This window comes from Carassius auratus, chromosome 28, assembly GCF_003368295.1.
Source record: "Carassius auratus strain Wakin chromosome 28, ASM336829v1, whole genome shotgun sequence".
In the NCBI taxonomy this organism is placed as follows: domain Eukaryota; kingdom Metazoa; phylum Chordata; class Actinopteri; order Cypriniformes; family Cyprinidae; genus Carassius; species Carassius auratus.
This window is the reverse complement of record NC_039270.1, coordinates 22195614-22337450: the sequence shown is the minus strand read 5'-3', so window position 1 is coordinate 22337450 and position 141837 is coordinate 22195614. Positions and strand designations below refer to the sequence as shown.

The 141837-nt window shown below is 38.6% G+C and overlaps 12 protein-coding genes, 1 long non-coding RNA gene and 2 pseudogenes across 22 annotated transcripts; 4 read left to right on the top strand and 11 right to left on the bottom strand.

Annotated features, from left to right (window-relative positions):
- The window catches only part of LOC113047396 (carnitine O-palmitoyltransferase 1, liver isoform-like), a 32068-nt pseudogene extending 28976 nt beyond the window's left edge, over nt 1–3092 (top strand).
- Nucleotides 3093–5150: 2058 nt separating this feature from the next.
- On the top strand, nt 5151–29645 carry LOC113047206 (uncharacterized). 5 transcript variants are annotated; one of them, XM_026208539.1, is made up of 15 exons: nt 5151–5371; nt 21080–21166; nt 21391–21462; nt 24645–24704; nt 25028–25135; nt 25236–25359; nt 25623–25643; nt 25999–26037; nt 26579–26629; nt 27184–27222; nt 27674–27694; nt 27802–27890; nt 28470–28509; nt 28669–28692; nt 28858–29644. In XM_026208539.1, exons 2-14 carry the CDS (start codon nt 21137–21139, stop codon nt 28674–28676), a joined length of 702 nt encoding a protein of 233 aa, XP_026064324.1. In that variant the 5' UTR covers nt 5151–5371; nt 21080–21136; the 3' UTR covers nt 28677–28692; nt 28858–29644. The 5 variants fall into 5 exon arrangements, with proteins under 5 accessions (XP_026064324.1, XP_026064327.1, XP_026064326.1 ...); XM_026208540.1 differs by lacking the exon at nt 5151–5371 and having other exon boundaries at nt 20684–21166; nt 28862–29645; XM_026208537.1 differs by lacking the exon at nt 5151–5371 and having other exon boundaries at nt 20685–21166.
- Nucleotides 29646–45834: 16189 nt separating this feature from the next.
- On the top strand, nt 45835–48907 carry LOC113047395 (PIH1 domain-containing protein 1-like). The gene is made up of 5 exons (XM_026208748.1): nt 45835–45844; nt 46690–46786; nt 48348–48426; nt 48513–48656; nt 48771–48907. Exons 1-5 carry the CDS (start codon nt 45835–45837, stop codon nt 48816–48818), a joined length of 378 nt encoding a protein of 125 aa, XP_026064533.1. The 3' UTR covers nt 48819–48907.
- Nucleotides 48908–49959: 1052 nt separating this feature from the next.
- On the top strand, nt 49960–56927 carry LOC113047205 (troponin T, slow skeletal muscle-like). Of its 6 annotated transcripts, none has more exons than XM_026208534.1 (15): nt 49960–50140; nt 51503–51535; nt 51669–51682; nt 52094–52126; nt 53046–53072; nt 53520–53534; nt 54120–54141; nt 54227–54287; nt 54976–55092; nt 55190–55267; nt 55392–55505; nt 55579–55688; nt 55845–55935; nt 56129–56169; nt 56804–56927. In XM_026208534.1, the coding sequence occupies exons 2-15, from the start codon at nt 51510–51512 to the stop codon at nt 56847–56849; spliced, it is 795 nt and encodes a 264-aa protein (XP_026064319.1). In that variant the 5' UTR covers nt 49960–50140; nt 51503–51509; the 3' UTR covers nt 56850–56927. The 6 variants fall into 6 exon arrangements, with proteins under 6 accessions (XP_026064319.1, XP_026064317.1, XP_026064318.1 ...); XM_026208532.1 differs by having other exon boundaries at nt 53517–53534; XM_026208533.1 differs by having other exon boundaries at nt 52091–52126.
- A 10151-nt stretch (nt 56928–67078) lies between these two features.
- LOC113047200 (zona pellucida sperm-binding protein 3-like) lies at nt 67079–68970 on the bottom strand. The gene is made up of 8 exons (XM_026208523.1): nt 68365–68970; nt 68173–68294; nt 68000–68103; nt 67754–67931; nt 67571–67688; nt 67420–67505; nt 67260–67348; nt 67079–67189 (listed from the first exon to the last, which is right to left on the bottom strand). Exons 1-8 carry the CDS (start codon nt 68932–68934, stop codon nt 67122–67124), a joined length of 1335 nt encoding a protein of 444 aa, XP_026064308.1. The 5' UTR covers nt 68935–68970; the 3' UTR covers nt 67079–67121.
- Nucleotides 68971–70032: 1062 nt separating this feature from the next.
- LOC113047394 (ATP-dependent RNA helicase DDX42-like) lies at nt 70033–79513 on the bottom strand. Its single transcript, XM_026208746.1, has 7 exons — nt 79463–79513; nt 78913–79023; nt 77988–78092; nt 76930–77023; nt 72559–72628; nt 71710–71864; nt 70033–70438 (listed from the first exon to the last, which is right to left on the bottom strand). The coding sequence occupies exons 1-7, from the start codon at nt 79511–79513 to the stop codon at nt 70245–70247; spliced, it is 780 nt and encodes a 259-aa protein (XP_026064531.1). The 3' UTR covers nt 70033–70244.
- Nucleotides 73613–75499, bottom strand: LOC113047191 (zona pellucida sperm-binding protein 3-like). Its single transcript, XM_026208513.1, has 8 exons — nt 74895–75499; nt 74704–74825; nt 74531–74634; nt 74285–74462; nt 74102–74219; nt 73951–74036; nt 73791–73879; nt 73613–73720 (listed from the first exon to the last, which is right to left on the bottom strand). Exons 1-8 carry the CDS (start codon nt 75462–75464, stop codon nt 73638–73640), a joined length of 1350 nt encoding a protein of 449 aa, XP_026064298.1. The 5' UTR covers nt 75465–75499; the 3' UTR covers nt 73613–73637.
- A 7450-nt stretch (nt 79514–86963) lies between the features above and the next one.
- LOC113047193 (zona pellucida sperm-binding protein 3-like) lies at nt 86964–88850 on the bottom strand. The gene is made up of 8 exons (XM_026208515.1): nt 88248–88850; nt 88057–88178; nt 87884–87987; nt 87638–87815; nt 87456–87573; nt 87305–87390; nt 87145–87233; nt 86964–87074 (listed from the first exon to the last, which is right to left on the bottom strand). The coding sequence occupies exons 1-8, from the start codon at nt 88815–88817 to the stop codon at nt 87007–87009; spliced, it is 1335 nt and encodes a 444-aa protein (XP_026064300.1). The 5' UTR covers nt 88818–88850; the 3' UTR covers nt 86964–87006.
- A 10829-nt stretch (nt 88851–99679) lies between these two features.
- LOC113047204 (synaptotagmin-2-like) lies at nt 99680–105891 on the bottom strand. Its single transcript, XM_026208530.1, has 10 exons — nt 105796–105891; nt 104019–104185; nt 102408–102422; nt 102055–102227; nt 101793–101882; nt 101468–101635; nt 101129–101296; nt 100905–101022; nt 100537–100670; nt 99680–100249 (listed from the first exon to the last, which is right to left on the bottom strand). The coding sequence occupies exons 2-10, from the start codon at nt 104173–104175 to the stop codon at nt 100040–100042; spliced, it is 1233 nt and encodes a 410-aa protein (XP_026064315.1). The 5' UTR covers nt 104176–104185; nt 105796–105891; the 3' UTR covers nt 99680–100039.
- Nucleotides 105892–106793: 902 nt separating this feature from the next.
- LOC113047215 (ferritin, middle subunit-like) lies at nt 106794–108360 on the bottom strand. The gene is made up of 4 exons (XM_026208552.1): nt 108113–108360; nt 107592–107738; nt 107337–107462; nt 106794–107210 (listed from the first exon to the last, which is right to left on the bottom strand). The coding sequence occupies exons 1-4, from the start codon at nt 108215–108217 to the stop codon at nt 107052–107054; spliced, it is 537 nt and encodes a 178-aa protein (XP_026064337.1). The 5' UTR covers nt 108218–108360; the 3' UTR covers nt 106794–107051.
- Nucleotides 108361–111009: 2649 nt separating this feature from the next.
- LOC113047225 (uncharacterized) lies at nt 111010–112286 on the bottom strand. The gene is made up of 2 exons (XR_003276224.1): nt 112232–112286; nt 111010–111493 (listed from the first exon to the last, which is right to left on the bottom strand). It is a non-coding gene; the product is annotated as an uncharacterized LOC113047225 (long non-coding RNA).
- Nucleotides 112287–119052: 6766 nt separating this feature from the next.
- On the bottom strand, nt 119053–120450 carry LOC113047219 (ferritin, middle subunit-like). The gene is made up of 4 exons (XM_026208557.1): nt 120334–120450; nt 119836–119982; nt 119590–119715; nt 119053–119463 (listed from the first exon to the last, which is right to left on the bottom strand). The coding sequence occupies exons 1-4, from the start codon at nt 120433–120435 to the stop codon at nt 119305–119307; spliced, it is 534 nt and encodes a 177-aa protein (XP_026064342.1). The 5' UTR covers nt 120436–120450; the 3' UTR covers nt 119053–119304.
- Nucleotides 120451–124416: 3966 nt separating this feature from the next.
- Nucleotides 124417–125808, bottom strand: LOC113047223 (ferritin, middle subunit-like; annotated as a pseudogene).
- Nucleotides 125809–133667: 7859 nt separating this feature from the next.
- Nucleotides 133668–134482, bottom strand: LOC113047393 (ferritin, middle subunit-like; the record flags this gene model as incomplete). Its single annotated transcript, XM_026208745.1, has 3 exons — nt 133668–134076; nt 134204–134329; nt 134459–134482. Coding segments are annotated over 3 exons (309 nt in total), but the record flags the coding sequence as incomplete, so codon positions are not given.
- Nucleotides 134483–136322: 1840 nt separating this feature from the next.
- On the bottom strand, nt 136323–137307 carry LOC113047221 (ferritin, middle subunit-like). Its single transcript, XM_026208560.1, has 4 exons — nt 137188–137307; nt 136903–137049; nt 136666–136791; nt 136323–136562 (listed from the first exon to the last, which is right to left on the bottom strand). Exons 1-4 carry the CDS (start codon nt 137290–137292, stop codon nt 136413–136415), a joined length of 528 nt encoding a protein of 175 aa, XP_026064345.1. The 5' UTR covers nt 137293–137307; the 3' UTR covers nt 136323–136412.
- Between the last annotated feature and the right edge of the window lie 4530 nt (nt 137308–141837).

The following is a 141837-nucleotide window of genomic DNA, read 5'->3' as shown; positions in this document are numbered from 1 at the left end:
TTGCTTGATTGTGTCCACATCTGAAAGAAAAAGACAAGGATTAACGTACTGGGACAGCTTGGCATTGACATATCTTCAGTAGATGTTCTCACCTGCATTCAGCCCCGCACAGAGTAATCTGCACCGAACCTGCACCAGAAGTCACTGAATGCTCCCCTTGATTTAGAAAAAAAACATGGTGTTTGGATTCACTTACCTCTGCCTCTTGTATATATCCTGACAGTAGAATGTGTTTTTATATAAATATGTAAATTCCTTACTTATTTGAATTTAAGCATTACAATGAAATCATAAGCTACTAGTTGTAAAAAGAATTAGGGTCCTTGACCAATTCGAATGAAACCCATCCAAACGGGATAAAGGGGCCTCAATATTTTGCCCTTTACAAGACAATGTCATAAAAGGGAGAAAAATATAATTTACAGCAATTAATATTTTAGCTCTTTATCTTTCCATTCTTCCTTTTGTGTGAAATTCCCGGAAGCTTGCTTCCTGGAATTAGGGGTAGGAACTTGAAAGCCTACTGTGACCGGAAAGAAATCCCCTAAACCCCCTCAGGAGACTCTCGCACACTACATGGGGGATTCTACATAATCCCACTCTTTTACTTTGACATGACGACAAAGAATTCTTCAATTTCAATTGGTTCTGTGACCCAGGGTCACACCAGGGTGGAGTCAGATAAATATTCTCCCAGAACCCCAAAGACCAGGAGATCAGAGCCCATTGTTTTGTGATATGGCCTTTTGCATTTCCTAAGGAAATTATTTCATTCCTTGCTTATGTGTAGTAAACAGATTAAATGATTATGCTCATGGCCCATTATAGATCAACTAACATGATCCATACAGGTGCCAAAGCATTTGCTTACACATATTTGAGAATCGAGATATTTCATGAAATATTTAACAGGGTTGGGAATATTTTAAATAATAATAAAAAAAGCCAATATCAGTTATGCAGCGCTATCGTGACCTCTGTGTTATCACAAGTATGATAAATATTTTTTACTTCATCACTGATACAACATACAGCAGTGTTTTCAGAGAACCTGAAAGAATGAAGTCCAATCAAAGACATAATGATCTCCTCTCCCTGCTGTCTTTCTGTAGGTTCAGATGCAGGTGTCAGAGTCTCTCTCTGCTGCGCAAGCACTGGCTGATGATGTGGATTATCATGTGTTTTCCTTCAGATAATTTGGGAAAGTCCGATCAAGAAACAAAAAAATAGCCCAGATCCCTTTGTGCATCTAGCCCTGAAGCTGCCCTACTACAGTGTACTTCATATCTTCATCATGACAAAGCGAAAGCATTGATGATGGTAAGCATGCGTGAGAAATACTGAGGGTCAACATTCCTAATAGATCAATTTGTCTCATTTGTTCTGTTCATACTCCTATTCAGCTTGCAGTACAGTTCCAAAAAATATAATTTAAATAACAGGAAGTTGTTTTCTAGATCACTGTCTCATTTGTTATTTGACCTTTAGGACCAAGGGACTTTCTGTCTGATGTACTGTACAAAGCCTCCATAATTCGTCTGTTTTACGAGGGTCACATTGAGACCGTACCATCCTGTTCCAATGAAAGCTGTGCCTTTTTCCTTGCACTGGAAGCAGGAGAGGTTAAGTCAATACTTTAAATGCTTCCACATTGTTCTTTCTACATTTTGGGAAATTTTTGAAATATCAACTTTGGAAACCCCATTGTTCATCAGTAGTAAATAAAATCGCTTTAAAAATGGTCAAATAAAATGTTTTTTATTAGTTGATTGGCTAATTGATATAGAAAATGATTTTGCAAAATAATCAAGAGAAGCAATTTGTAAATATATATATTTTTTTGCATGCAAAATTTAGTTTTTTTATATTTCATTATTTATTGTATAATTTCATTTAATTTATACATTTTATTATTTTATTAAAATTAATTAAAAATGTCTGTTTGATTCTGTTTTTTGTTTAAATCCACTGAGTTCTTAATTTTATTTTTTCATAATTACTTTGTGCTGTCGTGTAACCTCTCGCATGGCAGTTATTTCATATCTGAAAGGCTGCTGAGAAGAATCAGAACCTCTACCGCCTGGCCATGACTGGATCTGGTCTTAAAATACCTGAGGGGGAAGTATCTTTTCCTTAAAGAGGGTATTTTGTCTGTATTGTGAAGACTGATTCATTTCACGCAGTCTTCGATGAGAGATCATCTTTATAAGCCACCAAAAAAATGTCTTGCATGCTTTTCTTCAAAGATCTTTTCTTTGACCACTCCAAAATCAGCAGTGAGTCATCAAACACTCATAAGATGTAGTTTAATGGCATTAAATAATACATTGAATCAATCTCTTACTAAAGTGTTGCGTAATCATTATCTTGGCAGCTGATTTTTTTATTTATTTAAAATGTTAATGTTTGAGGGCGTTCATGGCTAAATGGATGTGTGTGCATGAAGTTGTTGGTTCATATGTGACTTGCAGGTGTTGTCCGAGGCCTGGTGCCTCTTCACTTCTCAGACCCCTATGCAACAGGTGGAGTTTTATTTGTTTACTTTATTTGGTCAAACTTCCTGAGTTCATCTCGCTGGGAGAAGGCTTTGGTCCGGTGAATAACCGTCAGCACACACATAAACAGACAGACACGCTCATGAGTTCACTGCGTCCATGTTTTGTTCCTCTGTAAGGTGGCTAGTTTCCTCACCATTATGGGGCGAGGAAATGATCAACTTCCTTGTGTCCTGCAAGCATTCCTGCACAGAGACTGTAAGAGCAAAACAATCCTATATCATTACATCCTCTTGAACTTAAACAATTTTTTTTTAACGGAGCTACATCAAGGTCATTTTCAATACTATTATCTTTTTTATTTTATCTTCCAACAGCATATTTATCGTTTTTGTTTTGCTATAGACCTAGATTTTGTTAACTACAAGACAAAATAATGATGTGCTAAAGCAATTGATGAGACTGTGAATGCATACAATTTATCCAGTTTGATGGACAGACTCCGCAAATATGAGATTGAAGGCAAGACAGATTGTTCCGTTGTATACCACAGGGGAGCTCGCTCAGGCGGCAGTGACCAATGAGCCAGATGTCTGAGATTGAAAGCATAATAATAAAATAAAACATTAGGCAGGCCTAAACCACCTTTCTCAACAGGTCTCTGCAACGTATTAGAATGCATCCGAGGAAGCTTGCCATTTCAAATAAAAATCATACATATTGTGTCAAACTGTTTAAAGTAGTAAAGCGGTACTTGTATTGGGAGAGACTGTAATAAATAATAAAATTTTGCTGTATCATTTTAATAACATTGACTTTTCCAGCCATTGACATATGGAGTGGAGCCCATCTATCGATATCACAGGAAATCTTCTTCATTAAAGGGTTGAAATTAATTCTTACCGAGTCTTTTAAATTTGGGGAAAATAGAGTTCCTAAACATTCCCTGACTTAGGTCATTGGAACAGGGTGAAAAGCTGAGGCAGGGCAAAATGCAGTCAGTGCAAGGGCTTCCGATTTACACGAATTCACCGCTTCCACTATTTATAATACTAATATTTAACAGGCATTTGGTGTCTTGTTTTGAAGGATAAGTGATTTATTCCAGAATGTTTATATAGCATATTAAACTAAAGTGTGGTTCATTTTTCTTGTTTATTTGACTCTCATAAGCTTGGCTCACATATCAGTCAAGTCACGATGGATCTTATGACTCTTCTCAACCCAGACTTCAAGGAAGCCTCAAAAGTGGACCCTGACAAACAGTCGTAAATCCTGCTGTGTTTATATGAAGATGGGTTTATACTGATGCCATTATTTGCAGTTTATATTAAATTATCTTCTGTTTGTTGGATTTGAGTTTGTTATATAGGGGACCTATCTCAGTGTCAATGTTGAAAATAGATTTTCAGGTTTTGTTAATTCCAGCTGGAGCAGTTTTGCTGTATACCTCTCATAAATCACTAAAACAGGTTTCCTGAGGTATTACAGCTTGGCTGTCTGTGTGTGACATCTGTTGTATCTGTTTGTAATATCTTTAGTTATTTCTTTGTTTTTATGATTATGAAAAGAGGCTGTTTGGTTAAAACCTGTGTCTGGGTGAAAGTTAACAAAACAACTTTATTGGCAGTTTTAATACTAATGTTTTTTTTTTTTTTTCCTGCTGCTCCAGATGAAATTGTTTTTCTACAGTTTCCCTCCCCCTAAAACCTATATTGTGCCCATTAAAAACAGGTATGATGTGAAGTGGTTTTGATTTGTAGTATTCACATCTTTCTTATCTACCCCTAAAAGGTGTATTTTAGTACCTTTGGTAATTATCTGAACCTAGGTACTACTACCAATCTTTTATAGGTAAATATTAGAAGGCTGTTCCTTTAAAATTACTGTTCCAGTAACAAGTTATTGTACCCCAATGGTAAAGTTTTTGCACATTTTAGTGTTATAGAGTGTTATAATGTACACTTATGGTGTAGTTGTTAATGATCCAGATGTTAAATGGGTAAACTTGCCATGAAGCCGTGGTATATGAATATTGATGAATGTGCTTGCTTAGGGGATGTATTATAGAGCACAGTTGTGTATTAGATGTGGCTTTTATTTCTAACACAGTTTAAATAAATTATTAGATTGAATACCTTTTCTGATCCTTAAAATAATTTTACAGAAGGAGTAACAGTATCTTATAATTTATATTTTTTATATTTGCTTTTCAAATGGGCTCCTGCGTAGGAACATCTGAAACGTGTTCAGAGCACAGTATGACCTTCTTTTACTTCTGTAGGGGACATACAAATGTGCTTTTTACTTGCAGGTAAATAAGATAAAAATATGTTATTGCTGTGAAATATTAGATATTCCTGTTACATCTGTCCAAGTACCATATATAATTAACCCTCTGACCTGTTAGGTAGTTAAAAACAAAAGAGAAAAGTATGGATTGACGCAATGGATTAGAAAAAGGCAAACCTGTGTACTTCTGTTTCTACTCATCGTAGTGCGCAAAACTTCACACTTGTCGATATTCACAGTATCACCTGTCTTATTGCTTAAATGAAACATCCTCAGTTTTATTAGTTAAAGAGTCTCCTACAACAAATGGTATAGATGTGGAAGAAGGTGGGGACTTTCTTCACTTGTTCATAAGCGACTGCACATAAACTTGTGGTTGGTCTAAAAACAGTGGTGTACATCGCACGCTGAGCCCACGCTTACATGAGAGCATCGTTAACTGCGTATAAACACTGTGAAATTCCAATTGGTCACTGTCTTCTGCTTCCTCGGGGGATTTTAAATTCCTTGTAACACAAGGGGGCTTGCTGCTTTAAGACGCAAAAACGAAAGTATGTTGCAGATCAAGACAAGGCTGCTGAAAGGTAAGGAGTGTATTTGAGAGTGTGCTGTGAGATGCATGGTTTTCAAACCAAAAGCTCCTCTGCGATTTTATTATTATAAAATAGCATAATAAATACATGAATTTTATTTAGTTCATTTTTAAATATGCATACAAAATATGCATTTATTAAATAGCCTGTTGCGAAATCATCGTTGGTGACGGTATTGCATTGGCAGCTGAGATTTCTCCGTCACATGACATTTGAAAATTATCCACAGCTTTAGGGACGTACCGTGTGCGAGTGCCATACGGACGACCAAACGCTAGATTTTTTGTGTGACGCAAGGTTTAAACCTGTCCTATCAAGGCTGTAGACATTTCTTCTCCGCTTAAGGAAAGTATTTCTGCAATCACGTATCACTATCACGTCGAGCTTCAGCCAGCTAAGTTTTTTTTTAGTACTAAATGGCTTTTTCAAGTATTGCATGCTTAAATGGCATCTAACTTAACGAAATGTATCCTTTACATGCCAGTTTTTCATACTAAGTTTTCTGTTTGACAAATTAACTACCCGAGTAAATTCTGACGTGAGTGTCTGCACGTTTGATTCTGTCAAACAGATTGTGAGCAGAAAATGAATGAGGACGATTTGTGTCGAGTGAACGGGGCTTGAGACCTTTCCATCGGAAAGTCGACAAGTTTAACTAAAAGATAACACTAGCACACAGTCTGTAGAACAGGATACAGTGAGAAATATGTCGATGACGGGTAGGCGTGTGTAAATATGTATTAACAACAAACAGGGTCTCTTTTCAGTGAGTAGCACATCTTTTGATGGGGGTGGTTGGGTGGGTGTTATGTATGTGTCTTATCATGCCTTGATTTAGAATTATTTAATTAGGACCGAAAGGTCAGACTTTGCTTAGAAAAAAAGTCTCGACACTTAAGACGAGACTTTTAGATCAAGAAATTATGTACAGTACAGAGCATAAAGTCATGGTGCAGCGGAAAATAATTATATTGTGTATGACTACCATGAGCTTGGAGGACTGCATCCATACGTATCGGCAATGACTCAAATAGTCAAATCAAAAAAGTCATCTGGAATGGCAAATAAAGCATTTTTGGGGGACTCCCAGAGTTCATCAAGTTTCTTTGGTTTCATCTTCAATGCCTCCTCCTCTATCCAACCCCAGACATGTTCAATAATGTTCATGTCTGGTGACTGGGCTGGCCAATCCTGGAGCACCTTGACCTTTGCTTTCAGGAACTTTGATGTGGAGGCTGAAGTATGAGGAGGAGTACCATCCTGTTGAAGAATTTGCCCTCTCGTGGTTTGGAATGTAAATGGTCAGCAAGAATGTCTTGATACCTCAGGCTGTTAATGTTGCCATCCACTCTGCAGATCTCTTACCCGTCCCCGTACTGAATGTAACCCCAAACCATGATTTTTTCCTCCACTGAACTTGACTCTTTTCTGTGTGAATCTTGGGTCCATGCAGGTTCCAATAGGTCTTCTGCAGTATTTACAACGATTGGGATGCAGTTTAATAGATGATTCATCTGAAAAATCAACCTTCTGCCATTTTTCCACAGTCCATCCTTCCTGCAAGCTGTGGGCCTTGGCAAATGCAACACGGTTTTTTAGTTGTCTTCTTTTTAATGCTGATTTCTGAGTTGCAGTTGAAAAAGGGCTGGCCTTGGTCTGTTGAACCAACAAACAGTCCTCTCAAACTGATGTCTTACAGGGTCTGTCTGACCTGGGCCTGTCATGACCTTCACCAGTTTCTTCAAATCTTTTTCTTATCCTCTCCACTTGACGTTTAGATATATTATAGATGTCTGCCACCTCAGCAGGAGACTTGGTCTCCAGGCTCTTGATGATCAGCACTTTGGTCTGTGGTTGAATCTTTGGCATACTGTCAGAGGTCAGGATGCATTTCAAATGAAGGTTGGGTGTGCTTGGGGTTCTTCTTCTACACACCTGGGAATGTGTTAATTACAGTATTTGTCACAGGTGATGCTCTATAGTAACTCAGGGTAAAGGGGTTATGATTTTGCTTGAGTTATGAATAAAATCGAAAAAATATTTATTTGTATTAACTTATTATTTTAGTACAGTGGTTTTCAACCTGTGGGCCGTTGGTATTGGTATTGCAGGTGGGCCGCCAATTACTATTATAATAAATAATAATATTGTTCATATATGTAAAAATTTCTAAGTCATTCCTTAATAACATCATTTCATATATAGAATTAAATAAAAAAAAAAAGTTATATTAAACTGTAACTATGCTTCCACTATTCGAGCTCGCTGATTGGTTTAAGAATAAACCGCCAATTTATCTTAGATTATATATGCTACAGAACAACAGCAGTTTTTCCAAGCGGTGCCAGCCCAAGTTATTTTCTGTTCATTTCCAGTTCATTCAATAAAGACAGTTAACAATCTAGTTTCTGATTACTAAGCTAACATATGTGTTTGGTTGTGTGGGCCGCGAGTTGAAAAAGGTTTGGAACCACTGTTTTAGTAGATAGAATAAGTCAGTTTTGGGCTAAATTAATAATTTTTTAAGCCCCATATCCTTTCAACTCGCAACACATACTGTAATCAAATTATTTTCGTTATTTTCCTGCTTTAGCAAATTAACAAATATTTGTTGATGTGATTGTTTTTTTATTATAAATATTTGTTTTTAATATTAATATAATAAAAATGTGGTGGACTGAGTCCTTTTTCTGGCTGAATTGGACTGGCAATTTGAAGCGATGGCCTTCAGTGTGGCGTGGGATGCAGTATTCCGTTTAAGCATGTACTCAAGCCTTTAAAGGGGTCTTATGATGTGATTTCAAGTTTTCCTTTCTCTTTGGAGTGTTACAAGCAGTTTGTTAATAGATAAGATCCCTAAAGTTGGCAAAGACTAAAGTATCAAACCCAAAGAGATATTCTATTAAATGTTAAGACTTGTCCATGCCACACTAAAACACCTAGTTAACACAAGCATGAATTCTGAGTATGGGTCACCATACTTGGCTGTATGTCACATCGCTGTCACTTTCACTTTCACTTAAATGTTTAGGCAAAGAAAGAAGCGTAACTTTAATTCTGGATGTAGTATTGTTGCCATCGCCATGTTGTGAAGATGCTGAGTGTTTCGTTGTGAAATCGAAACTACTTTGTTTGGCCTTCCAAAAGAGGACACAACTAGAATCAGTGGTTAAGTTTTATTTACAACACTGTTCCAGAACACCAGGACTCATCTAACAATGACAAACCATGGTTTACTTCAAAACTAAAACATCTCCGGCAGGCCAAAGAAGATGCTTACAGGAATGGGGACAAAGTGTTGTATAAACAGGCTAAATACACACTGGAAAAGGAGATCAGAGTGGCAACAAGGAATTACTCTGAAAAACTAAGGACTCAGTTCACTTCCAGTGATTCAGAATCAGTGTGGGGAGGTCAGAAAGTGATTATCAACTATGAAACACCATCCCCAGCATTATGGATAATTAACAACTGGCAGACAATCTGAATGAGTTTTACTGCAGGTTTGAACAAAACACCCCCCATCTTCACAAAGATTTTCAACAGATCACTGGAGCTGTGTGAAGTCCCTTCATGCTTCAAACACTCCACCATCATCCCCATCCCAAAGAAACCCAAAATGACAGGACTAAATGACTAGAGGGCTGTGGCTCTGATGTCTTTGGTCATGAAGCAATTTGAAAAATTCATGCTGGCCCATCTGAAGGACATTACTGGACCCTTGCTGGATCCTCTTCAATTTGCCTATGGAGCAAACAGGTCTGTGGATGACGCAGTCAACATGGGACTGCATTATGTGTTACAACATCTAGACAGACCTGGGACTTATTTGAGGATCCTGTTTGTGGACTTCAGGTTTGCCTTTAAGACTATGAGTCAAAACCTTCTCCTGCCCAGACTAACTCTGAAGTGAAGTGAATCAACAGCTTCCTTACAGATAGGCAGCAGCTAGTGAGGCTGGGAAAACTCACATCCAGCAATCAGCACTGGAGCTCCCCAGGGCTATGTCCTTTCCCCACTTCCTTCACACCAATGACTACAAAAAAGACCCCTCTGTCAAGCTGTCAAGCTCCTGAAGTTTGCAGACGACACCACACTCATCGGCTTCATTCAGGACAGTGATAAGTCTGCCTACAGACATGAGGTTAAGGAGCTGGTTGTCTGCTACAGTCTTAACAACCTTGGAGCTCAACACACTCAAAACACAACTGTGGAGATGATCGTGGACTTCAGGATAAATGCCCCTGCTCTACACCCACTCACCATCATGAACAGCACTGTGACTGCAATGGAGTCATTCAGGTTCATGGGCACCACAGTCTCTCAGGGCCTGAAGTGGAACATTCACATTTACTCCATTTGGAAAAAGACCCAGCAGAGGCTGTACTTTCTTCACCAGCTGAGGAAGTTCAACCTGGCACAGGAGCTGTTGAAACAGTTCTACTCCACCATCACTGAATCTGTCCTCTGCACTTCAATAACTGTCTGGTTCGGCTACCAAATCTGACCTCAGTAGACTACAGAGGGTAGTTCGGACTGCTGAATCATTGGTACAACCCTTACAAACTCTCCAAGAACTTTACTCATCCAGAGTGACATTCTTTCACATGATTTATTTAAATTTTTAGAACATAACAATTCTTTAAGGTAAATGAAAATTAGCAGTTTGCTTCAATAGTCTGCAGTAAATTACAGAATTAGAGTAATGAGAAAAAAAGGTAGAAACTAAAAGTACAGGTCCTTCTCAAAAAATTAGCATATTGTGATAAAAGTTCATTATTTTCCATAATGTAATGATAAAAATTAAACTTTCATATATTTTAGATTAATTGCACACCAACTGAAATATTTCAGGTCTTTTATTGATTTAATACTGATGATTTTGGCATACAGCTCATGAAAACCCAAAATTCCTATCTCAAAAAATTAGCATATCATGAAAAGGTTCTCTAAACGAGGTATTAACCTAATCATCTGAATCAACTAATTAACTCTAAACACCTGCAAAAGATTCCTGAGGCTTTTAAAAACTCCCAGCCTGGTTCATTACTCAAAACCGCAATCATGGGTAAGACTGCCGACCTGACTGCTGTCCAGAAGGTCATCATTGACACCCTCAAGCGAGAGGGTAAGACACAGAAAGAAATGTCTGAACGAATAGGCTGTTCCCAGAGTGCTGTATCAAGGCACCTCAGTGGGAAGTCTTTGGGAAGGAAAAAGTGTGGCAAAAACGCTGCACAACGAGAAGAGGTGACCGGACCCTGAGAAAGATTGTGGAGAAGGACCGATTCCAGACCTTGGGGGACCTGCGGAAGCAGTGGACTGTGTCTGGAGTAGAAACATCCAGAGCCACCGTGCACAGGCGTGTGCAGGAAATGGGCTACAAAGAAGCAGCACTGGACTGTTGCTCAGTGGTCCAAAGTACTTTTTTCGGATGAAAGCAAATTTTGCATGTCATTCGGAAATCAAGGTGCCAGAGTCTGGAGGAAGACTGGGGAGAAGTAAAATGCCAAAATGCTTGAAGTCCAGTGTCAAGTACCCACAGTCAGTGATGGTCTGGGGTGCCATGTCAGCTGCTGGTGTTGGTCCACTGTGTTTTATCAAGAGCAAGGTCAATGCAGCTAGTTATCAGGAGATTTTGGAGCAATTCATGCTTTCATCTGCTGAAAAGTTTTATGGAGATGAAGATTTGGTTTTTCAGCACGACCTGGCACCTGCTCACAGTGCCAAAACCACTGGTAAATGGTTTACTGACCATGGTATTACTGTGCTCAACTGGCCTGCCAACTCTCCCGACCTGAACCCTATAGAGAATCTGTGGGATATTGTGAAGAGAAAGTTGTGAGACGCAAGACCCAACACTCTGGATGAGCTTAAGACCGCTATCGAAGCATCCTGGGCCTCCATAACACCTTAACAGTGCCACAGATTGCCTCCATGCCATGCCGCATTGAAGCAGTCATTTCTGCAAAAGGATTCCCGACCAAGTATTGAGTGCATAACTGAACATAATTATTTGAAGGTTGACTTTTTTTGTATTAAAAAAAAACTTTTATTTTATTGGTCGGATTAAATATTGCAATTTTTTTGAGATAGGAATTTTGGGTTTTCATGAGCTGTATGCCAAAATCATCAGTATTAAAACAATAAAAGACCTGAAATATTTCAGTTGGTGTGCAATGAATCTAAAATATATGTAAGTTTAATTTTTATCATTACATTATGGAAAATAATGAACTTTTATCACAATATGCTAATTTTTTTAGAAGGACCTGTACATACTGTAATTCAAACAAATAATTTTCAGGGCTAATCCTGAAATTGCAATCAGCAGTGTTTGAAATCTATTCTGTTTTGAATGTGTGGTTCACAGTTTTGACAGAAGTGTGTTAGCATTTGAACAAAGTGCTGTAAATCCACAGCTCTACTGTCTACACCACTGAAGCGGTTGAATTCAATGCATCTTTTTTAATATTGAGTGTCAACCAGACATTGGTGGGCATTTACTTGTATTGCTATTTTTTACATGTTCTGTGTGCTTAAAGGGATATTTCATCCCAAAATTACAGCTCCTGTATAAGCAGCACCAAACTTGTGAACATGCATCGACTTACACAGGAGTAAAAAAAAACAAAAATGGTTGAATAAAGTAATTTTTGTTTCTTTGTGCACAAATACTGCAGTATTCTTGTAGCTTCACAAAATTAAGGTTGAACCACTGATGTTACATGGACTATTATATCGATGTCCTTACTTTTCTAAGCCTTGAACTTGGTAGTTGCGTTGCTATCTATTGGAGAGTCAGAGAGCTCTTGGAATGCATCAGTAATATCTTTAATTAATGTTCTGAAGATGAACAAAGTTCTAACGGGTTTGGAATGACTTGAGGGTGAGTAATTATTGACAGAAAATTTTGGATGAACTATCCCTTTGAAGAGTATCCGGAAGGCCATTATTTTTTGTGTGTGTGTGATTGTGTGTGTGTGTGTGCTACATGTTTATTTAAGTAGATCCATTTGCTAGGATGACATAGCCTGACTACGTCAGACCTCCTACTTCGCTCAATTTCATTTCGCTTCTGTACTCAGTCTGATACAGCATAGACATCATATAGGTAGACGCCCCATCGAACGCTACTGCCTATTGGCACGAACGAGCCGTGGAGCCGCCATCTTGGACCGGTCGCCAGCTCCACTCAGTGTAACGTGTTTGCCAGGTGCAATGAGCTGTCAGCGCATTAAATTAATCATATCTCACTGAATACCTAACTGATTTTGATGCGGGGTTTTTTGCTGCAAAGGTCATTAATGCAGCTATGATACAGGGCACATGGTTCAGAATATTTTAATATTCATAATAGGCTTTACAGTTACATATTATATTCTGATATAAGATATAAGTGACCTGACGCCCAAAATCTAAATATGTGAGGTAGGATATTTATAAATCACACACTATAAATATGATAAAGAAGCAGAAACAGATAGTTGCAGTAAAATAAGATATTTTAATAAGTTGAAGAAACAATTTATTATAATTTGTGACATATACACTCTCTCTGGTTCTCTCACATACACACACACACACACACTTCTCCCTCCCTCCCTCCCTCCCTCTCCCTCACACACACAAACACACACACTCTTCTCCCTCCCTCCCTCTCTCTCTCTCTCTCTCTCTCACACACACACACACACACACACACACTCTTTTCTCTCTCTCTCATACTCTCTCACACACACACTAAAACTCCTGAAAGAGGACTGTTTTGCAGAGCTTCTTTCTCGTGCTCCCTTTCTGTAGTTCAAGAGAGGAGAGTTTGGCAACATGGTGGGGCCTAATCTTTAGAAACACAGACACAACCAATGACAACATATCAGACTGATGCTTGTCAGTGTCAAATTGGGTCTCCTCAGTGTGCTCCCCAGGAAGGAAAACATCCTCTGTCCCAATCTCCTCCCGCACAATGTGTGTGACTGTTGACACCTTAGGAGCTTGTATTGCTGAAGCTTGGCGGATCACCCTCTCTGCAGCTCTCAGCACCTTATAATAATAATAAAAATAATACATATGTATATAGCGCTTTACACAGTACTCAAATATACTTTACAGAACAGAGAAAATATGAACAAAGCAACCTTAATATACATAACTTCCTGAAATCACGTGCGCAAACACAAAAAACAATAGTAGTAATAATAGTAATGTTAAATCTTACTTCTGAAAAGTAATCCCGAGCCGTACTTGCGATGGTCCGCCGATTAGAACAGGAAAATGCTGCACAGTGCTCTGGCATCTTAACTGCTGCTACGCAACGATACTAGGAGTACGACCGGTTCAAGATGGCGGCCGCAAATCTTCTTCTTCTTCTTCTTCTTCTTCTATTTTTACTGGCGGTTGACAACTTGTTGTATTACCGCCACCTCTGGACTGGAGTATACCCACCACTTATATTATCTCTAAACTTTTAAATTCTTTTTAAAAGCCCTGTACTCTTTAAAAAAGAAAACAAAATTTGACACATCTTATCAGAACTTCTATCTAAAATATTTCTATAATTAAATATTATTTCATTAGCTTCTACTTGCTCAATAAACCTTTCCCTCTCATTCTTATATTTCTGACAATAAAACAATACATGCTCTACAGTTTCTGAGTTATTTCCAAGACAATACTCACAGATACCATCACCATGCTTTTTCATTAAAAATAATGTACTGTCAAGTCTGGTGTGCCCAATCCTCAACCTGGACAACACCCCTTCTTCATGTCTAGTTCTACCTGACCCTGCATTCTTATTTAGGCCTACTTTAGACTGTAAGTTAAAAAAATGTCTCCCACTTGATTCATTTTCCCAACAGCGCTGCCATATTTAAATAGTTCTTGTTTTAATAATACTTTTAACTTCTGCTTTACTGTGTTTTATGTCAACATCAATGATATCTTTATCTGCTGCTCTTTTGGCCCATACATCAGCCAGCTCATTCCCCTCCACCCCTATGTGTGCTGGAACCCATAAAAAGGAAAACATTTTACCCGCCTTTTGCAACCCACTCGCTAACTGCAATACTTCAAGCAGAATGTCTTTCCTGGACCCTGAATGGGAATTCTTGATACTTACAATAGCAGAACTGGAATCAGAATCTATGACAGATTGTCTATTCCCCCCATTACTTTCTACCCATAACAGGGCAAGCCATATAGCTACAAGCTCTGCCGTATATACTGCCAAATCATCACTTGCCTATTTCCTACAGCCAAACCCAGCACAGGCACCATATGAGCCACTCCCACTCTTTTATCTGATCTTTTAGATGCATCTGTAAAAATAATCCTGTCATTTCTGTAGTCTTCTGTTATATATCTATTAACTATCCCCTTATCTACTCCACATACCTGCTTTTCTTCCAGCAGCCCTAAGTCCACTTTTAATTCCTCAAAAGTCCACGGGGGAACTGTAGAGTATGGTACTGTCATACAGATATTAAGAGCACTTAAACCCATACACTCAACTTTTTGTTCAATACCCCACCCAGAGCTTTTTACTTTTTTATTTAATCGCTCTTGACAATTTCTTAGGGTTATGTGAGCAATATGATCCTCTCTATGACCTTTAAGATTAGCCCAGTACACTAGGGCCAGTTGATCTCTTCTTAAATTCAAGGGCATCTCCCCCACCTCCACTTGGATGGCTGCCACCGGAGAGGACTTGACTGCTCCACTGCAAATTCTCAAGGCTTGGTTTTGCATTACATCCAGTTCATGTAACAATGACTTGGAGGCTGATCCATATGCTACACTCCCATAATCGAATACTGACCTCATTAAACCAGTGTAAATTGTTCTCAAAGCTGCACGAGACGCACCCCACTCAACCCCACACAAGCACCTCATCACATTTAGAATTTTCTTAGATTCATCAACAATCTTCTGGATATGGAAGGCCCATGTCAACTTCTTGTCAAACCATACACCCAAGTACTTAAAAACCTCTACTCTTTCCAGCTCTTTTCCTGACAAGCTAATCTTAAATTCCGGTCTTATACTCCCCTTAGAAAAGAACATAACTTTTGTTTTTTCTGCTGATATCCTAAATCCCCATTGAACTGCCCATTTCTGAACTTCATTTACTGCTCTCTGAATTTCCTTTACTATGAATTCCACATTCCTCCCTTTCTTCCACATGGCACCATCATCAGCGAACAAAGCTACTCCATCAGGCCCCTTCACATTTTTGAATATCTGATCTATTATTATATCAAACAATATAGGGCTTACAATACTCCCCTGCGGAGTGCCATTCTCAACTATATATTCATTACTTAATTCTCCATTTATTTTATCCCTTAGACTTCTTTCAGCCAAAAAAACTTTTATCCACTGGAGCATTCTATCACCAATCCCCATCTGCTGCAACCTGATCAACAATCCGTTCGTCCACAACATGTCGTACGCTTTTTCAATATCGAAGAATACTACCACCACTGCTTCTCTATTTACTTGAGCTCTTCTTATACCATCTTCCAAACATACTATTGGATCCATTGTACCTCTACCTCTCCTAAAACCACTCTGGTAGCTCTGCAATAAACCCTTTGACTCAACCCAGTAATTTAACCTATCGTTTACCATTTTCTCCATAGTCTTACCCACCTGCGAAGTTAAAGCTATAGGCCTGTAACTACTTGGATTATGAGGATCTTTACCAGGTTTCCTAATTGGCACAATTATAGACTCTTTCCACTCCTTAGGTATCCTTCCCTCCAACCATATCTTGTTAAATAACAGCAACAGCTTATCTTTCCCTATTCCACTCAAATTATCCAACATGTCATAACATATTGAGTCTCTCCCGGGCGCAGATTTTATTAATTTTCTCAGGGCAATATTTAGTTCTAGTCTAGTAAACAATTCATTAATACTACCTTCTTCCTCATTCACAATCCCATCCACTTTCGAATATCTTAACAATGTCTCATGCCTTCCTTCCTTTTCCTCCAAACTGAGGTTATCTGAACTATGAACCCTAGCTAATGTTTTAGCAATCACTTCCGCTTTATCTTTACTCGTCACCACTATATCCTCTCCATCTATAAGCATAGGGTACCCATTATTTCTATCTATTCCTTTCATTTTTTTAATCATACCCCAAATCCTCTCTATAGGAGTAGTGCGCCCCACAGCATTACAAAATCTCCACCAGTATTCCTTTTTTGCTTTCTTAACAGTTCTTCTCACCAAAGCTTGAGTTCTCTTATACTCAATAAATTATTGAAAATTATGTGACTTCTTCAATTTCCTAAAAGTTCTATTCCTTTCTTTTACTGCCTCCTGACACTCTTTTGACCACCATGGTACTATCCTATTTAAAGGCCTGGTCTCTGCCTTTGGAATAGTTGCCCCTGCTGCATCCACTATACTTGAACTAATTGCCCCACATAGCTCTTCAACACTCATACTTCCTTCAATAGTTGACATCCACTCATCACAATAACTGCTGACAATAACTGCGAACACACTACACTTTATATTTATATACACATACACTTTATTTATCTAACACACATACTTAGTATACACTTAAATTTTGCACATAATATACATGTACATACATAACTGCATTTTTTAATATACCTGCCTACAATTGTCAATTTGTATATTGTCATTCACTATCTACTTATTTGTATTTTTTATTCTTTTATTATGTGTTTTATGTTCTGTCGCTGTCATTCTGTTGTACTGTGGAGCTTCTGTCACGAAAACAAATTCCTCGTATGTGTAAACATACCTGGCAATAAAGCTCATTCTGATTCTGATTCTGATTCTGATCACTGACTTCTCTAAACTTCTCCCAATCAGCTTTTTCTAGTATCCATCTCCCGCCTCTCTTTTCCCTGTCTTTTTCCAATTCCACCCCTACCTTCACTCTGATGGGGTAATGGTCACTCCCAATTGTCGTCTCATTTAGTACTTCCCACCCACACTTATATTCCTAGAAACTATTGTCAAATCAATAGCTGACTCTGTTCCTCTAGACACGTCTAGCCTAGTTGTAGAACCATCATTAATACAAACTAAACCCTCCTCCTCAATAAACTCTTCTACGACAATCCCATTACTATCATCCCTATCACCCCACAGTGTACTATGTGCATTAAAATCCCCACACCATATTACCTTTCCAATCAAATCTTTCCATATTCCTTCAAGCTGTCTCCTTTCCAATTGTCTACATGGATTATATAAATTAATAATTAAAATTTTACCAGTATTTGACCATACTTCAACTATAATATACTCCAAATCCTCTCCTTTCCTTACTTCTCTAAACTGGAGACCCCTCTGAATGAATGTAACTACCCCACCTCCTTTACCAGTGACTCTGTCCCTTCTTACTGATATATACCCCTTTATCCCAAAGTCTAGCCTTGGGATCAGCCATGATTCTTGTATACATAATACGTTTGGTTTCACCTCAAGATCTTCTACATACTTTTTGAACTCTTGCCCATTAGAAATCAAACTCCTTGCATTCCATTGGATTATACTAAATACCATTAAGACTATCCTTAGCATGACTAACTTTGAGATGACTCCTCATCATCATTAGCTTCAGAATCCTTAAGACAATCTACAAAAAAAAACCCATTCCAACCTTTGCACATTCAAGAACTTTTTGGCTGATTTAACAATGATCCTGATCCTATCTGTTCTACTACTTGTTTGAGCAGCTCCATTAACAACATCTGCCATGAAAAGCATAAAGTCCAATTTCTTTACTATCAGTGTGTCTTCTTGAATTTTTTTACATGCTATACTCTCTCCTTCCATTTTGTTATTAACCTTCTTTACCTCTGGAAATAGTTTAGGGACTTGCTTTACTGCCTCCGCATAGGACATTCCTTGTTCTGCTTTCATCCTCTGAATTTCTCTCATGCGTTTATACACCTCACATCCTCCATACGCTGCACTATGGTCGCCACCACAATTGCAACATTTTTGAGTTGCCCCTTCCTCGCATTCACCATACTTATGTTCTCCTCCACACTTACTACATCTAATCTTCCCTTTGCATACAGCAGCCACATGCCCATACCTTTGGCAATTGAAACATCTCAATGGAGGTGGGATGTATACCCTAACATTATAGCTCATAAACCCAATATACACCTTATCTGTGAGTTGTTTTTCATCAAACGTTAGCAATATTGACAGACTATCACTCAACACACCATCCTTTTTCATTTTCAACCGTTTCGCTTCTTTTACTTTCACATTTTTTATGTTTCCCAACACCTCATCAATTGAATCTTTAACTGGGATCCCAGTAATAACTCCTCTAATCAGCTCCTTGTCACTGGCTATGACCCTTCTCACTCCTTGGCCATTCATCTTTCTTATTTTAACTGCTTTCTTCTGTTGGTCCTCATCAGTACAATCTACCAACAGTGATCCATTTCTCAATTTTTTCACATTCAATACTTCTCCTATCTCCTTATGTACACATTTCGTTAACTGTATAGGACTCCAATCAGAAAAAGAACCTCCCTCCTTTATAAAGGATATAAATACCTTATATACCACCTTCCTTTCAGAGATGTCCATATCCTCATCATCTTGTTTACTAAATTTCTTTTTCTTGCATTTTGGCCTACCTTCCTCTTCATACCCACACTCAGATTCCTCCATCCCCCACTGCTTACTCCGTCACTTCCTACAAACAACTCCAGTCCAGTCGGCCGCAAATCTCGTCGCCCAGCGGCCAATTGACCCCTTTTGCGCGGACGTCACAGGTACACCACGGCGCTAGCTGGAGGCAAAACAAACGGAAAACTGGAGGCGGCTAATACAAACCAACACAGGGTCGGCTACTCAAAGAGCTTAAAATGTCGTCTTGTTGTGTTGTTGGTTGCCAGAATCGACGGAGAACATTTTATATACATTGTTGTGATTAATTGTGACCGGAATTTAAGAACATGGTAAGAAAGAATAAATACAGAAAGTTTATAATTAATTTGCAGTCTTCGGAATTTTTATTTCTAGAAAATATTTACATCTTAATAATAATTTTACTGTAATGTCACGCTTTGTTTAATCTAAGGATTTATACGACCTCAGTTTATCTTTACTTTACACTCTCGGTTTCTCTATCAGGTAAGTGTAGATGTCAGGCCACTCAATCGGAGGTAACGTTAATCCTGTCAGATCGTCCATCCAATGAGTGATTGTGTACGGGTCGACCAATCTGGTTCCGTCCGTTAAAGTTAACTTTTTCAAATAATTATCGCGGTCCCGGACAGTGAGTGACCTCAAATATTCAGATAAAGCAGATATATTCAGATTTTCTCCAGCCACTGTTAAAAAAACAAGCTAAGAAAACTCGCTAGCTACCGTTTGTTCAAGTGTTGAGGGGAATCTTTCTGCCTCCAGCTAAGCCCCGCCCACACAAACTGTAAAAGGGTCTATTCGGTTGTTAAGTGATGACGTAAGAAGCGCTGCTTCCGGGTCCAAGCCTCAACTCGCTTCACTTGAGAATACTACCTCAGCAGCCGTTTATGAGCACTGTTTATTCATATTAATTATTTAAGCTAAACGCTTTCAAACATACGGTATACACTACAGTCTCCGTGCTCACAGCGTCCCAAACTCAAATAATTTTTTATATATTTTTTTAATATTTATATTTTCATTGTCTGGCTATATGGGACTTCAGTATGGAGTTAAAGGTTAAGATTATAACTTTTTCGCTAGTATTCTATCACATTGTGAGTTTATATTAGCACTTTTTGTTGTTTTCTCGTGGTAACTGATAGAGCGTTTGGACACGGAAGCGCTGCTATGTGATGTCAGACTTAACAACCGAATAGGGCGTCTACTTATATGATGTCATATGTGATACAGCGTCAGAGTTTTCTGTTTGCCACCGGTCTGGAAACAGCCGGGCCAATCAACGAACAGAGGGCGGGCTGAGAGCTGTGACGTAGATGCTTAGCGCCGAGTTTTACATTGTAGGTTAGAGAAATTGAAAACCGAAACGACCGCAGAAATGGGAAACGAGACACGGGATGCAATTCGCTCTGTTATGGAGAACATTCAACTCTTTTTCAAACTGCAAAAGTCGTTTACAGCCATGTTCACTCCTGTATTTCGCTCGCATCATCATGTGTTAACAACAGGTTTACAGTGGAAGTTCAATCATAGATTTGAGTTCGATGCATGATGTCTGTGCTTCGATGCGGCTGCACAGGCGCATAACATACGTCATAACTAAACGTATCTGATTGGCTACGGGTAACCAATGATTTTAAACTTCAGACAAGCGCCCCCTAGCGAGAGAGAAAACACTTCTCTATTATGCCATTCCAGACTCTGTCTACGAAACAAAGTCAAGTAGCAGAGTCTGGTATTACCAGGCTAAGGATGACATAATAGACACAGTTCATTTGCCTGGATAAAGCAATAAACTAAACTTTTTTTTTGAGTCCATTATATAATAAGTTTATTGTGGATTTTAGATTATCAAGGAACAGTGCAGACTAATGTATTTTTAAATATGTTGGTTTAATTTCCAATCATGTTGTTTCTGACAGCACTTGAGAAATATTGCTGTTATTATATAATAATATAATCCCTCACTGGTGTTGTCTTTTCTTAAATAATATCTCTTTCTCTTGTTTGTTCCCTATGTTATACATCCAGCAAGGCAAAGTGCCGTGTCTTATGGAGCTAAACTCTGATGTTTAACAAAGCACCGTAATGAGTGGGAAAGTCTGGATATTGATCACTGTGAGTTATAATCAGTCTTTGCTAATATATTAGTGAATGTTCTTGGAAGAGGTGTTGTGTGGCTGCAGTTTATTTTTTTATTGCACCTTGTTAAAGATAGCCCAAACTGATTTATGATAAGTAATCTACATACAGTGTTTACATAAGATGCTTAACATAAGATTAATTATTTCAGATAACAGTTGTCCAGATGTGGGACTTGATTTTTGGCATTTCTTTCATAGGCAGTTTCATTAATCACCCATGTTTACCATGTCCAGTCCAAGTGTATGGACCGAGACATCAAGGCACATCTGGTGAGTCTATCCTTTGCGATTTTCTGCACATGTTGTCCCAACTAAATCTGAGGCTCGTTGCTTTTATCCTACACATTTGTGAATTTTTAATTTGGGAAAGCATCCAGCAATAAAATGCTAATTTTAAGTGTTTTCTAAAAAAAGAGGTTACTGCCATAGTATGTAAAGTCATGTTATGTGTTCATAACAGCTAACATCTCACAATATGTAGCTGTGTTATCCTTCTTACAACTAAGTGTTTTATTTATTTATTTATTTATTTGATAGTGGGAAAAAATGTATTTTTTATAGTTATCGTGCTTGGTGTGAACGGCCTTTAGCTCAGCATCTTCTCCTGGAGTTCCTGAATCGAACAGAACTGCTCTGATCTGTGATCAGTGATCTATATAGGGTGACGATGTCACAACGTCAGGAATTGAGTGAGCCAATGAGGAATGGTACCTTTTGGAGGGAAGTTTTATAACTCTTTGTCTCTAGTATGGTGTCTTGCATATGAAATTAGATTGGGAGATTCAAGAGAAGAATATTTAAGATTCTTATAAAACTAATGTGTTGCATAGGTATCAACATATAATATACACAGCCTCATAAATACCAAACATCATACAGATGAGGTTATATTAACTAGTGATCTATCATAAGCATGCATAAAACGTGCAATACACAAAAGACAATATACAAGAATAGTAACAGCATACACAGTTCCCTAAAGTATATTTGTGTTCATTCAAGGAAGAGTCCTTTTTTATAGCAGTATATGTCTTTTTAGAGAGAATTTAGGAGGAAGAGTCTCTCCACGTACTCTTAGGTCGTAAACGTTATCTGGTCTGACTAAGGCTTTTATTAATCATGGTCAGAAACAGACAAGATCAATCACCAGTGTCAGGCATAACACAGATAATCCAGAGACATAGACATATTTCCAGATAGAGGTTGAGGCAGGCAGCAATCAGCAAAAACAGAGTCGAAAAAAAGAGCAATGGTCAACAGGGCAGACGGCAGAGAATTACAGGCGGTACAAACACAAGGAAACCGCTCTGAAATGTCAGACTGGGCTAAACAAGACTTCTCAATCACTGAGAGTCCAAACACAGTATATATAGGGGAGTGGTAATGGGGAACACCTGAGGCCCATTTCACTAAGGAGGTTCAACCAACTCTGAGTTTAAACTTGGACTGCCAATAGAGTAAGAAAAATACGGTAGTGGCTATTTAAACTAAGTGGAATTAACATACTTTCTTAGCGATAGATCTTATTTACAGTGATATTTACAGAAAAAATGTACAGTGAAAATCGTGATATATTCTATTTACCATGTAAAAGTGGCAGTTCTTTGCAACAGGCTAAGTGTAAATAATAATTAGATGCTAGTTATACTATATACTGGCAAATAAATTTGCACCTCAGTATTGTTATACATTAACAGGATGCAATAATAACAGATTGTAAATGATTATATTTAGTACAATTATAAATAGTTGTATCATTATTAAACACTCGTTAGGCACTTTACTTCCACTTTTAGAACATTTTGTTTATTTTTATTGAAAATAAATTCTAATGTGACATGTGATGGGAAAAGGGAGAAGAACGAGCTTGGCAAAAGCCGGACTCTAACCCAATCGATCGCGTTACAAGCTAGTTTTCTGTGCCCAAAACTTTACTGCCTACAACATTAAAGCCGTTATTCAAATGTGTCGTATTTAACCTTATGTGTCGATGGAGGGTGGAGCTACAGTAGATTTGCACTTAGTGATAGACACTCAGAATAATCTTGTTTTCCATTTGCATTAAGATTATTTTTATTATCAGACTGGCATATAAATTTACTTAAGTAAAATGCACTTAATTTAGATCCCCCAGGAAACAAGATTAAGTATCTTATATCATTTTCTTATATAAAGAATCAATCTTTATTTTATTTTATTTTTTATATTTGTACTTGGGGGGGGGGGGGGGGGTGGGGATAGGGGCTTAGTAAGAAGAACATTTTTCCAGCGTGCATAAATGAAGTGTTTAAAAAGGGGGAGGAAACTGAAAGAAACTCTGGGTTTATCGAATAAAACCTGCTCCTGACCAGGTTAGGTTCATAGAGTAAGTAGTAACTGACTCTGAGTATAAGTTAGCTCTCCTTCAGAAACGGCGTTGACTTACCCTGCTTTCTTGGGTTTGACAAACCTCCAATTCTGAAACAGAAAACCTAGAGTTTCCCTCATTTCATGGTTAACATACTCTGAGTTTTCACTTAACCTCCTCTGTGAAACGGGACCCAAGTCAAATGTTTTGTAGTTTCCTAAATTGTGCTCAGCATACAAAGTTATTACATTTATGTTTAATTCTAATCTGACTCCATTTTAGTAGGACCTCGAATTTAGGTTGAAAGGCAAATTGGTAGTTTGTTCTATCTCTAATTATTATTATTATTATTATTATTATTATTATTATGACATTTGATTATTCTAGTTAGCTCTCTACTTTATATTTACTCATTCATTAGGAATCTGTGTTGCTCAGGGTGTATCATGCTGGCTGATGTGCATGTTCCCCACGATGAAAACCTCTCGAGTCTGATCGTTATTCAGAGGTCATGACTAACTATTTAATAGGTCATCTATGCATACTGTGGGCTCATTCTGGCTACAGAAGCTCCCTGACCCTTTTGCTTCAATTCTTTAAATACAAAACTAAAATAAAACATCCCCCAAAGGAGGCATTTTCCAGGGTAATTTACATGGAAGACCCTGGAAAAGGGCACACCCATTACAGTAAACAAAATATCTCTTAACTCATAGGATCTGTAATATTTTTATCTACTTTTGTAATATTGAGACCATTGTATCAGTTGCACTGAGACATTTCAAATGATACCAGACAGGACTGTTAGTTCACTTGCATTGGCATTTTCATGTAATCATTTTGAGCAGGCTGAGTAGAAGGAAGCAGGGGTGAAGGGATTTAAAATGAAGCAAATGAACAAAAGGGAAGGAAGTCTCCTTCAGCTCCACTTTGTGGCTTGTCTCGAAGATGCCCCTGTATGTTTGTATTGTCTGTTTCTCAGGAAATCAATCTTTCATCCTTACAATGCTGAATAGGACTTTGAATTAATTGATTTTGCTACCATTTTGACTGTACATGATCCCCTAAATATGTACTTACTGTATCTTCTCTTAAATGCACATAGGATGAGTGGTTGTTGAAAGAGCACGTGTTTCTGATGAAGGTGTTCTCGCCTGAAATGAAGGTAAGAGCAAAGAACACAAGGGGACTTTTATTTACGTATTTACTTTATTTAACTTTATTTACTTTTAGTATTGTTATAAGCAGTAGTTGTATATTGTGTGTTATTATAAGAAGTATCAGCTTATTTAAATGTTTCTTGTTATCCCAAATGTATTGTACAGAAAAAGACACAACAAGAGTATATTAACTTTAGCCAGAAAACTGTAATTTCTCTTATCAGTTTATACTGGTATGGATTTTAGTTTGAATAACTGAGTTCAATAATTAATAATAATAGTTATGTCATGGTTATTTGTCACATTATTTTCCTGACTATTTTTCCAGGAACATGCGCTTCTATCAGTGATAAATACCCTGTGTTCATACTGGATAAATAATAAGGGAAATAATAATTTAATGGTTGTAAAAACTTTTGGCATGATGCTGTCAGATGTGAGTATGCTGCTTACTCTACCATATTCTGTCATTCTGTTTCAAATATCAAAATGATTCAGTCACATTCACTGCATAGTTTCCCTGTTTCTCTCTATAGCTAGATAAAAAATATGAAGACTTTTGTGCAAATCTCAACTGCACGGATGCTTACACAGTACGCATCATTGACACAACCACTTTTGGAGAAATGTATAGAAATTCTTGCAATGGATCTGTATCAGGTATAGTAAGACATTTAACCTCTCATCATTTATCCTTTTCCTTTAGTCTTGCTCTTCCTTAATTTATACATAATATGAACAATGGCCACCATAAATCTCTGGCTAGGCAACACTTATTTGTAGCTGAATGCATAGAATTAGCCAGAATATTTATAAAACAAACTAGCTAAATTGCATGAACTGGATATATAATGTAGAATGTTAATAATAATACATGTTTGAAATGCCCATTTAGCTCACTTTCTCTCTTTTTTTCTACTTAGACCTGAAGTGTCCATCAAAGAGTAAGTTATTTTACTTTGTCTCACTTGCAGTATATCCATGATGAACTTTTTCGTCTACTCTTTGTAAAAGCAAAAAAAAAAAAAAAAAAAATCAGTAAGCAGACAAAAAAAATAAAACATGAACTTGTTTAGGCAATAGCTGATTATTTGCACACACACATATTAAAACTGTGATTTTAAAATGTCTGGATCTTTCTAGTAGCTCTTACTATAATTTTAATTATTCCAAAGAAACTGATTTGTTTAGCTCATACAGCATCACATGTAAATTTCTGAGTGCTGTAGTACAGAAATTGTTGAATTATTATGCTGAAACCTTCTAGAATATATCATGTTTTGTATCAATATCACACAGGCGCCCCTTTAACAACGATCAGCCCAACTCCTGAATCCAGTAAGATAACTCAAGTTTCTTATTTCACATCTCAAACACAGATTTTCTAACTGCCATTCACAAGTATTTAAATTAAAAACAGATAATAAGTTAATGTACATTAAAATAACTATTTATAAAATGATTAACATCAAAGTTTCATGTCAGATCTAACTATCTAAAAGTACATGAAGGAAACATCATCCACTAAACTAATCTAATTATTAAAAAGTGACAACAAACAAAGTATCTCGCTTTGACAAGAATGTCTTTTTTTTACTTACCGAAGTAGATGTGAAACTGAAGATAATGGAAGGGAAGAGAAAACAATACATAGAGTATATCTCCTTTCTGAGCACGTTTTATAGCTAAGTGTAATATAATCTGTTTTCTAATTAATCAGGCACAACAGTCCATTTAATCACCACAGATCATGAAAGTTCAATATTGTATTGTTTCATATTCACATCAACACAGAGTACAGCACAGATAAGATCTGCCATGTTTTTTGACATGACATTTGAAATTTTTTGACATTAAACCAAATGTTCTAATCTCATAGGTATAACATCTTTAACAACATTGGTCAGCCCCAAAATCACTGCTCCTGAAAGTAAGGATGCCATTAATCTTCTTGGATTACATACATACGAGTATTTGCATGTAATACACTGAGCATTAAAGGCTTACTCCACCCCAAAATGAAAATGTTGCCATTAATCACTTACCCACATGTCGTTCCAAACACGTAAAAGCTTTGTTCGTCTTCGGAACACAATTTAAGATATTTTGGATGATAACAGGGAGCCTTGTGACTGTCCCATAGACTGCCAAGTAAGTAACACTGTCAAGGTTCAGATAAGTATGAATGATTTTACTTGGCAATCTAAGGGACAGTCTCAAGTTTTCATCCAAAAAAATTGTGTTCTGAAGACGAATGGAAATTTTATGTGTTTGGAACGACATGTGGGTAAGTGATTAATGACAAGATTTTCATTTGGCATGGAGGATCACATTCCTTTAAATTCAGTTAATGAAACCAACAGAAATTGAACAGGAGATTTATATGGGGACATCAGATTTATATGACCTGCTTTTACTGTGTGTGTGTGTGTTTGTGTGTGTTATTTTGTTCGCCTTTTAACATGAGTCTGCAATATTTTGTAGATGTGACAGCAGATCCACCGGGGCATACAAAACTCATCAGTAAGTTTGTCTCTTGTGAGAGCAGCTTCATCTGTGACGAACAGCATAACACCTTCAGCATACACTCATCTGACATATTGTGCATTCAGAAAGTTTCATATTTGCACAATTCTCATTTGTTGGTGAAATACTAATTCAGAAAATAATTGAATTAGTAAACCCAAAATGTATTTGTCTTTTTATACATACCAGGTTGCACCTAATGAAGTCACCACAGCTTGTGTATTGCCACAAATTACTTATTTTACTAAAATAGCCATTTACTAATTACTAATAATTTTATGCATAGCTATTAATGGTTTTGTTAAATAAAAAGTGAATATGATTTATTTCAGCATAATCTTTAACATCACAAGCCATTTTTTTAATGAATGCCATATAAGCCATTATCTTTAAGTTGACACTGGCTGCTAGATCTCAAGTTTTTGTATGGTTTTCCCTTTTTTTACAGATAAAGATGACGATCAGTGGGGTAAGTGTCAGTTCTGTGGGTCTTTCTGACCAGTTATTTTTGCTTTCCAGTCTTCTCTCTTCCAAATAAATCTCAATGAAAACTGACGTTTTCTTTCTTCCTTCAAGCTACCATTAAAACATGTTCTGGACTCCTTGTTGTGTCATTTCTGCTGAATATTGTTTTACTCTTGAAGGTGTTTCTCATGCACAGGAAGGTAAGACTGTCTAATCATTGATTTGATTTGTGAGTTTGTATAAAATTAAAACAAGTTTTTTGTATTTGGGTAAGGGGGCATGGTTAACTTCAAATCAATTCTTCTGGCTAAAATACGCGTTATCTATCCATAATATTGCTTTCTCCATGAAAAATACTTTTGTCGGAGTAAGAAGAGGATTATGCACAGATCAAGCACGGTTTAAATGTTGAAACAGCCCAAAACAGCCCCAAACTAATTTTAATGTAAGAGGATAACACGGGATGGACATTTTCACAGGAGGAAACATTATTATGGATTATAGATTTTTATTTATTACAGATTAATAATTTAAAATTTGAATTAACTGAAAGTCCTTAATTTGCTCGCATGGCAATCTTTAATGGTATTATTTTAAGTTTAACAAAAATGTTTATTTTGGATGCAATTGATCGCTTGACAGTACTATTTTACGTTATATTTTGAACCTTTGTTAATGAAACCAATCAAGTTCTCTCTTATGAGAGCAGCTTCATCAGTGATTGAGGTCTTCAGTATACATTCAGTGATGGCTTTCATTTTTCTTTCCTTTTTTTTCAGTTAAAAACATCCAGAGAGATGACAGACTTGCAGTTGAGAGGTAAACATCTGATTTAGGGAACACCATTTTTGTAGATTATGCAAAAGGCTTCAGATGAGATGGATATATACTTTTACAGTATACTGTATGTGTCCAGTCTTGGACATTCATGTTTACAAGAATGTTTACATTATTCTTCTTTCTCCTTTTTACTTGCAGAAAATTAATAATTTTAGCACTTTGGTAAGCTGTTTTTTTGTCACTCATCTATTTTTTAATCATAAAGTTTCTGTATTTATTCTTTAATAAAATATATATAATAATATATAATATTATAATATATAATATTATATTATAAATATATCTAATTTTATAATCTACATCTAATCTTTTTTTCTCTTTTTCAAGTCAGTCACGTGTTTACGTGTTTCTCCAGCTCCATACTGCAGTCATTCTCCAGTCATCTCTTACTGCTTCCACACTCTCTATGCTATACAAGGCACAGTTCTGTTTTTATAAACATGTGTGACTGACAATATGACTGACGTTCCCACAGCTTGTGTATTTTTCAGATTGTAATTGTAATTATCTTAAATGTGCCTCTGTAAATGTCATCCATTATCTATCAGGTACTCCTGTTCATGGTTTTCTGGCCCAGGATGATGTGGAATAAAATGGTCTGTCTGTCTATCCTACAGATGTTTTCAGAAATACTTTAAATATACCGTAATTCGCAAAAGAAGAAACCCTCTCTTTTTAACACTTTATTTTATTCAGCTTGGTATTTATTATCAGTTTTTATTTGATCTACTTACACATCCCCAGTTCTTTTTGTTCTATCGATAATATATATATATAACTAGTGCAAAAAGTATTGGGGGAAAATAATCTATCCTCTTTAGCATTCAGGTCTTGAATGTTTGTGCCAGATGGGAACAAAAAGTATTTACAGACAAATTACAGCTGCAAAAAAGAAAAAGTAATATATCCTGTTTTCTGGAGTTTATATTTTATTGTGTTGTTTATTTTATACAATATCTTTCTATGTTTATATTTTGCAATGTTTGCGTGTAAGAGAGGACATGCATAATATATTTCTGGGTATCTCAGAAGTCAGAATGTAAATTTTATGTTAATGATCTTTGTGCCTTTGTGTAAAATTGACATTTGTTTTCTGTCTCAACCAGTAAAATGGGAAATATGACCATGTGTATCTTAGACCTAATTAAATGTCACTAAAAACTTTCATCTCAGTCATTTTCATCATTTTCTGTCTTCCTTACCAAGAAGTAGTATGTGCTCCCTTCTCTCCCTCTCTCTCTCTCTCTCTCTCTCTCTCTCTCTCTCTCTCTCTCTCTCTATATATATATATATATATATATATATATATATATATATGTATATTTGTATTATCTTCTATTTAATTAAATCAGGCACCTGTCACATCTAGCACGGCACATACACATTGGCTTGCATCATTTCTTTCTCCTTTGAGGAGTAAAGCTGGTCTAAGCAAGGAACTTTTATTTTGATATCTACAACAAAGGCTGTTCTTGCAGCAGAGGGTTCCATTCTAAAGAATAATAATAAGAAAGACAGAAAACTGGTACAATGCTGGACAGAGGAATGTCAGCAGGCAGTGAGGAATAAAGCATTCAGAATAGACCGTTAGAGCATTCAGAACCCACATATATGCAGCATTTGATACAGTACAAGAAAGCTCATGCTATAGTGAGAAGAACAGTACATCAGGTTAAGGAATTCTTGCGATGGAATAGGAAGAACAACACTAGTGGGAGAGGTATGGGGTATAATAAAGAGGATGGGAGGAGACAAAAGGGAAAAAACATTTATAGTAACAGAGGAAGGAACAGCAGTGTCAAATAGGAAAAAGGCAGAGAGCATGGACAAAGAATTTGCTAAGAATTTGTCACAGTTTAACAAAGATAGAACATTCATTCTGCAACATTTTGAGAATTTTGTTGAGGTAACAGATTATAAAATGTTCTCAAAAACACATTGGCACAATGCTTCAAGATAACAAATGAAGAACATTATCTCAGCTACATTGGCAGAATGTCATGAAATATTTCAATAAAACGTTCTTCTAATGTGACGTTTTAACAAAGATAGAACATTTTATCCGTAACATTTTGAGGATGTTTTGAGGATTTTGTTGAGGTAACATTATAAAATGTTGTCAATAAAATATTGTGACACAGTTTCAAGATAACAAAAGGAAGAACATTCTCTAAGCCACATTAGTAGAACGTTATACGAACATCATTGACGCTCGAGGTGATGACATTTTTTAATAAAACATTCTTCTAATATGACGTTTAACGAAGTAAGAGCATTTTACCTCCAACATTTTAAGGATGTTATTCTGGTAATAATTATATAATGTTGTCAATAACACATTGACACAATGTTTCAAGAAACAATGTTTTCAAACAATAATTGACTGATTTAAAGGAGGGAAGAAGCGCTTCCAATCGTGTTCTTGTTAGCAGTGGTTACCTGCATAGAAACACGTGCAGCTATCATCCCGTTGCATCAGGATGGCCTCAATGCTGTAGAAGGAAGGAGTATTAATTCAGTTCTACCAGAAAGACTCAGGAGGTGAAGATAAAACTCAAAAGTACCAATTTACAAAAATAATAAACAAATAACAGAATTATTTTGGTGTAGGCCCATCTTTAGCAAACACAATGAGGTGTGAGTAGAGGGCTTTTATATTCCTTGTGCGGATTGACTACATCTAATTGTAATGTGACGTGGCATTAAGTCTTCTAAGCAGAACTTGCGCTGACACTTCCGCTTCTACCAGAAAGACTCAGGAAGTGAAGATAAAATGCTAAAGTATTTATTCATGTATTTAAGACCAATACATAGAACAGAATTATTTTGCCGTAGACCCCATCGGTAGCTTGAAGGCAGGACGGAGCATACCCCCCAAAAAAGAAGAAAATTAAATATTCACCTGACGAAGTACTTCTTACAATATCCTAGAATATATGGACAAAAAGAAGAAAAGGTAAGATTTAATTAGTCATAATTAAAGTGATTATAAAAGCACTTAAGAATGCCGGACAGTGATGCTGAGAGTTAGGCCATAGAAAAGTCTCCGATGGGCCACAATGGGAATGGCCCCGGCGTGCCACAGAAGATGGAGATGAAGATTGCCTCAGATAGGCAACAGATGAAGATGCCCAGATGGGCCATAGTGAAAAGCAAAGAGGCCGTAGAATAAAATGTCTCAGTAGGCACAGAGGAAACACCACGGGATGGGTAACAGAGGGAAAGGCCACAGAAATAAAGGCCAAGTTAAGCCGCAGTAAACCATAGAGGTTGTTGGGAGTAATATGAATGTATTGTACCAGCACCAGTAATTGCACATAGATTACCTTGAGGAGAGCTTGATATTCTATGAGATGGTTTGTGGTTTAGAGCTAATGTAGGATTCAAAAGCAGAGGATGACCGTTTTCCAGTAGCTTGATATCCGATGTTTAAACTCTACATTCAAAAGCAGTAGTGGCTAGTGTATAGAAGCGGTGACATACCACCAGTGTTGTGCCAGTTCATACTTAAAAAGAACTAGCTCAAAGTTCAGTTCACACAGATGATAACGAACTAGTTCATGTACATAGTTCATTAAAAAAAAAAAATGAACTAAGTTCACATATCTAAAAACTAACTAGTTCACGTTCATTTGTTAAATTAGGCCACTATCTTACTCAAAAGAACCTCTTTACCATCCATTACCAGCTGCAAATCACTGCCACTCCAAAACTAATCAAAATTATTGTACCAATAAACGAGACAATTATTATAGCCAGGAGAAAAATAATGTTGAGATAGAGAATATATTTACCCCTTAAATAATGTGTAATCATGATATGTAGAAATTGGAAAATACAAGGTACAACTTCAACTTCAACGGTCAAAATCATGTCTGATCCGCCTCATGTCTCATATTGCGCATCCTATCTTACTCGGTCGTGCTGTTCACTTTTCATAAATCAACTTAAATGAAAAAAAAAAAAAACATTATAATATTTTAACAAATATGAAACGCGCTTCTTTTAATGGCTACAACAGTATAGTATGCCTACATAGCCTACTCTCTATTTGTACAAATTTCTGCACATTAATTTAATTCTGAATTTTGCACACACAAGTTGAAAGGCATTTGTTCAAATCAAGTTCACGGATAATTGTGCGCGCATTTATTAGCCTAATCATTATGATACTAAAATCCTAACAAATAGGCTATGCTATGTACAAAAAATCAGATGAGCCCATAATATGAACGGTTAAGCATTTTCCTCCCATATAAAACTATTATAAACACACTTAATGTGGCTTAATGCAGATTAGAATGTCCCCTTATTATGTCGAAATAACGAGATATCGATACTAGGCTACTGTGTCCACCGTGGTCTCCTTTTTGATCAGCGGAAACGATTTTTGCTTGTTTGGGATCTGACTGTCCAGCATATTTGAAAAAGTTTCCTGTCTTTTCCCCTGCGTGAAACGATTGTGAAAGCCCTGGTAAAACCTGCCTTTTCAAATGTGCGTGAACATGAACTGCGAAAATATTTTGCTAAGAGTATTATACTGTACCTTGAGTATTATGCGAAATAGTTTAGAGTCTGATCTTGATGGAAATCTGATGAGGATGATCATGTACAGTACATGCAGCAAGCATTGAGTAAGAGACCATTAGTTTAGGTCAAATGATAGAGGTAGAATTAAAGTTCTAGCAGTGACTTAGAGCATATACATAGATACATAAACATTCTTTAGGCTAGACTCCTGCGCACACTTGATAGAACTCCATCTAGCTGCCGGAACCGGCAGAGGAACCTAGAAAATGAGCCAGATCAGCAAGACCATAAAAGGAAGAGATGTTAAGGGAAGTTCCCGATAGGCTGTGATATGTGAAGTCCACGATGGGCCGAACTTCATAAACCATAATGGACAAACTTACCTGATAACCACCATAGTAGAGTTATGCAAAGTTCCACAATAGTCCATGTAATGTGAAGGCTGCATCAGCCAAGTAAGACCGAAGTCAAGGGGTATGAGGAAACAGAATGAAAAAAAACCAATTAATCAAATTGTTTTCGTAAACTTTAATCATAATCTGAACATTTACTTCTGCTCTGGAATGGTATTCTTTTTCTGATGACGTCAGGCTTGGGCAGAATATCCTAAAACACACCCCAGCAGGCATTAGTTTGCTATGAGTGAGAGACAGAGACCAGAAAACAATGTGGACTTTAAAGATGAGCCGGATATTACCTAGAACTCAAATGGAAGATGACCATATACATCAGCTTGATAGAGCCTGAGTGCAGGAGTGACCTGTGATCTGCAGCCTTCACATTACATGGACTATTGTGGAACTTTGCATAACTCTACTTTGGTGGTTATCAGGTAAGTTTGTCCATTATGGTTTATGAAGTTCAGCCCATCGTGGCCTTCACATATCATAGCCTATCGGGGAATAGTGACCCGTGTAAAGATGAGGTAAAATCCACTCTGCATCTGTAGCCATGGAATTCCCACAAAGCTTGATAGACTCCATTTAGCCATGGGAACCCGATGAGTGAACCCTTGCAGAAGGATAAGAATGCAGTACATTTAACAACAATGCCTTATTAGCCAATTAAACTTCAATAGCTACTGAATCCTGTAAAAGCATAAAGAAAGCCTTGACACAAAGATTTTTTTGCATAACTTTAAAGCAGATGTTATGAGTGTGCATGCACTTTCCACGGCACTAAAGTCACGGAGCACAAACTTAAATAACAGAATAGTAGTAATTACAACCTCCAGGTCCAAACGGAGTTAGGGAGGAAATATTTTGATTTTGAGAGAATAAAATTTATGCTCAAGCACCACAAATGCATAAAACAAAAATGATACTTAGGCTGATGAAGTGGTGAAGGCGAGATGCCGAAGGAGACCGTCAGCCTTGTTTCTGACTGCAGGTGCAGAGAGACTTCATGCATGCAGGTTCATGATAGCATACAGATCAAATATTTTGTTGATTGAGACCCAAGCAGCACTGAAGCGACAGCTTGGAAAGCACCGGTGTTGCCATGTCCAAGATTTTTCCGCAGAATTGGGCTATTTTAACACTGTTGCTGTGGGTTGCTTCACATGTCTGCGGGTTGAAGCGGCCCCAATAATGTGATATTTAGCGCCTACGGGAATTTGGCTAGTTTTGAGTAGCAATTGGTGGTTTTGAGAAAACCTGACAACACTGGAAAACACTGGAAAGTTCCCAAGGAACTTTGTTCCCCCCCAGTCCTGTTGCTTTCTGTGTTTCCACCATAGACAGTGAAAGAAACTTCCTGGGGGTCGAGTGTACTGTGCAGACTCAAACTGAGCCTGATGACGTAAAGGTCACGTGAGCAACGTGTCTGACAATTGTAAGTCTTCTAATAGCTGTGCCAAGAGAAATCTGAATCACCCACCAAATCTTCCAGAGAAAGCAAGCGTGAACAGGAGCAAATTTTGGTAAGTATTCTGATTAATTATCTCCCTTGACTTCATGCCTCCGCATACCCCCGATAGCCTCAGTAAAAGATTGCCTGCAAGCTTCTCCTCCTGTCCATACGGTAATTTCTCTACTGTGCGACAGAGAGTCGCAGGTTATGACACAATCGTTAGTCTATTTTCTTTTTACAAAAACTTCTACGGGACCATAACATAAGATACAAGGTAATGGAGCCTTTTATACATTTTCGTGTTTCTTTAGAAATAATTAATGTACAGATAGAATCTTTAAATGCCTCAGATTTAAAGTTATTCGCTGTCAAAGTGACGCCAAAATAAATGTGGGGGTTGGCTAGCCAATGGCGGCGCCCAGGGCTGCTTCAATAAAATATGAAACCCTGCCCCCGCTGATTTCCACCGTGGTGTAAAGTACCAGGAAGATTAGGCAAATAGACTGTTGATGTAGGTCTGCGCGCGTTTCTCAATACAAAGTACGCTAATTTTGGATGTGCTTCAGTAGTTCAGACTTTGTGCATTCGGGAGTGTGATGTCCGCGACAACGCAAATCTGGTCAATCTGCAAACAGCAGCTTACTTGATAAAATCAGTCAGCTGACCAATGGTTACTACAATTTTTTTTCCTCTCTGTATATTTACAATAAAACAAAATCAGAATATCAAATACCACTGCCTTCTTTAATTTTCATTTAAACATAAAAACAGCTGCAGAAATGTACTTAGTTCAGGGATATGTGTATATATACAGCCATTACATTGGAATGAAATACTATATAAATTTGCCTTTTTTATTTTCATTTTAACATATAGATAAATTAAATACAGGCCAAAGATAACCTTTTAGATTTACCCAAAACAAATTATATTTTATGTTTAACCTCTAAAGAGACATCAAAGCCAGCAGTCACCGAGCCAAGCCAGAATGAGTCATTATCTGGCTCGGCTCGGCGTTCATCTTCAGTTCTCTCTTCACAGCAGTTCAGTCAGTGTACTGTTTGAGTAAATGAATTACTCCGGGATATTGGTTTGTTTGAACTCAGAGGGAGTGTCAGCCACATAAAAAAGTTAACAGCTTAAGTCATTTGTGGATTAATGCGTATTGGAGACGTGAACCGTTTAAAACGATTCAGTTCGATTTGGTGAACTGGTTCAAAAAGATCCGGTTACATCGAATGATTCGTTTGCGAACCGGATATGACAAACTGCTTTGTTTTGAACTCTCTCACAACAGACACAGAAGAGAAGTCAATGATGAATAAAGTCATAGTTTTTGCTATTTTTGGACCAAAATGTATTTTCGACGCTTCAAAATATTCTAACTGACCCTCTGATGTCATATGGACTACTTTGATGATGTTTTTCTTACCTTTCTGGACATGGACAGTATACCGTACACACAGCTTCAATGGAGGGACTAAGAGCTCTCGGACTAAATCTAAAATATCTCAAACTGTGTCCCGAAGATAAACGGAGGTCTTACTGGTTTGAAACAACATGAGGGTAAATTATTAATTACATAATTTAGATTTTTGGGTGAACTATCCCTTTAAGCCGACTGGTCAAATTTTGGTTCTTAGATCTTTAAACCAGAACATAACATGCCCCAGAGCAGGTTAGCCGTGGAGTGTAAGTTACTAAGGCAATGAATGCCACTAAAAGCCAAGACACTTTCATTGTAATTTCGATTTCAGGATTGGTGCAAACTAAACTGAAACTTACCTGGCTAGACAGCTAAACTGGCTTCATGGTACAGGTCCCAGATCTCATTGGGGAAAAATATCATGCTGGAAATCTGAACTGATTTGGACTTGGTAATGTGTTACAAAGGAAATTGATCAACCTAAAAAGGGCTGAATTTAAAGAAACCCAGAAAAAATCAAAATGAAAGAAAATTATGCAGCAGGCTCTGTAGTTTGTATGGACCCCACATGCTTGTATGCATGCCTGACTACAGGCATTTCAATTCTCTGTATGTATCTGCTGTACATGTGGAAGAATTGACTTTACTTGATAATTTCAGTTATCAGAATTTTTCTCATTTATCTTGTATTCATATATACATTTCAGTTGAGCTCACTGGGATGACCTGCTTTATTGAAAAAAAAAAAATAATTTGAATACAAATGGATTAAACTCATACACTGTATAAAAACGTGTGTAGTGTCCATGACGTCACCCATTGGTTTCCGAAGAGCGTTTTTTTTTTTTAAGCCAATTGGCATTTTAGAATAAAAACAAACCACATTTACACTGGCGGCGTTTCAGAAACGATCTCCGTCTACACTACATTACTGAAAATGCATGTCACATGACCATTCATGCACCCTGGGCATGCGTGTAAAGGTATAAACAAGAAGTCAGTGTTAGTTAAGTTAGTGTTCCTGTAGCTCAATTGATAGAGCATTGCGCAAGGTTGGGGGTTCAATTCCCCGGGAACACAAGATAGGTAAAAATGTATAGCCTGAATGCACTGTAAGTCGCTTTGGATAAAAGCGTCTGCTAAATGCATTAATTTAATTTAATTTAATTTAATTTAATTTAATTTAATTTAGTTGCTAGTCACTGGCAGTTTCAACAATGAGCATGATGGCGAGGAAAAGCAAGGACATCTTTGTGTGGACAGACGATGAGGTGGAATTGTTACTAACTAACTAATGATTACAAGGTGGCCACAGCGGTCGAAAATGTTGATTGGGAGTCATGCCAAAACAAATGCAGCGATGTACTCAACAGAGACATGATACGATTACACGGTCATCAAGGATATGCAGAGATCACGTAGGCAGCCATGCCACGAAAGTCTCCTTGTTGGTCCGTTTACACTGACATCCAACCCTGGAGTTTTTTAAACTAAAACGGGTCAGCAGCATTTTCAAAAGTCTCCGTTTTCGAATGTGGAAAACACCGGAGTAGTGTAACCAGAAGTATCCAGCTGCAAACTCACAGCACCACCAGCGCCGAGAGGACCCCGCAGCCAGGACCGGAAGTGAGGGGCGCAGAGTAGTGCCACTTAAGGTGTTGGAGCTTTTATTACACACAAAACGTCATACTTTTGTTATAATGATGCATTAAGGTACGGATACAGTACAATAAGCATTTTAAAACATGAATCTTGTGTAATATAATTGTATAGTTATCCATTTCATTGTATTATGAGAGTTCTTTCCTGATCATGCTGTTGAAAAAAGTAATGCTTGACACTTATGGGCATTTTATATAAAACATCCTTTATTTGAATATCAAATAAATATATTGTAAATAAAATATATTATATTGAACTTTATTATTCAAAAATATATATATATAAAAAAAGAAATTGGGGAAAAAGAAGCCAACGATTCTTTTAATCGTTTTAAAAGAAAGGAAAATGTAAATAAACTTCAAATTTACTCTGAGGCCCGTTTTGTCATGGCATTCTTGCAAAAAAACCTCCATGTCATCCATGAGCTCAAACTGAAACACAAAGGGCTCTTTTGAATCTTCCGTCTCTTCCCGGAGATTGTTGAGGGCTTTTTCTTTCGTGGCCTTCATCTGTTCGGATGAAAAGAGGCTCCTCCACTGGACCCTTGAACAGATGGCTGTTGGAATGGAGCATTCCAGAGCTTTATTCATGTGCCAGATTATTGGGTGCTCCTTTATTAAAGAAAGTTAAAGGAAAATGTGACTTTAATATTTCTAATAAATGTGTGTTAAGATATATTATAATTATAAATAAAATTATATAAATATATATACACACTGCTTCACTGCTGCTAAGCGTAGCTTGTTCTCTTCTTTCGAGTCTTCTAGGAATTTCTGCACTGGGATATACATATCTTCTTGATTCATTTAAAATTAATCATAGGAGGGTTAATCATAGGAGGTTTTTGTTCCAAAAATACTCCTTCCGGTTTGTCACAAGTTTCTGAAAGTTTTTTTCGAGTATGGCTCTGTGTGACGTTAGATGGAGCGGAATTTCCTTATATGGGTCCTGAGGGCACATGTGCCGGAAGAGCGCGCGCTCACGTATAGCAGAGCACTGAGAGGCTGAGCACAGACATTCATTCACTGATCAGAGCGAGAGACTGAATTGTCACAAAAGAAGTGTGTTTTGGTTGCCAGGGCAAGACAACCCTGCACAGATTACCAAAAAAAAAAAAAAAAAAAATCAGCATTAAGGGACCAGTGGATGGAGTTTATTTTTACAGAGCATCAACGGAGTTGTGCAAGTGTTTGTGTTTGTTCCCCTGCATTTTGAAGATGCTTGTTTTACAAACAAGGCCCAGTTTGACGTCGGATTTGCACATCGTTTATTTCTTAAGGATAATGCTGTCCCAACGAAAAAGGGTCACAATCGTGTGTTGGAACCGCAGGCGGTGAGTAAAACTGCTTAAAATATCTCTGTGTTGTTAACACTAGAACTACCAAGGCAGTCATTTTGACCGTTTTAAAGATTTGCGATGTAATAACTTTGTTGAAATAAAACCCATATAACTACATTTCCATGACTTTTCTTAAATTAATGTAAATTTTATTTTAACATTGTTATTTTATTAAAATTACAAAACACAAAAGAGTTCTGAGTATTTCTACCTTAAATGGCCATAGCGGTCAATTTGACCGCACATATTACAGGCGTTGTATCTCCTCAGCGCTTTTTCCCGCCGTTAAAGATGTGCGTAGCTGTTGCCTAGCAACCTTTCTCTGGCAGTTTTGTATGCTTTTGCTAAGCTAAAACTTAGCTTTACCGTCAAAATGGCAACAAGAAAGAAAATGACTGTCACTGAGGCTTTATCCTTGCTTGAGAACATTGATGATGCAGAGTCTGATGGAGGAGCAGAGAGCGATGTCTCTTGTTCTCTTGACAGTTCGTCTGACACTGATTCAGTTTTGTGTTATGATGTTTATTATCTGTCCTAATATAACAGAACTATTTATTCATTCTAGATTTCATTAGAGGCTGCATAAAATTGTTTCCGATTCGTGTGGTCCAAACATTTCCGATAATGCTAAAGCATTGTAAACTCCAAAAGTCAAAATGTATTGAATAAAGACAGATGTAATCATTTCCAAAATTCACAATGTTTTTATCTAATGAAATATTTTGCTTCATTTTATATTTGTCGACATTTTGACTTTCAAAAACAACATTTTAACTGCGGTGAAAAACTTTGATCTCCAGCTTGCCGGATGAAAGAAAGAAAGTGAAGTGACATTCAGCCAAGTATGGTGACCCATACTCAGAATTTGTGCTCTGCATTTAACCCATCCGAAATGCACGCACACACACACACACACACACACACACACACACACACTGTGAGCACACACCCGGAGCAGTGGGCAGCCATTTATGCTGCGGCGCCCGGGGAGCAGTTGGGGGTTCGATGCCTTGCTCAATGGCACCTAAGTCATGGTATTGAAGGTGGAGAGAGAACTGTACATGCACTCCCCCCACCCACAATTCTGTCCAGCCCGAGACTAGAACCCACAACCCTTCGATTTGCAGTCCTACCCTCTAACCATTAGGCCACGACTTCCCCAATTTGCGGAAAGCAAATTGCGGCATGCACTTTTGTGGGAGGTCTAGTAGCTCTTACACAATAATATCATGAACATATTATATTATGTATGCTTAAATTACCCCACATTTTTCATAAAACATGACCATAGAAGCTTTGAAGTAAATATAACATGACAAAAATGACATTCACTGCTGTCTGGTATGAACAGTCAAAATGACCGCTATTGGCAGTCCTAGTAGTTATAGAATTCCGGTAGTGCTAGTGTCAACTTAGCTATCGGCGCGTAAGCACATCAAGTAAACAACATGGGATGGGGGACTGATTCTTTAGCTCCGCCCACAAGTCACAACTCCAGGCGCTCGTGTTTTTCCGGGAAAAATCGGTACAGACTATCTTTCTCTTATAAATATGATAAAATTAAAGACTTTTTGGAGTTATGAAGGATGCAGTACTACTCTATAGGTACTCAAGATTAACAGGATATTGAGTGAAAACGAGCATTTCACCCTCCCTTTAAGACCTGGACAGTCTTGCGCTCTTACTTCCTGTCGCTCGCACATGCTCTCATCTCAGGTGGCCAAGACCGCAAGTGTGGGTATTTGGACAAAGCAAGAGAGTGCATTTTTAATACTTGCATGTCAAGCACGCATGCGAGTGGTGTCATAGGCTGTAACCGATTATGGTCTATTACTGTATCGATGTAGAATAGTCCATGCAACGATTAATTCCAACACCCCAATGAACTGGCAGTGGGCGGGTTTCACAAAACAACAGACATTCCGCCCGGATCATACATTTTCAAAGGAGTAAAACTGACTGTAGAATTGTTTTTTAGATAAACAAGTATGTTACAAACATACAAACATATTGTGATATTTTTATGCTTTAGTAAAGTCAAAAACTTACAAACATTATATTTTAGTATAAGACTTAAAGGCTGATTTATACTCAACAGGTCTGGAAGTTTGCTTGATTGGGGGCCAAGCGAAATGAGTTTGCATGCATTCAAAGCGTACTTCTGGAAACACCGCGATGAGGTCATATCTTCACCACACACCCAATTTTTTTAGTAGGGGACTAAAATAAATGTATTATTGTATGAACTAATATACTTGATATCTATTGAAAGAGAGCAGAATGCAAAATGTATAATATGACAATAAGCATAAACCTAGAAACTAGAAACTTGAAATGTCAGAATTCTTCAATTTCTTCAATCATTCTGTGTGTGTGTGTGTGTGTCATGTTAATCAGACTGTTAGATTATATCATGATCTCTGTCAGATATTATTGTGAGTTTGCCTCTTTGCAATCCCTTCTCCCTTCTTACTCGCGCTCTTCCATAGATGTTTCCTTTTAAGGTTGTGAGTGTTGTTGTCCTCTTTCTTACTTCTGCCCTCACTTTCTGTCTCCTTGGTTTGCTCCCTCCTCCCATCTGTGCTTTCTCTCTTCATTCTCTATTCTTATGTCTCTTTACCGCAATGTATACCCGCATGCGCAGATGATACATAGAGTTGAATCGGTGAAGAGTGGTGGAGGATCCTTTTGGGCCCAGGTTGTTGAGTTCAGTATGTCCTTTACTGAAAGTTGGAATGTTCCATGTCCATACTATGTCCAGCATTTGCTGAAGGTATGCTTACCTCAGATATAACGTTGTGTTGGCTCATACTCAAAACATAATCTATATCCTATTGGTTGAAAAGATTGTACCACCCTTATTTTGTCCTCTATAAAGTCAGTGTAAAACAATAAAAGATTTGAAGTGAAGGTATATTCAGATTTTGAGTCTGCTGTGTCTTTTCTTCCCACGGCCGTGAATACTTCAAAGGGACTGAGAAAACTTGTGGTGGTGGCGATGAAGAACGGGACCATTCTAATACTTATAGTATTTTAACACAGACTTATCACCTTTATTTTCTAACTCAATAGGCCTAGCTCTCATATGTAACCCATTGTAGAATCGCTGCTGTCTCTTTATGAATGAACGGAATATTCATGTCAGACAATGTGAAGTAATTAATAGCAGTGACCATTCAGACTAGGGCTGTCCTGGGATTTTAATATAGTGCTCATAGACTATATGCTGTATAGCAACTTTGATAGTGACGAGGGCCAGCATTTTTTCTCCTTTATACCATGTGGCCACATTACTAATCCAAGTTCACACACCTTTTACGTCGTTTTACTCAATTTAATTTTTATTAAAGGAAATTAAAGTATAATTAATGTATTTCGTTTTTAAAGATTTTATTAACTATCAAACTTGTGCAGTTAAGCTCATTCAAAAGGAAAACGTTGTTGTCAGTTGACAGCAATATCACCCCAACAAATAAACATCTCAATTTCATTGTCTGTAAATTTGCAACAAACAAATGTACAGAGGTAGGCTACTATTAAAAGGACAGTTAAAAATGGCTTATTAAAAATAAATAAATGAATAAATAGTTATTCCAAATGGTACCATAAAGTAACTGGGTATCTACAGGATTTTAAAAATAAAAGTTAAGAGCTTTAAAGACATTTTAAGACCTGCACTTCACATTTCAGCCTTTAAACATTTTTTTTAGGAAAGGGGAAGAGTCAAAAGTATAAATAATTATATTAATTTAAATAATTAGGCTATCGTTAGATAATTATTATATTAAATTACATAAGTACATCTTAGTGTCTTAACTGTTTAGATTTTTATACAGCATTAGCTTTCTGTCGAACCACTGGTTCACATTTAAAAAACATGTATCAAAAATAGCAGACGGCTTATTGAAAAAGCAAATTCGTCTCTGCAGCAGGTTTCACTTTCAGAACCTCAAACATATAGCAGTTTCCCTGAAAAAGCAGCCAAGTTTATTCAGTGAAATCATAGCCTTTTAAAGTTTAATCTACATACTAATAAGGATATTTTTGTCTTTCTGTCCCCAAATTTAAGACCTCTAATAATTAAGACTTTAATTAGTTTAGAGCTTACATAGACTTTTAAGGACCCACAAAAACCCTAAGAGCATAGTTCAGTGCAAACATTTCTGTCATACATTTGTCAAAAAGTTTTGTTGACAATGCACTTTACCTTTGATATTTGACACAAGTGCAACTCAGGGGCCTGTACCATGATGGTAGCTGAACAAATTCAGACTTACATGATTAGTTTTGAGTTGACAAAACCAAACCTCTCCAATCCGGCTTTGTTGGTACCATGATGCTGTTCATAAACTTTCTTTATGATCAGGCTTTGATCCTGAGTTTGTGGAGCGCTTGCACATGAATGTGTGACATCACTGGCGAAGAGCCAAGCACAAGCCTTGCAAAACAAAGCAAGTTTGATTTACTTCTCGCGAGAGACCCACTGAGATTTTAAAACTAAAGGTTGCTAAAGGTTAAGAGATTGAAGAATATGACAAATGTAAACTTCATATGAAAAATTAAGGAGGACAAATAAAATAAATAATATTACTCTACACTGTAAAACCGAACAGTGAAATTAATCAAATTAAATTAGTTAATTGCACTCAAATAATAACGAAAGTTCATTGGACTTAATTTAAATAAGTTTTGTTAACTCAAAAATTTGTTGTAGTGAGGTGAACTTAAAATGATTGTGTTTTCTAGTTCCCAGCATGCTTTGCATCAGAAAACAAGGAACATAAATTTAGAAATTAAGTGTTATTTTGTGTGTTTTTACACAAAATTAACATAGAGGGACATAAGTTAATACATAAATGTTGTGTTATATTAGATTTTACAAAGGTTTATGTTATGTTGGATTTGTAGTGTTACCGTTGTGGTGAAGAGTAGAGCCTGTGGTTAGGATGGACAGCAAAAGCCTAATTTTGAGTGTATTTCCCACATTATAGGAGTTGAAAAATAGATAAAATTATGAGTGAATTACTCCCTAATTATAAGTTCAGAAATATAATTATTTAAGATAACTCTGAGATAATTTAAGGCAACTGGAATTAAAATTTTTAAGTTTATGTAAACTTAAAACATTTAAAAACATCACTTATAAAACAAAATATTTTTTGAGTTCTGTGAACTTATCAGGGTTTACAGTGTATCATTGCAGTGACAAGTGAAACTTGTTAACTTGGTTTATAAATTTGAAAATATATAGTGATAGACACTCGAACATGTAAGGTCAGAATTCTTTTTTTTTTTTTTTTTATAGTGCAATATTTTAATACTCCAGCTTATTTACATTGCATGATATGTATACATTAATATTTATCCCCATTTATAACCATTACATTTTAATAGCTTTCACAACTTTTTTATTTAGTAAGGATAAATTCAATTGAAGGTGACAGTAAATACTTTTTCATTAGTTACAAATAAAAGTTGTTCTTCCTATATATCAACAAATCCGGAAAAAAATGTAGCATTGTTTCCACAAAAATATTAAGCAGTTCAACTGTCTTTAACATTAATTCAAATAGTAATAATAATAACAATAATAATAAAAAGTGAGCCCCATAAATATATTCAAAATAGAAAACTAAAAATAGTTATTTTAAACAGTAATAATAATTTGGTCATACATATTTTTATACAGACCTTTGGTCAAATAAATTTAGCCTGGGTGAGCATAAGAGCTTTTATTTTATAACCATGTAAAAACCCACCCACAACCCACAGCATTTAAATGTTATTCCAAATTATATTTCATATAAACCTTTAAATTAAAATAATTGAATTCAGCTTTTATCTAAATATATTTAATAGATATATGATAAAAAAATAGTTTGATGTTGTGATTAGCAACAATCATTAAATTCGTTTTTTTTTTTTACCTAAACACAAATATCATGTTTTTATAGTTTATGCAATGTGACATATATTTAAAATATTTTTAAAATTGATCAGCCAAGTCTGAAATGATCCAGCGGGCAATACTAAAAGACATTGCGGAACGTACAGTATATGACGGTTTCAGTTTCGTATAAGCAAAAATGGATTTGTTTTATTATTTTTTTCTTTTCCCACCCGTATGTGTCGTAGATCCCTCTTTTACCTCTAACAAATGCAAATGTATATCTCTGAAGCTGAAAATTCAATTTCATGTCCTGCGGTCACTAAACCCAACCCGAAAGTCACCCTTCCAAAGTCATTTGTCCACAACCAGGTTAGTCTATTTTACAAACATTTTATCAGGACTGGTAAGGACCATTAGTGAAACCTGAAGTAATTTATCCTCTTTATGCCAGGCATGTGCGTGAAGACCTCCTCAATGTCAGACAAAAAGAAGGTCTTTCTGAACATCTATGAGTCAGAGATGGTGCTGCCCCCTCCTCATCTGTCCCAGGAAGCCCTCGTGTAAGAGCTACTGGAGTAAGAGGACCCGACCAGTTACAGAGTGCCCATGAGTCTTGGTGAGCCGCATACAAAAGTGGACTTTTTTTTTAGTTTTGTGAGGCCAGTTTTTTATTACATTAAATTTATCTGTGTGCTTTGTCACTGTGTGATATGTAAGCTACTTAAATTTAACCAGTTACTTCAATAATCACATAGACTATAGACTGTTACCAATTGTGTGTATATATATATATATATATATATATATATATATATATATATATATATATATATATATATATACATACATACATACATACATACATACATACATATATATATATATATATATATATATATATATATATATATACATATATAAACATCTTTACACTGAGAGTTGGAGCTGAAGCTAAATTTTACAAATTTAATTCATTTACACAGACTGCTCATGTTTGTATTTACACAAAATTTGACTGAAGCATGTCATATTCTGGCTACAGACAAAAACTAAGAACTGTTCATGAATTTATTTAATTTAACAGATTAGAAAATCTAAATGTCACATTGATTTGTTTCAGTAGCATGAAAAACTAAATGGTTAGTCAAACTGGGAATAAATGAAATAAAGTGAGATTTGCATTTTTGCTGTCTACACTCCAAAATGCATCTTATGATGATGAGCATTCAGTCAATGAGTGTGTGCACTGTATAACTCTGGTGGAAAAAAATTACTTCTGACTGGACATTGCATTCATAAGCTCAACTCAATTTTTCAAATTTGGAATTTTGGGGGCATTTTCCCCCCTAGCCACCATTAATTTCCGATCATACTCTGCATGTGTTTAGTTCAGAAAGTCCCTCTTCATACCATGTTCATTGATCCAATCATTTTCTTTTTCTTTTCTTTTTTTTTCTCCAGATGTAAAAATTTTGAAGAACAGGAAGTTCATGGGCTCCATAGTGGAACAAAATGTTCATACCAAGAGCAAGTCATTTATCCAGGAAATTAACTCAAAGTGAGTTCTTCTTTAAAATGAGTCTCTTTGAGTTGATTGGGCCGGTGCTAAGGAAAACAAATAATACTCATTATGAAGCCTAATGTACTGGAATCAGCAGTTGAACTGTTTCAGAAAATTCAGATGTTTTTCAGAATAGAACTACATGTTAATACCAATGTCTAAACAGCTCTGTCAGTAGACAAGTAAACATTTTGTGAGTTCAGTTTCTACATGAATTTTAAGTAAATTTGTGTAAAATGTTTTATTTTTCCATTTTCTATATATCTGTATAGACATCAGCCATTGAAAAATATCATCTGACTTTGTATAAACAAGAGTTATTTCCCCCCCCTTTCAGATAAAGGATCCACACTCGCTGTTTCTTTTTAATGACTTGAAAATCTATTTTAATTTTGCAATGGAGCAATTGACAATCAAATGTTTTGGCAACAAGCCTACTTCAGTTTATCATTTTTATTTATTTCCAAAAAATATTTGTAATGCTACAAAACTGCTGGACTTCACTTTTGTCCACTTGGTGCTCTATCCATTGTGCTGGGTTTTAAGCACCCCAAAGATCACAAATGGATCGACGGGAAGCCCCGCTCCTTACCCTGCACCGGACCCCCCGTCAGCTAAGGATGGCCCTGATTAGGGGAAATGGCTTAATGTATTAAAAATACTCAAAAGGAATCAGATTTTCATTTTTTTCATACTCATTATTAAATGCTTGTAACTGCCCCTTTAAAGCCTTCTGAACAGCAAAGTTTTCAGTTATAGCTTTCTTACAACAGAAGGCCCTCTGGCAGTGTTCAAACAAGTTGGGTTATACAGCATTTTAACAAAATGAAACATTGCTCATACTTGGCACCAACTACTGTAGGTGTGCCTGAAGGTTTTCTAAACTTGACTTATTTTTATGTTATTCATCATTGTCTATTAGTGCATAAGTGGTATATTTATAGTTCGGCCATTGAAAAATTCCATCATAGATAATAATTATCTCACACTGCAAGCCCCTTGTGTGTTTGGTCCTTTAATATTTTGTCTAAATTTTATGCTTTTAACTACCAATAAGATTTTTATACTTACTATGTTTACACATTTTACTAAAATGAAATAGCTTTCATGGAATGCTGCCAAATTTGTTCAAAAATCATTGACACATTCTGTCTGGACCTGTTCCTAGTTATGAGTGACACTTTGCCTGTCTGTTACTGTGTGTATGTGTCATGTGATTAGTGATTGAGTTGTCTGTGTGTGCTCATTGTTCTTTTGAGCACCTGATCCCATTCCGAATGTTGACCTGCGGAGTAGCTATAACTGGAATTCCTCTAATCGCTTTGTTCTCTGAACAAGGTATCAGACTCTGCCTTTATCAACCAAACAGAATGTTTAAATGAAGGTTTTTTTATGCATTTGTAAATTGTTTAGTCTGTCCCTTTCAGGTTTTGCTGTCACTTATGGTTAACAACCCAGAGATGAGTTATACTCTGTGTGATATATAATTGGTTATTGTGAGGCAGGCCTTTACCTGCAACTTAATAATTTATGCCTTTATTGTACTTCATTAACTCAGTCCAGAGTTCAGTTTATTAGTGGAGTCCCTATGTGGAAATGCAGAGCATCTGTTCAAAGAGATCCTACTTCGTGGAGTGGTGAGTAATGAAGGCCTGGTTTGGACTATATTCAAGTACTTTAACACAAAGAAGGAGATTATAGGTTTTGCTGTCTTCTACACTAGACATCTTCTCGCTCTCTTGTTCTGGATTTGGGAGAAGACAGACTAGTGCTGATTGCTCAACCTTCTCTACTCCACTTGGATATTTTCTTTCCCCTGTTTACTGATCAAGTAAACAGTTTTGCCCAGTTCAACACAAACACACAAGTGAGAGTTTTTTTTTTTTTTATGCTACACAATGACCACTCTTTGACCCATTATATTAGTGCTGGTGTGGATTTGCAGTATGTCTCATACAGCCTTTTCCTATTTTCTTTTCAGATGCTCACAGTGACCATGCCAGCTGGTGTCTTCATGAAAACTATTTAAAGGCTATTATTTCATGATAAACTTCATTTTGTATACAGAAGATGTTATGGGTATTGCTCAAGAAGATTTAATTGGTAACTTATAAAAAGTTTGAATATGTAACCAAATTACAAAATGTTATAATTACATTTTTTTTTTAGAGAGATACATTTCTGACAACGTCTGTTTTGTTGCCCTTCTACTTTCTGCCAGGGATTATTATAGAACTGGGTTCTTTAAACCGCAAAGAGAGAAGAATGGCTGTTATGAGAGAGTTTGTTGAATGACATTCAGTGCTCTGATGAGTGCCAAGGTTCAATGTTTGGAGCAGTCCCACAGAAAATTTGAAGAACTTTGTTGGTGTTTTGATTAAAGCCCAATGCAATGTAAACAGAGGCAAACGCTGCATGTTCTAGTGAAGACACATGGGAGAAATGTTAGTATTCTTGAAGTATGGCTTTACGTCAGAGTCTAGATAAACTCTATTTTTAAACAGAGCTGGAGAACCACTGAGCTGGCGTTGATTGGAATAAATGTCCATGTAATTGTGAGCAACCTTAACAGACACAGGAAGGACTATGAACCAAATATTAATTCAAGAAATGACTGCATCAAAGTTATTGTAATCTGCTGGTTAAATATTTCCTTTTACAACAAAATAACTGAACCATAATCTATTAAAGTCTGTTGTATTGCCATTCAGCCAACAAAGGCCAAGACATTTCCCAACAAGGCAACAATTGTGCATGCACGCTTGTTGCCTTTGACCTACCTGCATATGCAACTTTCCCATTTACTGGAACTTCAATCAGCTATCTGAAGGGTTAGAATTTTGGATAATTATCTGAATTAAAAAATAGGTAGAAGAACAAACAAAGCTTTCATTTATATCCCTGACCAATACCTACGAGAAATGGGAGCCCATCCATTTACCTAAGTTGTCTTAGCCATTACCTTATTTTACATTGTGTCAAATAGAAAATAAATTTGTCTTCTGGGAAGAATTGTGTCTAAATCCCCTGTGCTATTTTTGTTCCCAACTGTGCCTTTGTTTTGTTTTGTTTTTTCTATCTCTTTTTATATCCCTGTGTTTGTTATGTGAGGTCATTCCCACTGCCTCATCTAATCCCTTGCAGTGGTCATCTTTCTGTCCTGGGTTCATTTCTAATCCATCCATGGTCCTGTGCCATAGCTGCTAACACCCTCCATCTGTCCCTGTCCTCATATAAAAACGAGCCATTGTCCCGCATTACAAAACTCTCATAATTCACAGGGACATCTCCTTCCATCCTTTGTGTGCCAGTATTTGTTCCACTGTGAACCCATCCTACCATCACCAAAAGGTAATAGTCTTTTTTGTAACTTCTCAAACAATTGCATTTTCAGTCATTTCTTTCAATCTGGATAAAAGTTATTGCATTTTCAGTATTATTCAGAAGGTCTGTTGAATTTAAGTTCTTGTATGCAATTATAGCATAATAATGTTAGTTATCCATTATTGTGTTTTAGTGTCCTGTACCAGATGTGTGGTTATGTAGGACTCAAAAATTGCTTTAATAAAGTAACTAAAGGCAGAACAGTATGTAGTTCACCAATAATGGTCATAACCTGCAAACATCTTCCTGGCATAACTGCCTATTGTAGTCTGCACTGATTTGTGTAGATTTTGATTATGTCCTAGACTAAATGGACTTATGATACTATGAATAAAATTCACTTTCAGAGGAATAAAGATTCGCCATAACTCATATTATCTCCCCATGCGTCCTTGGCTAAAATTAACCTGTCAGAATTTTGTGATTAATGTCGCTATGACCTCCCATAACCTTACTTGCCCCTCAAACGCCCTCTCGGTCAGCCACTTTCTCATCCTATTGACTCTTGTGTCTATCATTACTTGGGTCGATCCAGAGCGAGGGGCATCTTCTGCTTGTAATTTGATCCTTTCGTGCAGAATTTGCCAGACCCGTGCTCTTTAGATGCTGAGAATCTCATTAGCAAAGTAGCAGCAGCGTGAACTGTTGAAAGGATGCTGGTTTTAGATGGGCAGCTCATGTGCTTGCAGGCATTTGTCAAGAGACAGTAAAGTACAAGAGGGGTGGTGACAGCTACATGCCTCATAAATTCTCTCTGGCGATGACAATGCAGCTATAAAATTGTTTCAAATAGCAGTTATGATAGGACACTGATGACACCTGACAGTGGAATACTAATGACTGCAGTTAAACAATGACAGTCATTTACTGCAATTCCTGCAATCAAATCCAAAAGTTCCAGTTTGGGAAAACAAGCAAGGCCAGGTTCACAGCAATTTTCTGCCTTGTCCACTTAATGGACAGTTGTGCAAAACAGAACTAGGTGCTTCTTGTTCTCAGAGAGCAAAATGAGAAATGAACATGTATGAAACTGTAGTAATGGAAGAGCCGAATGAAGAAAGTTTCAGAAAACGTGTCTGACCCTGTCTTTGTCTGTGCGTTCCCACCTGTTCTCACCTCATCAGTCCTCATATGAAGCATTCAATCAGATGTCAGCACTTTGGGACAATGGAACAATTTAGATCTGATGCTACTTTGGCTTTGTCACTCTCTCCAGCTCTCTCATCCTCTTTCTAAAGCTATCACGAAATGTTAAGCTATGTGGACCTGCTATTTTCCCTTGTACTGTCTGTCTCACTCTTGCTCTCTCTTCCTCCTTCTCTTATCCAGTTTCACCATGTCTGATGTAGAAGAGGAATATGAGTGAGTAATGCTTCTTTTTTTCTATTAATACTGTTTATCAGACTAATAAAGCATTACATTTAATTAATGTGATTTTTACTCTTTTACTCTACACTTTTTTTCTTGTTCTTTATTTTCCTAAATGGCCTCTTAGTGAACAAGCAGAGGGTAAGTAGAATGTGTTTTTGGGAGGGTGGGGGGTGGGGGTTAGCTTTAGTGATTATCAGTAAATCCTTGGAATAATGTGTACCCAGAGGCCAGTTATAGATGCCTCTGGAGGCCAATGCTTCAGTTGGTTTCATGGAGCTATGCATGAGTCTGATTGGGTGCTTAGGCTATTTACAATGCCTTTTCCTGGAAGGGTTATTAATACAGACTGATCTCATGTTGCTGTTGGTGTGCATTCCTAACAAATGGTGTGCACTTACATAATCCTTTGCACACACTTTATACAGTACATACTCATAATCTCTCCTGATTGTCCCCACGTGCTCTCTTGGACACAGAATTGATATTCACTTGTGTTTTCCTTTTCTTTTATCATCTTGTCATTGTGGTTTGTTTATTTGTGAGAAGCAGAGGAGGAGGAGGCTGCAGATGATGCAGAAGCAGGTAAAATAATACCTCATCAAGGGTTCAAAACAATGTCTCTTTAAAGTCGATAAGAAAATAATAGGCTATACAAAAATAAATGGAAATGAGAATATGAGATGGTATGTAATGCAGTCATTTTACTCAAGAAAAACGTTGACTGAATGTAACACCAGCTGAAATCGTGTGAAAGTGATGCAGTAGCTGTAAAATTCAGCACAAAGTCAAATGGCCGGAAGTAGGCTCATCACACTGTTTTGGGATTATTTCCACTGATTATGTTCATAACTGGTCAGCTAATCCATCGAGCTGATGGAAATGGACAAAACCAGTATAGTTCAATATTTGGGTTCTGAGCTATAGGCTGATTAACCAATATATGCTTCTGTTGAAGCGATGGGCCTAAACAATCTTGTTAACAGTGGACTTCCTGGTGATTCTGCAAAGAAGTCTCCACAAACCAGAGAGTCAGGGAAGAAAAAAAAAGCAAAAAAAAAAAAAAGTCTTTGGTACTCACCCACTGCAAAGAAGCGCTACGAATGACATAATTGAGTCTATATGCTCTCAATTAAAGAAAAAATATATATAATTAATGCACAAAAACATAAAATATATTGTTTCTACATAAATCAATAATTAGCAATAATTCATTAATTAAAAAAATCATTATTCATTATTATATAATTATTATTATTATAATAATAGGGCAATAGAAACATAGTAAATTAATATATTGATGTAAAAAAAATCAAAATCTACATTCGATCAAAATATATACTTCTTTATCCTATTTAAAAGATGGACAGAAACAGAGCAAGAGGACGGCAAACAAAGACAGATAAGGATTACTGAGGACTGATTGCCAAGATTCTCTGTATTTGTTAAAGAAATTGATATGTTTGATTTGTTTTCATGTTTATTTGTTGAATCTATATTACAGAGCAGCAGGACTATACAGAATATCAAGGTACTTGATACAAAGACATGCATCAGCAGAATGGCATGTAAAATATTAACAGTAGGGAAGACTGTAACGTAACATGCATGTTTAGTATTGTGTGTAAGGGCTGTCATATTTAATAAATCATTTAGTCAGTAATAAAAAAATATATAACTCTTCATTTTAGACGTGCAATGCATGTTTGTGAATATATGGTAAGTTTTTGTAAACATTTGACTGCACACTGTGGAGCACATTACATTTGGTTTTCTAATGAAATGAGAGCAAGAGTAGCTTGCATGTCCAATCAAACAATAGGAAATTGGATTGGAGATTTGCATTATGTCTGAACAGTATTTTTTTCACACATCATCATTTGTCAAATATCTGCTTATCTACTCATTTAATCACCATTTTTTCCATGTCATCCATTGTTCTTTGTTGTTAATGTTCTTGTATTCTTTTCATCAGAAGACACTCAGGAAGAAGGTGAGGGATTTTGGTAGAAAATACTTACTTTAAATCTGTTTTTAGAGTTAGTGGGAAGAGGCTCTAAAAATCCAATTCAATTTTTGCAACTCTTTTGTGTTACTCGCCAGACTAATGTTTTTTCCAAACCCAAAATATTATATGAACTGTAATAAATAAGTTCTTAAAGGAACCCTGTGACAGCTGTGTCCTTTAGTCTTGTTTTGAATCAGAGGGACCAGCTTTATTTAAAAGAATTTCCAGATATTTTTAAAATGGGAAAATGTCAAAAGGAGGCAGAAAAACATTTCATACAACCTGTAATTCAGTATGATGCCCCGCAAAAGTCAGCAAGACTAGTGGATAATTGTCTAGCTGTTTGTGAATAGGAAGGGTTTTAGTAGTAGCCCTGTATTGTCGCTAGTCACAAGTACCAGCGAAATTAGCCATCAACCTGTCCATACATACACAAAAAAACATACAATATGACAAGGGAATACAATATGGACAGGAAGACAGGGAATTGACGAAGAACGTTTTATGACTACATTTGAAAAATAAATGTCCTTGTTTCTTTTTTCCCTGTTCATTTGAACCCTATTGCAGAGGAAGAAAGACCCCGGCCCAAGTAAGTGTTCAGACTCTTCACAAGCATGCTCTGCATTTTCCTAATGTCTTCTTGCACTGATTGATGACTCCTCTCTTTCACACAGGCCCATGGCTCCACAAATTGCCCCTCCAAAGATTCCAGAGGGTGACCGGGTTGATTTCGATGTAAGTGCCAATTCATTGCAGTATTTAAATCCAGTTCAGTCTGAGAATATGCAGGGGTCACTTTTTTTCCACCATGTGTTGTGGAACAAACAATGGTCTTTTCAAAGTCGTAAATCAAATCTCAAGAAACGGAGCTTCAGATGCCAAAATAAGACTTTTGTTGAACACAGGAACAAAGCCGAGATGACGGCCGCCGCATGTCTTTATCTGTTCAGACACCTATATTTATACCTCATTCTTATCAGTCTTTTTTACAATTAATTTGTTCTCATTTTGGTTTACTTTCTAATCGTAGATTCCTTCCAGTTTGAACCATTTTCCATTTCAGCCTTGTTCTCATCCTCACTCCCTAGATGCAGCTGTCGTCATGGCCATTCATCCTACTTGTATATGCCATCCATGACATATTCTTGGAAGTGACCCAATGTTTGTTCTAGTTCATTGGCAGTGCCCAAAGGAAAGCACTTGTCTGTTAGGGGGCACCTAAGACTTATAGCCTATATTAAGACTTTTAATATTTAAATAATCATTAAAACAGTCACCATTATTACATAATATTGAGTAAAATTTGACAACACATGGTAGAGTAAATGGTTTTTATGGTGTGTTCAATAAAGACATAAAACATACTATTGTGTGTTTTAAGCTGTTTAGACTTGATGAAAATCTATATAATTTCCTCTGTCAGGATATTCACAGAAAAAGGATGGAGAAGGACCTTCTGGAGTTGCAGACTTTAATTGAGGTCCACTTTGAGCAGAGGAAGAAAGAGGAGGAAGAACTGATCGGTCTCAAGGAGAGAATTGTAATTCCTGATCTTGATCATTTCAGTTTTTTCAAAAACCTTTCTGTACTCAATGTTATCTTTGTTTTGCATTAATTATCGGCCAATCGGTCCTCAGGAGCGGCGGCGGTCAGAAAGAGCAGAGCAGCAGCGGTTCAGAGCAGAGAAAGAAAGAGACCGACAGACTAGGATTGCGGTAAATCAGTAATGAAACGTAAAACTTAATGAATTCAGGCTCTCTGAGTCATATGTGGAATTTAATACAAAGCACCTGCGGGATAAAGTCGATGTGAAATGTATTATCTACACTCTCTAATCAGGAAGAGCGTCAGAGGAAAGAGGATGAGGAGGCTAAGAAGAGAGCAGAAGACGATGCCAAGAAGAAGAAGGTTTTGTCCAATATGGGGGCAAACTTTGGTGGCTTCTTAGCCAAGGTAACTTACTCTTCTCACCATACGTCGTACATTAATAATGCTTGTACAGTACATATGCATTTCTGTGTTGTAGGCAGAGCAGAAACGGGGGAAGCGTCTTACTGGACGGGAGATCAAGAGAAAGACTCTTTCAGAGAGACGCTCTCCTCTTGGCATCGAAAATCTGCGAGAGGATGGGTTGAGGTTAACACCCACATACAAATCCAACTAGAGTCATATGTGTTATTCAGTCTGTGCACAGGATGTTTAATTTTTCAATGAAAAGTGTGCTCCCCCCCCCCCAAGGATAGCTGTCTATTAAAACCTGACAGGTATCTGTTTCTTACTACCACAAAACAGGGAACGAGCTCAGGATATGTGGAACTGGATTTACCAGCTGGAGTCAGAGAAGTTTGACCTCTTGGATCAAATGAAGAAACAGAAGTATGAGGTGTGGTGATTTGATTCGCTGAGAGAGATCTAAGAGTTTGTTAGATCAAATTGTTGGGAACTAATGGAGGATTATCCAGTATTAAAGATGTCTGTGTTTGTTTTGGCGAATACTAATCAGTGCTCGGTTGAATTAGAGGAAAACAGAGTGGAAAAAATGTGCCGTATTTATCTGAACGTTGCTTCCTCAACAGATTGTCGTTCTGCTGAACAGGATCTCTCACGCTCAAAAGTTGTAAGTCACAATAAGTTAATTAGCAGATATTTTGTTTTTTTTAAGTTTTATCTGATTTTGTAACACTTGGATACATTCACTTGCCAGCTTTGTAAATGGTTATCAAGAACAACTCATATTCTACAGTCATACACTAAATGAGGAACACGCACATCAGACATTCAAGTCTAAACACAGCTCAAACAACTCACTCAGAAACATGCGCCTCATTGCAAGAAGTCAAATGAAAACAATATGAGTTCATATGTTTGAAATGAGCTCATATTTTTGACATTCTCAGCCTGGCTAAAATCATAGTGTGAGTCTATATAATTGGAGACATCACAGATGTATACAAAAGTGGCGGCGGCAAGGTGCACGGGGCATTCACAGGCCTTGCCCTTCCCTCTTCTGCCATTCTTGCTGAACACGATCAATTTTAAAAGTGAAAGTGAAAGCAAATCATCGTTTGTGTTTCACAGAAGAAAGAAATCATGTAGGATTTGGAGTAAATGATGACAGAATTTGTCATTTTGGACCAACCAAACCTTATTTCTTAAGCATTTTTCTTCAGTGAATTTGTCAATTAAAAAAAAAAAAGGCCATAGAAATCTGTCTCAGTTATGCTTTTGTGTCATCTCTCTCTTTATCACAGCAAAAAAGGCCATGGAAAAGGAAAGGTTGGAGGTCGCTGGAAATAAGAAATTGGGAAAATAATGAAAAGACACCATGGGATGCTTTTACTTTTGACTACAATTTCACAGCCTCGGCAAAAAAAAAAGATTTTTATATATATATATATATATATATATATATATATATATATATATATATATATATATTTCTGCATGTATTCAAAACTCCTCTCAGATCTGATGTGCTTGGATTAGATGAATCACTTCTGTATTATTTCCATTCGTAAGGCACTTTGAAAAAAAGTGTCCGCTAAATTAATAAATGTAAATGAAAAGAATGCATCTGAATCATCATTTATTCTTTGCAAAGCAGACTTCTAATGCATCAGAAACTAATTCCCCCCTAAAGGGAAGAGGAATGTGTGCTGAGGAAATACGTTGTGTCTAGAACAGGTTGTATTAGGGAGGATTTTGCATGTTCACCTCTGTCATACAAACTGCCATTATGCTGTAGCTTTCAGCCAATATTTATGATAAAATGCAAGTTTAATCGTCAAAGATGTGTATTGCAGTTTTTGGTTCCCAACCTTTTTCAGCTCGCGGCCCACACAACCACACACAAATGTTTGCGCGGCCCACTTCAAAAAATTAACTGACCCCTCTATTGTTGGGTTAATAACTAATTACTCAGAAGTTAGATTGTTAACTGTATTTATTGAATGAACTAGGGATGTGCGATTTGAACAAAAAAAAAGAATCAAATTTGACACACCGATATGCTTTTACAGTCATAAATGCATTCATTATTAATTTGAAGCATATTTCCAAAAGAAAACTAATTAGAGATTTATCAAAAAGTTGTAACGTCTCTAGAACAGACATAAGTCAAAATTATGACTATAGTAAAGATGTAACAAAATGTAGCTAAAGACTTAAGCAAAAAAAATGTTTTTGCCATGCATTGTTCATAGAGCTCATTAATTGTAGCGGTGCCTCAGGAGTTTGCAGTGTATGTGTATGCAGTCAGCAGCAAGAACTAATAAATATAACGTGAAAGCACATTTAAATAATGCACAAGCACAAATCTCTCTGTTCGCACGCAGATTTCCTTTGCGCTGTCACAAAACCAGACGTACTTGCTCAGATACACACTGCTCTGCGCACTTAAAAAGTGTCTCCTCTCACTTAAACTGCGTCCTGTGCACTCACAATTCTCTCTATGTTCATGTGTTAGACATCTAATAATTTTCACAGGTTTTTATTTCTAGCCTTTTACCCCGTGCAGTGTGAATTGCTCTGATCCATTTACATGGGCTCGGAAAAAAGGCGCATCACAAACAGTGTGTGAACCTAAAGTTAGGCATATGGCCAGTCTGTTCTGTTCTCACGCTAGGCGCAATGCATTCTGATTGGATCGGATAGCATACTACGGGAGGTCAGGATTTAGAAATCGGGCACGCTCAAATCGTGATTTAATGACGATTTCTATTAATCGCACAGCCCTAGAATGGACTGGAAATGAACAGAAAATAACTCGGGCTAGCACCGCTCAGCAAAACGGGAAAACCAGATCCAGGCAGAGCTCGGCAGAGGGTAGATAGTCACTGGAGCAAGCTGTCAGGAGGAAACACAACAGCCATTTATGCATGTTTGAATTTGTTGTTCTGTAGCATATGCAGCAAAAATATCTAAGATATTGGTGGTTTATTCTTAAACCAATCAGCGAGCTTGAATAGTGGAAGCATATTTACAGTTTAATATTTATTTTGTTATTTAATTATATATATATATATATATGAAATGATGTTATGTTATGTTATGACTTAGACATTTTTACATATATTAACAATATTATTTCTTATAATAGTAATTGGCGGCCCACCTGCAATAACCACCGCGGACCACAGGTTGAAAACTGAGTTAGAGCATAAATAATCCTCAAAGTTTAATCCAAAGAAATCACTGTTTAAGGACTGGTATGAACCACAACAAGCCTCTTCCCAGAATTGAGACATCACTAACCATGATGTTTATGTCAACCTGCCCATTAGGGCTGCACGATTACGAAAAAATTAAAAATTGTCGTTTATTCCCTTCAAATTGTAATAGCGATTATTCATTACGATTATCACAATTTACATTGAATGATGTTTATGCCATTGATGCAACTGCATGCTTTTTTTTATATTAAATAAGATGTGCTTTTCTATAGTATTAAGCCTCAAATGTCAAATATACATCGGATTGGTTTCTTCTTTAAATTATATAAAAATAGGAATGCTATTACAGTTATATACTTATGCTAAAACATTGGAAAAACCCTTTCTAACATGCAGAAAAAAATGCATCTGAAGCAGTCAGAATAACATAAGTGGACTTTCAACGATTAATTGCCACTTTGAACAATAATGTAATTGTGGCATCCATAATTGTGATTGTGATTAGGAAATTGATTAATTGTGCGGCTCTACTGTCCATGGGATGGTAATGGTAAGGGCGCGTGATGTTTCCAGGTCATTGTTTTACCTGCATTGCCAGGTCCATCAGCTCCTTTGAAACACTCTGGTTTGCTCCCTCTAAATTTCTAACCAAGTCACCAGCAAATGAAGTGTCTTTAGAGGTGAGCAGAGTGTAAGCTAAACCCTTCTCTCCTGCACGACCTGTTCTACCAATTCGATGTGTATGTGTGTCAATGTCTCGTGCTACATCATAGTTCACAGCTGTATGGATAGATGAGATATCCAACCCTCGAGCTGAGAAGTGCAAGACAAATTTGAATTAATACATAAAAGGTGACAAATGGAAAAAGTTCATTTATTCTGAACAGATAAAACTAGACAGATGAAGTAAGAACAACTAACCGGCAACATCAGTAGCTACTAATATTCTTTTTCTTAAAATCAGCTATATTTCCTATTTAAAGTTACTCACTTCAACAAAGCATTTTTTTTCTTTCTAAAATTAAATGAAAAAAAGTCAGTCATTCATCTTCTTATGGGAAATACAGGCAAGCAGTCAAGATGGGATTCTAACAAACATTACAGTGGAAAATGGTAGACACATCTGGACCCTGTACGGTAAGCAACAGAACTGGAATGTTCCCAGACCCAGAAACATAGTAAGGAGATCAGTAGAACAGCCCACGTGACATCAGTGGTTCAACCATAATTTTACAAAGCTACAAGACTACTTTTTTGTGCAAACAAAATCAAAACAGCGACTTTATTCAACAATTCTTCTCCAAATCGCATCTTCCACCATTATCAACAGCACGTAAAGAATTAATGCGCATGGTGCTGCTGACCTAGAACACGCATGCACTGAGCCTTGATTACACGCAGAGGAAAGCAATGTTCATGCCTCTTGTTACTCTCCATAATGGCGGCATATGTGATTTGGAGAAGAGTTGTTGAATAAAATCGCTATTTTTGTTTTCTTTGTACAAAAAAATTCTTGTAGCTTTGTAAAAGTGTGGTTGAAGCATTGATGTCACATGAACTGTTTTACTGATATCCTTACTATGACTCTGGGAACATTTCAGTTGCATTGCAGCCTTTACGGAGGTTCAGAAATCTCTCGCATTTTCATAAAAATATTAGGGATGCATCGGTTGACCCGCCATCAATCAGAAACCGGACGTTTTTGCTTAAAATACGCGATTGGTAAGTGTGTCCGCGTGCTCAGACTAAATCTACATGAGGGTGAGTAATTAATGGCATGTTTATTTTTGGGTGACCTAGCCTTTTAAACACACCTGAACCAGCTAATCAAGGTTCTTGGGAATCTGTCTTTTGTCAATTTCCAGTGGCCAGTGAGAGAATAACGTTTTAATACAAGGTTGTGTTGAGTGCAGTTGTTCTTACCTGTGTAGTGGGCACCAAGAGGGTTTTAGTGTTTGTCCAAGGACTCTTCTTCAGTATGCAAACATCTTCATAAGTTTTGTAGTGTAGATCCAGTTTGGCAAAGATTGTTGATTCTGATGGGCCTAAGGTAATTCTGGATGTCTCAAATTCTGCACAAATCTGTAAACACATGAAGTGTGTTAAAAAAAAAAAAAAAAAAAAAGGTTTAACAGCAAAAAACAATTCAATTATCAAAATATTAAGTGATTTATTTGTGTGAGTGATGAATAGTGTCATGTTTACCATTCCAAAAGGGTGAACCTGATTACATATCTGGAGCATTTGTATAATGTGAACAGCTCAGAGTAGTGTCCGGTTTAAAGTCATTGACCATACCGCCATGTTCATAAACAAAGCTTCAAATACTTTCACTGTGCTAAGCCAGGGGTCTCCAAACTCGGTCAACATCTCATGGTTAGACATTTATTGATTATTTATCTTTTGCAATTAGTTAAAATATACATATTCTAACAAATAAAGGTAATTACTTCCGCTTTTGAAAGTCATTATGTATTACTAATATACAATTAATTTATACAAATAAATATATTTTGCACACAAAATGAGATAAGAGAGAAACTCCTATTCACCATTTGATTAGCTATAGGAGGAAGTAGCTGAATGACAAATAATTCTGCCTCTTAACATCTCAGAGTTCGTGCAAACATCCACATCGCTGTAATCAAATATGTTCTTAAGAGCTGCTTTTACATCGCGGTCAGTTTTTGTTGTGTTTATGCAGTTATTGAGAAGAAGGCGTGCAGTATATATTTACATATTCATCCAAGGTTCGGATCAGATCAGTTTGCCCATAGACAGTAAAAGAAATGGACACAGCGACCCCATTGGAACTCAATTGAGACAAATGAAGCCCATTTTTAGCGTTTTTTAGCACTTCCGTTTCTGACGCGCAGACTCAAACGAAGCTTGACGACGTCAGCAACCTGTCTGACAGATGTAAACCTTCTAGTAGCTGTGCGTGCAAACTGCCATCATTAATCTTGCAGAGACGGCGAGCTTGAGCAGGGAGTTCTTTGGTGTGAGTGAACAGGAGTAAGTATTCTGATTAATTATTTTGTATAGTATTTTAAAATGTAACGCCAGTAAGCCATATTAAGTTAATTGCCTGCGAGTTTCTCCTCCTGTCTGTACGGTAATGCGACAGAGAGCCTAGTGGTTATGACGCAATCGTTAGCCTATTTTTTACAAAAACTGTTTATACGGGGCCATAATGTAACATAGAAGGTAATGGAGCCCTTTATACATTGTCGTGTATCTTTAGAAATAAATAATGGACAAACGGAGACTTTAAACGCCTCAGATGTAAAGTTATTCGCTGTCAAAGTGACGGCAAAATGAATGGGAGTCAATCGGAATGCTAACGCAAGTGAAGTTCTGCTACAAGATGGCAGCCCCCACCCGACTTCAACTTCCGGTCGAGTTCCTTGCCCCCTGGGTTTGCCTCAAACTGAAGTGCTATCTTCTTCTTTTGAATTGAATCAGGAGAGTGTATTACAATCTTGCGCTATAGCGCCACACTGGTCAAACCGCATTATTGGAGGCTTTCACATTAGGCATACGAGATCATACCACTAACGTTACTCAAAAACATTTGCTGGCTTTTTTTTATTTTTATCATCGACGTTGTCGATAATGTCGGGTAATTGTTTCAGCCCTAGTGTAACGTTATATATATACTCAAGTCAATAATTTACAGAGAGTCGTGTGCTTTCACATCTCCCAACCGCTCAAAATCATCTATTAATCAATCAATCAATCACCTTTATTTATATAGTGCAAAATACATTGTGTCAAAGCACTGAACAACATTCATTTGGAAAACAGTCTCTCAATAATGCAAAATGATAGTTAAAGGCAGTTCATCATTGAATTCAGTTATGTCATCTCTGTTCAGTTGAAATAGTGTCTGTTTTTATTTGCAATCAAGTCAATGATATCGCTGTAGATGAAGTGACCCCAACTAAGCAAGCCAGAGGCGACAGCGGCAAGGAACCGAAACTCCATCGGTGACAGAATGGAGAAAAAAAAACTTGGGAGAAACCAGGCTCAGTTGGGGGGCCAGTTCTCCTCTGACCAGACGAAACCAGTAGTTCAGTTCCAGGCTGCAGCAAAGTCAGATTGTGCAGAAGAATCATCTGTTTCCTGTGGTCTTGTCCTGGTGGTCCTCTGAGACAAGGTCTTTACAGGGGATCTGTATCTGGGGCTCTAGTTGTCCTGGTCTCCGCTGTCTTTCAGGGCAGTAGAGGTCCTTTCTAGGTGCTGATCCACCATCTGGTCTGGATACGTACTGGATCCGGGTGACTGCCAGTGACCCTCTGATCTGGACACAGACTGGATCTGGTGGCCACGGTGACCTCGAAACAAGAGAGAAACAGACAAATATTAGCGTAGATGCCATTCTTCTAATGATGTAGAAAGTACGGTGTTATGTGAAGTGTTTCCGGTTCCGGTTTACCTAATTAATGCAGCCTAAAAATCCTTTAACGGATTTGGGATATTAAAAGCATATTAGTATGTTATGTGTATGCCAGGTTAAAGAGATGGGTAACAACATTCATTTGGAAAACAGTGTCTCAATAATGCAAAATGATAGTTAAAGGCAGTTCATCATTGAATTCAGTTATGTCATCTCTGTTCAGTTGAAATAGTGTCTGTTTTTATTTGCAATCAAGTCAATGATATCGCTGTAGATGAAGTGACCCCAACTAAGCAAGCCAGAGGCGACAGCGGCAAGGAACCGAAACTCCATCGGTGACAGAATGGAGAAAAAAAACCTTGGGAGAAACCAGGCTCAGTTGGGGGGCCAGTTCTCCTCTGACCAGACGAAAACAGTAGTTCAGTTCCAGGCTGCAGCAAAGTCAGATTGTGCAGAAGAATCATCTGTTTCCTGTGGTCTTGTCCTGGTGGTCCTCTGAGACAAGGTCTTTACAGGGGATCTGTATCTGGGTGTTCCAGTTGTCCTGGTCTCCGCTGTCTTTCAGGGCAGTAGAGGTCCTTTCTAGGTGCTGATCCACCATCTGGTCTGGATACGTACTGGATCCGGGTGACTGCAGTGACCCTCTGATCTGGACACAGACTGGATCTGGTGGCCACGGTGACCTCGAAACAAGAGAGAAACAGACAAATATTAGCGTAGATGCCATTCTTCTAATGATGTAGAAAGTACGGTGTTATGTGAAGTGTTTCCGATTCCGGTTTACCTAATTAATGCAGCCTAAAAATCCTTTAACGGATTTGGATATTAAAAACATATTAGTATGTTATGTGTATGCCAGGTTAAAGAGATGGGTCTTTAATCTAGATTTAAACTGCAAGAGTGTGTCTGCCTCCCGAACAATGTTAGGTAGGTTATTCTAGAGTTTAGGCGCCAAATAGGAAAAGGATCTGCCGCCCGCAGTTGATTTTTATATTCTAGGTATTATCAAATTGCCTGAGTTTTGAGAACGTAGCGGACGTAGAGGAGTATAATGTAAAAGGAGCTCATTCAAATACTGAGGTGCTAAACCATTCAGGGCTTTATAAGTAATAAGCAATATTTTAAAATCTAGACGATGTTTCATAGGGAGCCAGTGCAGTGTGGACAGGACCGGGCTAATGTGGTCATACTTCCTGGTTCTAGTAAGAACTCTTGCTGCTGCATTTTGGACTAGCTGTAGTTTGTTTACCAAGCGTGCAGAACAACCACCCAATAAAGCATTACAATAGTCTAACCTTGAAGTCATAAATGCATGGATTAACATTTCTGCATTTGACATTGAGAGCATAGGCCGTAATTTAGATATATTTTTGAGATGGAAAAATGCAGTTTTACAAATGCTAGAAACGTGGCTTTCTAAGGAAAGATTGCGATCAAGTAGCACACCTAGGTTCCTAACTGATGACGAAGAATTGACAGAGCAACCATCAAGTCTTAGACAGTGTTCTAGGTTATTACAAGCAGAGTTTTTAGGCCCTATGATTAACACCTCTGTTTTTTCTGAATTTAGCAGTAAGAAATTACTCGTCATCCAATTTTTATATCGACTATTCATTCCATTAGTTTTTCAAATTGGTGTGTTTCACCGGGCTGCGAGGAAATATAGAGCTGCGTATCGTCAGCATAACAGTGAAAGCTAACACCATGTTTCCTGATGATATCTCCCAAGGGTAACATATAAAGCGTGAAGAGTAGCGGCCCTAGTACTGAGCCTTGAGGTACTCCATACTGCACTTGTGATCGATATGATACATCTTCATTCACTGCTACGAACTGATGGCGGTCATATAAGTACGATTTAAACCATGCTAATGCACTTCCACTGATGCCAACAAAGTGTTCAAGTCTATGCAAAAGAATGTTGTGGTCAATTGTGTCAAACGCAGCACTAAGATCCAATAAAACTAATAGAGAGATACACCCACGATCAGATGATAAGAGCAGATAAACGGTGCAGTAAACCGATTACACAATACAAGACTGCAAAACAAAAGCACCCCAAAACAGGAACTCTAAGAGAAATTAAAGACTTTGACTTAACACAAAAAAACTTTAGATTTTCTTACCTGACTGGTACCTCTTGCTCTCCTTCGCGCCGTCATCAGATGCGTTGGAAATCGTCACTTCCGGTTTTTTTTGAATTACGAAATTAAACACTTTACGTTAGTTTAACGATTGATAATTAAGTAAAATTGAAAATGAAACAGTTTAAGTCGATTAAGCACAATACAATTGTGTTTTGGCGGAAAACCAAATATATTTGTGTCTTTTTAACAAAACATAACTGTGTAAAACGAACAGTGCCACAAATCCATTTTTTTGAGTGTAGGGGTTAGGTGTTGCTCAGAGAAACCTACAAACACCCAGAAAACAAGAACAACATAGCATCACTGTTGGTGTGCCGTCACATCCATGCAGTTTAGACTCAAAGATGAGCACTTGAGTAGAAGGATCTTCTCCAGTTGCAGTACAGCCTCCCAGTCTATAAGCAGAGGGTGTTAGCCGTCATGTGGTCCCAAAGATGTCTTCCATCACCTCCAGATATTGAAGCCTCTCCACACTGAGCTGCTTCACTGTTGGCAGGGACAGGATGGCACAACTCAAAAGGAGTGTGTTGCTGCTACGGTTCTTCTGGAAGCCTTGGAAAGCACCATGTCACTTTTGCCACTGGATCCAGCAGCAGTTCTTTTGACTGAACACCAAAAATATGTTGAGAAGGCTTTCCAAAGTCAATCATGGCTTGTCTCTGGATAGCAAACCTTTGTGGTGCTAATACAGTACTGTTATTAGCAGATTTTGTTGGACTCTGAGAAATCCTGGTTCAATGCTGTTGAAGCTTAAACATTAAATTGTTTTGCATTGATCTATCTTGCCATTGTGCTTCAGATGAACCAGTAAACACCAATAACTTTCCAAATACTGCTTGCCTAAACCCTATAGCAATTTTTTTTATCACCAACAAGAAGTTTTATTTTTGGAGTTTCTCAGCTGAATGAACTCATTAGATGATTAGTGGAGTACTCAACTTAATCAGTGAGTGTCTCATAAAAAGAAATATACCACCGGGGAGGCTCCAGGAACAGTTTGAAAACATTTTATACTCAAGCAGACCATTGCTTTTTTTCCGTTAATTCTTAATCCCCACAATTAAAAATGTTAAACCAAACATCTTATTGGTTTTATTTTTAAGCTTTGTAAAAAAAAAAAAAAAAAAAAAAGCGCTCCGTAAGACGAACCATGGTTTGCATTTCCACTAGAGTTTAGTATCGCTTTAGAGGAGATGGAATCGTCGTTCCACGTCACCTCAAGCGCTCACTGAATCTGCTCCTCTATTAAGGAGCAGGAACATCGATAATTCCACATCCAGTCACAGCACACTTTGCGTTTCACAATGTGGGCCTTTTGATACAGGAACCATTTGATTGGTTCATGCAAGTCTGGGCAAGTGTGAGATCCTGCTCTTGTAAACCTCCAAAACAAAATCAAGACTATGTACAGGAGTCTAATAGGGGAAGTAATGGCCTAGTGTTTAGAGATTTTGACTCCTAACCCCAGGGAGGTGGGTTTGAATCTCAGGCCGGCAATACCACGACTTATGTGCCCTTGAGCAAGTCACCAAACCCCCAAATGCTCCCCAGGCGCTGCAGCATAAATGGCTGGCCACTGCACCAGGTGTATTCAATTTGGATGAAATGCACAAATTTTGAGTATGGTTACCATACTTGGAAGGTCAAGTCACTTTCACCCCCCACTTAATAGGACCCCTTTATAAGACACTCAAGATGGTAAACTTGACAGTGGTCACAAGCAGTTTGGCTCATATGGGAGTGCCAGCAAAGCCACATAACTGATTCAAATTGTAGATTTAAAGAGAAAAGCAAGCGCAAGACACATGTACAATCCATTAAGATCATTTTAATAAAGTCACAGCACTTCCAGTTATTTTTGGCCATGGCCAGATTCCTTAACACTGATGGGCCCAACAGAGGATTTATCCCACCACAGATCTGAGGAAAAAACAAGCAGTTAGAAAAAGCGGTGCATAAAAAGAATAAGGTCAACCTAAACTAATCTGACCTTTATGGGGCTGGTCACTTCCTCTTCGGTTACTACACGTGGAGTCACAGCAGCCACACACTTGGTCAGAACCATCTGCAGACACCCAACTGACAAGACACCCTTAAGTTAAAAGCACTTCCTCAGTCACCTGTACACTTTAGGAGGTGGGGGATCATACCCATTAGCAGAGAAGGAACAAGCTTTCTGTTCAGGATTTGGAGTCGTTGTTGCTACGGCCACCTTCACCATGCAGGTGATGTAAACCTGCAGAGACCATCATTTGTAGATCATGATAGCACATCATCTAAAGCATTGCACCGGTCACATACCAGTCCACTGTCTGGTTGCTGGAACCTGAAAGCCTCTAGCTGAAGCTGCAACTTGTCACCTTGAGTTCGAGGAATGAAGTGAGATCTGGAGCCTGTGAGCTTGGCATCAACCAGGCACCTGGGAAAGGAACCAAGTTAAACTGCAATGCACCTAGTGTGGGAGATATGAGGTGCACCACTTACCCATTGTTCTCAATAAAGGAGTATCTGGGGACAGATGTGACATCAGGGACTATTGTAGCCACACAGCTGTCCATAAACACACGGATGGGAACATGGCTGTATGAAAGCACAGATGCTTCAAGATTTATGATGTCACCCAGGAAGTATTGGTTAGAAGGCCTCTCGAATCTCCAGTCATCTACAAAGACAACTTTTAGAACAGGTTCACAAGCACTGGATGGTTACAAGAGCATTTGGTACACCAACCAGTCATGAGCTTGAGGGAGAAGACGAAGACCTCCTCTGCAGCTTCCATAGAGGTATATGGGACCCAACGGGGCACTAAGGAATCGCTGCTCACATTATGCTTTCTGCAAGGGAGTCAAACTATCACCTTACCCTGACTTCAGTACATCAGCAGCCTTGAACCCTGACCTCACCTTGAATAGTGACACTCGATTCCAACCACTGCACTAATGCTCCGAACAATAGGAACACCAAGTGAAGCCTCTTGAGGGCTGTGGAGAAGTTTGAAGGTGTAGACAAGCTCATCGTTAGTCACCTGAAGATAGACGAGTCCTGTTAGTCACAAAACACTCCAAGCCACAGAAAGGGAACAATTGAAACCTCACCATCACTGCACTGCCACATCCATGCAATCCAGACTCAAAGACAAGAACTTGAGCAGAAGGGTCTTCTCCAGTTGCAGTACAGCCTCCCAGTGTAAGAGCAGAGGAGCTCACTAGCTTCCCAATCCCAAAGAAGTCTTTCTTGACTTCCACATATATGGAACCCTCTCTACACTGAGCCGCTACGCTGTTGGGAGGGACAAAATGACGCGGATCAAAAGGGATGACTGGCTGCTGTGGTTCTTCTGGGAGGCTTGGAAACTGCCATGTCAGTTTTGTCACTGGACCCAGCATCTGTTCTTTTGACTGAACACCAAAAACATCTTGAGAAGGCCTCCTAAAGTCACTCTTGGCTAGTGCTTGGACAGGAAATCTTTGTGGGGCAGATGCAGGTTTACTGGGGCCATGTTTCTTGGGAATTTGAGGCATCCTAGAGTCGGTCTTCTGAACTTTTGCCCTAGGCATAAAGTCACCTGGGGTCCAATCACTTCTCTCGCTGGGACTCCACTGTGCTTCAGAAAATCCCAGCACAAAAAGGAACACCAATCCAAATCCAACTTGCCCAAACCCCATTGTTGTTCAGCTTGCAGTTCAATAATGCATTAGAGCTCCACCATCCAAATTTATTCAGCTGAAAATCAGGATGGCTCCGCCTCTCTCGTGACAAGCATCATTTTCCTCTATACCAGCTAATTTACTCAATCAATTTGTCACAGGTGAAAACCATTTATTTCTCTTTACTCAAAATAAACTATGCCCCATTTAAGGACATGTTGTATTAGAAGCTATACTAAATGATTGTTTACTTTAAATATAAAAATGACATAAATTCTCTGAAACACAACCAACATCTAAGCCGTTTTGTGTCCTCTTTTTATTCATTCAGAAACATGATCACAGACAGAACTGTACACTAGAGTTTTCAAAATAATAAAGATCATTGTGTTTCTACACAGTCAGGTTGTAGTTGTACACAGTCACAGTTTTATTGTAGATTCACTAAAATGTTTTCTCCTCCTTCCCATTGTTTTATGACTAGGTTGATCAGTGTGTGTGGATTTACGGTAGACTTCCTTCATTCAGCTGAAACTACTGCATGCTGAAAGAAACCCCGTTAATGGACATTAAGAACAAAACACATTAAAACACACTGGAAAATGTCTGGAAAAGTCTTAAACTAAATATATAATGTTGACAAATAGTTTGTGATGCAGCGCGCACACAGAAAAAAAGTGGGCAACTATTAAAAAGAGGTTTTGATTTTTTTTTTTTTGCCTGTTATTTTTTTCTGTTTCAGCTTTTTCTCATTCGATTCATTTCTTCATAAAGAAACAACTAACGTGCCACTGAACAGTCACATCTACTTTAACACAACACTTGGCTCATGGTGCTTTCTTTTCATGTTGCCAATTCGTCCCCTTGGAATTATAAGGTTCTGTCTGCATTCCAAGTAGTTTTGAGATATTGAGCTTCAAAGAGCTTCAAAGTTGTTGCATTCCACTGTGTAGATAGAACCTTATTGTTTTTTAAATAAAAATCCCATAATGTATACAACATAAAAAAATCTATCACATAATGTAAATAAATTGTCACAGAATAACAATATGGGAATAACTCAATTATGACAAAAATGTCAGATAGAACCTTATAATTCTAAGGGGACTAATTCACAATTCTAACTTGCTGAAACAGCCTGTAATGGATGCATTTATTTCTGGTAAATGACAAGGGTGATGGAGTGGGAGTCTCCTAGGCACCATTAAAACAGCTTCATCTTAAATACAGACAAAAAGACAAGCAGAAAGGTAAAGACACTGCTAGGGAGACTGGGTCAGCTTTGTATTCTGATCAAAGAACAGTGGACGGCTGCTTTCCTGTACACTTTAATTGTCCCATCTGCTTTTCTTACGTTTGGGGGGATCAGGAACTGCAAAGCTATCTTTATGAGTCGCTGAACTCACGCCGCCATCTCTTTCTGACCGTCCCTCTCTGTCCTTATGGCTCCCTTCACTGTTTCGGCTATCACTGTGACGATCTCTGTCACTAAGACGGTCCCTCTCTGTGTAGCGATCACGGTCTCCAATACTTTGCCTGCTACTGTGATGATAATGACTATATCCATGATGACCCCTGTCATCAGCATTCTTATCGCTACAGGATCCCTCTTTTGCAGAAGAGCAAGAGTAAGAATCTGAAACTGAGCTCAGGGAGCCTGTACTGCTGAAGCCACTCATTTTGGTGCCTGAGCTGAGGGGAGGGCAGGGGCGCTGCACAAGATCCTGGGCCCTATGCATAGGCAGTCCTAAAGCCCCCATTTATAGTTCAAAACTACACAATTTTGAACTAAGTTCACTAAGTTCCAAAACTGAACTAGTTCATAGTTCTTTTTTTCCATATGATGCTGCGAGCTATTATTTTTCAAATTATTGCAACAGCCCATATAGAATCACAGAGAGCAATTATTTTATCAGTTTTAACAATGAAGCTATGCATCAGATTTCATTTTCATATCCAATTTTGAATCCTTATCCAACCAGGGTTTACATTAGCATTGAGGGGACAGCATTTCTCCATTGTTGCTTTAATGCTTTGTCTCCCATTCTCACCGACCTTGTCATAAACATCATAAAATTCTTTTAAATGACCATACGCCTTCTTGCTACATGCTGCTGTCGCCTCCATGCCTTTTTTTTTTTTGATGACACGTCACGCATGCGGCGGACGGCGGTGCGACACTGGTGGCTGGTGTTGCCAGATTGGGTGTTTTTTCCGCTACAAATTAAGACCCGTTTATGGTGTGTTTTAGCCGGGTTTTCGCCTGGAAGGCTCTATAGAAATCTGGCACCCTATTGAACGAAGTTAACCTGAGCGTGCCGTTCACAGACACCAGAATGAACGAGTTGACAGCAACGTTCATCAGGCATTAAACAGCACGTTCAGTTCACGTACGCCCAAAATATGAACGAGTTAATGAACTATCGTTCAATGAATGCATTCAGGCACAACACTGGGGAGGGGGTGGCTGCATGGAGGGAAATGAGGAAGAAAACAATGGCAAGTAGAAGATGTGGCTTCATCTTACATACAGACAAAAAGACAATCAGACAGGTAAAGACACTGCTAGGGAGACTGGGTCAGCTTTGTATTCTGATCAAAGAACAGTTGACGGCTGCTTTCCTGTACACTTTAATTGTCCCATCTGCTTTTCTTACGTTTGGAGGGGATCAGGAACTGCAAAGCTGTCTTTATGAGTCGCTGAACTCTCGCCGTCATCTCTTTCTGACCGTCCTTCTCTGTCCTTATGGCTCCCTTCACCGTTTCAGCTATCACTGTGACGATCTCTGTCACTATGACAGTCCCTCTCTGTGTAGCGATCACGGTCTCCACCACTTTGCCTGCTACTGTGACGATAACGATCTCCACGATGACCTCTGTCGTCAGCATTCTTATCGCTACAGGATCCCTCTTTTGCAGAAGAGATAGAATAAGAGTCTGAAACTGAGCTCAGGGAGCCTGCACTGCTGAAGCCACTCATTTTGGTGCCCGAGCTGAGGGGAGGGCAGGGGTGCTGCACAAGATCCCGGGCCCTATGCATAGGCAGTCCTAAATTCCCCGCCCACCCCCCCTTGAAAATATATATTCCAGACTTTTCAAGAGCCCATCTTCATTTGGGGCCCTGGTAACCAGTACTGGTTTTACCCAAGCAGCAACCTCCCGCTCTCTCTCGTGATGCCAATAAGGAAGTGACTAAAATTGCAATTCATCGACTGGCCGCTAGAGGCTGGCTGCAAAAGAGAGTCAATCCCATAGACTCCCCATGTTAAAATGCCCAACTTTACAGCAGAAAAAAACATGTTTACAGCCTGGTTAAAAAAAATATTTCGCCTATATTGCTAATTTTGCCCTTCGTGACAACTGTGAGGGGGGTGAATTTTTTTTTTTACTCATCCGTTTAAATTATATTAAGCATTAAAGTTCTGCATAATTAAGGGCGTGGCCACTTGAGTTACAGGTGGATTGCCGCTGCTGACAATGCCGTCGCGCTAGGTGGGCGTGGCTTCAGCAATCAGCTCCCGCCTTTTTGCCCATTTTCGATTATACGTCCATATTTTTTTTACAGTCTATGTTTTTACCCCCAGTCCGAAGCCCCTGGGGGAGGGGGGGGGGGGCTGCATGTAGGGAAATGAGGAAGAAAACAATGTCAAGTAGGAGATGTGGGTTCCGTCATGCCCCTCTCGTGATCCTGAAGGCAAAGAACTTAGACTTCCTGCACTGGTCCACCCAGAGGAGCTGCTTGACTTTTTTTTTTTTTTTTCTCAATCACCAACATGAAGTTGTTTTATTTTTGGAGTCTCTCAGCTGAATCAACTCATTAGGTGATTAGTGGAGTACTCAACTTAATCTGTGTGTGTTATAAAAATAAATATACCACCGGGGAGGCTCCAGAAACAGTTTGAAAACATTTTATGCTCCAGAAGCCCATTGTTTTCTTCTGTTAATTCTTAATCACATTTAAAAATGTTAAACCAAACATCTTATTGGAGGTTTAATTTGTAAGCCTTGTAAAAAAAAAAAGCTCGGTACGACTAAGCACAGTTTGCATTTCCACTAGAGTTTAGAATCGCTTTAGAGGAGATGGAATCATCGTTCCACGTCACCTCAAGCGCTCACTGAATCTGCTCCTCTATCAAGGAGCGAGAACATCGGTACTTTCACATCCAGTCACAGCACACTTTGGGTTTCATAATGTGGGCCTTTTGATACAGGAACCATTTGATTGGTTCATGCAAGTCTGGGCAAGTGTGAGATCCTTTTCTTGTAAACCTTCAACAAAAATCAAGACTATATACGGGAGCATAATGGGGGAAGTCATGGCCTAGTGTTTAGAGATTTTGACTCCTAACCCCAGGGAGGTGGGTTTGAATCTCAGGCCGGCAATACCACAACTTATGTGCCCTTGAGCAAGGCACCAAACCCCCAAATGCTCCCCAGGTGCTGCAGCATAAATGGCTGGCCACTGCACCAGGTGTATTCAATTTGGATGAAATACACAAATTTTGAGCATGGGTCACCATACTTGGAAGGTCAAGTCACTTTCACCCCCACTTAATAGGACCCCTTTATAAAGACACTCAAGATGGTAAACTTGACAGTGGTCAAAAGCAGTTTGGCTCATATGGGAGTGCCAGCAAAGCCACATAACTGATTCAAATTGTAGATTTAAAGAGAAAAGCGCAAGACACAATGCACAATCCATTAAGATCATTTTAATAAAGTCACAGCACTTCCAGTTGTTTTTGGCCATGGCCAGATTTCTTAACACTGATGGGTCCAACAGAGGATTTATCCCACCACAGATCTGAGGAAAAAACAAGCAGTTAGAAAAAGCGGTGCATAAAAAGAATAAGGTCAACCTAAACTAATTTGACCTTTATGGGGCTGGTCACTTCCTCTTCTGGTACTACACGTGGAGTCACAGCAGCCACACACCTGGTCAGAACCATCTGCAGACACCCAACTGACAAGACACCCTTAAGTTAAAAGCATTTCCTCAGTCACCTGTACACTTTATGATGTGGGGGATCATACCCATTAGCAGAGAAGGAACAAGCTTTCTGTTCAGGATTTGGAGTCGTTGTTGCTACGGCCACCTTCACCATGCAGGTGATGTAAACCTGCAGAGACCATCATTTGTAGATCATGATAGCACAGCATATAAAGCATTGCACAGGTCACATACCAGTCCACTGTCTGGTTGCTGGAACCTGAAAGCCTCTAGCTGAAGCTGCAACTTGTCACCTTGAGTTCGAGGCATGAAGCGAGATCTGGAGCCTGTGAGCTTGGCATCAACCAGGCACCTGGGAAAGGAACCAAGTTAAACTTCAATACACCTAGTGTGGGAGACATGAGGTGCACCACTTACCCATTGTTCTCAATAAAGGAGTATCTGGGGACAGATGTGACATCAGGGACTATTGTAGCCACACAGCGGTCCACAAACACACGGATGGGAACATGGCTGTATGGAAGCACAGATGCTTCAAGGTTTATGAGGTCACCCAGGAAGTATTGGTTAGAAGGCCTCTCGAATCTCCAGTCATCTACAAAGACAACTTTTAGAACAGGTTCACAAGCACTGGATAGTTACAAGAGCATTTGGTACACCAACCGGTCATGAGCTTGAGGGAGAAGACGAAGACCTCCTCTGCAGCTTCCATAGAGGTATATGGGACCCAACGGGGCACTAAGGAAGCGCTGCTCACATTATGCTTTCTGCAAGGGAGTCAAACTATCACCTTACCCTGACTTCAGTACATCAGCAGCCTTGAACCCTGACCTCACCTTGAATAGTGACACTCGATTCCAACCACTGCACTAATGCTCCGAACAATAGGAACACCAAGTGAAGCCTCTTGTGGGGTGTGGAGAAGTTTGAAGGTGTAGACAAGCTCATCGTTAGTCACCTGAAGATAGACGAGTCCTGTTAGTCACAAAACACTCCAAGCCACAGAAAGGGAACATTGAAACCTCACCATCACTACACTGCCACATCCATGCAATCCAGACTCAAAGACAAGCACTTGGGCAGAAGGGTCTTCTCCAGTTGCAGTACAGCCTCCCATTGTAAGAGCAGAGGAGCTCACTAGCTTCCCAATCCCAAAGAAGTCTTTCTTGACTTCCACATATATGGAACCCTCTCTACACTGAGCCGCTACGCTGTTGGGAGGGACAAAGTGACGCGGATCAAAAGGGATGACTGGCTGCTGTGGTTCTTCTGGCAGGCTTGGAAACTGCCATGTCAGTTTTGTCACTGGACCCAGCATCTGTTCTTTTGACTGAACACCAAAAACATCTTGAGAAGGCCTCCTAAAGTCACTCTTGGCTAGTGCTTGGACAGGAAATCTTTGTGGGGCAGATGCAAGTTTACTGGGGCCATGTTTCTTGGGAATTTGAGGCATCCTAGAGTCGGTCTTCTGAACTTTTGCCCTAGGCATAAAGTCACCTGGGGTCCAATCACTTCTCTCGCTGGGACTCCACTGTGCTTCAGAAAATCCCAGCACAAAAAGGAACACCAATCCAAATCCAACTTGCCCAAACCCCATTGTTGTTCAGCTTGCAGTTCAATAATGCATTAGCGCTCCACCATCCAAATTTATTCAGCTGAAAATCAGGATGGCTCCACCTCTCTCGTGACAAGCATCATTTTCCTCTATACCAGCTAATTTACTCAATCAATTTGTCACAGGTGAAATCCATTTATTTCTCTTTACTCAAAATAAACTACGCCCCATTTAAGTACATGTTGTATTAGAACCTATACCAAATGATTGTTTACTTTAAATATAAAAATGACATAAATTTTCTGAAACACAACCAACATCTAAGCCTTTTTGTGTCCTCTTTTTATTCATTCAGAAACATGATCACAGACAGAATTGTTCACTAGAGTATTCAAAATAATAAAGAGCATCGTGTTTCTACACAGTCAGGTTTAGATTGTGACACAGTTGCCTCACATCAGCACATCAATCTTCACAAGAGATGGAAATGGAGCAAGGCAATGCAAGATCATAGTGTAGTACATAGATTTTATTGTAGATTCACTAAAATGTTTTTTCCTCCTTCCCGTTGTCTTATTACTAAGTTGATCAGTGTGTGTGGATTTACGGTAGACTTCCTTCCTTCAGCTTAAACTACTGCATGCTGAAAGAAACCCGTTAATGGACATTAAGAACAACACACATTAAAACACACTGGAAAATGTCTGAAAAAGTCTTAAACGAAATATATCGTTGACAAATAGTTTGTGAAGCAGCGCACACAAACACAAAAAGGTTGGCAACTATTAACAAAGAGGTTTTGATTTTTTGATTTTTTCTGTTACACAGCCAACATTTCTCATTTGATTAGTTTCTTCGGAAAGAAACAACTAGCGTGCCACTGAACAGTCACATCTACTTTAACACAACACATAGGCTCATGGTGCATTCTTTTCATCTTGCCAATTAATTCACAATTCTAACTTGCTGAAACAGCCTGTAATGGATGCATTTATTCCTGGTAAATGACAAGGGTGATGGAGTGGGAGTCTCCTAGGCACCATTAAAACAGCTTCATCTTACATAAAGACAAAAAAGACAAGCAGACAGGTAAAGACACTGCTAGGGAGACTGGGTCAGCTTTGTATTCTGATCAAAGAACAGTTGACGGCTGCTTTCCTGTACACTTTAATTGTCCCATCTGCTTTTCTTACGTTTGGGGGGATCAGGAACTGCAAAGCTGTCTTTATGAGTCGCTGAACTCTCGCCGCCATCTCTTTCTGACCATCGCACTCTGTCCTTATGGCTCCCTTCACTGTTTCAGCTATCACTGTGACGATCTCTGTCACTATGACGGTCCCTCTCTGTGTACCGATCACGGTCTCCACCACTTTGCCTGCCACTGTGACGATAACGATCTCCACGATGACCCCTGTCGTCAGCATTACTATCACTACAGGATCCCTCTTTTGAAGAAGAGCTAGAGTAAGAGTCTGAAACTGAGCTCAGGGAGCCTGAGAACTTAGACTTCCCGCACTGGTCCACCCAGAGGAGCTGCTGGACTTTGTGGTGAGTTTTGGAGGAACACCAGATGCTGCCACAAAGTGGTTTTTATACTGAGCCTGAGGGAAAGCAAGAGCAGTCAAACAAAATCCAGAAATTGGTACATACAACTATACATCTTTACTGAGGAATTTAAAGGGGTGGTTGAGTATGAATTCACTTTTTTAACATAAGTTAGTTAAGACTGGAAGTGACCACAACAAGCCTCTTCCCAGGATTGAGACATCACTAACCATGATGTTTACGTCAACCTGCCCAATAGGGCTGCACAATTACGACAAAAATCATAATTGTCGTTTATTCCCTTGAAATTGTAATAGCGATTATTCATTACGATTATCACAATTTACATTGAATGATGTTTATGCCATTGATGCAACTGCATGCTATATTTTTATATTAAATAATGTGCTTTTCTATAGTATTAAGCCTCAAATGTCAAATATACATCGGATTGGTTTCTTCTTTAAATTATATAAAAATAGGAATGCTATTACAATTATATACTTATGCTAAAACATTGGAAAAACCCTTTCTAACATGCTGAAAAAAATGCATCTGAAGCAGTCAGAATAACATAAGTGGACTTTCAAAGATTAATTGCCACTTTGAACAATTATGTAAGTGTGGCATCCATAATTGTGATCTTAATTAGAAAATTAATTGTGCGGCTCTACTGTCCATGGGATGGTAATGGTAAGGGTGCGTGATGTTTCCAGACAAAGTGCAAAGCTAACCAATCAGAGCACAATTGTGTATTATGTAGAGGGAGTGGCTTCATAGAACCAGGAACTCAACAGAAGGTTCTAATGAGAACAGAAACAGCAGTGTAAAATAAAAGGTCAAATATGTGAAAATAATGTGCTTTTTTTAACAACTAAACATAAACATGTGTTACATTGCACCCCAAAAACACAATCAAGCTGATAAACCACTTCTTTAAAAAGTGGGTGGCAAAAGAAATTCAGTGAAAGATGTGACCAAGACAAAATAAAATAAATAAATAATGATAATAAAATGTACCTGAAATGCTTGCTTCAGGGCAGACATACGCTCTCCCATGGCCCCAGTGGAGGGTTTGAAGGCTTCATAGTTACCAAGAGGAGAACCACCACTACTACTGCGCTCCTTTATGAATAAATTTAAGATATTATATAGCTAATGCTTTCATTATATTTCTAATAACTATGGTTTCTGTCCGCAATTGCGAAAAATAATTGTAGACAAAATAACATCGGGGTGGGCAGAATAAAAAAAATAAATATATATATTTTTATATATACACACACACACACACATACACACACACACACACACATATATATATATATATATATATATATATATATATACAGTACAGACCAAAAGTTTCTTTATTTTCATGACTATGAAAATTGTAGATTCACACTGAAGGCATCAAGGGCTATTTGACCAAGAAAGACAGAGTAATGGGGTGCTGCGCCAGATGACCTGGCCTCCACAGTCACCGGACCTGAACCCAATCGAGATGGTTTAGGGGTGAGCTGGATCGCAGACAGAAGGCAAAAGGGCCAACAAGTGCTAAGCATCTCTCGGGAACTCCTTCAAGACTGTTGGAAGACCATTTCAGGTGACTACCTCTTGAAGCTCATCAAGAGAAAGCCAAGAGTGTGAAAAGCAATAATCAAAGCAAAAGGTGGCTACTTTGAAGAACCTAGAATATGACATATTTTCAGTTGTTTCACACTTTTTTATGTATATAATTCCATATACAATTCCACATGTGTTAATTCATAGTTTTGATGCCTTCAGTGTGAATCTACAATTTTCATAGTTATGAAAATAAAGAAAACTCTTTGAATGAGAAGGTGTGTCCAAACTTTTGGTCTGTACTATATATATATAACCATTTTTTAAAATAAATAAATTCATAAAGCAAGCAAGCGAGCAAAAGTAAAGTCAAACTAACAGTGGATTCAGATCCAAGGCCTGGCCTCTCTCTGTAACCCAGGCCTCCTTCTCCAACATTTGGCTTCTTCTCTTTCCCTCCCTTAAAGCGGGACTTCCTGAACCAGGGATTCTAGAGAAAAACAGTAACAACAGTATTTTAAAGTTGATGAGCAAGTCTGTGAAACATGTATCAAACATGTTGTATCACAAGCTGCATCACTGTGTGGTATGCCACCTGCAACGCGTCCTGCCGAAAGACTATGCAACGCATAGTGAGAGCAGCTGAGAAAATGATTGGTGTCTCTCTATCCCCCTCCAGGACATTTACATATCCCGCCACACGTGCAAAGCCCTCGGCATCGCAGGTGATCCCACCCACCTGTCACACAGCTTCTTCATTCTGCTGCCATCAGGGAGGAGACTACGGAGTCTCCAGGCCAGGACCAGCAGACTGAAGGACAGCTTCATCCACCAGGTTGTCAGGAAGCTGAACTAGCTCCTGAACTTGAAAACTAGACAGATAACGTAAGAACAACTAACCGGCAACATCAGTAGCTACTAATATGGGCAGATTCTTCTTCAAAGTCAGCGATGACTTTGTTCCTCTCGCTCTGATCCATGTCTCCATGCAGCAGCCCTAGGCTATAACCTTCCTGATTGAGATTTGTAGCCAGTTCCTCACAGTTAGTCTTTTTAATGACAAAGATGAGCACAGAGCCAGCTGATGTGAACTCAACACAACACGAATGGGGTCAACCAAAAATATCTCGCGCCAGCTTTTCAATTTTCTTCCGAAATGTTGCACTGAATAACAAAGCTGTGAGAGATCAGAGGTCATGAAGAGCTAGTAAGTACAATAAATGCATTGGATTGGGTTAATGCAAGAATGTAGAAGTGCTTTAAAGTAGCAAATTAATATAAATATGAGAGATACTTACTCTGTCGATCAGCACTCATTGGAAATATAACACCCCTTTCCATAATCTTGAGCTTCATCTTTCAAAATAAATGTAAACAGTTAATTATGTCCTTAGTTTTACCATCAGTTCAAGCCTGAAAGGGGAACAGAGTCGCGTGACAGAGACAGTGATGAAGCTCTTATGTGTTTGCAGTACACAAGACATGGACAGTTAAGACAGCTGACTCCACTGTGTGGCCGTCTCTCTCTCTCACACAAACGAAGTGAAAAAATTAGGGACTGGCATAGCAACATAGCTATCCACAAACACAGAAAGGAACATGAATGTATGACGTTAAGGAGGCTTCAAAGTTGATGATGTCACTCAAGAAGTATTGATTAGAAGGACTCTCAAATCTTCAATCATCTGCTTAGAAATTATATTAGTCAAGGTTCACACAAATATGGCACTAGTGAAAGTTGCATTCTACCAACCAGTCATTAGGACACCTAACAATCCTTACCTTGTAGAGTGACACACAATACTAACTACTCCTGATAATAGGACCACCATATGAAGCCTCAATGTAGATGATGGAAAATGTATAGACAAGCTCATTTTCAGTCACCTATAGGGGTTAGGTGTTGCTCAGAGAAACCTACAAACACCCAGAAAACAAGAACAACATAGCATCACTGTTGGTGTGCTGTCACATCCATGCAGTTTAGACTCAAAGATGAGCACTTGAGTAGAAGGATCTTCTCCAGTTGCAGTACAGCCTCCCAGTCTATAAGCAGAGGGTGTTAGCATCCTGGTTCAATGCTGTTGAAGCTTAAACATTACATTGTTTTGCATGGATCTATCTTGCCATTGTGCTTCAGATGAACCAGTAAACACCAATAACTTTCCAAATACTGCTTGCCTAAACCCAATAGCTTTTTTTTTTTGATTACCAACATGTTTTTATTTTTGGAGTCTCTCAGCTGAATGAACTCATTAGGTGATTAGTGGAGTACACCACTTAATCGGTGTCTTATAAAAAGAAATATACCACTGGGGAGGCTCCAGGAACAGTTTGAAAACATTTTTATACTCAAGCAGCCCATTGTTTTCTTGTTAATTCTTAATCACCACATTTAAAAATGTTAAACCAAACATCTTATTGGAGGTTTTTGTAAGCTTTGTTAAAAAAAAAGCGCGCTCAGTAAGACTAACCATGGTTTGCATTTCCACTAGAGTTTAGTAACACTTTAGAGGAGATGGAATCGTCGTTCCACGTCACCTCATCAAGCGCTCACTGAATCTGCTCCTTTACCAAGGAGTGGGAACATCTGTACTTCCACATCCAGTCACAGCACACTTTGGGTTTCACAATGTGGGCCTTTTGATACAGGAACCATTTGATTGGTTCATGCAAGTCTGGGCAAGGGTGAGATCCTGCTCTTGTAAACCTCCAAAACAAAATCAAGACTATGTACAGGAGTCTAATAGGGGAAGTCATGGCCTAGTGTTTAGAGATTTTGACTCCTAACCCCAGGGAGGTGGGTTTGAATCTCAGGCCGGTAATACCACAACTTATGTGCCCTTGAGCAAGGCACCGAACCCCCAAATGCTCCCCAGGCGCTGCAGCATAAATGGCTGGCCACTGCGCCGGGTGTGTTTGCTTTGGATGAAATGCACAAATTCTGAGTATGGGTCACCATACTGGGTGGAAGGTCAAGTCAATTTCACCCCCCACTTAATAGGACCCCTTTATAAGACACTCAAGATGGAAAACTTGACAGTGGTCAAAAGCAGTTTGGCTCATATGGGAGTGCCAGCAAAGCCACATAACTGATTTAAATTGTAGATTTAAAGAGAAAAGCGACTTCCGGGTTGATGATGGAGTAAGAACGTGGATTTTGTAGCTCCGCTAATTTTCATTTAAATTTCATTAAAACAAGGCAACATAAAGCTTGTAAGTGCATTTACGTATTTATAAATGCCGTCGAAGAAACCAGGAAAGAAAGATGTCGCTGAGGGAGAAAGTTCGGCCGAGACTGCGGGCTCGCTGGAAGAGGCCAGCACAGCAGCAAGTAACGACCCGGTACTGCTTGCAATTGAATCTCTCCGAGTGGAGCTGGGCAAGGTTAAAACTGATATTAAAGAAAGTTTGAAAGGAGAAATGGCGATGCTGGAAAAGAAAATTGACGCGAAGTTTGATGCAATTCAGCTAACCATAAACGACCATCGTTCAACTCTCGAGCATCTTGAACATAATGCTACGGCCTCAACAGAAGCGGTTACGAAATTACAAGCTCAAGTTAAAAGTCTGTCCGAGCAGGTGCCAGAATTAATGGAAAAATGCATCGATCTGGAAGGCCGTTCCAAGAGGCAAAATATAAGAATCGCGGGAATCCGAGAAGGAATGGAAAACGGTCAAGGTGCTAGAGAGTTTGTGGCTAAACTGCTCATGGAGGTGCTTGGATTGGACGAGCTGCCTGTTCTGGATCGTGCGCACCTAGCTCTTCGTTCCTGGCCTGAGGACACTGACCCGCCGAGGCAAATCATTGCTCGGATACACCATGGCCATACCATGGAAAACATCATGCGCAAAGTGTCGTCACAGAGAAAGCTAACCTTTAACGGTCGCTCCATTCAGATCTTCAGAGATTATCCTTCGACTGTGGTCAAACGTCGGGCAGCCTTTTCCAGAGTAAGACAAATCCTGCGGGATAAACCCGGTGTTAAGTTTGGCATTCTGTATCCAGCAAAGCTCCGGGTGACATACAGCGAGGGAGAGAAGCTTTTCACCGACGGGAACGATGCATGGAAATTTGCAATCGAACAGTTTGGCACAGATAAGTAAATGCCGGATTAGAATTCAGAGACGTCAAGCCTGTTGTTTTGTTTAAGTTTCTGTCATTTAGCGTACTCACTGTTGGACTTTTGGGAAGTCTCTGCAAAGTAAAATGCGGAGGTCGGCTTTTCTTTTCTATTTGTTTTTTATTATACCTTTTCATTGCCTTCTACTTCGTGGTAAGTTGTGCTGTACATTTGTTCCTGTAACAGCTGAACATGTTCTGTTATCAAACGTTTTGTTGGGTGGGTGGGTCAGTGCTAAAGGTTTCCATGGTAACATCTACCGGTGTGTAGGTAACTTGTCAGAACAGATTGTTATTTTCTGTAATAACAGTTCATGCTTAATAAGGTAAATGCAAAAGGGGTGTCTCTAAATTTCTCTACTTGGAATGTAAAAGGTCTGAATGAACCAGTTAAAAGGGGTAAAATATTGTCTCATCTAAAATCACTGTTTTCAGATATCATATTTCTACAAGAGACTCATTTAAATCGTACTGCCCAGGTTAGACTGAGATGCAAGTGGATTGGACAAATGTATCATTCCAATTTCTCTGCTAAATCTAGAGGAACAGCTATCCTTATCCGTAAAGGAGTTCCATTTAAACATAATTTGACCATTTCAGATAAAGATGGGCGATATGTAATTGTTGTTGGAGAAGTATTTTCTGTGCCATTGACATTAGTCAATGTTTATGGACAAAATTATGATAACCCTGAGTTTTTCAAAAAAGTGTTTGATCTAATTCCAAACATTTCAGATACAAATCTCATAATCGGGGGTGATTTTAACTGTGTACTAGACCCGTACTTAGATAAATCCTACTCCACAAAAATAGTTAGTTCCAACTCCAGTAAATTTTTGAATTCATATATAACTAATTCAAATATGTTTGATGTGTGGAGAATTCTCTATCCAACGGCTAGGGAATACTCTTTTCATTCTCTAGCTCATAATCTATATACACGAATAGATTATTTCATTCTGGATGGTAAACTCATGCCTCAGGTTTGTACTGCTAAATATCATAATATTATTATATCCGATCACAGTCCGGTGACCTTTTCTATTAAAATAGATAATATGGAGAAACCACAAAGAAATTGGAGGCTTAACTCTCATTTACTTACAAACAGAGTGTTTATTAATCACTTAAAACAAGACATAAAAACCTTTTTTGAAATTAACGACAAGCCCGACATTTCTATGGGAGTGTTATGGGACACATTTAAAGCATACATCAGGGGTTGTATTATATCTTATCAAGCATTTCAGAGAAAGAGAAATAGGGCTGAATTAGAGGCATTGGAAGTTCAAATTCACGAATTAGATATGGAAAATGCTAAACATCCATGTATTGAAAAATATAAAAAAAATTGTGCATTTAAATATAAAATGAATCAAATTCTCTGTTCTAAAATTTCTAAATCCTTTCAGTATGTAAAACAAAAATACTTTGAATTTGGTGATAAACCTCAAAAACTGTTAGCTCGACAACTTCGTAAATTAGCATCTGAACGAACAATATACAAAATTAAATCAGACACAGGAGAATTTCTTACTGCCTCTAAGGATATAAATAGTAGGTTTCAATCATTTTATGAAGCACTGTATTCATCGAAAGGAACTATAGATCCTACAGTTATTGCTCAGTTTCTAGACCAACAAAATCTACCCTCATTAAATCAAGAGCAAATGGAGGGGTTAGGTGCAGAAATTACTATTGAAGAAATATCAGGTACGATAAAATCTCTTAAAGGATGTAAAACACCCGGTCCAGATGGATTTTGTAATGAATTTTATAAAGCCTGCAGCGAATTACTTTCGCCTTATTTATATAGGGTTTATAAACAGGCATTTATAGATCAGTCTCTGCCGTCCTCACTAAACGAGGCAATTATTACTGTAGTGCCAAAAAAAGGAAGGAACCCAGAGGAACTGGGTTCTTATAGACCTATTTCACTCTTAAACACAGATCAAAAAATTCTAGCAAAAACTTTAGCATGCAGACTAAACACAGTAATTAGAAATTTGGTTCATCCAGATCAAAAGGGCTTCATACCAAAACGTAACTCTTCCTCTAATCTTAGGCGTCTTTTTAACATTATTTATTCTTCAAGAGGCTTGCAGCAAGATCTAGCCATTTTGTCATTGGATGCAGAGAAGGCATTCGATCAAATTGAATGGCCTTACCTATTTGCCATATTGAAGAAATTTAATCTCGGATATAATTTCATTTCATGGATTAAATTGTTGTACTCTAGTCCGTGTGCAAGAATTCTCACAAATCAAACAATGTCTTCTCGTTTTGAATTACACAGAGGTACAAGACAGGGATGTTCACTGTCACCACTTTTGTTTGCATTAGCGATTGAGCCTTTAGCTGAGGCTATTAGAACACATACTGGAATTAAAGGCTATAAAACCAGAAGTACTGATAATAAAGTGGCGTTATACGCAGATGATGTAATTTTATTTATTTCGGAGCCCAATAGCAGCATTCCAAATATCCTTAATCTGATAAATTACTATGGTACATTTGCAGGATATAAAATTAATTGGGACAAGAGTGTGTTGATGCCAGTTACTATCAAAGATTCTTCTTGGCTTCAGCATTTACCCTTTAAAATTTCTTTAGAACAGTTTACATATCTAGGAATTCAGGTGACAAAAAAGTTTCCCAGCTTATTTGAGGCCAATTTTCATCCCCTGTTATCTAAACTTAAATCCATGATCAATTTCTGGAGAACACTTCCTATTTCTCTTGTGGGTAGGGTAAACGCAATTAAGATGATATTTCTCCCACAATTTTTGTATATAGTGCAGAACATTCCTGTATTTCTGCCCAAATCATTTTTCAAAAAACTGGACACTATCCTGGTTCCCTTTGTCTGGAACTATAAAGCCCATAGGATTTCTAAGCACCACTTGTGTAAACCCAAAATACAGGGAGGGCTTGCCCTACCTAATTTTCTATATTATTATTGGGCTGCAAACCTGAGGGCCTTGACGTCATGGATAGATTTTACTCCAGTGGAGGAGAACTGGTTGTTGTTGGAACAGGAGGAATGTCTCCCATATTCTATTAATGCAATACTTTTATCACCCAAAGGTATAGCTAGTTCACTTTATAATCATAACCCGGTCATTCATAACTCTGTTCATATTTGGAAACAGTTAAAGACACATTTTAAGTTCACCCAAATGTCATTTTTACTCGCTATCTCAGCCAACCCCTCTTTTTGCCCTTCAATGTTAGATAGAGCATTTGAGTTTTGGAAAAATGTAGGGTTAAGAAACATAGGGGACTTATATATAAATGGAAAATTTGCTTCCTTTCAGCAGCTGTGTGAGAAATACAGTATTCCTTCTAATCACTTCTTTAGGTACCTTCAAATAAGAGACTTTGTGAAGTGTAATATTGCTAATTATGTAACCGCTACACCCATGTACCTGGACACATTTCTGGAAAGATGTCTAAGAGATGGAAGTAACATCTCCCTGCTATATAAGGGCTTAGAACAGCTGAAGAGTCCATCTATGGAGAACATTAAATCTGCCTGGGAAGAAGAACTTGCAGTAGAAATTCTTAATGAAATCTGGGAACAAAGTCTTGAACTGGTCCATAGATGTTCCATTAATGCAAGACATTGTCTCATTCAGTTTAAAGTGCTTCATAGGCTTCATTACTCCAAGTGTAAACTCCATAAAATATTTCCAGAAGTGTCTCCACTGTGAGACAAATGTCAATTTTTAGATGCCAGCCTGTCTCATAGCTTTGTCTTGTGTCCAAAATTACAGAATTTCTGGAACAAAATATTCCAAGTTTTTTTCAGATACAATGCACATTTCTATTAAACCAGATCCTATATTAATTATATTTGGAATTTCTGAAGAATTTTTGAGACTTACACTGGTACAACAACAGTTTGTTTCATATGGGTTGATCTCTGCCAAAAAGCTTATTCTTTTGGAAGAAAAAAAAAAAGAGGTTCCAACTCTTAAATTGAGTTGGCGAGTACACTACATTTGGAAAAAATCAGGTACACCCTAATAGACAAGATTGTGTTATTTGAAAAAAAATGTGGTCCCCTTTTAAATACTTGTGATTAATATGTTTATTATGCCTTCAGTACCTACTTTTACCACTGGATAGCACTTAAGGGTCTGTTTTTTTGTTTGTTTTTTTTTTGGGGTGGGATGGATGTTTATTTGTTAAAATGTAAGTTGTATATGTTTGTATTTAAAAAAAAGTGTAATGACAAGTGACTATCTGCTAATATTTCTAATAATAAAATATTTAAACCACAGAGAAAAGCGCAAGACAAATGCACAAACCATTAAGATCATTTTAATAAAGTCACAGCACTTCCAGTTATTTTTGGCCATGGCCAGATTTCTTAACACTGATGGGCCCAACAGAGGATTTATCCCACCACAGATCTGAGGAAAAAACAAGCAGTTAGAAAAAGCGGTGCATAAAAAGAATAAGGTCAACCTAAACTAATTTGACCTTTATGGGGCTGGTCACTTCCTCTTCTGGTACTACACGTGGAGTCACAGCAGCCACACACCTGGTCAGAACCATCTGCAGACACCCAACTGACAAGACACCCTTAAGTTAAAAGCATTTCCTCAGTCACCTGTACACTTTAGGAGGTGGGGGATCATACCCATTAGCAGAGAAGGAACAAGCTTTCTGTTCAGGATTTGGAGTCGTTGTTGCTACGGCCACCTTCACCATGCAGGTGATGTAAACCTGCAGAGACCATCATTTGTAGATCATGATAGCACACCATACAAAGCATTGCACAGGTCACATACCAGTCCACTGTCTGGTTGCTGGAACCTGAAAGCCTCTAGCTGAAGCTGCAACTTGTCACCTTGAGTTCGAGGCATGAAGTGAGATCTGGAGCCTGTGAGCTTGGCATCAACCAGGCACCTGGGAAAGGAACCAAGTTAAACTTCATACACCTAGTGTGGGAGACATGAGGTGCACCACTTACCCATTGTTCTCAATAAAGGAGTATCTGGGGACAGATGTGACATCAGGGACTATTGTAGCCACACAGCTGTCCACAAACACACGGATGGGAACATGGCTGTATGAAAGCACAGATGCTTCAAGATTTATGATGTCACCCAGGAAGTATTGGTTAGAAGGCCTCTCGAATCTCCAGTCATCTACAAAGACAACTTTTAGAACAGGTTCACAAGCACTGGATAGTTACAAGAGCATTTGGTACACCAACCGGTCATGAGCTTGAGGGAGAAGACGAAGACCTCCTCTGCAGCTTCCATAGAGGTATATGGGACCCAACGGGGCACTAAGGAATCGCTGCTCACATTATGCTTTCTGCAAGGGAGTCAAACCATCACCTTACCCTGACTTCAGTACATCAGCAGCCTTGAACCCTGACCTCACCTTGAATAGTGACACTCGATTCCAACCACTGCACTAATGCTCCGAACAATAGGAACACCAAGTGAAGCCTCTTGTGGGGTGTGGAGAAGTTTGAAGGTGTAGACAAGCTCATCGTTAGTCACCTGAAGATAGACGAGTCCTGTTAGTCACAAAACACTCCAAGCCACAGAAAGGGAACATTGAAACCTCACCATCACTACACTGCCACATCCATGCAATCCAGACTCAAAGACAAGCACTTGAGCAGAAGGGTCTTCTCCAGTTGCAGTACAGCCTCCCAGTGTAAGAGCAGAGGAGCTCACTAGCTTCCCAATCCCAAAGAAGTCTTTCTTGACTTCCACATATATGGAACCCTCTCTACACTGAGCCGCTACGCTGTTGGGAGGGACAAAGTGACGCGGATCAAAAGGGATGACTGGCTGCTGTGGTTCTTCTGGCAGGTTTGGAAACTGCCATGTCAGTTTTGTCACTGGACCCAGCATCTGTTCTTTTGACTGAACACCAAAAACATCTTGAGAAGGCCTCCTAAAGTCACTCTTGGCTAGTGCTTGGACAGGAAATCTTTGTGGGGCAGATGCAGGTTTACTGGGGCCATGTTTCTTGGGAATTGGAGGCATCCTAGAGTCGGTCTTCTGAACTTTTGCCCTAGGCATAAAGTCGCCTGGGGTCCAATCACTTCTCTCGCTGGGACTCCACTGTGCTTCAGAAAATCCCAGCACAAAAAGGAACACCAATCCAAATCCAACTTGCCCAAACCCCATTGTTGTTAAGCTTGCAGTTCAATAATGCATTAGAGCTCCACCATCTAAATTTATTCAGCTGAAAATTAGGATGGCTCCACCTCTCTCGTGACAAGCATCATTTTCCTCTATACCAGCTAATTTACTCAATCAATTTGTCACAGGTGAAAACCATTTATTTATCTTTACTCAAAATAAACTACGCCCCATTTAAGGACATGTTGTATTAGAAGCTATACTAAATGATTGTTTACTTTAAATATAAAAATGACATAAATTCTCTGAAACACAACCAACATCTAAGCCGTTTTGTGTCCTCTTTTTATTCATTCAGAAACATGATCACAGACAGAACTGTACACTAGAGTTTTCAAAATAATAAAGATCATTGTGTTTCTACACTGTCAGGTTGTAGTTGTACACAGTCACAGTTTTATTGGAGATTCACTAAAATGTTTTCTCCTCCTTCCCATTGTTTTTTGACTAGGTTGATCAGTGTGTGTGGATTTACGGTAGACTTCCTTCCTTCAGCTTGAACTACTGCATGCTGAAAGAAACCTTTTAATGGAAATTAAGAACAACACACATTAATACACACTGGAAAATATCTGGAAAAGTCTTAAATTAAATATATAATGTTGACAAATAGTTTGTGAAGCAGCGCACACACACAGAAAAAAGTTGGCAACTATTAACAAAGAGGTTTTTTTTTTTTTTTTTGCTGTTATTTAAGATTTCTCATTCGATTCATTTCTTCATAAAGAAACATCTAGCGTGCCACTGAACAGTCTTATCTACTTTAACACAACACATAGGCTCATGGTGCATTCTTTTCATGTTGCCAATTTGTCCCCTTGGAATTATAAGGTCCTCTCTGCATTCCAAGTAGTTTTGAGATATTGAGCTTCAAAGAGCTTCAAAGTTTTTGCATTCCACTGTGTAGATAGAACCTTATTGTTTTTTAAATAAAAATCCCATAATGTATACAACATAAAAAAAAAATCTATCACATAATGTAAATAAGTTGTCACAGGATAACAATATGGGAATAACTCAATTTTGACAAAAATGTCAGATAGAACCTTATAATTTCAAGGGGACGAATTCACAGTTCTAACTTGCTGAAACAGCCTGTAATGGATGCATTTATTTCTGGTAAATGACAAAGGGGATGGAGTGGGAGTCTCCTAGGCACCATTAAAACAGCTTCATGTTACATATAGACAAATAGACAAGCAGACAGGTAAATACACTTTTTCACTTTTTAACATAAGTTAAGGCTTGCTGAAGGCAATCGACAGACCCACATTAACACTACACTATGTCTTAAACAAGTGACTTAAGCTGTAATTCAGCAACTGGCTGCAAAAGGTAGTAAATTCCAAAGACTCCCCATGTTAAAATGTCCAACTTTACAGCAGAAAAAAACGTTTACAACCTGGTTCAAAAAAATTATTTTGGTATATATATATAATTTTGCCCTTCATGACTACTGTGAGGGGGTTGGATTTTGTTTTTAGAACTCATCCATTTATATTAAACATTAAAGTTCTGCATAATTTAAGAGTTAGTTCAGACAAATATTAAAATTATATAATTAATAACTTACCCTTGTGTTGTTCCAAACCCGTAAGGCCTCCGTTTATCTTTGGAACACAGTTTAAAGGTCCCGTTTTTCATGCCTTTTTGAAGCTTTGAATGTGTTTCACGAGTTCACACTTAAATACAATTGAGAGGGTAAAGTTTAATGCATATTTGGCGTGCTGTCCAGAGGGAGGGCTCCGAGCTCAGAGTTCGGCCCGAACCCAGAGTACTCACCCCTATGTAAGTGGTTTAGGACTAGAAGTGTGGAGAAGGGGTGGTGGGGAGATGCTGCGAGGCTGTCAAATGAATTGCGGTGAGACTGTTGTATATAAACCTCTTACCATTGATTGCTGACTGCTCTCCACCTGTGTAATTATCTGCACGTGCTTCTCCCGAACTGTGTTAATAAAACCTTATTTCACGAGTTCACACTTACATACAATTGAGAGGGTAAAGTTTAATGCGTATTTGGCGTGCTGTCCGGAGGGAGGGCTCCGAGCTCAGAGTTTGGCCCGAACCCAGAGTACTCCCCCCAAAAAGCTAAAGAGCAGAGGCCAGCCGCCGAACTAAAGACCCCCCCAAATGAGTGCCGCATTTGGCGGGCTGGCGTCTTGAGAAAGGGTCTGAATGTTTGGCCAGTGGGCCCATGATGGAGGCTCACTGTACCTGGACTGACAGGCCCTACTGGCCTGCAATGGGGACCGATCAGGCAAGTGTTTTTTTTTTTTGCCTTTCTCCACTGTGAGACCAATGCTCGCTGGACAGAAAGAGAAAAACAGGAAAGAGGAAAATGAGAGCTTGACCGGGAGATTTTCTCACACTGCGTCTGCTGTGAGACCTAATGCTCGCTGGACGAAAGAGAAAACGTAAGTGCTCTACCGGGAAGTTCTTGCTGCGACCGCTGTGAGACCGAATGCTCGCTGGACAAAAAAGAGAAAACAGGAAAGAGGAAAGTGAGAGCTTGACCAGGAGATTTTCTCACACTGCGTCCGCTGTGAGACCTAATGCTCACTGGATGGAAGAGAAAACGTAAGTGCTCTACCGGGAAAGTTCTCGCTGTGTCCGCTGTGAGACCAAATGCTCGCTGCACAGAAAGAGGAAACAGGAAAGAGGAAAGTGAGAGCTTGACTGGGAGATTTTCTCACACTGCGTCCGCTGTGAGGCCCAAATGCTCACTGGATGAAAGAGAAAACGTAAGAGCTCAGGAAGTTCTCGCTGCAAGATAAAAAAAAAATGTTTTTTTTTTCATTCAATAAGGGTTTGGTGAGCTTTTTTAATGTGGAATCGGTTGGTCCTGATATAAGCATCTGAGGCTTCTCCCAAGGGCTTGGATCTGCTGTGGGGAGAGGCCTTTCTGGGCTGCTGAAGTTGCTGTCTCAATACGGAATGAGTGACTCTAAAAATTCTTTACTGGAATGCCTGACTGTTGGAGAATAGCTTTGAGGTGTTTCTGGAACCCAAAACGTGTCACAGGCGAATATGCCAGAATTGACTGGTATGGTTTGGTCTGTCTTAATTTGTTTAATCAAATATGAAATTGATTCACCATCTATTACTGATAAGTCTGAGATGGTGGGGTGGATTTTTTGGCAGATTTTGGAAGTGATGGCGAGTTCCGAACATCTGAGAAAACCAAAAAAGGCTAGGATAAACATAGCTTCGAGTGTGCGAGCGGTACTGATGGGCTGGTAGCCTTTGCGGAGGGCGCGAATGCATTTGGTGAGAATGTCTAACGTTATGGGTTGTCTAGCGTCGGGATGGGTGGGCTGGGATCTTTGAATCCCTTTGATCAGGAGGGAGGTTTGTGAGTTGTTTATCTCGGGGGAAGGAGTGCCGTACATCAATTTATGGAAAAACTGGATGCTGCTCAAGTAACCTTTGATGGACCCGACTTGGAGGCCCTTAATGCTATTAAGGTAGGAAATTAAAGAGGTGACTGAAGAGAAAGAAGAGAAAAATCAGGGAAAGGCATGTTATAAGAGACATGGAATGTTTTAAAACATCTCCAAGCCGTCAAGTTGGATTGGAGGGTTCTGGGAGAAACTGCTTGGAGGATAGTGTCAAGCGATGCGTCAAGCAGGGGTTTAACAGGTGGTTTACGAGAATATTAGTTCTGAATAGCGAGGTACTGGAGTTGGGAATTGATCTGCCTCTGGAGCCAGCTTCCCGAATTTCTGAAACAGAAAATGAGTCAGGGAGTCAGCGATTTGGTTTTCTGACCCAGGGATGTGTTTAGCAATTATGATGAATTGGTCGCAAGCTGAAATCCAGGTAAGACGACTTAACAGTGGTATCAGAGCAGGTGAATGGGAACGGCCTTTGTTAATGCAATGCACTGTTGCGTCATTGTCGCAATGCACTAAAATGCTACTAGCGGCCCATTCTTTCCCCCACAGAAAAGCTGCTACTACGAGAGGGTGGAGCACGAATAGAGCTGAGGATTGAGATATGTCCTGGAGCTGCGGTGGCCACGGAGCCGCGAACCAACGACCTTGAAAAAATCCCCTGAAACCGATTGAGGGGGCGGCCTCTCTGGAACAGTTGGATATCGGTCGGGGGCGAAACCAAGTTGTTATAGAAAAAGGATAGGCCGTTCCACTGGTTTAGAAATGTTAACCATAGCCTGAGTTCGTCGCGACATGCTTGATTTATGGAAATGAGTTCCTCTAGTGAGTGAACAGAGGACGCGAGTGAGAGGAGATGCGATATGCAGGGCCCAAGGTTTTTTTTTTTCTGCGATAGGAATTCCTAGCTCAGAAAAAACATTTTGGACTGTGAGGATGTGCGCGGCTGGGATGGCATTGGGAGGCGAGACTATTAAAAAATCGTCTAGCAAGTGAATGAGGTGGGGAATGGTGTAGTTGTTCGCCAAAATCCAGCAGACAGCTTCTGACAGCATGTCGAAAATTTTAGGGCTGCTTTTGCATCCTGAAAGTTAAACGCACAGCAAAATAATATTTCCCGAGCCAGCGAAATCCAAATAGATGCCATGAATCTGGATGGATGGGCATTACTTTGAAAGCAGATGTAATATAAATTTTTGCAAGCCAAGCACCCCGACCTACGATTTTGATTATGTCGTTAGCCTGATCTATGTCGTGGTATTTAAGTGAAAATTCATAGAGAGGGATCAAGCTGTTTATGCTTGGGAACAGGGAATTGTGCGGGGCTGACAGATTGATTATTAGGCTTTTTTACCCGATAATTTTCTTGTAGCCACTCCAATGGGGATATTATGAAACAGATCAAATGCAGGATTGTCAAACGAACCGATCATTAAGCCTGACTCAACTTCTTTTTTGATCAGTTTGTTTACGACTTCAGGTTCTATGAGGGCAGATTGAAGATTATTATATGTGATATTTTGGGAGAGTGGGCACTCTAAGCCGGGTTTAAAGCCACCCCCATAGGACAGCGTGAGCTCGGCTATGATTGCTTGATAATCGTTCAGTTTGCACCGCCTGTGGGGGAAAGCTGAACAGATGATTTCAGTGAAACAGGAAAAAGCAATTGCAAATTCAGAAAACTTTTTTTACGGTAAATGAAAAATCACCGCAATCTATACGGCGGTCTGGTTCCGCTGCAGGGAGAAGAGGGAGAAGAGAGGAAAGGTCTACATCCGCACCTGATAGGATCTGTGCGCGGATACTTTGGGATACTGGTGGTGGTTCCATGGCGACTACGTTGGATGGAACATGCATCGGAGTTGCTGTGAAGAGAGAATATGGGGATTTAGTTTGTATGAGAGAGCTAGGAAAGGTATAATCCGGGGCTGCGAATGTTGGCGGCGGCCTCACGCTTAGATGACCCGCTGTGGCTTGAAAAGGAAAGTTAGTTGGAGGGTATGACAAAAAGGGAGGATTATAGGATGAAGTGTGGGCTTGAACTGCAAGCGGAGGTGGGCCTGCGCTTGTTTGAGCTACTGGAGCCGCAGGCCACTGAAAGGAAAAAGGGTTATGAACAGCAGGAGGATGAAACTGAGTGGCTGTGGGGAGGCCGCTGAGCCCGGCTGCATGTGGCACTGCGGCAGCAGAAACCGTGGTGGAGTGGTGGGCCTCATCGAGAGGTGGTTGTGGACCTGCCATGGTGGAATCTAGGGTATGGCCCAGGCTCGCTGAAGGCCTGTTTCTGCGGCTCGATGGGCGAAGTGACGGTGGTAGCTGGGCAGGCGAATTTTGGGCCCCGCGGGCTTTGCTCTGCCTGTGGGTCATTTTAGGAGTTGACTGTAGGGAAACGTACAGATCATACAGCTCCGCTTTGTATATTTTTCGCGAAGCCTGTATGTCTGAGTTGCCCAGTGCTTCCCTCAATCCAGCTACGGTCCATTTCCCGATAGGTGGGATCGTCGGGATGGCCGAGCGGTAGGAGGAGGCCAGGGAAGAAGGTGGAGGCCTTGCCGGGGGTGGGTCCGGTTACATCGAATGATTCGTTCGCAAAAATGAATATAACCACAATGTTGTGTTTTGAACTATCTCTCACATCAGACACGGAAGAGAAGACATTGCTGAATAAAGTCGCAGTTTTTGTTATTTTTGGACCAAAATTTATTTTCTATGCTTCAAAATATTCTAACTGACCTTCTGATGTCATATGGACTACTTTGATGATGTTTTCTTACCTTTCTGGACATGGACAGTATACCGTACACACAGTTTCAATAGAGAGACTGAGAGCTCTCAGACTAAATCTAAAATATCTTAAACTGTGTTCCAAAGATAAACGGAGGTCTTACGGGTTTGGAACAACATGAGGGTAAGTTATTAATTACATAATTTTAATATTTGCCTGAACTAACCCTTTAAGGTCGTGGCCACTCGAGTTACAGGTCGATCGCCACTGCTGTGACCAATGTCATGCTAGGTGGGCGTGACTTCAGCAACTAGTTCCTGCCTTTCTGTCCATATTTCTGTCGATTATCTGTGAGTGAAGCATGGTGATGCGCTGCCAAGATGGCGATGGCCCGCTCAGCCAACTTCAAAATCGCTCTTCAGGTATCTATGGGTGACATCACGGACACTACATCTATGTTTTTTTACACTCCATGGTCTGTAGAGTTGTCCATGGTCAGAAGGTTAAGGGGGGGGGGGGGGGGGTGAAATGCTATTTCATGCATACTGAGTTTTTTACACTGATAAATAATTGGATGCCCATGCTAAATATGGACAAAGTTGTATGTTTGAAGGAGTATTTTTGTTCCAAAAATTCTCCTTCCGGTTTGTCACAAGTTTCGGAAAGTTTTTTTCGAGTATGGGTCTGTGTGACGTTAGACGGAGCGGAATTTCCTCATATGGGTCCTAAGGGCACTTCTCCCGGAAGACCGCGCGTGCCCGTAGAGCAGAGCAGAGACATTCACTGACCAGAGCGAAATGTCACAAAAGAAGTGTGTTTTTGGTTGCCAGGGCAAGACAACCCTGCACAGATTACCAAAAAAAAAAAAAACAGCATTAAGGGACCAGTGGATGGAGTTTATTTTTACAGAGCATTCTCGGAGTTGTGCAAGTGTTTGTGTTTGTTCCCTGCGTTTCGAAGATGCTTGTTTTACAAACAAGACCCAGTTTGACGCCGGATTTGCATATCGTTTATTTCTTATGGATGATGCAGTCACAACGAAAAAGGGTCAAGATCGTGTGTTGGAACCGCAGGCGGTGAGTAAAACTGCTTCAAATATCTCTGTGTTGTTAACTTAACTATCGGCACGTAAGCACATCAAGTAAACAACATGCGATGTTGCCATCAAACTGCACTTCCCACATGTACACCTTTAAAGAAAAAAAAAAAGACGACATAAAGTGGAACTTAGTCATTTTCCAAAACCGCTAAGCAAATATATAGTTTCAATACATACCACATAGAGACGTCCTGCTGTAGTCATTGTTGCTGCTGGTCTTGTTCAATTTCAGCCTAGGGATCTGATTCTGGATCATAAATAAACGGCTGAATCTGACTGTTAGCCATGGTTTGTTTTGGATGATGTTTTTTCCTCACGGTGATGTCACAGCTTCCAGACACCCTCAACGCAAAAGCTTACGTGCACTCGTGATTCTTTAGCTCCGCCCACACGTCACGCCTCCAGCTGCTCGTGTTTTTCCGTAAAAAAAAAAACGGTACAGACAATCTTTCTCTTATAAATAAAATAAAACTACAGACTTTTTGGAGATATGAAGGATGCAGTACTACTCTATAGGTACTCAAGATTAACAGGAGATTGAGTGAAAATGAGCATTTCACCCCCCCCCTTTAAGCTATGATACAGTCTATGGTCAGAAGGCTAAGCTAATTTTTCACAAAACTATATATGGTGAGGGCTTCTCGCGGGTTGCTCATTGCCCTTTCTTGAGCTGGTGAGCCCCAGTCTTCTTGGGCACCACTCCACCAATGTATCCTCAGGATACCTGTTTAAACAGGGTGTTACTACTAGGGATCTGTTGAGACAGTTCTTTGGCAAGGCTTATGCAAGAGCAAGCGGTAACCCCTGTATGACAGGCCAAGACTTAATATGATGCTAGGCTCTTGGTTATATCCCTTTAAAACAATCTATTCTTAAATTCCAAGCCTTCAGCTCTACCCCGGCCCCAGGAGTCTGGCCCTAACAGATAAGTTTAGGAATGTAGCCTAGGCCTTTTTGCCGTAAGAGATAATGTCACTGACAGCCATCTAATGTCCCAGGGGCAAGAATTGGTACTTAGTGCCACAATAGTTCTGGCCTGCACTCCCCTCCGCATGGTGGCATGGGTATATCATTCCCCATAGCGACCTCTAGTGGATGCAGTTCAATGTTCAACATCTCAGGTTACTTATGTCACCATGGTTCCCTGAGTAGGGAATGAGTCACTGCGTCTTCTAGCTTCCTGCCATGCTTCAGACACAAGCTTCAGATGAAGAAGTGGATGACGTATTATCCCAGGGCCTGTTTATGCTATAGTCGTTCAGACACGGGTCACGACGAGGCATTCCCCATAGCGAAAGGATGCAGTTCGAAGTTCCCTACTCAGGGAACCCATAAATAACCTGAGACGATTTTCTAAATGTAATTAAATTGGTAACACTTAATATTAGGGTTTTAGTAAAGTACAATGTACTTATTGTGTTCATGTTGTACACTTTTACTGCTGTACTGAAGTGGGTTAAGATAAAGGTTATTAAGGTTATGATACATAGGGCAACTTTTGAGCAATGTTGCTTGGGCACTTTCACTTTTTCGGTTATGGGCCCTTCATAAAAGGGTAACATCATTGCTTAAAAAATTGCCCTGTGTATTATCACCTTTAAGGTCAATGACAGGTTTTGTGGTTAGCTGGGTGGGTTAAGAGAAGAGGCAGCTTCAGCAGTGAAATTATAGGTATCCCACAGAAAGTATAATAATTTAATAGTAATATAGTCTGAGACTTAATAAAGCTGGTCTAATAGAGGGGGTAGCACATCCTGACAAGCTCCATAAGGCCATCAGGATGCGCTAAAACCTTAAACTATGAGGTCATGATTAAGGTGGAGAATTATTGACAACAGAATGTCAGGAGGCCAGTTTAATGCCTCAACTGAACAATGCTCCTTTTCACAGGGGCCAGTTTTATGCTTCATCAAAAAGTTGCTTCTTTTTACAGTCTGAAGTCTGCATCATTATACTAAGACTTTTGGAGCCGCACAAGTCAAGGAATGATCACCCCCTGTTGGGCGGGAAAAAATAGCTCCAGCAGCTCTCTAGTTTTTCACAATGGCCTACCAGCCATCAGAATGGACTACCACCTTCGAAAAAAAGGGAAAAAAAGTCAAACTCATAATTGAAGCGGATAATTCATGAAAACAGAATGTCAGTCAGGTTTCTTGCCTCATCTGAAGGAAAATGCTTTCACAGTCTAAAGTCTGATTTATTATATTAGGACTTTTGCACTCATTCAAACCGGGGAATGTAGGCTATATATTAGAAAGATTGACATTAGTTATATTGCTGATCTGCAACCACCATCTGGTGGCCATCAGCGCATGTTTGTTTATAATAAATTAGGAGACTAACAAAACTTCATGTTAACACTACGCCTCCTGCTGTTAAGTAGTCTTAAATCTTTATCTAAATGTGATTGCTGCATCTACAATGTTATTGCTGCGTGCATGTAAACAATCTACATAAAGAGCCTTTGAGAAACCAAGCTGAAAAGCATTATGCTAGCTCTCAAAGTGACAGTGTTGTAGCATGACAGACAAGTCACAAATTTGCTAGATGTCACGCTAATATAGATTAACACTGTTAAGAATGTTTTTCATTACAGTAGTAATCTAAAACAAAAACTTTTTTTAGGCCTATATGTTAATATCTTAAATTTTGGATGCAGTCATGGTCATTCGCTATCATTTTTGCTAGCTTTGCAATGCACCGACTTGCATCTTGGCATGTTTTAATCTGTTTTTCTAGTTTTCAATCAATTCATATTCAACCAGTTAACTGATTTATTATTTAAAATGATGTCTTTCTGTCTGCCCAACCTTCCCCAAGCTCTCTCTTTCACTCTGTATGACTTTGTCTGTTCTTTCTCCTCCATGTTCTCTGCACTACCTCCCTTCACCAGCTCTAATTCCCTGCTCATATGTAGGTTATGGCTTAGTCCAGCAGTTCACTTAAACACTGCCAAAAAAGGCTCAAGATTAATCCAGGATTCCACCTACAACTGGACAGCTCTAAATACTACTGAACTCAATCAGACAATTGCTTTTGTTAGATATGCTTACATACAATAATGGCTGCCATGTTGATAAATCATTTTGATGAAATAGGCTATTATCAACAAATAATACATTTTTACCCCCAACCATTTCACAACTATTATATGTCTATTTGTGACCCTGAACCACAAAACCAGTCACTAGACTGCTACATTATATGAAAGCTGAATAAAAAAGCTCTCCATTCATTTATGGTTGTTTTAGTATACGACACTATTTGGAAGAGATACAATTATTTGACATCTGGAATCTGAGGGAGCAATAAAAAAAGAAAAATCTAAATATTAAGAAAATAGTCTTTAAAGTTGTTGAAATTAGGTTCTAAGCAAGCAATGCATATCACTTATAAAAAAAAATTAAAAAAAATTATATTTTTATGGAAGGCAATTTACAAAATATCTTCATGGAACATGAACTTTAATTAATATCCTAATTATTTTTGCCAAAAAAAGAAAAATCAATAAATTTGTCCCATACAATGTTTTTTTTGGCTATTGCTGCAAATATACCCGTGCAAATCATGACTGGTTTTTTGGTCCAGGGTCACATTTGTAGGAAAAAAAAAGACATCTTAAAATCTGTGATTATGTATCCAGTTGTTGTGTTTATAGTCATCTTTGATTCCAGAAAAAAGACGAAGCAAATCAGAACAGTTCTCATTCAGTGATGGACAGAGACATACATTCAACACTTTCAAACAAAACACACAAACTTATTATCCCCATCATACAGACACATTTAAATAAGAAACACAATCCAGATAAACATAATATTCATAATAACATTTATAAAAGTTACTCCTCCTTTTTTTCATAGTAAAGAAGGGTACAGGGTGTTGAACAATCATGTAACAGACAGAAACTCCTCAGTGAAAGTATGGATACATTTTAAATGATGTTTTGCCAGATGTGTGAAAACGTTTAGTTGAGGGGAGGATAAGATATTTAGCGGATGGGTGCTTTAAGGGCAGCATCTACTTCCTCTTCAGGCTGAAGGGTGTGCCACTGAGCCACAGGTCGTCTGGGATTGGCCAGCATGTCTGACCAGTGGCGCAGTCCCACCCCACTAGCGCCAAACCCAATCCAGCACTTCCCAATTGGATCATTGCTTCCCAATTTATCATAGTCATAGACTGTGATCAACACCTGGATCTTCTACAGGAAGGCAGAGGAACAGAGAAAAATAGGTCAATATGCATTTAATCCACTTTCTTCTTTCTCATCAAACTTTTCCATTGCCAACATATTATTTTTAAAAACTAAAAAACCCGGATTTACTTTGTTACCAGACACCGTCAAAATGCACAGATGAGAAACGGAAAGCAACACTGAATTAAATGTAAAATTCTGAAGTAGAAAGACTAAAATATATTGTAATACTGTAAGATACTAAATTATTAGATATGCAAGTAATCATGGAAATGTGTTCCAAACATGTTTACCTGAATCTGAGCGAAGGGGATTTCAAAGCTGAAGCTTTCATTGAAGTAGGGGTTCAGTGTGTTCTGCTTAACTGTCGTCTTCTTCTTCTTGATACGCTTTCCATTGTGTTGCAAAACCACTTTCACAAAAGGATCTAAAACAGAAAAGTAAAGAGAAAAGTAAGATAGAGGCATTGTTATATGGATAAAGACATGAAATGCAGCTTAGCACCACATTTACACAGAAAAGCCTAGATAATTCAAAGTAAAAAAATCGAATTATATTAAAATAAAGTCACATTTGATGTGTAGAGAATCATTTCAATGTAATATCCAGTACAACAGAAAGGAATTGTATCTGTAACAAACTAACACTATTCCACACTAACCTGATAAACCACCCACGTCCATCTTCTTCAGGTTCTTGGCCTCCATGATACAGACGGTCAGTTTACCAGAAGTGGGCACATAGCGCAGGGAGATACAGATGTCACCTAACTTTTCTTGCTGTTGTGGAAGAAGAGAGAGTGTTAAGTTTGAAAGCATAAAAAAACAGATTATGCAAGCTGATAAAAAAAGAAAGAAAAGGAAACAGCCTGATGGAAAGCCTTACTTCCTCTTTCTCTCCTCCGACCAGGTCTTTCCATTCATGTATGGGCTGGGCCAGGTCAACGCTGTTCATGGGGATTTTGATCTCTCCAATTACATCATGTTTACCAAAGCGGTCAAAGTCAAACACCTGCAGGACCAGAGTCTGTCCTGCTAGATCATTAAAGGGGATCTAGAAACAGAAAAAAAATCATGCTGCATGAATGTCTGTTTGAACCAAAAAAAGACATGGTGCACTTGTTCTACTGTGAAATTAAGCAGTTAAGAGTATGACAAATTTTCTTTAGGGTAATCCCCCCCCCCCAAATTTTTTTATAGGTTTATGAAAATGTAAATGCAATACCTTAAATATGAAAGTCTCATTGAAAACAGGACACAGATTCTTGCGCTGGACCTTGGTTTCAAACTTTTTCTTCTTGTCTGGTAGCATGTAAACTTTGACATAGGGGTCAGATGTTCCACCAATATCCATGGCAGGAAGGTCTTGGGCTTGCAAGACACCAACAATGAGCTGAAGGTTATTGAAGAAAAGGTTGTGGGTCAGGTGTTCAAAATCAAGCAGCTAGTCACACATTTTTAGAAGAGCACTTCTTTTTGTGTAATTTTTTTATTTTTTATAATTAACTCACAATCATGATGAAGATAAGGCACATCTGCTCTCAACTAACCTGATTGTCGGTGAAGTTATAGTCCAGAGTGTACTCCAGCTTGCCATAATATTCTTTCTCTCCCTCGCCCTCTCCTTCTTTAGGTTGTTCCTAAGTATGGGCAATATATAATATATTTAAAATTCTTAAGCAAAACTTTAAGCCAAACATTATCTCTTTTTTGTTTTTGATGCTTAGATTAAAATCAATAATTGGCCAGTCGAGGTCTGAAAGAGCTTAATTCTCTCTGAACACTATGCCATATACTTTCAGACTCTCCTACCTCGCCTGCTTCTTCCTCTCCTTCCTTTTTCATCCTTCTTCGTCCTCCCTTCCTCTCTCTGACTTTTTTAGCTTTTTTCTTCCCTCCCAAACACTTCTTATAGATACAGAAAGCAAAGCAGCCAACCAAGGCAACCATGACCATAACTATGGCACCAATGGCCCACATGGGCACTGTACAGCGGAGAAAGAAATTAAGTTAGTCTCATCAAAGTCAAAAAAATCGAATGTATTTTCCGTTAGTAAAAAATATACATAATTTCAACCAATTACACATTTTCTGCTAAATGAATTAGTAGATGTATAGGTGGATGAAGGGCTGACAGAAAAAGACTTTGGAACATTGGAACTTACTTTTGATCTTGGGGTCTGTTGATGGAACAGATAAAACATGAAGGATGTACATGGAAATGAAAAAAATGGAGGAATTAACTGATCACACACACAAAGACTGATGGTAATTTGTGTTTTGTAATGATAATATGACAAAATATGAATGACTGGCACCAGACAGGCAATGGACAGATGTAAATTTTGGCTAAAGATTAACATTTGAGAGCTGTTCAATTTTTGTTAATTAATACCATGACTAAACCAACAAATTGTCAATGTCTAATGACACTCTACATTTAAAATTGTGTGGATGTTAAAGGAATGAAATTCAAACATGAAAATTCTGTCATCATTTACTCGCCCTCAAGTTTTTCAAAACCTATATAAGTTTCTTTCTTCTGACAAAAAATAAGATATTCGGAAGATGGTTTCTGGTCCCTATTGACTTACATAGTTTTTTTTTTTTTTTTTTGGTCCATACTATGGAAGTCAAAGTGGACCAGAAAGTGTTTGGCTGCCAATATTCTTTTTATGATATCTTCTCAACAGAAGAAAAGAGGTCACACAAGTGTGTAACAACATGAGGTTGAGTGTGTGAGCTATACCTTTAAAATTATCACATTGAACAAATGTTACATTTGGGTATCACACTTCACAACTGTTTGACGTCAATATGATTTTAGCATGAGATGATACCATGACTTAAAAGCATTATAATATCAATGTCATAATTCTGCTTCACACTGACATTCATAGCTGTCAACCCTCCCGTTTTTTCCGGGTTTCTCACGTATTTTAGGTCTTTTCCCGCTGTCTTCCCGTTTTAGTATTTTCCCGTAAAATATCCCGTAATTTTACACTATGGGTTAACTCAGAACACGCATCTATCTGTGTCTGTGAAGTGGCTTGCACTTGGGTTGCTTGACCTCCAGTACAGCAGGTGGCAGTAGCTTAGGCCACCATCGAAGAAGAAGACAGTTACAGCGGCGCCAGCGGGCGGGAGGAAGAGGGGAAAAGTAGCGGGAAGTGAACTTCGAGTTCGAGAGAGTAGATGAGTGTGATGTGCGATGATGGATTAGGAGGCCGAATGCCAAAATCACTGAATTAATCGCCAACCAAAATTATGTCGATATTTGAGTAAATGGGAGTCCACCTTCCACTACCTGACAAGCAGCCATGTAGGTCCAAATTATGCCTACTGCAAAATTTGTCGTTGTCGGGAAAAACGACGTTTCTCAGCACGAAATTATTATTAATATTAAATTATTATTAATATTACCTTGTTCATAAATAAATCACTTTTAACATATCAATTGGTCTGTCATTCTTTAATATATATTGTGTAGTTATAAACTCTTTAGACTGTTAATGATTAGTGCTTTTTTTTAAGTTTGTGGATAAGAATCGTGTAAAAAAAAAAATCCCTTATTTTGGGGATGGATTCCGGGAAATGTCCCTTATTTTCAATGTTCAATGTTGACAGCTATGCTGACATTAGCATTCAGTGTTGTCCTGACATCATCACCGACATCAGAACCTACATTCAACTGAATACTCATGTCTTACAACGATGGTGGCTTGCTGGAGTAAGATTAGTCAAGTGTGGTGTATTGACATAGAATTATTACTTACTAGGTAGATGGCTAAGATCATTGAAAAACTTGTTCTTCATATTTATGAAGTTGTGGGAGTGGTGAGAGGGAGGAGGTAAAGGAGGTGGAGCAGGTTTGGGCTCCTCCTCTGATTCTGTTGCCCTCCGCACACGATGCTGCATGTTGACCAATCGCATGGCTGATCAGCTACAGACATAAAACAGACCGTTATTGTCCTGACATGACATGAACTAAATGCCCCAAATCCCATCCCGTGCCTAGATCATTCTCAAGCCCACACTGTCTCTCTCTTTCCCTCCCCATCTCTGTCCTGTGTGTGTCTGGCGTGACTTTTGACAGAGTAAACTCTGATGCTTGAGCTCAGCATGTCTGTTATTAATCCTTCAATACTCTGTTGAACTGACCTCTTGTCACTCTCAGCAGATGCGTAACGAGATTAATTGCCAAAGCTAATCCAAAAATCCTTGGATTTAAGTAAATTAGGAACAGAGCCCTCCCCTTACTGCCTCACTTTCACACTTAAGCCTACGCATCTTGTCACCAGACTGCTATGTAAAACTAAAGACTTCAGTAGCCTCTGCTCTTTTGTGTATAAGAATATATTGAGAAGAAAAGTCATGGTTGGATTTATGACAGGACTTTATGATGATGAATTTATGTCAGCCACAAAGACTGACCACAGTGATGAAAGACAATAAACATAAAACCTTTTTCTGAGACACAGTTAAAAAGATGGAATTCTTCATTTTCTCTATTGACCTTGCTGGGTTATCATAATTAACTCATGTATGCATAATATATATATATATATATATATATATATATATATATATATATATATATATATATATATATATATATATATATATATATATACATACATACATATATAAAGCTAACCTTTAGCTAACCTTTTTTATTAATTAATTAATTAATTTTAATTTAGGTATGATATCTAGGGAAGGAGTCTATTTCATTCTTGTAGGCCTAGCAGTTCTCTGATGATTTTCATATTTGGTATTCTGACATTTGCAAAGTATATACACAGTATAAATAGCTTCCAACGTATTTAAAAGTTTTCTACATTCGTTTTTGAACGAGAAAAGGGAATTAAATGTTTATAACAGTCATTATATAACGTGTGCAAAAGAGTAATTTCTTCTCTTCTCATCCTTTCCATAGACAGCAGTTACCTGGAAAGTGCGTAATCTTATAGTTCATAAAGTATATTTTGTGATTGCATTAATCTGGCTAAAGAAGGCCACTCCCCTTCATCGTTATTTGTCCACCAGCCGGTAGAACTGCTGTATTTTCGGATTACCTAAATCTCATCCAGTCAAATTTTTCTATTTATTTATTTATTTATTTATTTCGGACACAGTTGTCCAAAATAATAATAATAATAATAATAATAATAATAATAAACCTAAACGTGTGTTGTTTATTAACGTCACTTCTAAGTAGGCTAGTTTTAATTTATAATTACATGAAATTTGAAGTGAATGGTCTTTGTTCGTTTAGCTTGTCTGTGGACTGTGTTGCAGCCTATAGTCTTCATGAATTTAGTGAAAATTGCTAATCAAAATATCGTGAAACTTCTTTTAAGTAGTTACAAATATATGTATATTTTAAATTAATATTGTTCTATTAAATTGCAAATGCTACTATATAATTATCATAAAATTATGTTTAAAATCATTTTAAATGATACTGCTTAACATGTCTGTCGATTCCAAGATAGTGTGATATTTCTATAATTAATTGGAGCCAGTAAAACACACAGTAATCAAACTTACCTGATGATGTTCTACAGATCTCTCTTAAATAGATAGAAACCTGTGCTTTATATAGAGAGCACAGTTAAGCAGCAGCCTCACACACTGCTCTAACTTACTCTTGTCGTCCACTTTATCATCTGTCCCTCTCTCACCCCAAAGCGCATTTGAAGCGCCAAACCCTCTTTCACTTGGATTAATCATGCTCTCCCTGCTGTTCACAGCTATGTGCCCTAAATTTCCTCATGGTACAATCTTATTTCATCCATCTCGTATGCCCGTTTATCAGGTTACAAGTGTCCCATATAATCTCCTGTATGCTGTTTAACCAATTCTAATTTGCTAAATAATCTTCGTTCAGTGACCCCTCTGAATCGGATTATACCCTGTGGCACTGCTAATAGGCATGATTGAAATAGCATACAGAGGCTGTATCCTAAACCTTGTGTATTGGTTATGAAATGAGGACAAGTCTTCCCAAATCGCCGACGACTATTGATATATATTGAGAAAAAAAAAAAAAAACATTTTATGAACCATAACTGGCCTTGGTCCTTCAGTTTTTTATGATCAATGTGCGATTATTAGACATATGTAGACAACAGCACCCTCGTGTGGTAAAATTAAATGCTAGCCTACACCTGTAGTGCCGTGGAAATTCATGTGAATATTTCGATCTGTTCATTTAGCAGACCACGAAAAATCTGTAAGTATTTTGTATTTACTCTCTGTAGCACTTTATAATATAAGGTTGCACATTAGATCTCATCAAATACTAATGTGTAGTTGTGCCAGTGACCGACATCTTCCTAACAGGATGGAGATGAGTAATCATTACAGTAAAGTGATGATAGGAAAGCATTGGGTGGAGAGAGGGAAGCAGGGTCAGCAAAGGACCTCAAGATGAGGAGAATCAAACTCGGGTCACCATGAGCGCAGTTTCAGTGTCTGCCAACACACTAACCATGAGGCTATTGGTGCCAATGGCATCCTGCCATTTTAAATAAAAGACAAGGTTATGCAGTTTAGAATTTTTTTTTAATTCACCAGGTCAATCATTGCATGTTCAACAGGAAAGTATTGCTTGATGAGAATCACAGGATGGCTATTCAAAACAGTAACGCTGCATTTTTTTAATAGTAATGGAAAATGTACTTGATGTTAACCTTTCAACCTGTTGGACTTCAACATTTTGCACAAGAGCTGTTTGATAAGAACATATTTAAGAGAATAGTATTTCTATTCATTCATGTATTAATATGATCTGAGGGCATCATTTAGCTGCTGCCTCCATCCAGGGTGTGCTTGTCAAACAGATACTCCGCCATCCTGTTGTTGCCAGCATCCATCTTGGAAAGGTTGGTGATGTGGTCACCAAGTTTCTTGATGGCCTCAACCTGCTCATTCAGGTAGTGAGTCTCCAGGAAGTCACACAGCTGTTGGACAAGACAATATAGGAGATGTTAGGATGCTAAATTCTCAGGACTGAATGAAACTGCTTTAAAGAGACATGTATATGCAGGCAGATTTAGTGTCCAACTTCAACAATGAGGGTCACTCACATGAGGGTCTCCCTTCTCAGAGGCGACCTTATGCAGATCCAGCAGAGCCTGGTTGACGTTCTTCTCCAGCTGAAGAGCGCACTGCATAGCAATCAGTCCATTGCCCCACATATCACGATCAGGTTTCTGAAGAGAGACACAAACATTTAGATCAAGATCCCCTCTAATTCAACAGTCCCTTACAACTAGGCATGATGTCAGTTTATAGCAATAACAATTGTATTAAAGTTTTAGTTCAAAATACTATCAAAGCACCTTGATGTCCTGAAGCATGATGCGCCCCCCTCTCTTGTTCTGGAACTCCATGAACTTCTCAGCATGTTCGCGCTCCTCCTCGCTGTTCTTCTTGAAGAACTTGGCAAAACCAGGAAGAGCGACATCATCCCGTTTGAAGTAGAAAGCCTGAACAAAATCAAATAAAGGAATAAGAAAGGCTGCAACTATATGTCTTAAGGAACAATGTTTCAAAGTCAAAGTAACAGATCACAGAACAAGAATGAAGATCAGCAGTCACCCCTAACAACTGTAAACAGCCTTGGATGATCCCATAATACTGATGCATAGCTTCTGCTCATGGCATTTGCGTTATTTATAAGGTTTTTATAAAATATCTATACAATTTTCTTGTCTTTTTAATTCTTTAGAACATTTTATCGAATGTTTGATAGAAGTGAATAGCCTATGTTTAGTCAAGAATGGACAAATAATCAATAGAGAAAAAAACCCTGCCATGTAACGATTTAGCAAAGTGATAAACACCAAGAAGAAACACTCACCATGGAGGTGTAGGTGTATCCAGCGTAAAGCTCCAAGTTGATCATCTTGTTGATCAGAGCCTCGCAGTCGCGGTCATAGTTCTGGCGAATCTGAGAAGTCTCCATTCCGGCGTGTTTTATTATCAAAATGTCAGTACAAAATAAATACGCTTAAATAGGTTTAAATAATTTCTGGAGAGCACGAAGTTCCGTTCAATCACTGTTGAAGCAAGAACCTCTTCAGATCTTCCTGAAGCTGTGAGTGAACTGAAGGAGCGCGTTCATCTTATATACGATCAGCGAATGATGCGTCAGTGAAACTAAAAACCAGCCAATCAAAGAACGAGCTGAGTAACGAGGTGACGAGACTTTCCGCTGTGTCAGGTTAGATAATGAAGACAAGATCAAGTTTAATTAATAGTTTTTTAAAGGTCTTTTCTACTTTCATTATGAATAGCATAAGTCCAGCACGTTCACTAGTCACAATTACAAGCATGTTTTGCACTCTGAAATGTAACTGATGAAGTGTTCATATATAGCCTATTCATATATATTTATCCTTTTTCCAAGCTACATGCCAGTCACAGACATATTGAATTTAGCATATATAGGCTATATTAACTAATTACCATTAGCTATATAAACAACTATTAATGCACATACATAGCGGTAAGAAAAAGATCAAAGCATTATCAAGCATAGGCTACAGGTAATTTCTGATAACTGATTGTCATTCACCATCTTTTAGTAACTGAATAAAATGCAGTTAGTATTACAGTATTACTGATTTAGTATTACTGTGGTTCTTTTACAGTTAGTAAAAAAATTATTATTGTTTTATTGTACTATACTGTATAATGTGATATTTTAATATTAAACCTTTTTGATAGAACAACTAGGCCAATTAATTTTCCACGAGTAATTTTCTCATTTTCATTGGAAGGAAAACGAAAAGTTCCAGGTTGCATTTAGGAAGGTGCTAACACTGTATTAATAGTAGCCTGTGTATAATATGGCAAATATCATGGGACAATCCTGAAATAACAAGCAACTATTTCACTATGGATTTGATTCCTTTCTCCTCTTTGTAACCATCTTTAGATACCTGACTGATCAGAAAAGTACAGTGAAGCGAAGTCACAATTACGAAGCAGTTTTGTAGCTACCAGAAATTCCCAAAGCTCACTCGGTGTCAGCAGCAACAACCGCAAACTCCCAAGAGCTGACATGGAGCTGCGTCTCTGTGACTCAGCATTTTGTCTCTCATGGAAGATGTGTGTATTTGTAACCTGATCAGCTTGCTACAGTAGGTTAAGTCAAACCTTCGGATTGTTGTAGAAAACTATATTATGTTTAATTTGAAAAATTGTTTGTGTGTTTGGGTCTATCGTTACAAATATTTCCAATGTTATAAAGCTCTTAGAAACTATTGTTTTTCTGCTCACTGAAAACGTGCACCATTGATAGTTTTACTGAAGCCTATTTTGCTTGTGCTGCCTGTAATGAAGTTACCTTAATTTTACAGTGTTCTTTCAGTGATTTTTCAGTCAATGTAACTGTCACAAATCCTGTCCATGAACTTCTGTCCACTTGCCACCAGAGGTCACCCTTCTATTATATTGACTCACACACAGACTGTTAGAATCACCCTGGACAACATTACCAATGCAACCATAGACATATAAATAACTAGACGCCTCATTGGCCGCTCTGAGCCGTTGCTGCGATACGTCAACGCCGCCGCCATGTTAGTGAGGGCAAGACTGCCTTAAAAATACATGGAAGTAAACGGGGAGCTCCGGTTTTTTCTGAATAAAAACACGATAACGTTCACATTTATCAACCGATTTCAGGTTTGTGATCTACGTGCAGTTAAAAACTTTGCCTCCAGTTATTTAGTTAGGTTTGGAAAATTATTAATTTTCGTAAGGAATTGTGAAAGCTCACATTTGTCTCACTTCTTGATTTCGTTTATTATTTTCGGTTTACAATTCTAATGTTAATTTAGTATAACTGTGACATATGAATGTAATTTAATTTGAATATTCATTTAATTAAATGTATTTGATTTTATTGCCTTGTCTGTGTTCAATCCCAACATTTTTCTCTTTTTTCTCTCTTTCGTGCCTCAGATCAGAACACAGCTGATTCCCTTTGAAATTCTGTGATAAAATCTAAGTAATACATCTTTAAACACTAATAATTTACTATTGTTGAGAAAATTTTATAAAACAAGTAAATACAAATCAAAAAGTGACACACTAGCCTACAGATTAACTCCACAACAAATAATAACACATGTAACTGATGAGGCTATGGATCCAGTGAAAATGAAAATATGAACTGATACAGTGCACAGTAGAAATATAGTAAAAGTGATATGTTATATTAAAAAGTACATGTGGTACAACTTAAAGTAAAGTGAATAATATGAAAAGCGAGTACAATGCTACAATAACATATTCGATATAATAGATTTATAATAGTATAAAATTATTTGTATAATATGAATAATACCATAATAAATAACTGAACAACAATAGGTTAACAATAACTGAACAACAATAGGTTAACAATAGCAAGAAGAATATGTAATATCAAGGGTGGAATAATACAGAATAGACAAAAATGAAGAATAAATTAATAGTAAATTAAAGAGTAAAATAAAAAAAAATTGAAATGTAATTTTAAAATACTATTTGTGTAATAATTATTAATCAAATTCAGACACAATATAAAAAAATTGTGGACATGAGTTCCAGATTGTGTTTAATTAATGAGGTCCTTAAGTAAAATATATACATGTATAATATATATATGTACACACACACACACATATATATATATATGTGTGTGTATATATATGTATATATATGTTCTATAATGCACATTACACACACTCATGCAGAAAACACACACATTTTGAAACAGTGATTTATTTTTCCATGTATGTTAACACATATGAATGTTTGGGTGTGAGTGTGTAAGGTTTACCTTGCACAACAAAATCTCGAAGTATAGTTGTTTATCACAGACCAGAATATGAGATGCTCCCCTCAAAAACTTGATATTAATCAAAATTAATAATAATTATAACAACATCACAATGAGTTTATCATGATATTGCAGCTGGACTCACTGTGAGTTCCTGTGTTTTTCATTTCTAGGCTATTTAAATCATGTAGTTTATGTGTAAAGACACACGCAGTACATTATTAGCATTAAACAGCCTGTGCAAAGCTTTTTCAATGCAGTCTATAGTATTAGAATATGAGCTGGTCATTGTGTCGATTCATTCAGGTCTGCTCTGGGTTTAGTACAAACACAACACTAGTCTGTGGAGGAATAGTCTCGTCTCTGAGAACAGCTTTCCTCAGCTTTCCTTGTCCTGTTTGCAAATGGCTAAAAGGGAAGAAAACAGAATACATAGAATCAGTTCACAGTTTTATGAAAAGCAATGAAATCCTTATAATCAAGTGATGATAAACTTAATCTGTAACACTTTTGAAAAACGGTCCATTAGTTAATATTAGTTAACTACTTTAGTTAACATGATCTAAGCAAGAACAATCCTACAGCATTTATTAATCTTAGTTGATGTTCATTTCAACATTTACTAATGCATTATTTAAAACAAAAGCTGTGCTTGTTAACATTAGTTAATGCACTGTGAATTAGCATGAACTAACGATGAAAAACTGTATTTTCATTAACTAACATGAACAAAGATGAATAAATACAGTAATAAATGTATTGTTCATTGTTTGTTCATGTTAATTAATACATTAACTAACATTTACTAAAGGACTAGTATTCTAAAGTGTTACCACTTAAACTTTGTAAATAAGTAACGGTAGTGAAATTAAAGAGAGAAGCTTTAGCTCCATCATTAATCTAGACAGTCAAAGGGCTCAATCTGTATATTGTGCTCATAACACCATTTAGTTTATTATATAAATGGCAATATAAGTTAAAACGTAATAAGAATTAATTTAAACTCTGAGTTCTTATGAAGTCTCAGCCTTCACTGCTAACTACGCTAGCGATATTATTAATCGTCTGACACTGGTGGTTAATTAAGCTGTCAACATAAAGTTAAAAATGACCAAAAAACATCGAGAAAGAACAGCTGAGTCTTACCTGTGAAAGATAACACCCCGAGATCTGTTTTTACTATCGTGTGACGGTTTGTAGGTGTCCAATCTGTCGATGAGTCAGATATGTTTTCTTCTGTCCTGATTTGAGAGTTATGACAGTTGCCCGCTCCAATATGGCGGCGACGTTGACGTGCGGTCGAGCGGCCAATGAGGCGTCTAGTTATTTATATGTCTATGAATGCAACAATAGAGGTCGGGATCGTTGCGTCACGTCGCAATGCATTGTGGGAATCGCGGTACAGAAGTAGATGTACTGTATAGTAGGCATTAGGTAACGTTGGTCATTTTGGTCATTAATTTTTATTATTTTTTGGAAAATGGTTCAGTATTGCTGTATTGTGAACTGCTGTAATCGGTTTCATGATCGACAGGGCAAAAGCCTCGTGAATCATATTAGTTTTCAACATTTTCCTACTTGGAAAAAAAACACAAGGTGTCTGAAATCACCAAGAGGCGTCAGATGGCTTGGGTCGCCACTGTACGGAGGGAAACCATCACCTTCGATAATATTATAATACATAGTTATGGTGAGACATGTTGTGTATGGTCTCTCTCTCTCTCTCACATACACACACACAAACTCAGACACAAACACATTACGTTTTCTCTAGTTTTTGGCCAGTAAGGGAGTCAGTTTAGTGTCTGTATTTTTTGTTTAAACATTTTCTCTTGACCCAATCCTGAACTTAATTTGCTTTTTGATATTTTTGTGCTGACTGTATTTAACAAATTTGAACAACTTGTTTAAAAAAAAAAAAAAAAAACTGGAACGAACTTCAAAATAGGAAGTTAAGCGTCTTGTTTTGGTGAATGGTGGGTTGTGTCTGAGGTGAATGTTCGTCAATATTATACCGGATTACAGAACTACCGGAGGAAAACAGTGGAATTTTGCAAGTATGATAGGTGAGTAATTACTCCTGAAGTGTAACAAACCTGCATAGACAAGCTTCATAGCTCACAGAATCTGATAAGTGTGTGTGTGTGTCACCACTGATGCTTGGTTAATGTTAACATTTCCTTAGTGAAAAAGATTGTTTTCTCCACGTTTAATTTGCAGATCCATTTATGATCTGCAGGTGAGCCTCCAGTGACTTTTTAAAAAGTGAAAGTGACATTTTTAAATTGATCGGAGGTGTAAGCGCTCACTCCACAGACCCGGTAGGATAAATTATCAGGGAAACTGAGGCTTGGTAAACTTTCATGTGTTCATAGGGATCGATTCCGCCTACAACCTCTTTTTTTTTTAATTAGCGTTGTTTGGCTTCATTATTAAGTTTGTCCGTATAGGTATAGGCAACTTTTTTTGTCACGTTCTATAACTTTTTCTGGAGACTGGCTGTTATCTTATTACAAACCTGCTTTGCGATGCCTCTAAAATGGCCGCCGTTACCCACAATGCACCATTCCATGACGTCTACGCCCGAGCTCTATAGCCGCGTTTCCACTGTCGGGCTAAAAGCGGGCATGCTCGTACGTGCCAGGGCCAGTCGCGTTTCCACTGTCACTTCCGGGGCTTGATCGTGCCTCGTCGGGGCCTTCTTGGGCCCAACCAGGGCCGGCTTTGCCGACAGGCGACACAGGTGGTCGCCTGGGGCGCCATCTGCTGGGCAGGGTGCAAAATTGCAGAATTATAAGGAAAAAAAAGTTAATTAAATGTATGTATCATATTATGAAAGCTGCGCACACGCGAAAACACTATAACTGTTTGTCCTTGAGGTGAGATCTTAATGCTTCTCTATTGTTTTCTCCTGTATCCTTCAGGTTGTTGCTTTTAAAGAGTTGTTGTGTGAACATTTAAAATAAAAAATGAATAACTATGGAGTAACTGTGGAGTTGTTTTTTCCGGGGTGAGGGCTCTATCGCCTTGGGCACCAAATAACCTAGAGCCGGCCCTGGGCCCAACGGCCAAGGTTTTTTGGCCCGACGAAAACCTTGGGCCAAAGCGGGCCAGCTGGGACTAGAGGAGTGGTCATGAAACAAAGGAGGAGTTTCTCTGCATCTGCGTCTTGTTCTTAGCCTGATCTCTGCCTGCCCTGAAGTTTATAACCTCTTTTAGAAATACCCTTTGTCTTGCTGTCTCAGACTGTGTTTGCACCTTGTCTGGAATATTGCTCATGTTGTTGGATTACCCATCTTGTCCAGCCCTCTGGTTACTTTTAGCCGCCGATCGACCATGCCTATGTCACACTGTGACTTTTTGGGGGCGGAACCAAAAGTGGCGAAGGTTGGTTCCGCCCGAAGATGGTTTCCGCCCGGCCCGTATATTACAAACACCGGAACTTCCGGGAAACTCCGGGAGACAAATTGGGCTGTACGAGGCACAGGTGAGGACAATAAATGCGGCGATCGTGGATTGGACAATGGAGAGAACAGGAGGGGTATAAAAAGAGTCTCAGAAATTCAAACAGGGGGTTGGAGTTGAATCGTTTCAGGCCGATCCGGCGGGCAGTGTAGAGGTTTGGGCAGAGTCAGCATTGGTGAAGGCAGAGGAACTTCATGGGGTGAAGAAGGAGACAAGGACACTAGTAACTGGGCTGAGTATACGACATTTATTGATGTTTGAAGAGACCATCTGTATATAAACTACTGATGTGTTGGAGTCACAGTCATAAGAAGTACTCACCGGAAGTAACGTCAAGGGTGATCTCCAGCAACGGAAAACCGATGGTGTGAAGAGGATTGGACAGCTAGAAGGAGAAGGAGACAAAGGAAGAGTGTTATCGTTCATTTGTGAGTACTATTGGACAGTGCATTGTACATCATTGGGGAGAGTGCATTATCCAGCGTATGTTGTGAGCATCTGGTAAATAGGCCAGCGGCCCCATTACGGAGCAGAGTTTTGGGTGAGCCGGGAAGTACGAGTACAGGAAGCCGCAAGCAGTCGTGACAGCAACGTTATTCCTCCGGCCCTTCATCTATCAACAACGCCCAATGAAACCCCAGGATAAGTCCTAGTAAACCGTGGTTCTGACCCTATTTCACGTAGAGTGTGTGGAGTGCAGTGGGTGAGTCCTTGTCTTTGCTGTGAGTGTGTACACTTGAAATCTTGCAGTGGTATGCTGTGGTTGTGTTGTCAGTAGCCACCCTGGACTGGATGAGTCGTGGGGGAGACCAGTGACCGTTGAGGCTGGTGAAGCGCCATTTTCATCTATATGCCATTTTGCGACCCCTGCATGGAGACCCAAATGTAACGTCCTGTCTAGACCCTTTCAGAATACCCTGGCTCTGTGGAAGCGGTGGTGAAGAATACACGTAAGCAAGACTGGTGTGAGTAAAAGCCAAAAATTACACCTATATGCAAGGAGGAAGTTTTACTGTTGCAAATTAGCTGTGTGGATTTACTTTACCTGTTGTGGAGCCTCTTCAAAGGTTCACCCCGGTCCAGATCCCTTAAACTGCAAATAGAAGAGAGGAGAGGGAAGCGTTCGGGCCGGTGCGACAGTGTTTAACTTTCCCCGACGCACAGGAAATCCCTGTGGAGGCCTGCGCTACGACGACTTACTACTCCAGGTCTGACAGTTCATCTACTTACTGTATCGCAGTATTTCACCGTAAGCCCACCGCCCAGGAGAAGTATTCTAGTCCTCTCCGGCCCCTTTCTCCTCCTGCTGAACAGAGACGATAATTTTAAGATTTACCTCCCCCTCCCTGAATTATTTTAATTTAAATAAAGTTGTTTTAATATTACTCTACGCTTGGTCTGTCTGGTCATTGGGGTTGCTTTGAGACCTCCTCGAGGTGGAAACTAGGAAGGGGCGTGACTTGCAATATCTGTGGTCCGCTCCGACCTGTGACACCTACTTTGGATCACTCTTGTCTTGCCCTCAATATACCTGTGTGCCATTGTCTGACCCTCACCTGTTTTGACCTGTTTAAGAATAAGGCTTTGCAAATGGATCTGCACACCTCTCGTCTCAGTCTCTCTGTAATACTCGGCCTCACGAGGATCCAGCAGCTTGATATGTGGACATTGGCCAAGTATGGACATTGCAAAACTGTAATTAGCCCTAAAGCAGGGCACATGACCATTTGAAGGCTATATTCAAGAGAATCTGGACATTGTGTGTTATTCCGAATTCCCAGACTGTGTATTGATAAACTTCTTCTGTGATGGAGTAAATGAACCACTCAAATCACGTTTAATCCATGAGGGTCCCCGTTCAACTCTCGTTCAATTTTTGAATTTATGAATTTATGCTTTGTTGACTTTTGGTTTATTGTTCACTGTGCATGTCACGGAGGAACGCGACCCTGCACTCACTTGTGTAATGGCAGTTGCATTAGAGCATGCTCATAAAAATGCTGGACACAACAGTGCTCCGTTATGTCACATCTTCCAATCCTTAGTCAAGTCAACTCAAAGCTGAACTTCATGAGTTAAGCCAAGCCACAGTTGATATTCCTGAATACATTCAACTCAAAGATGATCTTCATGAGTTGAGTCAAGTCACATTTGATCTTCCTGAATACATTCAAGTCACAGCTGATAGTCAAGTCACAGTTTATCTTTCTGAGTCCATTCAAGTCACAGTTGATCCTCATGGTTCAAGTGAAGTCACAGTTGATCTTGATGAATCAAGTCAAGTCACTGATCATCATGAGTCCAGTCACGTCTCAGCTGATCCTCCAGAGCCTCGCCACGTCACAGCTGATGAGTGCGTGAGTGGGTGAATGTGAGGCAAATTGTAAAGCGATTTGGATGGCCATGTGGTCTGTCGAAAGCGCTATATAAATGCAGTCCATTTACCATTTACCATCTGATCATCCAGAGTCACGTCATATCACAGATGATTATCCAGAGTCATGTCACATTACAGTAGATCATCCAGAGTCAAGTCACATCACATCTGTTCGCTCAGAGTCCTGTCATTTCCTGTCTGTTGCACCCAGATCCTCAAGCACTGTTCTTCAGTATCCCAGACTGGTGTCTAGCATGGAGGACCCACCAATGGTGTCAGCATGTGCAGCTGATATCCCTAGACCATCGCTCTCAAGCCCTCCAGTTCCTGAACAAACATTCCCCTTTTGGTATTGCTTCCCACAATGGGGATCGCCTAATGGTGTATTTGGATTGCATACACCACCACTGAAACTTTAGAATCTGTGGCAGCCATGGTGATTTCTCCAGAGGTGGTGGCCCATGCTGCAGAACCTCCTGAGGTGTTGACACTCACTTCTTCTCCTTGTGCGGTGGTGGCGCCAAGCAATGCACTTTCAGCCTGTCATGTCACGGTCAAAGGAACCGTTGATAAATGCTAAACCTGTCCAAAGGTGAATGTAAATGAACTCCCCGTTTCCTGATGGTACTACTGTAGAACCTTCAGAGGTGGTGGCAAACACTGCAGAATCTCCAGTCATTGTCATTGTTATCCACCTGTTAACTCTCTCCCTGTCCTGTCACGGCTATGGAGGCCATTTGCTATCTCTCTGCCTGTCCTGTCACAGGTATGGAGGCCATTTCTGAACATTTAATCTGTCTTGTTATGATCAATCAGGCTACCTGTGAACCATTGCCCTGTCTCAACCTAGCCGCAGAGACTCTCTATGAACTTTCGTCCTTTACCGACCCAGCCAAAGAAGCTGTCTGTAAACTTCCTGACTGTTCCGAAGCGACTACAAGAGCTGTTCAGGAACCCTCATCACTGCCTATCATGGACATAGAAACCTTACAGAAACCCTCAGCGGTTAGCCTATTGAACGCCAATCTCAGGTGTTGAACACTACATCCTAGGTTGACCACCTAATGCTTAACACACAAACACACACACACACACACACACACACACACAAAAGTGTTTCTGGACAATAACCTGTGTACACTCCTCACTCACAATGTTCTTATTATTCACTATGTTATTCTGCACATTTCTGCCTCTGGATGCCGTTTGCACTGTTATGGTTATTGGTCATATATAAACATATAGTATTTACGTACCTCACTATATAATGCACATTCTCTTTATACTTTCCTGGTGCCCTGTGCTGAATGTACAGCTATTTGCATTGAGCTGGTTTCTGCCCTCCTACCTCATAACTTGCACTATATTTCATAAAGCATCATGTATATACAAATAATCTTTATTTAATTATATACTGGGGTTTTTTCACCTTTGATTAGATACTAACTGCATTTCATTGGTTCTGTACTTGTACTCTACATAGTGAAAATAAAGTTGGAACTAATCTACAGTAACTGGAAAACAGCTTATTGTATAGTAAGTTATATATTTATTGTATAGTGCACTTATAAATAATAAATACATAGCACAGATGTGAATGCTATATATATATATAGGTCATTTTCTTCCTGATAACTGCCTTTAGAAACATGAGTTATCAGTCAAGCGTGTCTTCTTCAGGAGGAGCAAAGAGCTGCATGGAGCTGTGTCTCTGTGACTCAGCATTTTCTCTCTCATCATGGAAGATGCAAGTACGTTAGTAACCATGATCACTTTTCCAGGATATGTGTAAGCCATTAAATTAGTCTAAACCACAATCATTTCTGTCACATTATGTTTCCAAATATTAAATACATGAAGCAATACTTCATTTGAAAACTGACTTACACTATCAAAAGCATGACAGAAACTAGAAATTTGATTTCTTGTTTACAACAAACATGTTAAGATGTAATTATTTTATTTTTAAACCTTTAAAAAACTTTAATATTTTCCTTGTTAATTGACATTTATTACAACATGCAACCTACATTTTGTACATGTGTCTTTTCACTTGGGCCATAACCATCAAAAGTCCACATTTGTTTCTTAAAAGGTGCACATTTTAAAAATAACAACAAGTGAATCCAGCCAAAAATGTTTATTCATCAAACTCACCATGTTAAAATCAATTAGTTCACATTCAACAGAAAAGCAATGGCTTGGCTATAACAAGTAATAAAGAGAGCAAAACTAAATTGTCTAATGGGGACATAATGAAACTTAAAAATGTTAAACTTATCAAACTTTAACATTTTAAACAAGAGCTGTGATAAGAATATCTTGCTTGATATATGGCTGGTGGCTTTGTAGCATGTTGATGATCTGAGGGCATCATTTAGCTGCTGTCTTCATCCAGGGTGTGCTTGTCAAACAGGTACTCTGCCATCCTGTTGTTGCCAGCATCCATCTTGGAAAGGTTGGTGATGTGGTCACCAAGTTTCTTGATGGCCTCAACCTGCTCATTCAGGTAGTGAGTCTCCAGGAAGTCACACAGCTGTTGGACAAGACAATATAGGAGATATTAGGATGCTAAATTCTCAGGACTGAATGAAACTGCTTTAAAGAGACATGTATATGCAGGTAGATTTAGTGTCCGACTTCAACAATGAGGGTCACTCACATGAGGGTCTCCCTTCTCAGAGGCGACCTTATGCAGATCCAGCAGAGCCTGGTTGACGTTCTTCTCCAGCTGAAGAGCGCACTGCATAGCAATCAGTCCATTGCCCCACATATCACGATCAGGTTTCTGAAGAGAGACACAAACATTAAGAGCAATAATTCAACAGTCCCTTACAAATAGGCATGATGTCAGTTTATAGCAATAACAATAGTATTAAAGTTTTAGTTCAAAATACTATCAAAGCACCTTGATGTCCTGAAGCATGATGCGCCCCCCTCTCTTGTTCTGGAACTCCATGAACTTCTCAGCATGTTCGCGCTCCTCCTCGCTGTTCTTCTTGAAGAACTTAGCAAAACCAGGAAATGCGACATCATCCCGTTTGAAGTAGAAAGCCTGAACAAAACAAAATCTTTTTTTTTTTTTTTTTACTTAACTAAGTTATTCAAACCTTTGTTTGAAATTTAAGCAGATCAACAGTTAAGGATAGCATTGTGGGAGTTGACCTAACACTTGCTTCTTTGTCCTTGACCCCATAACAAAGTGGTTTGTGAGGCAAGAAATTTTAAGAAACCAACATAGAAAAAGAACATATTTCTACAGGTATGATATCCTTGATACTTTTTTTATGCATTATATAGGTTATATAAAAAATATATATTTAATTGAAGGAGAGAAAACTTTTCACCACACAACAAAAGATATATCTTGTAAAAATGAGAACATAAGAAATCTATAGACGCATACCATTGAAGTGTAAATGTAGGAAGCGTAAAGCTCCAAGTTGATCATCTTGTTGATCAGAGCCTCGCAGTCGCGGTCATAGTTCTGGCGAATCTGAGAATCCATTCAGGCGGTATTTATTAGCCTATCAAAATAATATAAAATGATATAAAACAAAAATAATATATATTTTAGATAGATTTAAATAATTTCTGGAGAGCACGAAGTTCCGTTCAATCACTGTTGAAGCAAGAACCTCTTCAGATCTTCCTGAAGCTGTGAGTGAACTGAAGGAGCGCGTTCATCTTATATACGATCAGCGAATGACGCGTCAGTGAAACTAAAAACCAGCCAATCAAAGAACGAGCTGAGTAACGAGGTGACGAGACTTTCCGCTGTGTCATTTTCTGAGATGCTATATCAACTGTCATGAACGTGTCTTATTCCCTTCTACATTATTCAAGGAAAACATAAGTGAATGAATGAAATGATATCGTGATCTGTATCCCAACATTAGAATCTTAAAAACATATGTTTACATTAAACCTTTATGTAACCTTCGCTAAATTTACATTCAGACAAATTCTCTATTAAAAACAATAAATTTATTTCTAAACTTTGTCAAGTAGGTTATGAGTTTTACAATAATACATTTTCAAATAAAATAACTGAATATGTGATGCAAAACTTCTGATGACACAACTGTACCACATTCTGTATTTTCACAACAAATATAGGCCTAGTCTATATCCAGACACACCAATACTCAACCTATTCTCAGTCTGACTGTTATATGTGGTCTGTTTAGTGGTAAGTGCTATGAACAAGCCATTGAATCATTTGGTGTCATGTTTTTTTTGTGGCATGGCTTTAGGTAAGGTCTGGTTCCAGCTCATACAGTATTGTTCAAAATAATAGCAGTACAGAGTGACTAACCAGAATAATCAAGGTTTTTCGTATATTTTTTTATTGCTACATGGCAAACAAGTTACCAGTAGGTTCAGTAGATTCTCAGAAAACAAATGAGACCCAGCATTCATGATATGCACGCTCTTAAGGCTGTGCAATTGGGCAATTAGTTGAATTAGTTGAAAGGGGTGTGTTCAAAAAAATAGCAGTGTGGCATTCAATCACTGAGGTCATCAATTTTGTGAAGAAACAGGTGTGAATCAGGTGGCCCCTATTTAAGGATGAAGCCAACACTTGTTGAACATGCATTTGAAAGCTGAGGAAAATGGGTCGTTCAAGACATTGTTCAGAAGAACAGCGTACTTTGATTAAAAAGTTGATTAGAGAGGGGAAAACCTATAAAGAGGTGCAAAAAATGATAGGCTGTTCAGCTAAAATGATCTCCAATGCCTTAAAATGGAGAGCAAAACCAGAGAGACGTGGAAGAAAACGGAAGACAACCATCAAAATGGATAGAAGAATAACCAGAATGGCAAAGGCTCAGCCAATGATCACCTCCAGGATGATCAAAGACAGTCTGGAGTTACCTGTAAGTACTGTGACAGTTAGAAGACGTCTGTGTGAAGCTAATCTATTTTCAAGAATCCCCCGCAAAGTCCCTCTGTTAAAAAAAAGGCATGTGCAGAAGAGGTTACAATTTGCCAAAGAACACATCAACTGGCCTAAAGAGAAATGGAGGAACATTTTGTGGACTGATGAGAGTAAAATTGTTCTTTTTGGGTCCAAGGGCCACAGGCAGTTTGTGAGACGACCCCCAAACTCTGAATTCAAGCCACAGTACACAGTGAAGACAGTGAAGCATGGAGGTGCAAGCATCATGATATGGGCATGTTTCTCCTACTATGGTGTTGGGCCTATTTATCGCATACCAGGGATCATGGATCAGTTTGCATATGTTAAAATACTTGAAGAGGTCATGTTGCCCTATGCTGAAGAGGACATGCCCTTGAAATGGTTGTTTCAACAAGACAATGACCCAAAACACACTAGTAAACGGGCAAAGTCTTGGTTCCAAACCAACAAAATTAATGTTATGGAGTGGCCAGCCCAATCTCCAGACCTTAATCCAATTGAGAACTTGTGGGGTGATATCAAAAATGCTGTTTCTGAAGCAAAACCAAGAAATGTGAATGAATTGTGGAATGTTGTTAAAGAATCATGGAGTGGAATAACAGCTGAGAGGTGCCACAAGTTGGTTGACTCCATGCCACACAGATGTCAAGCAGTTTTAAAAAACTGTGGTCATACAACTAAATATTAGTTTAGTGATTCACAGGATTGCTAAATCCCAGAAAAAAAATGTTTGTACAAAATAGTTTTGAGTTTGTACAGTCAAAGGTAGACACTGCTATTTTTTGAACACACCCCTTTCAACTAATTGCCCAATTGCACAGCCTTAAGAGCGTGCATATCATGAATGCTGGGTCTTGTTTGTTTTCTGACAATCTACTGAACCTACTGGTAACTTGTTTGCCACGTAGCAATAAAAAATATACTAAAAACCTTGATTATTCTGGTTAGTCACATTGTAGCTATTTTTGAACAATACTGTATATGACCAATAGGGCAATAGTGGGCTAAGATCAGGAAAATATTATTTCTCACATGTTTTTCTTTAGTTAGATTTTTGCTACTTACATTTCAATTTATATGGACTAAATGATATCACAAGTGTTATTATAAACTCTTAGATTTTTATTTTATTTTTTCTGACGTTAACTTATTTATTCAAACATTGGTATATATATATAAAAAAAGTACATAAACCAACAATTAAGGATAGTTTTGTGTGGCTGACCTAAGACTTGCTTCTCTGTCCTTGACCTTGTAACAAAATGGTTTATGAGGCAAGATAATATAAGACACCAACATTTAAAAACACTGTTGGAGACAACAACAATCAAACTGGACCTTTCATTGAAACCTTGATTAGAGAGATAAAGCCCTTGTGACAACTTCTCCATGTGACATCTAGCCTTGGTGTACCCTAAATGCATTCAGTTCAGGTGACAATGACAAAGCATTTTTATAACATGCACCCTAAGTATGTGTCAGCAACAAGTTAGCATAGCAGACAATGAGCTGTGTCCAGAGGAGTATGTGAGTACAAACAAAGCAAATTTTGTTTCCCCACCAGGTACCAACAATGACCTGCTGCAGGTGGAATCAGCCATTAGTCTCTCCAAGCTCAGGGGTCAAGGTTGATGGTTGACTTTGAAAGGCTACAAATGGATTTATATATATTTTTTTTTTCCGCCCTGTCTTTTCAATATAGTTTAACTAAATGTTAGACATTGAATGTGTTTTGTTTGAAACAAATTTTAAGGCATCACAGAGAAAGCAGACCCATAATTAATTGTGACAAGATATACCTCTTGCTCTTGTGCTTCCGCAATCTAATCGTCAAAGTCCAAAGATTCAATTGAGTAAAACTAAAATTATTCCTTTGTACATCAGGCTGTCCGAACTGAAAAGATTACATCTCAAATGAAAACTCCAGGAATTAGTGTGCAACAGCACAAAGAGTGTGCAACAGCCTGACAATAAAAGGTTTATATCATTATACATAAAATATAAATCCAGAAATGTTGTCTACATTTAAATTCGACTGATTGTACACTGTCTGCTGTATACTAGGTAGTATGTAGCAAGCAGTTCACTGCATTTTGGAGCAGAGCTTTTTGGCTTCCATAGTGGTTACTGACAGAGGATTGTGTTTGTTGTGACTGAAATACCATTTAGAAGTATGCACTATTGTTTTCTAGGAAAAGGGTCAGTTGCTTTACACTTCTTGGCATATTTTGGTAAGAATAGTGCAGACTTTATGTTCATAATCAAAAGTTCAGTTTCACAAGACTTATATTAATGTGAACGCTGGGGTAATTGGTTTGCTTTTATTTCGGCATCATTCACCGTGTAGGTTTAATAAAATTCAGAATAGGTTTACATAGATAACTAAAAAGCAACTCTGCTGGTTGAATTATAAAACTAGAACAGTACAATCCCAGAATTGAAATAGAAAAGTCAATCCAACCCAAAATGTTCATTCATCAAATTCACTGGTTTAAAATAAATGTACTTTCAACAGTAAAACACTGGCTTGATGTCAGAAAATGAATAATCACAGGAAACATTTCATAAATTGAGATGGACAGTTTATTTGATGTTTAAAGTTTAACCCCTCAAATTTAATAGTACATTGCCTAATAAATTATCTCAGGGCAGCATTTAGCAGTCCAGGGTGTGCTTGTCAAACAGGTACTCTGCCATCCTGTTGTTGCCAGCATCCATCTTGGAAAGGTTGATGATGTGGTCACCAAGTTTCTTGATGGCCTCAACCTGCTCATTCAGGTAGTGAGTCTCCAGGAAGTCACACAGCTGTTGGAGCAGAAAATATAGGAGATATTAGGATGCTAAATTCTCAGGACTGAATGAAACTGCTTTAAAGAGACATGTATATGCAGGCAGATCTAGAGTCTCGACTTCAACAATGAGGGTCACTCACATGAGGGTCTCCCTTCTCAGAGGCGACCTTATGCAGATCCAGCAGAGCCTGGTTGACGTTCTTCTCCAGCTGAAGAGCGCACTGCATAGCAATCAGTCCATTGCCCACACATCACGATCAGGTTTCTGAAGAGAGACACAAACATTAAGAGCAAGATCCCCTCTAATTCAACAGTCCCTTACAAATAGGCATGGTGTCAGTTTATAGCAATAACAATTGTATTAAAGTTTTAGTTCAAAATACTATCAAAGCACCTTGATGTCCTGAAGCATGATGCGCCCCCCTCTCTTGTTCTGGAACTCCATGAACTTCTCAGCATGTTCGCGCTCCTCCTCGCTGTTCTTCTTGAAGAACTTGGCAAAACCAGGAAGAGCGACATCATCCCGTTTGAAGTAGAAAGCCTGAACAAAATCAAATAAAGGAATAAGAAAGGCTGCAACTATATGTCTTAAGGAACAATGTTTCAAAGTCAAAGTAACAGATCACAGAACAAGAATGAAGATCAGCAGTCACCCTAACAACTGTAAACAGCCTTGGATGATCCCATAATACTGATGCATAGCTTCTGCTCATGGCATTTGCGTTATTTATAAGGTTTTTATAAAATATCTATACAATTTTCTTGTCTTTTTAATTCTTTAGAACATTTTATCGAATGTTTGATAGAAGTGAATAGCCTATGTTTAGTCAAGAATGGACAAATAATCAATAGAGAAAAAAAACCCTGCCATGTAACGATTTAGCAAAGTGATAAACACCAAGAAGAAACACTCACCATGGAGGTGTAGGTGTATCCAGCGTAAAGCTCCAAGTTGATCATCTTGTTGATCAGAGCCTCGCAGTCGCGGTCATAGTTCTGGCGAATCTGAGAAGTCTCCATTCCGGCGTGTTTTATTATCAAAATGTCAGTACAAAATAAATACGCTTAAATAGGTTTAAATAATTTCTGGAGAGCACGAAGTTCCGTTCAATCACTGTTGAAGCAAGAACCTCTTCAGATCTTCCTGAAGCTGTGAGTGAACTGAAGGAGCGCGTTCATCTTATATACGATCAGCGAATGATGCGTCAGTGAAACTAAAAACCAGCCAATCAAAGAACGAGCTGAGTAACGAGGTGACGAGACTTTCCACTGTGTCAGGTTAGATAACGAAGACAAGATCAAGTTATAGTATTTTCCGTTTCATTATTAATAGCATAGTAAGTCCAGCAGGTCTAGTCACAATTACAAGCATGTTTTACAAGCATGTGTGTGTGTGTGTGTGTGTGTGTGTGAGTGAGTGTGTGTGTATATATAGGCTATATATATCAGAATCAGAATGGGCTTTATTACCAGGTATGTTCACACATACGAGGAATTTGTTTTCGTGACAGAAGCTCCGCAGTGCAACATAATGACAGTGACAGAACAAAAAAAAATATATATAAAAAAAAACATATAGGTAGGTAAGGAACGGCAATATACAAATTGACAATGTATGGCAGGTATATTGCATTATGTATGTATGTACAGGTATATTATGTGCAAAAATTTAAGTGTATGCTAAGTATGTGTGTATGTATATATAAATATAAATAGTGTAGTGTGTTCCACAGTTATTATAAGCTGTTCATAAGATGGATTGCCTGAGGGAAGAAACTGTTCCTGTGTCTGGTTGTTATCCTATTCATATATATATTCATCCTTTCTCCAAGCTACATGCTAGTCACAGGCATATTGAATTTAGCATATATAGGCTATATAAACTAATTACCATTAGCTATATAAACGATCACAGCATTTTCAAGCATAGGCTAGAGATAATTTCTGATCACTGATTGTCATTCACCATCTTTCAGTAACTGAATAAAATACAGTTAGTATTACAGTATTGCTGTGATTTTTTTGCTGTTAGTAAAAAGTCACAGCATTATCAAGCATAAGCTAGAGGTAATTTCTTATAACTGATTGTCATGTGATAATTTAATATTAAACCTTTTTGATAGAACAACTAGGCCAATTAACTTTCCAGGAGTAATTTTCTTATGTTCATTGGAAGGAAAACGAAAAGTTCCAGGTTGCATTTAGGAAGCTGGTAACACTATATTAATAGTAGCCTGTGTATAATATGGCAAATATCATGGGACAATCCTGAAATAACATAGGCTACTATTCCACTTTTGATTTAATGTCTTTTTCCTCTTTGAAACCATCTTTAAACACCTGACTGATCAGAAAAGTACAGTGAAGCGAAGTCACAATTACGAAGCAGTTTTGTAGTTACCAGAAATTCCCAAAGCTCACTCGGTGTCAGCAGCAACAACCGCAAACTCCCAAGAGCTGACATGGAGCTGCGTCTCTGTGATTCTGTCTCTCATGGAAGATGTGTGTATTTGTAACCTGATCAGCCTGCCTCATTCCTGAAAGGAAATAAAAAACGTTATTTTCTTCTCTGTTTGGGTCTATTGTAAAGGAGTTTTGAGAGGGATATGCAGGTGGCTGGCTTGAGACCAGTGGAGGTGTTGGTAAGAACAGTCCTATCCAGTCACTTCAATTACACAGCTTCGTTCTTTACTAGGTATGTGTATGTGAGTGTGTGAGTGTGTGAGTGTGAGTGTGTGTGTGTGTGTGTGTGTGGTTTCTAGGAGGAAAGAGGACAGGGACATTGAGTGATTTATAGATGAGTAAAATTACTTTAAAATCAATCCAAAATGTAACTGGAAGCCAGTGTAAGGATCTGAGGACTGGTGTGAAATGCTCAGATTTTCTGGTTCTAGTCAGAATCCTGGCAGCAGCGTTCTGGATGAGCTGCAGCTGTGTAATGGTCTTTTTGGGAAGGCCGGTGAGGAGCCCATTACAATAGTCCACCCTGCTGGTGATAAAGGCATGAATAAGTTTCTCCAAGTCTTAACTGGAAACAAAACATCTAATTCTTGCAATGTTTTTTAGATTATAGTATGCTGATTTAGTTACTGCTTTGACATGACTACTGAAACTAAGATCTGTCGTTTAGACCTCTAGTGTCAAGGTATGCATTAACCTTGAAAACTTCATCTTTGTTTCCAAATGCAATTAGTTCAGTTTTTTCCTTGTTTAACTGAAGAAAGTTTTGGCACATCCAACTATTAATTTCACCAGTACATAGGCAGAAGGAGTCAATTGGGCTGATGTCATTTGGAGATAAGGCTAGGTAAATCTGGACATCATCAGCATAGCTGTGGTAGGCAATTTGGTTATTTCTAATTATTTGACTTAGTGGGAGCATATACAGTCTAAACAAGAGCGGTGCAAGAATTGACCCTTGTGGGACTCCACATGTCATGGACGTCCACTTAGACTTATGCTCTCCTAAACTCACATAATAACCTCTCCCTTCTTAGTATGACCTGAACCATTTGAGTACCATCCCAGAAAGCCCGACCCAGTTTTCCAGTCTCTCTAGTAGTATGTTATGATTGACAGTGTCAAACGTAGCACTGAGATCTAGCAATACCAGCACCGACATTTTGCCAGAGTCAGAATTTAAGCGAATATCATTTATTATCTTAATGAGTGCTGTCTCTGTGCTGTGATGCAGTCGGAAACCAGATTGAAAATTGCCCAGGTATCCATTTAAGTTTAAGTATTTGTTCAGCTTACTAAAAACTACCTTTGCTATAATTTTGCCTATAAAAGGAAGATTAGATATTGGTCCAAATTTCTCAAATGGTGTTATCAAGATTGCTCTTTTTCAGGAGAGGCTTAACAACTGCAGTTTTCAGGGAGTTTGGAAACGTCCCAGAGAGAAGTGAGGCATTCACCACTTCTTAAAGATCTGCTTCCAAACAATTAAGCACACTTTTGAAAAAAAAGATGTGGGAGGTGTGTCAAGATAGCAGGTTGACGATTTTAGGTGATTGTGGCGAGTGGGGCGGGGCCGAGAGGCGTGGGAACGAGGAGTGAGGCCAGGTGTAGTGATTGGAGATGAGCTACACCTGCGCCCCACCGCCAGTATCGAGTCCCACGTAGGAGATGGAAGGATATAAAACTGGAGTGACGACTGTGAAGGACGAGAGAGGACCAGGCCTGGGATATTATTTTATGTTTGCTTTTTATTTGTACACGTCAGTCGCCGTGAGTGGCTGACGCGCTGTTTTGTGTTTAATTTTGATTATTAAAATGTTTTTGATTGTGCGCCGGTTCCCGCCTCCTTCTTCCCAATGAATAGGTAATTCATATCGTTACAGTGGTGCCGAAGCCCGGGAGAAGGAGGGACGCGCTGCTGAAGATCCCTCGCCGCTGTGGTGAATCCGCGGTGCCCTTTGAGCAGGCGAGGTATGTGCCGCCAGGGACGCTCGAGGCGGGGGGCTGGAGCGAGTTGCCGGGGACGGGCGAGCTCGCTGCCGACCGCCCACGATATGGAGGGGCGGCTGCCATCCGTGAGGGAGCAGAGGAGTCGGCGCCGTTCGCTAGGGGGCCGGAGCCTGCTGCCTCCGCGAAGGAATCCGGGGGGGCAGGGAACGGGGGACTCCTGCCGCTGCCCAAAATCGGAGGAGCCGTCGCCGTCCACCGGGCGGCGGAGGAGTGTCGTGCCGTCCGCGGAGGGCCGTCCAGTGCCACCGCCGGGCACCGCGGAGGAGATCACCCAGCCGGTGGAGGGCCGAGCAGCAGTGCGTCTGGGAACCGGATTTTTTTTTTTTTCTCTCTCCCCTCTCTTGTCCCTGTCGCTCCTCCTTCCATCTCCTTTTCTCTCGCCTCGTCTGTCCTACCCCCAGGTTCCCGCAGGTCCCCGTGAGCGGTCCCCCCCGGAGGGAAGGGGGGGGGGGAGTAGAGCGCAGTCTCGAGGGTACCCCCCTGCCTGCGAGGGGCGATGGGGGTATGTGGCGAGTGGGGCGGGGCCGAGAGGCGTGGGAACGAGGAGTGAGGCCAGGTGTAGTGATTGGAAATGAGCTACACCTGCGCCCCACCGCCAGTATCGAGTCCCACGTAGGAGATGGAAGGATATAAAACTGGAGTGACGACCGTGAAGGACGAGAGAGGACCAGGCCTGGGACATTAGTTTATGTTTGCTTTTTATTTGTGCGCGTCAGTCGCCGTGAGGGGCTGACGCGCCGTTTTGTATTTATTTTTGATTATTAAAATGCTTTTTGATTGTGCGCCGGTTCCCGCCTCCTTCTTCCCGATGATTACAAAGGTAATATTGTTACAGTGATGCACTATTTCTTCTAAAATGTTGCTATCAATTGCTTCAAAAGTAGACATAGTATCTTTTTGATATTGTGGCCGAATCTGTCTGACCTCTGCATTGCTTGATGATGTGTCAATTGCCTTCCTGATATTGATGATCTTCTCAGAAATGACAGCATTTCACTGGGAATCTGACTTGGGGGGGGGGGGGGGGGGGTTCAAACTGTGGCAAAAAGAGTACGAGTGTTGTTTTAGTTAATGTTTAAAAGTTCTGTGAAGAAATTCTGTCTAGCTGTGTCTAGTTTCACATTAAAAGCATGAAGGATATCTTTATAGATTCTATAGTGTATTTTAAGTTTGATCTTCTCCAAACTGATTTCTGTCTGTTTTCTTATTGACTATTATTGGAGCAATATCATCAATAACATTTTTAACTTTTGAGATAAAGGAATCACGGAGAATATCAACAGAGTCTGCAGGAATGCTTGGTGTTAAAGATATAGCCTCCATAAATAGTACACTTGTGTTCTCGTTTATGCATCTCCTTCTGACAGAGACAGATCTAGATTCAGTTGTAGCAGAGATCAATATATCAAAGAAAATACAGAAGTGATCAGATAGTCCTATGTCCTTAAAAACAATGGATGAAATGTTTAGACCCCTACTGATGATTAAATCTAGAGTGTGTCCACCTTTGTGTGTGGGTCCATGCACATGCTGAATCTGTCAGGGTTTGGCGAGGAGGAACTCAAATGCAGACAGGAATCACAACACGAAGGGTTTATTTACAAAAAGGGGAAAAACAAAACCCACGAGGGGGAAAACAAGGACTAGGGTAGACACTGAATAACTCTATTAAACACAATAAACAAGGTAAACAAAGACTCTGAACACTAACTACTAACAAACACTCACGGTAGTGCAACGACTTCTTTGAGGGGTTACAAGGGCACGATATCTCAGGAGGCTGACAGGTAGGAACACATAAGTAGAACATTCACAGAGTGGAACAATTTGAGGAAACAATCACAAATGATGAACAATGAACCTACGAAAGACAGAGCACACTGGGAGATCTAAATAGGGGAACTAATCAAGACACGACAGGTGGCACAGATAGGACAATCACGACAAGACTAGGATAACAAGGGGGGCGCGGCAAGGGAACGAGACAACACAAGCACATGGCCCAAAGACAAGGCCATGTGCTTGTACACAAAACACGGGTCTGCCATGATCCTGCCTCAAGACTAGGAAAAATCAAGGACACGAGGGCAGAATCATGACAGAATCAGGTCAAAATTGTTTAGAACCGTTTTCAATTTTTTTTGAAGTTTTGTTTTCTGCATTATCTATGTGAATACCAAAATCCCCTGCAATAGCAAAACAGTCAAACTTTGAGGAAATTATTGATAACATTTCTCTTCAACAAAGGCTGGAGAGTATTTTGGAAGCCTGTAAATAATGATAAACAGAATCCCTAGATATTAAAAAGACAAGTGTAGCGGCTATCTTACATTGTTAAAAGGCCGCTGAGAGGCTGAAGCAGGAACTCAATGCATTTGCGACGCATATAATAAAGTATCAGTGAGGCAAACAGCTGTTATTCACATTTATTGCACAGACATATTTCTTCACTTTAAAAGTTTGTAGATGGGTATGCTTGCATGAATGAATGTTGAATGAATGGTCAACAAAGAATACATCGTCCTGACTCACCCCCTCTCCCTCTACCCTGGCTAAGTGACCAGGTGACTAATATTAGTATTCCCAGGTAATCCCGTGACCCTCCACCATGATCACATGACAGTTAACCTTTTCATGTCCCTTTCAAGAAGTACTGACCAAATGACACTTGCTTGCATTGATAGACATCTTTAAATAGAGCAGCTACACCTCCACCTCTCCTAACAGTCCTGCAGACACTCATGAAAGTAAAGTTAGGAGGGGCTGCTTCATTTAGGACTGTTGCACTGCAGCTGTCTTCTAGCCATGTTTCGTTTAGAAACATAAAATGAAAGCTACACATTCGAAAAAATTTGGGACAGGTAGCAATAAGAGGCTGGATAAGTTAAATGTACATTTTAACTTATCATATATTTGAAGTTATCATCATCTACAGTGCAAAATATCATCCAAAGATTCAGAGAATCTGGAACAATCTCCGTGCGTAAGGGTCAAGGCCGGAAAACTATACTGGATTCCCGTGATCTTCGGGATGACACTGCATCACATACAGGAATGCTACTGTAATATGGGCTCAGGAGTACTTCCAGAAAACATTGTCGATGAACACAATCCACCGTGCCATTCGCAGTTGCTGGCTGAAACTCTTTAGGTAAAAAAAGAAGCCATATCTAAACATGATCCAGAAGCGCAGGCGTTTTCTCTGGGCCAAGGCCAAGGTTTGTATATACTCCGGGGTGTTATTTATTTATTTATTTATTTATTTTTCCACCTCTGGTTAGATGCTAACTGCATTTCATTGGTTCTATACTTGTATTCTGCACAGTGAAAATAAAGTTGGAACTAATCTTATCTACTGTAACTGAAAAACAGCTTATTGATATGTATTGTCCAGTGCACTTATAAATAATATATACATAGCACAGATGTGAATGCTGTCTATATAATCCCTCACTGTACTTGATGATCCTAAAAGTGCAAATTATGACCACATCATCATAAGGCCTACTTTACTTTCAGTATGGGTTTTACAATCTAGTGAATATAGTGAATATAACTAAACAAATTTAGACAAATGATAAACACCAAATTTAATGGATAAAACTGCTTATGTTACATAGATAAATTCCTCTATCATCTCAATCACACAAATACACAAACAGATAATTATTCATTTTTGTTTCTTTACTGTAAGCAAGTTATTAAGTGTTAAAAGTGTTTATTTGTTAGCACTAACACAACTGTTAATACTCCATGCATGAATTTCATGGGGAAAGCATTTTCTATGAAAAATGTGTCATTTAACAATATATGTTCAGCTCATATAGCGCAAAAAATCACATATTATATTATCCTGTTCATACTAAGGCAAATATCACAAGACAAACATGATGTAATTTCACTGTGGAGGGAAGGTCATTTTTTTCTTGATAACTGCCTTTAGAAACACGAGTTATTAGTCAAGCGTGTCTTCTTCAGGAGGAGCAAAACATGTTGACTAAGCAGTGTTGTACTAGACATTGCCTGTGAAAGCACATTCTCTCGGCTGCAACAACTGCAAACTCCCAAGAGCTGCATGGAGCTGTGTCTCTGTGACTCAGCATTTTCTCTCTCATCATGGAAGATGCAAGTACGTTAGTAACCATGATCACTTTGCCAGGATAGGTGTGAAGCCATTAAATTAGTCTAAACCACAATCATTAAATACATGAAGCAATAGTTCATTTGAAAACTGACTTACACCATCAAAAGCATGACAGAAACTAGAAATGTAACTGCTGCAATGCATTCACTTTGAGTTTCACTTAATATATATCCATCTTGTTTTGATTTCTTGTTTACAACATTCATGTAAGGGTGTAATTAGCTTTACAACCTTTAAAGCTTTAAAGAACGTTAATATTTTCCTTGTTAATTGACATTTATTACAACATACAACCTACATTTTGTACATGGGGCTTTTCACTTGGGCCATTACCGTCAAAAGTCCACATTTGTTTCTTAAAAGGTGCACACAGACCAGGTCTCACCATTTTAAAAATAACAACAAGTGAATCCAGCCAAAAAATGTTATTCATCAAACTCACCATGTTAAAATCAATTAGTTCACATTCAACAGAAAAGCAATGGCTTGGCTATGACAATTAATAAAGAGAGCAAAACTAAATTGTCTAATGGGCATTATGAAACTTAAAAATGTTAAACTTATCAAACTTTAACATTTTAAACAAGAGCTGTGATAAGAATATCTTGCTTGATATATGGCTGGTGGCTTTGTAGCATGTAGATGATCTGAGGGCATCATTTAGCTGCTGTCTTCATCCAGGGTGTGCTTGTCAAACAGGTACTCTGCCATCCTGTTGTTGCCAGCATCCATCTTGGAAAGGTTGGTGATGTGGTCACCAAGTTTCTTGATGGCCTCAACCTGCTCATTCAGGTAGTGAGTCTCCAGGAAGTCACACAGCTGTTGGACAAGACAATATAGGAGATGTTAGGATGCTAAATTCTCAGGACTGAATGAAACTGCTTTAAAGAGACATGTATATGCAGGCAGATTTAGAGTCTCGACTTCAACAATGAGGGTCACTCACATGAGGGTCTCCCTTCTCAGAGGCGACCTTATGCAGATCCAGCAGAGCCTGGTTGACGTTCTTCTCCAGCTGAAGAGCGCACTGCATAGCAATCAGTCCATTGCCCCACATATCACGATCAGGTTTCTGAAGAGAGACACAAACATTAAGAGCAAGATCCCCTCTAATTCAACAGTCCCTTACAACTAGGCATGATGTCAGTTTAAAGCAATAACAATTGTATTAAAATTTTAGTTCAAAATACTATCAAATCACCTTGATGTCCTGAAGGATGATGCACAGTAGGTTATGAGAGTTTTACAATAATACATTTTCAAATAAAATAACTGAATATGTGATGCAACACTTCTGATGTCACAACTGTACCACTTTGTATTTTCACAACAAATATAGGCCTAGTCTATATCCAGACACACCAATACTCAACCTATTCTCAGTCTGACTGTTATATGTGGTCTGTTTAGTGGTAAGTGCTATGAACAAGCCATTGAATCATTTGGTGTCATGGTTTTTGTGGCATGGCTTTAGGTAAGGTCTGGTTCCAGCTCATATATGACCAATAGGGCAATAGTGGGCTAAGATCAGGAAAATATTATTTCTCACATCATGTTCTTCTTTAGTTAGATTTTTGCTACTTATATTTAAATGTATATGGACTAAATGATAAATGACACAAGTGTTATTATGAACTCTTAGTTTTTCATTTTTTTTTTCTGACGTTAACTAATTTATTCAAACATTGGTTTAAAAAAATATGTACATAAACCAACAATTAAGGATAATTTTGTGTGGCTGACCTAATACTTGCTTCTCTGTCCTTGACCTTGTAATATAAGATAATATAAGACACCAACATTTAAAAACACTGTTGGAGACAACAACAATCAAACTGGACCTTTCATTGAAACCTTGATTAGAGAGATAAAGCCCTTGTGACAACTTCTCCATGTGACATCTAGCCTTGGTGTACCCTAAATGCATTCAGTTCAGGTGACAATGACAAAGCATTTTTATAACATGCACCCTAAGTATGTGTCAGCAACAAGTTAGCATAGCAGACAATGAGCTGTGTCCAGAGGAGTATGTGAGTACAAACAAAGCAAATTTTGTTCCCCCACCAGGTACCAACAATGACCTGCTGCAGGTGGAATCAGCCATTAGTCTCTCCAAGCTCAGGGGTCAAGGTTGATGGTTGACTCTTAAAGTCTATAAATGGGTTTATATTTTTTTTTTTCCGCCCTGTCTTTTCAATATAGTTTAACTAAATGTTAGACATTGAATGTGTTTTGTTTGAAACAAATTTTAAGGCATCACAGAGAAAGCAGACCCATAATTAATTGTGACAAGATATACCTCTTGCTCTTGTGCTTCCGCAATCTAATCGTCAAAGTCCAAAGATTCAATTGAGTAAAACTAAAATTATTCCTTTGTACATCAGGCTGTCCGAACTGAAAAGATTACATCTCAAATGAAAACTCCAGGAATTAGTGTGCAACAGCACAAAGAGTGTGCAACAGCCTGACAATAAAAGGTTTATATCATTATACATAAAATATAAATCCAGAAATGTTGTCTACATTTAAATTCGACTGATTGTACACTGTCTGCTGTATACTAGGTAGTATGTAGCAAGCAGTTCACTGCATTTTGGAGCAGAGCTTTTTGGCTTCCATAGTGGTTACTGACAGAGGATTGTGTTTGTTGTGACTGAAATACCATTTAGAAGTATGCATTATTGTTTTCTAGGAAAAGGGTCAGTTGCTTTACACTTCTTGGCATATTTTGGTAAGAATAGTGCAGACTTTATGTTCATAATCAAAAGTTCATTTTCACAAGACTTATATTAATGTGAACGCTGGGGTAATTGGTTTGCTTTTATTTCGGCATCATTCACCGTGTAGGTTTAATAAAATTCAGAATAGGTTTACATAGATAACTAAAAAGCAACTCTGCTGGTTGAATTATAAAACTAGAACAGTACAATCCCAGAATTGAAATAGAAAAGTCAATCCAACCCAAAATGTTCATTCATCAAATTCACTGGTTTAAAATAAATGTACTTTCAACAGTAAAACACTGGCTTGATGTCAGAAAATGAATAATCACAGGAAACATTTCATAAATTGAGATGGACAGTTTATTTGATGTTTAAAGTTTAACCCCTCAAATTTAATAGTACATTGCCTAATAAATTATCTCAGGGCAGCATTTAGCAGTCCAGGGTGTGCTTGTCAAACAGGTACTCTGCCATCCTGTTGTTGCCAGCATCCATCTTGGAAAGGTTGGTGATGTGGTCACCAAGTTTCTTGATGGCCTCAACCTGCTCATTCAGGTAGTGAGTCTCCAGGAAGTCACACAGCTGTTGGACAAGACAATATAGGAGATGTTAGGATGCTTAAGTCAATACATTAGGATGTGATAGATGCAGTGATGTACATCAAAACATGGCTTTATGAACTCACATGAGGGTCTCCCTTCTCAGAGGCGACCTTATGCAGATCCAGCAGAGCCTGGTTGACGTTCTTCTCCAGCTGAAGAGCGCACTGCATAGCAATCAGTCCATTGCCCCACACATCACGGTCAGGTTTCTGAAGAGAGACACAATCAGTAGTGAACATGGCATAAGGTCAGACTCTAGAGTCAGATTTTCTTATGTTACAATGGTTAAAGTCAAAATGCTTAATTCATTATCAAAGCACCTTGATGTCCTGAAGCATGATGCGTCCCCCTCTCTTGTTCTGGAACTCCATGAACTTCTCAGCATGTTCGCGCTCCTCCTCGCTGTTCTCCTTGAAGAACTTGGCAAAACCAGGAAGAGCGACATCATCCCGTTTGAAGTAGAAAGCCTGTGGTAAAAAAAAAAAAAAAAAAAAATACAATTAGTAAAATTCAAAGATGAAATTAAGACTACACATTAAAGCCTATATCATGTCATGAAGAACTTACTATGCTAACTTACTATTACTATTAAAATTGCTACTCACCATGGAGGTGTAGGTGTATCCAGCGTAAAGCTCCAAGTTGATCATCTTGTTGATCAGAGCCTCACAGTCGTGGTCGTAGTTCTGGCGAATCTGAGAAGTCTCCATTTCGGCAAGTTTTATTATTAAAACTTTGGTCCAAAATAAAAACGAAATTTAAATAAGTAAAACAAATCTAAAAGATCTGTTCAATCACTGTTGAAGCAAGAATCTCCTCAGAAGATGTGAGTGAAATGAAGGTGTCTGTTCACATCTTATATATGTTCACAACATGAAGCATCAGTGGAACTGAAACCAGCCAATCAAAACACGAGTAACAAAGCTCCATTCAGCTGTGACAGGAAAGACAGCTCAAGTTTCTTGAGTCTTTTTTTACCTTTTCATAATTAATGGTAAACTGATTCCAAAAAAAAATTCAAAAATCATATCATTAAATTCAGTGGAGCTGAAGATGCAACCAATCAAATAAAATACAAATTCAAAAATACTTTATACACTAAGAAGTATTGAGACAACAACACACGAGAAAGTCCTATTTCTCAAGTATTTTGAGATCATGGCATCTCTTTGGCATCATGGAGGCAGTGGCTCATTTCACTTAATAAAGTGCTTTTGCTGGAAAGTCTTGTACTTTTCTAGAAAATCTAGTATATAATAGAACTTCAGCCATTTTCTGCCACAGTATTTCGCCATCAGCAGTTATTGTCGAAAAACTCTGTCATAAAAGTTTAATTGGCATCCATTGTGCATATGATCTTTGCTTTCTCAAATACTATGACTTGATAAATCATCGAGAAGAGGTTGTGTGTGATAAATATGGTTAAAAATGCACCAAAACAAACTAACAATAAATAAAATGAAAGCACTGTGACTGACCTAAGAATGCTCCTTATATTTATCTTAATAGAAGCATTGTATAATATACCAAATATCATGGGACAATCTTGCAATAATGTAATTCCTGTGTGGAGGTAGTGCTAGTTTTCACTTGGCAACTGTCAGTACAAGATAAACTGGTCTGGTGAACAAGCACATTTGTACTCATAATTGTCCATGAAACCTCAGCTACAAGCAAGTGCACACTTTCCAAAAGCTGACATGGAGCTGTGGTTCTTGTGACTCAGCATTTATTTACTATTAGTGGACCGTACATTTGTAACCCGATCAGCTCACTTCGGTGTAGGTATAAACACCTTGAACTTGGTTAGAGTAAACCATGTTCTTTGGTTTCAATCATCATTTATAATTCATATATTTGTCCTAAAATATTTCCACTTTAGAAAAATTAAGTTATCTGTATTTTTACAATAGATCTATAAGATGTATTTTTATGGAGCATAATTAGACAAGGTGTTTATCGACAACTTCTCTAGAATAAAACTAGTTAGAATCACATGGAGGTGAAAAATCTAAAACCTCTTGCAAGTAGAAAGTATTTTAAGTGATGGCAACTTATAATTAAAATTTGTAGCATTAACATTTTTTTTTTAAGTTGATTATTCAAAAACTAATTGAGTTGCCGTGAAAGCAGTTAATATAATTTAGCTGAAATTAACATTTGGTATTACATATGCTTAATCTAAGTTATTTAGCATTTAAATTTCATGAACAAGTAAGATATTTGTTAATGGTTTTAGTGCAGGCATTGCTCATAGAGACTTTTCAGCACTATGGTAACCACAAAAACACAAGAGAAACTCTTTTAAATGTCAAACATAACAGGTCTTTCCCTTCACTATCACTACTATGTCTATGGAAATGTAGCATATAGGTAAAGTATGTTATATTAGCTAATATTAAAGCAGTTTAATTTGAGCCAGTTTAGAGAAAACAAATCAATAAACCCTAACTGTGCCTTAAATATATAAAACTTTTGTGCAATGTTTGATATCAGTACTTAATATATTCAAGAAGATAATACTCACTTGCATGTCACATAATATGCAGCCATCAGCAGTTATAAACTGACAAGACTTTGCAACCTCAGCTAATATCTCATAGGAATTTGTTAATTTTAGATTAATTTTAGTGGCAATCAATCAATCAATCAATCAACAAATCTGTTATAGTTGTGGCAACTTACAATGAAGTTACAATGAACTCTTTTATAATCCTATAAATTCTAGAGTATTGCGTTAGCAGCACAAAGTGTTGTGGGTTCTATTCCCAGGGAATCAAAGTTTAAAAAAGAAAAATATAGAAACGCTTTGGTCATTTTTGAGCGAGATGCTAACGGTCTAATCAGATTCAATGATCTATGCTAAGCTAAGTTAAAAATGCTATCGTCAGACCAGTAAAATGGCTGAATGGATTCAAAAATGGTAAAACTAACCTGTTCAACTCTAGGGGAGTTGGAAAATGAGCCTATTTTCAAAAAAATTAAGTGTTCCTTAAAGTATTTAAGAAATTATAAGTGCTGTTTAGAACACTAAGACTCCCCAGCCAGCAATGACACATGGGGCCCAGATGGGTTAAGTATGGGTTCCATGGTTACTGTGTGGGCATGGGCTTTGGCTGGGTGAAATCAGTGGGTCCCATGTAGGTTTTGTAGTATGAGTCCCACATAGGAAGCCCATATGAGCTGATTACATAGGCCCCATAAGGGATAGGCATGAACCAACTGGGCATGGGTTTGATCTGGGAACGCATATATGGGTCCTGCATGGCATATTTATGTACTAAGTTGGGTTTGAACTGGGAACACATGGGTCCTGCATGGCAAAGGCGCAAAGCAACTATGTAGGCCTATTGAGTTATGTAATTACTTACTGTACAATTTTTAACTTTTGCAGGTCTACCGTAACACTTACTGGACAAATAATAGTCCAGTGCCAGACACCTGTCCCTTGGGGCAGAAACACATATTTAGAAAACTAAAGATGCTCGATATTATCAGCCGATATTGGCTTTAAAATTAAATATCAGTAAATATCGGTATCGGTTTAGAGAGCCTTACAGAGCCCACTTAAAGCCCAGAGGGGCATTCATGGTTGAATCCTGGTGCAAGCTTTAAACTCCTTTAGGCAGGTGGGGCCCAAGTGACTCTGACATGAATTGCCCAATTAAGACCCATGCAGTACCCTTACAGGTCCCATTTTTAGTACATCTGGGCTTCACCGGCTTGCCCCAATATGGATCCCAGGTGCAAGCCCATAATGGGGCCCACATTTGCAGCCCATGAAGCCCTCATCTGGGCCCCACATGTCATTGCTGGCTGGGTCTTTAACATGATTTTTATGTGTTTTTACTTCCCATAAACATAAAATTCTGAGTTTTGTGCACTCAGGAATAGCTGACAATACAGCTGAGATGAGCAACTGAAGGCCAACAATCTAAATATAAACCTAACAGACCACTCAGGTCATTAGGATCGAGTCAGTTAGAAATACCAAGGGTTCACACAAAACCAGGGGAGATGCCTTTAGTTACTATGCCGCCCACAGTTGGAATCAGCTTCCAGAAGAGATCAGATGTGCTAAAACACTAGTCACATTTAAATCTAGACTTAAAACTCATCTGTTTAGCTGTGCATTTATTGAATGAGCACTGTGCAATGTCCGAACTGATTGCACTATATTTTCACTGTTTTTTATTTATTTATGTAAAATCATTTTCTAACTGTTTTAAATTCATTTTAAAAAAGTACATTTTTTAATAATTTTAAAAGTTTAAAAAAATGCTTGTTTTATTCTTATTTTTCATTATTATTTTACTTTATTTTGTGTAAAGCACTTCGAATTACCATTCTGTATGAAATGTGATACATAAATAAACTTGCTTTGCCTAAATGCTATGCTATCCATAGGCCTATTAAATTTTTCATACGATTTTCAATGTTTAGTGAAGTGACATTCAGCCAAGTATGGTGACCCATACTCAGAATTTGTGCTCTGCATTTAACCCATCCGAAATGCACACACACACACACACAGAGCAGTGGGCAGCCATTTATGCTGCGGCGCCCGGGGAGCAGTTAGGGGTTCAATGCCTTGCTCAAGGGCACCTAAGTCGTGGTATTGAAGGTGGAGAGAGAGCTGTTCATGCACTACCCCCACCCACAATTCCGCCCGAGACTAGAACTCACAACCCTTCGATTGGGAGTTCAACCCTCTAACCATTAGGCCACGACTTCCCTTCCCTTATGCAATGATACCAGATGTATGCTATACTTTAGGAAAGCTTTAATAACAAATCTATCCACTGCACACTGACTGAACGGGGTTGAGTCTGGTCAGTACCTGTAAAATTGAAATCCTGAGGGAAACAGAGGTTGCTGTTGGAAGAGATCATTGAGATCGTCAGGAGAGCTCATCTTGTTGTCAGTGCAGATCCTAATGTTTCTGTATAGTGATGATAACACTAAAGCCAACATGACGTCATGCCTTTGTGTGTTCAGTGTAAACCAAAGGGTCTTCCTCAAACAGATTTGGGGTATGTGTAAAACTACAGGCCTAATATATAAATCAGCTGCATCACTACATACTCAAGATATTAATAAACATTAAAGCTTACTTTCCATTGTAAACAATGGAGCCCCACCCCAGGTTTACATAATGCATTTACTAATAATCATGTTTAAGCAAAATTAACACATTTAGTTCAATTCTAATATTTATGGGTCTGTATTGGTCATATTAAACATATAATTTTATT

Coding starts and splice junctions, on each gene's coding strand:
- LOC113047206 (XM_026208540.1), top strand. CDS start 21,137: ATGAGTGGGAAAGTCTGGATATTGATCACT. Junction 21,167..21,390: donor AAGTCTGGATATTGATCACT/GTGAGTTATAAT, acceptor TTTCTTTCATAG/GCAGTTTCATTAATCACCCA. Junction 26,630..27,183: donor CAAAATCACTGCTCCTGAAA/GTAAGGATGCCA, acceptor AATATTTTGTAG/ATGTGACAGCAGATCCACCG.
- LOC113047395 (XM_026208748.1), top strand. Junction 46,787..48,347: donor ATCCAGGAAATTAACTCAAA/GTGAGTTCTTCT, acceptor TCATTAACTCAG/TCCAGAGTTCAGTTTATTAG. Junction 48,427..48,512: donor AGATCCTACTTCGTGGAGTG/GTGAGTAATGAA, acceptor CTTCTACACTAG/ACATCTTCTCGCTCTCTTGT.
- LOC113047205 (XM_026208531.1), top strand. CDS start 51,510: ATGTCTGATGTAGAAGAGGAATATGA. Junction 55,268..55,391: donor ACCGACAGACTAGGATTGCG/GTAAATCAGTAA, acceptor CTCTCTAATCAG/GAAGAGCGTCAGAGGAAAGA. Junction 56,170..56,803: donor ATCTCTCACGCTCAAAAGTT/GTAAGTCACAAT, acceptor TCTTTATCACAG/CAAAAAAGGCCATGGAAAAG.
- LOC113047200 (XM_026208523.1), bottom strand. CDS start 68,934: ATGGGGTTTGGGCAAGTTGGATTTGGATTGGTGTTCCTTTTTGTGCTG. Junction 67,689..67,753: donor TCCTTTATTGAGAACAATGG/GTAAGTGGTGCA, acceptor TTCCTTTCCCAG/GTGCCTGGTTGATGCCAAGC. Junction 67,349..67,419: donor TGTTCCTTCTCTGCTAATGG/GTATGATCCCCC, acceptor GTGTCTTGTCAG/TTGGGTGTCTGCAGATGGTT.
- LOC113047191 (XM_026208513.1), bottom strand. CDS start 75,464: ATGGGGTTTGGGCAAGTTGGATTTGGATTGGTGTTCCTTTTTGTGCTG. Junction 74,635..74,703: donor ATCGAGTGTCACTATTCAAG/GTGAGGTCAGGG, acceptor ACTCCCTTGCAG/AAAGCATAATGTGAGCAGCG. Junction 74,220..74,284: donor TCCTTTATTGAGAACAATGG/GTAAGTGGTGCA, acceptor TTCCTTTCCCAG/GTGCCTGGTTGATGCCAAGC.
- LOC113047394 (XM_026208746.1), bottom strand. CDS start 79,513: ATGGATCAGAGCGAGAGGAACAAAGTCATCGCTGACTTTGAAGAAGAA. Junction 72,629..76,929: donor TGGGTGGACCAGTGCGGGAA/GTCTAAGTTCTC, acceptor GGACCAGTGCAG/GAAGTCTAAGTTCTTTGCCT. Junction 71,865..72,558: donor CACATCTCCTACTTGACATT/GTTTTCTTCCTC, acceptor AGGCTCCCTGAG/CTCAGTTTCAGACTCTTATT.
- LOC113047193 (XM_026208515.1), bottom strand. CDS start 88,817: ATGGGGTTTGGGCAAGTTGGATTTGGATTGGTGTTCCTTTTTGTGCTG. Junction 88,179..88,247: donor GATGTGGCAGTGTAGTGATG/GTGAGGTTTCAA, acceptor GTCTATCTTCAG/GTGACTAACGATGAGCTTGT. Junction 87,988..88,056: donor ATCGAGTGTCACTATTCAAG/GTGAGGTCAGGG, acceptor ACTCCCTTGCAG/AAAGCATAATGTGAGCAGCG.
- LOC113047204 (XM_026208530.1), bottom strand. CDS start 104,175: ATGCGATTGGTCAACATGCAGCATCGTGTGCGGAGGGCAACAGAATCA. Junction 100,671..100,904: donor GGACGTGGGTGGTTTATCAG/GTTAGTGTGGAA, acceptor TTTCTGTTTTAG/ATCCTTTTGTGAAAGTGGTT. Junction 100,250..100,536: donor TCCCCTTCGCTCAGATTCAG/GTAAACATGTTT, acceptor GCCTTCCTGTAG/AAGATCCAGGTGTTGATCAC.
- LOC113047215 (XM_026208552.1), bottom strand. CDS start 108,217: ATGGAGACTTCTCAGATTCGCCAGAACTATGACCGCGACTGCGAGGCT. Junction 107,739..108,112: donor GATACACCTACACCTCCATG/GTGAGTGTTTCT, acceptor GATTTTGTTCAG/GCTTTCTACTTCAAACGGGA. Junction 107,211..107,336: donor CTGAGAAGGGAGACCCTCAT/GTGAGTGACCCT, acceptor CTTGTCCAACAG/CTGTGTGACTTCCTGGAGAC.
- LOC113047219 (XM_026208557.1), bottom strand. CDS start 120,435: ATGGATTCTCAGATTCGCCAGAACTATGACCGCGACTGCGAGGCTCTG. Junction 119,716..119,835: donor TCATGCTTCAGGACATCAAG/GTGCTTTGATAG, acceptor GTCTCTCTTCAG/AAACCTGATCGTGATATGTG. Junction 119,464..119,589: donor CTGAGAAGGGAGACCCTCAT/GTGAGTGACCCT, acceptor CTTGTCCAACAG/CTGTGTGACTTCCTGGAGAC.
- LOC113047221 (XM_026208560.1), bottom strand. CDS start 137,292: ATGGAGACTTCTCAGATTCGCCAGAACTACGACCACGACTGTGAGGCT. Junction 137,050..137,187: donor GATACACCTACACCTCCATG/GTGAGTAGCAAT, acceptor TTTTTACCACAG/GCTTTCTACTTCAAACGGGA. Junction 136,563..136,665: donor CTGAGAAGGGAGACCCTCAT/GTGAGTTCATAA, acceptor CTTGTCCAACAG/CTGTGTGACTTCCTGGAGAC.